Genomic DNA, 144,179 nt, shown 5'->3' with positions numbered 1-144,179 from the left:
TTGTCAATAAATGCGCTTGGGCAGCATTAATTCTCAGGTAAAACTGTGTGCATTGCTTATCTGTCTGCAACGGTTAGATCATGGAGGAGGTTACCGGCGACCTATCTCTCTCTCTGCCGTCCTACTGAAGGCATGAGCACACAGAGGAACTGCTGCTTGAAAGAAGAAATGAAGAAAGAAAAGCTGCCCATATCTAAATGTGGCACCTATCTAAACCATTACAGCCACCCTCCTGAAGCTAGCTAATAATAAATACAAACAGGCAGATAGATGAATTGATTTCTAGACAAATTACTTTAAAAGATCATTCCTTCATAAAACTTTGAAAGGTATCTCACACATCTGCTGCAAAACTGGGCCAAACTCCTTGTACTCCTTGATGTCATGTCTCCTTCCATCCCACAGAGGATGAAATGATGTATTAGCTCTGCACTTACTGTGTCTTGCACATGATGAACTCTGCAGTTACTCAGCCCAAACTCAAGCCAGAAGTCACAGCAGTCAGCGGAGACTGAAAAACAGAATCAAATTACAACATGGGCAAAATTGTTTCAAGAGTTCTGCCTCTGAAATGTTCTTTGTCCCTTACTCTGAGCAAAGGATGGTGAATTTCAAAGGGAAAAGCATGGATAATATGAAATCAAATCAGAGCAAACCCCAGAGGAAGGAAATATGAGACCAGTGCTGTTACATTAGATATATCTATTTTATTTCTCTGATGGAAAGCTATATTCCCTGAATGCATAAAGTATTTTTTAACTCTCTTGCAGGCAACTGATTTGGATTGTACAGAGATCTCATGGGTATATGTATTGTTTCTCTTCTTTATTTTTGATTTTTATATCCTTATTTTCATCTGTGATATAGGAACTAATGTTCTGAGAAGCCAGATTTGCCACTAAGGGTCTATATATTTACTGACCATATCCTAAGACACTAGCATATATTTCCCCAGTCTCATGTTTAAGAGTGATTGAATATGTGTTGTTATTCATTAGTTCATTTTGGTTTTTCTTGTTTGCCTATTTTTATGATATTGCTTTGTTAAAAGGAAAAAAAGGATACCACACTCTTCCAGCAGTAAATCATCTGTTACCATTTACATATACATAGTATAGCTGCAAATATGTCTTCCTTTCCCTTTTGGGTTTCAGATTTTATCTTCATATAACATCTGTACATTCTGAATTCAAGATACAACATGACCTTTATTTTCTTAGTCTGGTGTGACCTCTGGGACGCAACCACTAGCCTTTTTTTCATGAAAGCAAATTCAGATGTTAATTTAGCTGGATACAGCAACTGGCTGACTCATATAAGTGAAGTGAAAACACATAGCTCTCAGTCAGCCTCATTTTATGAGTTTACAAAGGAAAAAAACTGAAAAAAAATTACACATCATTTACTATTAAAACCAGAAATGCATTACAATTAACGGATTGGATCCCAGGTTTAGGAGACGTTCAGATCCAGATCCCCAGACATCACAGTTTATCTGGAAGTTCTCACCACTGCCCCACAAAAAAACTGACAGATGCTCATCAGAATAATTGCAAAATTTTCTGGCTAATCCCTAACAATTTCAAAACAGATGCTAAAGTTCCTGTTTTAAGTTGCTCTGAATTCATCAACTGAGGACAAAATAAAAGTGGATAAGGTTGGTATTTTAAAGTATAAATCATAAAATAGTGTGTCAAAGTGCTGTTTTCCCAGTGATAGGAGAGTAGGAAAATAGCAGATAAATGGGCTGTGTGGGAAGAAGTTCCTAAACATAGTAGCCAGCTCCCCATAGACGTTAAAAATTAAGGACATCAAATGTAAAGGACAGGCAGCAGAAAATATGTCTTAGAGGATTTAAATGGCACAGTTCAGAGAACATTTCATTTGCAGTTTTGAATTATCCACTGTTCGTTTGCTGAAGTTTATGACTTAAAAAAAACAAAACAAAAAAAACCCCAAATAATTTACAAAACCATTATTAAAACATTTCAACTCCTGAAAACTGCTTTCTCAGAGTACCTTTTTTTTGTTATTAGACCATAAATATTTCAATACAATTTCATTAAAAGCATAATGGAAGACATTATTAGCAATGGTGGGAAATGGGTTCATTTGACAATTTTCGAAACAAGAGCTGTCTGTATTCCTCTAGCTTTTCCTGATGCCACTTCAGGCTTTAAACTACTTCCCAAGGGGAAAAGGCAGATAAAATGAATAAATAGCTTCCCCTCAGTGATGTAAGAAGTCTATTAAACAGCTCTCTGACTGTGTGCTTTCTAGGAACAGGTGTTTGGCGCAGTGGAAATTCATAGAATCATAGAATCACCAGGTTGGAAAAGACCTCTTGGATCATCAAGTCCGACCATTCTTATCTGCCCCTAAACCATGTCCCTGAGCACCTCATCTACACATCTTTTAAATACCTCCAGGGATGGGGACACAACCACCTCCCTGGGCAGTCTATGCCAGTGCCCAATGACCCTTTCTGTGAAAAAATTCTTTCTGATATCCAGTCTGAACCTCCCCGGGTTCAGCTTGAGGCCATTTCCCCTTGTCCTGTCCCCTGTCACTTGGGAGAAGAGGCCAGCCTCCTCTTCTCCACAACCTCCTTTCAGGTAGTTGTAGAGAGCAGTAAGGTCACCCCTCAGCCTCCTCTTCTCCAGGCTAAACAACCCCAGTTCTCACAGCTGCTCTTCATAAGGATTGTTCTCCAGCCCCTTCACCAGCTTCGTTGTCCTTCTCTGGACACACTCCAGAGCCTCAACATCCTTCTCGTAGCAAGAGGGCCAGAGCAGAACACAGTATTCAAGGTGCAGTCCCACCAGTGCCGAGTACAGGGGCAGAATAACCTCCCTACACTCCCACAGACCAACAATTCCTCCCAGCTTAGAGTCGTCTGCAAACTTACTAAGGGTACACTCAATGCCTTCATCCATGTGATTGATAAAGATGTTGAACAGGACCGGACCCATCAAACCAGGTAGAATTCAGGCAAAAAAAGGGGCTCAGTTTCTGCCTTCTCCTTTGGTGCTGCCCCTCAGGGCGGAAGCACAGCAGCACATTTCTGAAAGCACAAAAAGCTCCGGGGTAGGGTTCCTGCATTGGCAGAGGAAAGGGGATTTGATGAGGGACAGTGGATCCAAAAGGTAGGTCTGTGCAGCAGAGCAGGAGGGAGGAAAGATACTCCCAACTGTGGAGGCAGAGCCCCTGGGAGCTGGGCTGCCGGTGCTGGGTACTGGCAAGGCTCCCTTGAAACTTGCCTGGTTTCTCTTACTCTTTCTCTGAGGACCCACTGCCAGCCTTTAGCAGAGACAGGATATTTGGCAGTCTTCATTTCTTACAACAGCATGGCTCAGTAAGGCAGACAGTATTTTTTCTGCCTCTGAATCCAGAAACCATAGGGTGCAGCGAAAGCAGCACAGAATTGCTAGACAACATATTTGAAATCATCTCTATTTAATCTATTGCATTTCAAGTGTCTTGTTTTGATCAAAATACTCTTTAATTCTTGACAAACTATCTCCTTTCCTAAATATACACCTCACCTCTTCTGCTACATCCCAAGGGGGACCAGTCTAGGATTATTAAACCACGTGGATTGAAGCTACAGTATGGATATACTTTTTACTACCAAGAGAAGGAAATGAGAGGGAAAGAGAAGAACACATATTAATTCACAGTTCCCTTAGGAGAAATAGTTCTGGCCTCAGCCTCTCCCATATATACTGTTACTTAGGTTGTCTTCATTAAAGAATATTCTCAGTGTAAACAAAGAAGCTTGTATTTCCTCAACATTGAAAAACCCATTTTAGCTTTGCTCTTTGAATTCTGCATCAGAAGCCTGCTTCTAACTTAAGAAAACAGCAAACAAAACATCCTTCTGCCACCTTTTACACTACACATTCTGATCTTTTAATCACCGATTTTTTGAAACATGCCACATATTGAACACCACAAAAAGCTATGCAGAACAAAAGTATTGTATCTCTAGAGAAACAATAGCTCAAAAATAGGCTCATGGAGGGAAATATTTTTACAGCATTTCCTGAAAACTTCACATAATTGGATAGCCTCTGCAGCAGCGCTGCCTCTTTCCCTACTGGGGCTTAGCAAACATCTTCCAGCAAGGAATTACTTAGTGCCTGGCAGTGGGACTAGCAATAGTCTCTCTGTGTCATTATGACTGAGGTTGGACATGGCACTCATGTTGACACATCTTGGGTTTGAACTCCTACAGACCACAGGCAGGCTATCTTAGTGTTTTAATTCATTCATGGAAAGTGCAGTTTGGGATGGTTTAGGGTTTTCTTTATGAAAGTTTTCTATTACCACTTACTACAAAATATATAGGAATTGCCTCAGTGCTGGTTGGATCATTAAAGAACTGACTGTTCTTTCTGTGTGACCCTAAAAGTGGACCTATTTTGGAGAGTTTTTTCTGGTCACACGTAGGCTAGATACTAAATGACATTGGAAAACCTATCTAAACTGCCAGCAAAGAAGGAACACAAGCCCTTAGATTGTGGGAAATCTTGAGAGGGCCTTTGGAATTGTTTGAACATGCTGTCAAAACAAAGATTAGTCAAAAAATACCACACTCTTCAGCCCAAAATGTGTCAGTCAATGCATCTCAAGCTTTTATTCAGTCCAAGACAGCCCTCTGAGATCAGTTGTCCTGACTGCTGGCACACCTGCCACAGGCTGGAGATGCTGGAAGCTGTGTGGTCCCTCAGCTGGAGCCAGTCTGCTGGTAGATCCCCCCAGAGTCCCATTTGGTGGCAGGCGCCAGAAGCTGTTTAGGGGAATTGGCATCACCGCTCATTTGTGCTGGGGGTGGCAGTAAAAGTGACAAGAACATCAGTCTCGCTGAGCTGAAATGCCCTGTCCTGGGAGTTTGTCACTTGGCACAAATTTCAAAATCAGGAAAATGCTTCTACCCCAAATAACATTGAGATCAAATTCAGACAGGGAGGGAAGAGAGGTTCTTTCTATATTGTGGAAGCTTTTCTTGTAGGCTAGCTCTTCCTGAGGGTGACAAGTAACTCCACAGCATCTGTGATTCAACATACCCTTTGCCTGGCCCTAAAACTGCCACACCACCTTTTCAGTTCCACCTTGCTCCCCTCCTCCAAAGACCCAAGAGTCTTCCAATATGTCACAAAATCAGTCTTAGCTGAATTAGTTTGGACACAGTGCATTTCAAATAAACAAATCTTCCAATAATACATTTCAAATACTTCTGACTGAACACTGCAATGAGTAAAAATGGCTGAGAGGCGTGACAGAGATCTACTTGGGGGATTTCTCCTGCAAAGGAAACAAATACAAGGTTGTTAGATACTTTTGCACTGCATAATCAGTTTGTACTGTTAGTATCCCCAGACAATGGTATGTGTATAGAGGGTGCTGCAGTTGGGATCATTACTCCTGACTGGCAACAGCTACAGCAGCATCTTTCTGACACCAGTTTCCTGCAAGAGACATAGAGGAAAGAACAGCAGTAGATTATAAAACTGCTGTGAGCATAAAGTTACTTTCCTCTCCCCAGAGTCTGACCTCCACAAGCAAAAGCTCCCTTCCCAAGCCCTGAAGGCACAATTAATAAACTTCCAGTCTCTGTTCTGCCAGTGAGAGTGCTCTCCTGAAAAAAGGTACCTGGATCTTACTCCAACTCTAAGGACCATGCACAGATTTTACATTAACCTATCATTAGTTAAAACATAGAATCAGCTGGTGGGCAGATTGACAAGGCACTGCCAGCAGTGTATCCCCAGCAGACTTCTCTCTTCCCCACGCATCTCTCTCCTGCCCTGCAGAGTAACACGAGTCCCTTCTTATTTCAGTACCAGTTTTAAGCCTCCTCCTGCCTGGCCTCTGTCCTGTACCCTCCTTGGGAAGGTTTCGTCTGCTATCCTAGTCCCTTGTGCTGGGCTCCTCTAGGGTACTCTCATGAACATTCCCATCCTGAGTCTGTAGGAAAAGCATCTGTATGCTGTAACTCAGCCTGAGATTTCAAAGAAATTTCTTTAACAGGAAAGTATAGAATGGGTAGGAGCTCGGTCCAAGTCTTTCACCAACACACAGCAAAACAAAGCCTCCACAAAAATGGTCCAGATCTATGATGTCATTTACCTACATTTGAAAACTACTCCCACTTCATGGCATTTGAACCACGTCTGTCTTCATAACAGAGACTTCTTATCTTTCACATTAATACATTTAATTCTTTAGTGTTCTGGTGTCAGTAAGGACATTGTTTAAAACTGTTATGAAACACATCAGTAAAACATATGCCCATTACATAAACTTATATGAATGCAGGGGAACTAAAAGCTGTGCCATTATGTTAATACTATTGAAAACACATATCTATATGCATATGTATAGATGTGTGTCTCTGAGTAGCTATATTGATAAAGTAAGTGTATGTGTGTAATCCAGCCCACTGCTGTCAGTAGCAAAACTTCCTGTGGATCCAAAATCATACAGAACTACACATTATATATATAAAAGAGATGCACAGGTATTCTAACTGAGATTTTGAAGGCCACCAGGAGGATTTGTCATCCAAATTCTATATGCAACTTCAAAAGTCTTTGCTTTGCTTTGAAAATTTGTGTCTGTGTAGTCAACTGCATTAATTGGCTGTCAAATTACTGCTTATTAGCTGCAAATAATTGCATGTGCAAATTTGCATCAACTTCATTTAAGGACATGCTTTCCCAAGAAACACACCTGTAGGCGCAAATGTACACATCCCACCCTGACAATTCAGTCCTTATCTTGTACCTGTTACTTAGTGCCTAAAAAAAAAGAAAAAAAACACAAAAACAGCAAAAAGCCAAGAATTAAAAAGCTTCCCCTGGAATAATATTCAAAATCTACTGTTGGTTTTATCCCTGACAAAATCTTGAGATAAAACAAGCAAGCCCCTCAGAAGAACTCCCCAGGCCTGAGTGGATTTGGTTTAATTTGCCACAGTCCTTTGCAGAGCTGCTGTTCCAGGGAAAGCAGCAGGTCTTGATCTTGGGCTCTAACAGATGGCCCCGACAATATGACATTAATAGCATCTGACATGTGTTGTTTCAATGATCTCTCTAACTCTCGGAGAAGTAGGCAAGCGTTACATACCGTGTGCTGCTTCAGATTGTTATTTTTGGCATGCTTCTGCTGGCATATGTTATGATGAACCATTCACAACATCTTACATTTCCATCATACAATAAAGGGGAAATAAGAGAGTAGGTCCATAAGCCTATCATTTAACCTTGTTCCTAAGGAAACATTTCCTTTGCATATGGGTCAGCTCCACAGAAACCAAAACGCAAACTGCATTTTGAAGGATTAGCTGTATTGCAGGAAGTGGAGTCTTGGGGATGGTAAAGAGACAAGTTGATGGAAATATTTATGGCCTGGCTGTGAGTGTTTCACAATGACGCATAATCAGAGTTTTATACCATATGAATTAAATGGTGGCAATCTACAATCTGAATGGCATCTTGTGATTAGAGAGCTTTGAGAAGGGAAATCCAAAGGGACTGAGTGCCCCATCGAGGTGGAGTTTTCCTGCTAATTGCAGGGCTAATCAACGCATCCCCTTTTAATCTCAGATGATTTTGTTAAGGAACTTGTGATTTTACTCATTGCCAAGTTTAAGAAAATAGGATTTCAGGCAGAGAAATGCTTTCAACTGCAAGCAGGAATATCTAGCTAAAGCAGAAACACCACTGATTTTCATTGAGTGCAAGTCATTGAAATGTCTTAGCATCATAAACTACTCTTGATTGCTTTTTTCACAAACGAGCTGCTGGCAAGTTGAGGACAGACAGCAGCAGGGAAACCCATCTCAGCTGCTTTCCTTCTCAATTTGCAGTTACACCCCCTACCATTTTTCCTCTTACAAGCTTATCTAGCTCCTCATAAAATTATTTATTTTTATTGCTCTGTGGATTGTTTATTTAGTCAATGAAGGACAGGCTCCAGCAGCCTTCCCTCCTTTAGCCCTCCAGGTCCTTACCTCTGCTTGACTTCAGCCACTGATGTCTTTTGCTCAGGCTTGCTCAGCCCAATGTCCCCTTGATAGTCCTGTGCCTTTTTAACCACCTCTTCTCCAAAGACACAGGGACTCTTTAGTGTGTCTGAAGGGGCCCTGCAGTGAAAAGGTGTGAAAAAGCTACAGCACAGAGAGAGGGGTGAAAAAATTCATGGGGTTGGTGGTTAGGTTTAAAAGATGGAAACCAAGCATTTTGCAGCATATCCTGAAGGTTTCTTCTGTGTAAAAAGGAACATTATGTGCATTTATTACAAAAGTACCAGACCTTGAGCACACAAAGCTACAATATTCACACCAGAAGCACTAGAGAGGTTTCGGGAGTTATAGTCCCCCAAAAGGTGGCCACTTCTTTCTCATTCTGGCTACAGACCATGAGAGAGGCTTAGAAAAAATGGAAACTAAAAGTGGAGAGTCCCATCCAAGTGACATGGAGAAGAGCATCTGATTGCAATGTACTGAAAACTCACTTGGAAAGATGAGGGAAAAAGGAGGAAAGGGGAGCACTTCTGCAAAAGCACCTGAGTAGGGAAGGAGCTACTATGATGGAAACAAGGCCAAATGCAGACTGGTGCACTTTGGATAAAGGCCAGACAGGAGACTTGAGCTTCTGTGGAGCCACTGGGATGTCAGTGCCAATGCTGACATCTCCAGTTAACAGCACTCAGGATATTTATACATATTCACTTGCACTGGTCTCCATGATTACTCAGATTACTACAAGAGAAAGAATGGGACAAGGCAAAAGGACAAGAAGCAACCATCCTGTTTTGCAGGAGGGACAATCTCAGCTGGCTTTGGGGAAAGATTTTCACCTTTGTCAGCAGCAGAACACATGAAGTGGCTGCCCTCTGAGGAGGTTGTAATGGGCGAGACTGCTAGACCTCCAGCTTCCATTTGCTCTGCAGCCACTTGACAGGTCCAGTACATTACTCACGTGCAGAGGATGGCTGATACCTTCTCCTTCCTTTCTGTATCATTGCTCTTCTTCCCTGTGCTTTCCCTTGCTGTATGTCCCAGCACAGTCCTTCCAAACCTGCAGATAAAACACTCAGCAATAAAGCAAATAGCATCGATACTGAGTGAAACCTAAGAGTGTGAAGCTGGCACTTTACTGAGATGTATGTGGTGGAAAGGTTCACGCTTTTCTGTTAAGGCTATCTGCAGACTCAGACAGAAAACAGTATGTTAATTAGACTGTGGGAAGCTCTTCTTGGCAAACAAAATGGTTAGAAATTCACTTGTTTTAACAGGAGCTTAGATTTGGTATTCCACAACACAATCACGCCAGTCCTGTTAACTCATCAAATAGCTGAGTCTTGGACACAAGGAAGTTATTTTATATGCAATGACAGAGAAAATCTGTAATTTATCCTTAGACAAAATGAAATTTTCCAGATAGCTCCAATTCGTGCTCTTGTCTTTACAGTTCAGTACTCATCTAGTCTGAGGATTGTCTTTGCAGAAAATAGCACAGTCAGACTCCACATTTACACTTTTTCCAGAGACTCACAGATCAACTCACCTTGTTAAATTAAAAGAGAACATAATTTCTTTTTCTCAGACTACTTATCCTCCAGATTCAACCTGGAACCTAAAATTTTTTTTAAAAGGGCTACTGTAGCTTTAGTTTTCCACTGTCTCAGAAATCATCAGTAATAAGGATCAAAAATGTAGTCAGTAGTTTTAACCATCTTAGTCATTGCTGTGGTGTCCCCAGGGTATGAGGAAAGACTAAAACCAGTATGTAGGTCCTTTCTGTGTGGTTACAAGGGCACACGTGTAGTCCCACTGGTGCTGTGCTGCCACTCCTCTGCTAGTACACGTGGTGCCTGGTGCAGGTAACGCTGTGGAGCTTGCTTTATCAACAGCCACACTCTTTTTCCCTGACCCTGAAAATAAAGGGCTACCCCTTCCTCCTTCATTCCTGTCTGCTCACAAGGCAGGCTCATGCAGCTGCCAAACTGCCCGTATCCCCTTGAAATAACATATAGAATTCACTTTTTTTTTTTTAAATTGAAGTAAGATAGTTTTCATGCTAATTCAAATTCCCACCGTACCTCTGGGAGGAATACTCACTCTAAGCTAAGGAAAAGAGGTAAAACACAAGTAAATACGTCCTAACACCAGGTTTCATCTTTCCATCCTCCCCTTCTTGATGCACAGAACCAGGGCTCTTGGCAGAGGTGGACCATGCCTCAGTACTTAGGACATCCAACATAGATGAGACATGCTGGGTTCTTTTCTTTCAGATAGAAGGCCTCTTCTGCCTTTGGTCAGTTCTGCTTCCAGCTAGCTACTGGTTTTTTGGAGGAGGAAGAAGGGGAATTTCCCTGCCTGGTTTTAAAAGGGAAACATGGCACACTCCTAATTTTGTGAAATTAGTACTCCTGGTTCCAATCAACTTGTTTGTGACTTTCAGAAGACTTCCTCAGGGAAATGCCTGATGGGAAATTACACTTGGACTTTGGCACCTGGAAATGCCAGAGGCAAGCCTTGTGGCATTTGAAGAATTCAAATACCTCTAGGGTGTAAATGTGAAAGGAGCTGGCATTTTCCATGCTTTTTGACTTAGGTGTCTAACCTTTGCCTAAACCACACTTTCAGACCCTCTATTTTGGCACTAATGCCTAAGTTCAGGAAAAGGCCTGTTGAAGACACAGACATTCTCCTGCCATCTGGCTATCAGTTTAATTAACTCCTACATTAGCAGAAAATTGACAGCCTGATGTCAATGCTGGTGATGTCAAGGTTGACAGTAAGTGCCTCCCCATTCCATAACAAGACCGACACTTTATACAGTGCCCGGTGAAAGCCTGAGAACAGGCAAGATTAAGCTGGTGGAAGATGAAAATGTTACTGGGTGAAGCAATCAAGGAACATTATAAACCTTTGTACAGAAGGAACATTACTTTTGTTTGCACCTGAAAGGCCTGGTTAGACGCCCAGCCAGCTCCTGACAGTCATGTAGCTGCATTAGCTGGCATGGGGTATCTTAACTCCAGCTGCTCAGGAGCTTGCAAAACTACTGTCCATTATATTTATTATCTCTTGATTACTCTATTTACAACACACTCTCCCCAGGGAGTTCCCTAGAGCCCCCTTGGACAAGCCGCTGTGGAATCACTGAATGCAGCAGTTGTGCTGTGGAGGCTCCTACTATAAGCACAAGCCTTGGGCACTGAAGAATCTGCACTGGCAAGCTGTTAGTTTTCACCTATAATTACCAAAATGGCTTGGGATCTGCCTGTCTGCAAGACGCTTCTCTCCCCAGGTGATCAGACAGTCACAGTGGCACTCAGTGGATGTGCTCAAGCTGTCGCCATGCTGATTTAAGAAAGAGCAGGACCTGCTTCCAATGATTTTGCTGAAGAGGGCTTCAAGCTTTGAGATATTTTCCATTAGCTTGAATGGAAAGGTAAAATTCCCAAGAATCTCTTTACTTTCACAACTACCCCATAAATTCTAATAAAGCATTTGCAGTGATGATAGCAGTGGTAAAGAGGGGGCGTGCAATCAGTATTTGTGAGTTGGACAGAGTATTTTCTATCTACATTTCATTACTCAGGTTTTAGTCTATAAATAAAAATGACATCTCTGGATTATGCATCCAAATCAACAAATATGAAAGACTCTTTTTTTGGAGAACTGTAAGGGGAGTGGATGGGGAAGGGAACACATATCACTAACAGAAATAAACCAAATTAACTGTAAAATTTGCCCTGGTGAAGAGATTTTACATTTCACATTTTCATTAACAAAAGGTCTCACAACCTGCTACTTCCAAACAATTAGCCCACACTGTTTATATTGAACACCCAAACTATCACGACTGTAAGAACAAAAAATGTAGCTTGATCTTAAACTTGTTCATTATTGCTCTTTCATAAAGCACCACACATCTTAGCCTGATACTCGTTTTGCTTACAACTTTCTACCTGATTTACATTTATGTGCCAATATACCTGCAATCAAATTTCCTTGTAGACCCTAAGAGCTGAGCATAGAAAGTTAATGTTGGTAGTTTAATGCCTTGAGAGGGAGAATTAAAAGCTGTTCTCCTGGCATCAATATAACTCTAGCTCTTTTGAATATAAAGTGTATAGCAAGGGGTGAGCCTTTTAATCCTTATCAGGTGGATGAAATATGCTTATATGTAAGGAGATTGAGATTAGCATGAATGTACATAGAGCAATATGGACCTGTGTGGAAGAGTGGGCTGTATGAGGGAATACAAGTACACATACACTGCCCACGGGCAATCACTGTTCACTAGGAATGGTCACACTTGTGCCATGTGATGGGTGAATGGCAGATTAACTGACTGTGGTTTGACACTAATTTTGGAATAGATCCTTGAAATTAGCTGAAGTCTAGATAATGGGGTCAAAGAAATTGAGGATATGAATTTATTGACTCCAGATAATAATGTTCTCAATTTTCAGCCCATCCATAAAACCATATCTTTCATGTATGTCCTACTTCACCACCTCCAGAAGTTCAGGAGAATGAGATTGTATCTGTGGCTCTCTGGAAGTTCCCCTAACCCCAGAGATTTCCAGCACCCTCAGAACAGGGCAAAGTGACCTGGCCTTTGGACTTTAGACTTTGACACCCAAAGCTCTAAAAAAATTCCTCTGATCTTAGTTACACTGGGAGGATCTTTACAGGGTTTCTTTGATGAGCTGTAGGGGCTGTTAGACTCTTAACTCAAAGCTGCAGCTAACTTCGAGAAATAAGGCAGCATCAGGCTTACAAACTGAATGAGCTACAAGTTGCTCTCTTCTTTTGCAAAACTGCATTCCACCATGCAATTTACTTTACATGCTTCAGTTTACTTTAGACTATTTATGGGAGACCAGAAGAGATCTTAGTCCATCAGGAACAGAGCTTACTCGTTAATAATCAGTGATTAATGTCTCAGGCAAAAGCATGGAAGATGGTCATCACAGAAAACATTAAGCAGACAGCATTGTGGTTCCTTCTACAAAAATAAGATGCAATCCATAACATTATCCATATTTGACTTAGAAAGATATGTTGGATCTTCTGATTACATCCTTATTACAAATATATCGGCAGAATTTCTGAAATGTCCTGGTCACAGTGTCTCACCATGGTAGAGGCTGGCAGGGATGCCTGGAGACTGTCTAGTCTGAGTCCCAGCCCAGAGTAGGATCAGCCAGAGCAAGTTTCTCAAGGCTGGGTCCCACCAGGTTTTGAGTGCCTCTAATGACACAGACTCCACAATATCTCAGAAAAACTGTGCAAATGTTTGACTACCCACACAGTAAAAATGTTTTTCTTCTGTTCAAGATCCATTTCCTGTACAGCAGCTTATGCCACTGCCATCACTGGGCGTCCCTGAGAGGTATCTTCTCCTTCCCTTGTCCCTATCTCCCATCAGGCACGCATCAAGAATTCCCCCATAGCCTTCTCTTCTTGAGTTCTCCCAGACTTTCCTCAGCCAACAGATATTCCAATCCATCATTGTGTACTGATCCCACAACAGCACTACCACTCCAAAAAAGCACATGATTATTTGTCAATGCCAGCTTCTCTGTTTCTGTTACGCTCTCCCTTTGTCCTGCTTTGCTCCGCTAAATGCAGTACTGGCCAGTCCTGCCCTGTGTGGGGCCACCCTGCTCCCTGAGATTGTCTTCCTTCCTCCTGCTCCCTCTGGGACTGTGTGGCTGCCAACCAGCAAAGCAGGACTGTCACCTTGACAAGGTCAGTGCGTGTCTTGAGCCAGATTATGAGGGCATCTGCATGAATGGGAGGAGAGGAAGTCCCAGTGCCACTCTGCGCTTTGTCACCTACCATGGGCGTGAAACCCAGCCTCTCCTTCCCCATCCCGCCTGACCAGACCAGACAGGAAGCAGTGACTAAAATTCCACCCACCTTCTGCACAGGTATGGCTCTATTTGTTGTTTCATGATAACAAAATACCGTCCATGAACCTGCCTTGTCATGCTCCTGCACATACATCAGCCCTGAGATGTCACTTGGGCAAATATTTTTCTGGCCTTGCCCCAAGCTCCCTTCTGCACACAGCCCAAGGACATTAACCTCTCCTTGTCATTAGTGGTTCCCTCAGGTTAATTAACCCCTTTAACACAGCAGCTATAACTTTTTCAGGCTTATATAAACAATTCCTGCCTCCTTATCTATTGAAGTTCCAATCCAGCCCCTCGTCACTGTGCTTTCTGGGCTGTAATTATAACATTATTAATGGTTATCCATCCTCTGTGAAGTAAAGTAATCTTGACTACACCAGTTAATCAATACTTGGACAAGCGAACTGAGCTTTTCCCTGGGCTAGAACAAGTAGCTGTAATTATGAGATGTGATCAGCTGGTGAAGTACGCTTACTAACACATGCATCTGGCAGAGAAGTGAAGTTTTAAATATCTGTCAAAAGACTCTGGTTTCACAGAGACAGTATTTCTTTTAAGACTAGTTAAGCAGTTGTCAGCAACTATTAGCTTTACCTAATCAGTTATAATCCTTCTGAGGAATGACAAGCAAAAATCTAGTGGACTAACTATTGAGATCCCTTGCTGGCACCTTGTCCATCTGTCTGTGCAAGCATTGAGCAGAAGGCATTGCATTCGCAGTGAGGTCACAGGGCATCAAAGGTAAAAGCATCAGAAGGCAGAGTGGATACAGACCAAAAAAAACAGTAATTTACTACAAGTTTGAACACTTTGAGGCATCTGGTAGTCACTATGGGTTAGTTACATTACATCTGCTCTGTTTTCTGCATGAGAAGCACACGTGAAACTTTGCAGAAACCTGGGCACCATTTACAACATAAGAGACCATGTTAAAATCTGCTTAGAAAACAATCTGGCCTCTTTTTAATTCACGTATACATACTACCCATATGCATACTGAAAAACTGTTTTGCCTAACTGAGGAGCCACACACAAGACCAGTTAGGGCAAATGGTAACCTAAACACAGAAGGGAAGGAGGACAATAAAATATCAGTTTGCTAGTTTGCTTTAATCTCCTAAAAAGATTAGAATAGGTTAGTTTTTGCTTAGAGATTAAGACACCAGTACTGGGAAATGTCCAACAGTGAAGGACGTGTGCAGGCTGCAAGCACTTAGGCAAATGTGTGAAAGTAGATGCACTGTCTGTTGTCTTACTACAAAATATTTTTCGGGAATCTGCAAGGGATAAAGGTCCTTCCTGCAGTAGCAAAGATGAAGCCATCTCCTGAAAGGGAAACACAAGTCACCTTTCAGCCTGCTGTAGCACTCCAGGCAAATAAAAATAAAGTCTTAAGGTGGAATCACAGGGAACAAGTGCTGTCTACAGGAGCTTCGGGAGTGACAATCCTAGGGAGGCTGGAAGCAGAGCGGTCCCTCTCTTGAATGTGGCGATGCTGGAAATGGAAGGTTTCTGTTTATAGCACTTGCTTACCAACAGAGGGAAAACATTTTTTTCCCCAGTTTGTGGTTTCTTTCCCTTATGCTATGCCCAGTACAAATCAAAAACTCAGGAATTTAAGGGCATCCAGAGAAATCTGCTGTAGCTCCTTAGTCACAGCACTGGCTTTGTGCAAATTCTGCCTAGACTTACTTTAAGATAGCCTTGAGGCCACCACGATCTAGACTTCTTAGCTCAAACAATTACCTAACTGTCAAGGATCATCATAGCAGAGTAACTCTTCAGGCAGACTCCTTCTGCTCCTCCAGATATATTATTTACTCCAGCTAAAGAAAATGGCAAATTTCACTTAAATTCAAGCCATTGTCAAGGTTCGCCCGGAACTTGCTAAGGTCAGAAAGACACAGAGAGTCATCCAACCGAACAGAAACATCTAGTAATGCTACGTATGCAGTAACTACCCAAGCCTAACTTTACACAGAAAAGCATTCACAGGTTACATTTCATTTCATCCTCAAATAATCACTTCACAGGAAAAAATTGCCTCTGTTGCCCCATATTCACTTCTTCAATCGAGAGGGAATGCTGCATTTCTCCATTTTAAAGGTAGGGGATTAATTGTACCACCATAAATCCCAGCAATGAAGCCAGTTTGCCCAGCAAACACAAGCCCAGTGTACTGCTTCCAGAAAAGGCAGCAGTAAAATCACCCACAGAATCAGCAGTTAACCAGGCATCTCTAACGCAGTGCCACTGAGGGAGAGAGCAGTGAAACTGAGGATTCTCCCCTTGTGCATGGACAGAAGTACTGACAGCTTAGCATTTATAAGAAAATTTTTAAAAAGGAGATTTTTTTCCTTAATGTGCTAAGATTAGGTAACTCCAACTTTTCTGTTATTGATAATCTTAAATGTCTCTTCACTTACCAAAGTCATATAGGCTGTCTTTGTCTAACCTTCTGACTCATTTCCACTGTATCTCTAAGACAAAAGGCAGATGCTTTCTCTCTGCTACATAGGATTCCCCTTTGGATCTCGAGGAACAATATGCAAAACAAGTGCTACAAAATTCGTGCTCATCTTTTGCTCTGAAGCCGCTCAGGGGTGCCATCTCCAACAAGGCACGTCCCCTCTGCTGCCCACCCTACCTCCTCAGCAGGATCCTAGATTTCAGCACCCACATTGACAGTTTCTGCCACCATCAATTTAAGCAGCTCTTAGACTACAAGTATTTTTAGCATCAACTTTATACTCATTGTTTGTGGTGAGCATAAGAGGTAGATTCAGATTCTCCCACAAAGTGACAGTCTCATCACCATCTAGCAGACAAGGGCTACAACAAGTAGCTACTACTTGTAGCTGCTACTGACTTCTTTTTTTTTTTTTTTTTTTTACATTTTATATATGTAATTTGAAATAAGACTCACAAATCCTCAACTGTGCAGGCTTTTACCCATATTAGCAGCTTTCACAGCCGTGGCCTTCTTCCACCCAACCCATTGATTTTCACTGGATTTTTAAAGCTCTACTGAATTTATACTTTGGGACAGGACTTGCCCTTTTACAATACAGTTGTCCAGAATCTCCTTCCAAATAGCCCTGATAAGCAGTAATGTATAGTCAATATTAACAAGCGACTAATTACACTCTTCTGGAAGGCTGTTCCTAAATTTTACCTCATTCAAACACTCTCATCCCATTAGTAAGAAATGTATGCAGTCAGGGCCAGCTCACAAACATTTCCAGATTAAAAACTGAAACTCCTTATAGTCCAAGTGATTTCTGTTCAAAATAAAACCAGGGTTAGAGGCAGAAAAATGTCGTCCTGTCTTGTAAAGCAGCTTAACACATTTACCAAATGCCTCTGGGAGAAGGATCCCGTTTTCACCAGGGCTTTATGTGGCCAATTCAGCTGTGGCAGTTCTGGCTACTTTACTATTGACAATTTGACAAGTAGACTCAAACAGGAAATATTTTGTGATTTCCCTTCACAAACCTGGATGGGAAAAACATTAAACAGAAATTGAAAATCAAGTTCCATTGGCATTTTTCTTTTGGATCTATTTTTGTGGGGAATCTAACTTCATTTTTATAGGGGTGTTCCAATAGCCCACTGGAAAGATAACACTTGCTTCATTTCCCTTCCCTCCAGCCTTAAACAACCAGGATTTATACAGTTACTTTTATTCTTTTCAGCTACCAGAGCCTTGCCTGTTTATTAAATCTAAGAGGTAGACAGATAATAGTGCTATTTCACTAGTAAACAGGGGGCTGAATATGAAACTGAGCTCAGAATTGGAAACCCTGCCAGAGAGTTGGTGAATCATTGCATGAAACAAATTGTTCACTCTCTGTTCAGTCCATTAGCTACAAGGATGGAAAGAATTGCTCTCACAACGCATAATGCTGCAGTTTCCTATATTCACTTAGAACTTCCCCTTTCTCTTCTGCAAATCAGAAGCATTACATCTGAGATCTAATTCACTCCCTTTAAACAGATTTTCATTCCCAACTCTGACATATCAAGCTATCGCTTGGTGAAAATGCAACAGCTTTTACACAGCATTCATGAATATAGTGCTCTTCCTCTCCTTTAGAAGTAAGGTAATGGCAGGAAAACAGAGAATTATATAGGGGTCCTTGTGCCTATCCAGCTGCAAGCAGCCACCCTTTTGATTCTCCTGAGCTTTTTGAGAGATAGCGTATCAAAACTGAATTCACGTGAACCGCATGTTGTCTGTACGCCAGATTTTGTGCTGACATTGTGATGAGAGAATCAATACTTGCCTACAGGTACCACAAGGCTGCCCATGCACTTTCCTTGTGTTTGTAAGTCCAGGGGAGCTGCTGACATTTTTAATAGTCCCCAAGTGTTAGGCTTCCTAAGCAAGCTATTTAAAGCAGCTCTGCCTGTGAACGGGAGCAAGGAAGATTGTATTGGTACAACTGAGAGACCTGATTATCCTGAAGGGCTTCACTCCAGCAAAGAGGTCGAGCTTACCAACCCAGGCAAAGCTGTGTGCTAACACTCTATATTCATCCCCAGACCTGCACTAGGCTGCCTAGCTCTGCACGGCAAAGCCCTGTGCAGAAATAGCCCTGTATGTACACAGCAGTGAGAGCTCATGCAGCCCTTCAGATCCACTATTCGCTATGGGTCTCAGAGAACAGTGAGGCTACACTAGACAGCTGAGAATGACCACCTGCATGGTTTCTGCAATGGGAAGAAGGCCTGGAAAGGAAGACTGTGTCCTCTACACCTGGTATTTGCAGGAATGGTGCTAGTGGGCAGCTGTAACAGAGGCCAGGTATGAGAAGAAAAGATTTGAAAGAGACATGAAATAAAATTGCTGACAATTTTCAACTTCTCTTTACTACCTTTCCTGCATATATGACAACATCCATTAATGGATCCCACTAAACAAACAGCCACAGAAAAAGCCTGAGGAGCTGCTATGTAAAAACAAGTCACAAAAGACTAACAGTGGTCATTTGAGGTCACAGGAGCAGCTAGGAATAGGACCTCTTCTCTGGGACTCATGTGGCTTTGTAACTTCTGCCCCTGCATGGGCCAAGAGTCTTCCCTTGGATCCATGAACTATGCTGATCAACAGTGGGGAAAAGCAATGAGATCTCTGAAAAGATCAGGCATTATTGCCTCTGTATCTTCAACACACTGCATTTTTATTCTGGAGATAACTTTGCAAAAGAGGCTTTTAAAAAATGCCTTGAAATTAAATAAGGAACAGGCCTTGCATGTTTGACTTACAGCTCTAGCTCCTGCTCTAGCAGACACAGATCCATCTTCAGAGAGTGGCTGGATTGAGACCTGGAGGTAAAACGTAGCCTGTCAGTGCAGCAACTATGAAATCTATTTTGAGCTACTGCTAATTGAACTGAGTGGCACTGGCACTAAAATGCCTCAGAACATGTGCTAGTTTAGCAGCAGTTGAGCTTTTGACTCCCTGGTTCCCATCTGATGTGAGACACTTGGTTTTTCATAACTTTACCTGCGAGTAATCTATCAAGGGTAACTATTAAAGGGGAATTCAACCAAACTGATCCTCCAGACAAATTCTGGAGTGGCAAATCCACTGTATCCATAACCTTAAACTCATTTACCATTAGCTGACCTTATTCACACTGCTGAGGTTAGCAATTCAGCACAAGGAGGGATAGTGAGGGAGGATAGCGTTTTAGGTGTACCCATCAGTTGTCAGGCCCTGGGAAATGACAGCATTGCATCTTAGACATTACTCTACTGTCATTTAAAGTATTTTGAATATCAACCACTCCATAATTAACATATCTCTTTATAAGCCTTACAGAAAAATAAAGTAGTAACACATTTCAGAAGGTGTTTGCAAAAGAAATAGAAAACAAGATTGATTTAATAGCAAATAAAAGTGATTTTATTTGTGCCACACTGGTCTCAAATCACCCACTTTGTCTCCTGTGGGGAAGCAGGGCTGTTTGTCTCTAGAGCGCTTTATTGCTGCTCTGTTATCAGAATTCTATTCATGCTGGATCTCACATAGAAGCCAGTGATGTAGGCGTATTGGTTTGTTTCAGATCATACGCCAATTTAACATGGACTAAAATCTACCTCCTGCTGCTTTATAACCTCAGTGCTTTTATTGCAAAGGTGGCATGTGGAAACAGCAGCTTCTTCTCCATTATTTCTCCTGGACATTTGAAATTTCTGACTACATTAAAAAAAATGTCTGCCTGAATATCCATCACCCACTTGCATTCTAAAGCATGTGACTATGTAACCCATTTCACACTTCTTCTACCTGAATAGTCCACTCCGGGCCAAATCCCAAGAAGATGCCAGCACTTATTTTTAACCTCATCTTAACATTTCAGCTGTTGGCAAAGAAATATGAATTCTCACTCTAAGGTGTTGCAGGGCCTTTTAAAACCAAATGTAATCATTGCAAAATGTTTTGAACAGACATCTCCGAATTCTGATTATTTTGTGTTTACTTACCTTTCCTCTAGGACCAGATACAAATTAAACAGAGGTTTCATGCAGTATTTCAACTGAGGACATTATTTAGCCTCCAAGCTCATTTAAGTTAAAGGAAATTGCCTGTAATGATGCCAGGAACATCTCTACAGTCTTTCTGTGTCAGCTAGAGGGACTTGTTACTAATAAATATTTGCTAATATAACCAGAATCTCTCTCTTAACTCTGTGTCTCAAATGTATTACAAAGCCTGGAAAAGGAACCTGTCCCTGTGAAGGCAAGAATTTGTCTGTGAAATGTGTCCAGAGCTGGAGTGATTGATGCCACAGAGCATAGCTGTTATGTAACAATACCAGAAGTACTGCCTTTGTAAATTATTTGGAAATATGATAATGGTTCCTACTGAGACAGAAGTGAAGCTGCCATATTTCTAAAAAGGCATAGACTGTCCTGCTGACACAAGAAGAGACGTTTCCAGGCTGCGGTGGAAAGCTGATTTCCTGAATGGAAGAGCATTACATTGATCCTTACCTGGCCCTTAATGTGACAGCAGGCTGAGCAGCAGGTGTATCTGGAACCAAAGCTCCCTCCTGGACCATACCAGTGTGTTTCTTTCCCTTGGAAACCAAGGGACTTAAAGAAAACAGATTGCTCTGTGCCCAGATTTCATCAAGACACAAGTCTGGAGCACTCGGGCCCAGGAGCTTGGAAAAGCTCCAGGTTCTCCAGATTGTTCAAGAGATCACAGTATTCTTGACAGCCAAGTGCAGGCACAGATAGGATGAAATATACATTTCTATTTTGTTTATAAAGTTGAGCAGCTCTAGACCTTGCTTACAACAATGACAAATTCTGCTTGCTCATTGTCAGTCTTCTGCTTCTGGGTGGCTGTAACTAGCAAGGAACTCACACACAGAGCTTTCTCAAATGGGTTTTAACTTAAAATAGACCACCATAGTCAGCATTCAAGGCTACGCTCCAACTACAAATCCTATTCATTCCCTAAGGAGAGACAAAAAGGTGAAGAATCCCTCATTAGGGCTAGTCAAAGACTGAAGGAGGAGGTAGAGGTGCAGATCATGCACAAATGCTCTGCAGTGGTGGCTGATGACAATTACTGCTCTTGTGAGCTGGCTGGAGCCCTTTCATGACCAAGCCAAAGCCTTTTCCAGGCAGCCACTGTAGGGGACTTCAAAAGTTCTCCCTTGGTCTCAAGACAGAACTGACTGCTAACATCATTCCAGAAAGACAGCAGCGTTACCTGTTCTATTAAAAAGTTATGGAGGCTTTGCTGTCTCCCTAGGCGATCTGTCCCACACATTTCACTGTTCCATAACTTAATGTTCCTTTTCTGCAGTTTAAGTCCACTAGTTCTAGAGGCTGGAGAACAGTTTGTCCCTTCTGTTTTTGCAGCTATTTCTATGCGTATGAAAAAGGTTATCACATGTCCCCCCTGTCTTTTCTACTTCATACCAAGCAATCCCAGCTTACCAGTTCATCACACAGAAACCAGGCGGCTGCTGGCTGGTGATAGCTTTCAATAACTGCTGACTGGGCTGGAATTTTACCAGCAGCCTGTAGGTGAAAGCCTTCAGCAGCTTTAGCTCTCTGAGCCAGGCCATCCTGTCGAAGATGTGAAACTTTCTTCTGTAATCCATTACACCACATCAGTAAATATATATTACTGTACAGTACATTTCTGGAATTTTCTCCATCACATTAGGATATCATAACAAGAAGAAAGTGTACTGAAAGGCTGAACTTTAAACAGGCTTCTAAACAGGTGTCAAAGGGTAGAGAAGGAAAACACAATATGTTAACACCTTCCCCACTCCATTCTCTCTACTGAACAAATGAAATGAAATGCATGAACCATGTCTTGGTTTGCAAATGAAACTTGCTATTTGTATTTGCTGCAACATCTTAGAGGGTTGGTTTTCATTTTAAACTTTGCTTGGTAGTAAACACTGCAATGCTTTACATTCATTATGCTCGGGCCCATTTACTCTGTGCAGGCAAAGCAAGTGCATATATCTCAGACCCATAAAGCATCAGTTCAGAATTACACAGGAAATAATTGAGCCTAAGCCAAAACTCCAATTTCCCGAGTCCAGCTCACTAAAGCTAAACAAGTAACTTAGATAAATATGGCCTATTTTAAATGAAACGTTTGTGTAATTTGATAACTGTCAATAATTCCCTCATTATGCCTAAATGAGCTTGTCATCCAAGGAGATTGCTGCATGGTTGATCTTAATTTGCTAATAAAAAACACAGAGAAGAATTTCAGCTAAGCTGGAACTATTTGATTCATAAAAGTGCAGTAGTGCACTTTTTAAAGCACTCCTTCCCAGTCCTGGCTCCTGACTGGCTGAAGCTCAAAGCCAATTTGCTCTGCAGCCTGTAAGAGGGCAGCTTTGCTATGTAAGAACAATGAACAATTGTGTCTCTAAATCACTACTATCCCTTAGCCCATTATATTTAATTTATTTTTAATCATGTTGTATAATAGGAATAAAATCACTGGATTAAGCATATATCTAGCAGCAGGAGCCCATTATCCTTTGACAATGTTCTGTTTCATTGACATTATACCTTCATTGTAGACAGTTTCCTCGCCATCATTAGTCCAAAAATGACTATTGGATTTCAAGGGTTTCTCCTTAATCCATAGTAAGATTTACTTGCTAACAGCACAAAACAAAACAAAGATATGCTTCTATTGTTTTATTACTCTGAAATTCTTGTTTTGAGCTATTCAGAAAAGTCAAGAAAAAAAACAGATATAATACAAGTATTTAAAGTGTTCCTGCATAATCCTGAGTCAAGGGAAAACCTCAATAAATTCCTAAGCTTTGGATCTTTGTTACTCATCATGGTTTTATGTTACTTAAGCAAGCAGCAATATTTTGGCAGTTCTTGACCTGAGTGAAGCCCTGGAAGGAGGATCCAGGGAACTACAGGCCTGTCAGACTGACCTCAGTGCCAGGCAAGGTTGTGGAGCAGATGGTCTTGAGTGCCATCATGCAGCATGTATAGGACAACCAGATGATCAGGCCTAGTCAGCATGGGTTCATGAAAGACAGGTCCTACTTGACCAACCTGATCTCCTTCTATGACAAGTGGATGAGGGAAGGGCTATGGATGTTGTCTACCTAGATGTTAATAAAGCCTTTAACACCATTTCCCATAGCATTCTTCTGGAGAAACTAGCTGTTCATGGCTTAGGTTTACTGTTCGCTAGGTAAAAAACTGGCTGGATGGCCGGGCCCAAAGAGTTGTGGTAAATGGTGGCCTGTAACAAGTGGTGTAAACTGGGGCTCAGTGCTCGGGCCAGTTCTGTTTAACATCTTTGTCAATGATTTGGCTGAAGGGATCAAATGCACCCTCAGTATGTTTGCTGATGACACCAAGCCAGGTGGGAAGAGAAGCTTGAGGGATGGAAAGAAGGCTCTGCAGAGGGATTTGGACAGGTTTGATCGATAGGTTCAGGCCAATTGTATGACATTGAAAAAGGCCAAGTGTTTTGTCCTGCACCTGGGCCACAACAACCCCATGAAATGCTACAGGCCTGGGGAAGAGTGGCTAGAAATGTGCCCAGCAAAAAAGGACCTGGAGATGTTGATACGCAGCCAGCTGAATATGAGCTATCAGTGTGCCCAGGTGGCCAACAACATCCTGGATTGTATCAGAAGTAATGTGGCCAGCAGGACTATAGAAATGATTGCTCCTTTGTACTTGGCTCTGGTGAGCCCACTCTTCAAATGCTGTCTTCCTCACTACAAGAAGGACATTAAGGTGCTGGAGCATACCCAAAGAAGGGCAACAAAGCTGGTGAAGGGTCTGGAGCACAAGTCTTATGAGGAGCAGCTGAGGAAACTGGGGTTGTTTCATCTGGAGAAAAGGAGATTGAGGAAAGACCTTACCACTCTCTACAGCTACCTTAAAGGAGGTTATAGCTAGGTGGGTGTCAGTCTCTTCTCCCATTTAACAGGAGAAGAGGAAATGGTCTCAAGTTGCACCAGGAGAGGTTTAGAATGGACAAGGAAAAATTTCTTCACTGAAGGGTTTGAGCCTCCCTCCCTGGAGGTAGACATGTAGACGTGGTGTTTAGGGACACGGTTTAGTGCTGAACTTGGCAGTGCAATGTTAAGGATTGATCTTAAAAATCTTTTCCAACCTAAACTATTCTATGATTTTATGATACCTTGCTTAATGTGTTTTTTTCAGACAAGTTAAAGCAAATATCTGTACAGTCCATTTTCTCCAGAAAGGGCTAGGTTCACCAGACTCCATGGGAAGAAAGAGGGAGAAACTTCCATGCCAAACTTACCAGCAATTCCTCTGTGATGAGTGCTAGCTAACAGAGTTATTACTAATACCAGGAAGTTAACTCCTCCGGCATGCTGATCCCCATGAGATAATTCAAGAGCTCTTCATTTGTATGAACAGCAGTCACACTTAAATCTAAAACTAGATTTTTCCACATCCTATTAACAGCAGCATTAGAATGCAGCAGGGACCATTCGGAGAAAAGAGCATTTTCTGTTATCTCATAGTTATCTTTGAGGAGGTGGCATATTTCCCTGTGAAAATTATCCTTATAGATTGCCTCTTATTTAAGGATATATGGGTACATCAAGCACTGCTCTTTTTATGCTGAAATTGCTAACAACGCTTAGGAGTATCTGCATGACTCTTTCAGTCGGCAGAGCAGCTTCAATAGATACCTCTTTTCCATATATGTACACAAGCTATGACACTTTCACCCATACTGCCATGATCTGCATAAGCCATGTGGCTTCCATTAAGAAGGGTCCATGCGATATAGTCAACTCTCCATTATATTGGCTAATAGGAGAACAGAATAACCCAGATAAAGGAAAGACATGTATAATTATTACTTCCAGATAAGAGCTGACTTGAATATTCCTGCACTGTGCTCCCTAGGCAGAGCTTGCACTTTTGTCAGAGCTTTCTAACTTAGAGTTTATTAACTCAGGTATTACCTGCATCTATTTGGTACAAGCTAGGCAGCTTAGGTATCTCTATGATTTAATCACCCCACAAGTAACCTAATAACTGATAATCGTCTTGGCTATAATTAAATAACAACTTCCACATTCATCCTTTTATATGTGGCGATACTGATACAGCACAGACCCAGTCATGCATGGCCATGTCAAGGTTGAATGTGACATAATGAGGAAAGGCAAATTAAGCACAAAATGCAGGAGTATGTTCAAAAGACAAGGGAATGTGGAAGGCACACAGTGATGTAGAAGGGCTTATATTCACATCAATAACCCAGAATTAATACATGCACTTCCTCTCTTATTCCCAAATAGCCCTCGCAGAGGAAGTGCTCTCAGAACTGTCACAGGAAACACATGCATGAACTGGAACTACCTTTCTACATGAGGTGTCAGATGGTTTGGTCAATTTTTTTTTATTGTGTTGCAATTACTCAGCCACACTGAACATTTGTCACTTGTGAGTTCTTGTAATCTGGAATCTCCACAGACCTTTTAGTACTGATACATAGCCCTCCTGATGTCAGCATTGGTATATAAATCGTATTGTTCAGTCACAAGAGACACTCAGTTCTGTTACAGATATATGAGCAAAACATTGTCTTCACCACTACAGAATGAAAAACAAAGTGTCTTACAAAGAAAATCAAAATGTTGCAAACAATTTTTTTTCTGAATTCTTATGGGAGGAAAGGCATTATAAAGAAATAAACTCAGATTTAATGAAATCAGCAACACCATTTCTTATACATTGAAGTGAATCAACTTATGGAAACTAAACCATTGTCAGGCAAGTTTTTAATGGTGTACTTATATATGACATTGTGTCGAGGAACTGATGATTACATTCTGCCACATTCCATGTTGTGTTTACAAATTAGCATTGCCTTGGTTTGTCTGCACATTACAATTAGACAGAGCTACACAATGATGCAAGCCACAAGCCAAGCTGTAAAGGGAAAACTGATGTGTTTGAGAAGTTAGCCATATCATGTGATGTTATTACACTCGTTGCAGAAAAAGCAGCTGACAGCAAATCACAGTGCTACACATCAAATCCCTAAATATCTGTTCATTTTGCTTAAAGCATCACATACAGTGTTTAGATCGCTGCGGAGGTCCTGGACGACATTTTCTATACTCCTGGTATCCTTCAGAATCTCAATGCTTTGCGTATATGGATTGAAATACACAGAGAAGGGACGATTGATTGATTTGGCGAAGTCTCTGAAGGAAAAGAGAAAATTAACACTTTTTTTTTTTTTTTGACCGCTAAAGAAGAGAAAATTTGATTTTTATTTAGTCAAGGGAAATAATTACCTCATCTTTTCTTTGGCTTCTTCAAAACTTTCTGAAACAAAGTAAGCTTCCTGGAAAGTAGTGATAAGGCATTCTTGTAAACAGGTTGTCTTTGGATCAAATGTTTTCACATTGGCCTTGTCAGAAAGAGCATGCTGCAAAAAACACCACGGGATCTGTTAAACTGTATTTTGATACTGCTGTGTATCTATACAATTGTTCATACATACAGATTTTATATTGTTGTGCCATATGTTTCCCATTAGTTGGTAGCTTCTCTTGTTTTACAGTTGGTTTTCAGTTTGAACATTTGTTATTTAAGAAATCCTATTTTTATGAGAGTATTTTTTAAAAAAATATATTAAACGAATAAAGAGGAGATTAGAAATGCAACTGCACGTAGGCATACAGATATAAATCTTCACCTGGAAACAGGAAAATTATCAAGTAACTGTTCCAGAAAAATTGTCTGTATAACTACAAATATGTATATCCCCAAAATGTCACTTAACTAGCAGAACTGGTCATCGTCTTATTGGGCAAATTGAGTCTGACCAAACCACTCATACAATCTGTGTTTTACATTTCCAGGACAAAATCATATACTATTTTCCTGACAGAGTGTTTAAGAGTGAAACTGTATAGCTGAAAATCTATTAAATAATGCACATTTATTGCATGCTGATGAAATGCGTTACCCTTCTGCCACATACACCTGAGCAATGATGCTTCATATAGCACTGCAAGGAAAAAAATAGCTAAATGTAACAGGCAAAGATAAGTATAGAGCAGACACTGGACAAATGAGGCATCAAATGCTGCTACACAGAGATTTCCAATTAGCCTTTCTCTTTATGAGACTGGCACACTAGATGCTAGAAAGGACAGAGGTTTAAAAACTGAAAAAGCAAGGGCTGAGACATTTTCCAACACAATCTTTTTCTAGCTCCCCTTTCTACTTGAATATTTCTGTTAGATTTAGGATCCACCTTAACTTTTAGAGCACATCTATGTTCATTCTCAGTGCTCTGTACAGAATTACAAGGTAAAGAAGGAGAGCATATTTAGGTCGACTTTCAACATTCTTTAGGCCCCTAATATCTATCCATAGTGAAGATGTGCATGGAAAGCATAGAGATATGACAGGGAGAGAGCAGATCCCTGAAGTCTGAAGGTATCCCTTGTTTCTGTACTTTCTTTCTGCATGGATATTCTTTATAGCAGAGAAAAGTATTAACCTTAAAGTATTCACCACACCTTTTATCTGAGCTCTTGCCTATGTTCACTCCTAAATCCCTGTAAAAGGCTCTGAAAATATCACACTAGCTCTCAACCTGCAGTCTCCAAATAACAGGACATGAAACTGGAACAAGAACCTCTTCCTCTCCACCTCCTCTCTCTCCAAAAATAAATACATGAAAAATTAATCCATGGAATCTTAAAATGTCAGGGAATTTACTTCAGTACATGTATCTTTTCCTTCTCACAAGGTTTGCTGCTTCTAGCCAGCCATCAGTTAAACAGGCTTGGAAAACAAAAATTAAATGTGGTCCAATCTTTATCACCATCCTCCTCTAAATGGATTGGAGGAACAAGGCTCATCTTTTTTGGCCTCTGCCTACATCCTTGTTGTCACTGTCTGCTTGCAAAGCAATGATGTAGTTGAGTGCCTGTAGGCATTTACCTCCTTCTATCAAAATTATTTTTTTCTTGGCTGGGAATTACAGCAGGCTCCCTGGGAGGTTAACTATAGATAAAAACATCTCCTCTTAAGGTGCATTTGTACTTCCTGGTGAGAATTGATGCCTCAAATGTCTAAAGTACAAAGTTTTAAAACTCTGAGCAGTTTGAGTGAAGCCCTACGCAGTGAATCAAAAGAGTGACATTGGTCATGTATTATTAGGAACTGAATCAGTAAATGACCACTTTTGGTTCGTGGATTCTTTCCTGTTTTGTGAAAGCTTCAGCAGAAAGGGTGACAGTGTTGTCCTCTCCTTTTCCACTCACTATTGGCCTCTGATGGGGCAGTTCACTCCTTGGGACTGAAGCCATCAGATACAGAATCATAGAATAACCAGAATAACCAGGTTGGAAGAGACCCACCAGATCATCAAGTCCAACCATTCCTATCAAACACTAAACCATGCCTGTTAGCACCTCGTCCACCCGTGCCTTAAACACCTCCAGGGAAGGTGACTCAACCACCTCCCTGGGCAGCCTCTGCCAGTGCCCAATGACCCTTTCTGTGAAGAATTTTTTCCTAATGTCCAGCCTAAATCTCCCCTGGCGGAGCTTGAGGCCATTCCCTCTTGCCCTGTCCCCCGTCACTTAGGAGAAGAGGCCAGCACCCTCCTCTCTACAACCTCCTTTCAGGTAGTTAGAGAGAGCAATGAGGTCTCCCCTCAGCCTCCTCTTCTCCAGGCTAAACAACCCCAGCTCACTCAGCTGTTCCTCATAAGGCCTGTTCTCCAGCCCCCTCACCAGCTTTGTTGCTCTTCTCTGGACTTGCTCCAGAGCCTCAACATCCTTCTTGTGGTGAGGGGCCCAGAACTGAACACAGTATTCGAGGAGCAGTATGAATGTATTCATACAAGAATGTATTCAGCCTGTGGCTCATACCTTGTGGACAACTGCTCTAATCACTAAGCCCTAATTCTATAAAAGGAAAGAGTTTAAAGAGAAGCAAAAGCTAATTCTTTATCACAATGGATGTCCTCTGAGAAAGCCTTTCTGTTTATTCTCTCCAAATTATCTATATGAAATGACTCCTACTTTCTGGATCTCACTTCAGTTCACACACGAGCAGAGCTGCTGCTTCACCAAGCAACTCTGCAGAGACTGGGATGTGCAGAAACCAGGAAGTACACAAGCTGGAAACAGAGATTAAAGAATTCAGATATGCCTTCAATGTTAGGTGACAACTGCTCAGTTATTTTTGAGACTGCAGTCTGGGAATGAGGTGCCTAAATTCTGATTAATTCCCACCCAAGGTATCTATATCTCCCTTCTAGGACATGGTCTTCTGGCTCTTGGAATGAGTAATCATTGTCGTGCCTACCAAAGCAAGGGGAAATACCCCTGCAAATCTGGAAGGTGTTTTCAAATTGTGTAGCCTGGCATCTGCAATTGTCTACTATTAAACTGATATGCTGACATCAGCAGTGCTAGAGTTCAGCAACTGAACTGAGCCTGGAGACAAACCTTCAGACAGATCATAAACTGTTTAATGTGAACTAGACTGCTCAGGACACTGACTCAGAGCCAAACTAGAGGTTTTTTAAGAAACACCACAGTGCTTTAAAATGTTGGTTGTTGGCACTTTCATTATGAAGTACAGAATCTCAACAAAAATCTTCATCTGATGAGTTCAAAAGCTTTCAAGCTCAGGTCTACATTTATTTTAGTGAATGCTACTCACTTCTGTTTTAGTTGGACATTCAGTTCTTCTGTGAGCTCAAATGAGTAATTATCCAATACAGATTTCTCCATCAGAAACTTCTTTGGTTATCTACCTCCAATGAGATGTCAAGGCTAACAATCACACTGAAAAGAGCTTTCAGTCAAGTAGAGCACCTTACGCCTTGTGGATTTGTGATAACTGTCTCTAACAGCCCATTCATAAAAACTGTAGTGCTTATGCTAATACAGCTGTTGGTGGTTCTCCTTCAGCTCAAGCAGCAATATATAGGAGTGAAACTACCAAATGATTCACTGCTGATTCTCAGGAAAAGGAGGAGCATCAGACAGTTGGATAACTTAAGAATTAGACAACCAGCTATACTGGAAAAAAAGCATTACACTAAAGAAATGCCTCTACTCCCTGCTGGATCAAAGATTAAGAGAGTGATTGAGGTACCTAAGCACAGCTCTCTAGGGCCTAGGATGTCTGGTACATCTGTACAGGGATGGAAGATATAGCACAGGACCTAAAGAAGGCTTACACTTTTCTGGAGTAGCAGTTGGAAAGCTGGTCAGATCTATTGAGGCATCTTAGATGGCACCCAGCATTTACAGTGAGCAACCATGAATCAATTCCTAAATGACGTGGAAAAAGAGCTTGGTCTTGAAATTTCTCCTTTGAGTATAAAAAAATGAAGTATAATAATACAACTTGGGGCTTTTCAGTTTCACAAAAAAAAAGAAAAAGCAAAATCTTCAGTTAGCAAGGGCAAATACTGCAGGGGGAGCAGAATAAGGCAGAATAACAGCACAGGTGAGAAGTTGCTTGTGTGCCAGTACTTATTGTATTGCTCTGTTATTCTGTGAACAAATGAACACAAGAACACAATGTCTTGGAAAATCTATCTGCTTATCTACAACATAGGACTTCCATATTTACAACCTGATTTTACCAGAAATTGTTTATGTTACCAGTATAATTTTCTATACTGTTCAAATAAATATAAGACTCTATTTAAAAAACAAACAAACACTGAAATGAGCACCTAAGATCCAGTAGTTGTTTTCTCCATTATCTTCATCCTCTTCATGAAACAGAATCAAAACTTGTATTTGAAATTTTTCTTTATAAAGGCTAATATTGGCTCTTCTTAACATAATCTACCATTAAACCAAAACATGATTGGATATTGCATTTGGCTTAGAAAATCTATACAAAAATATTTGAAGTCTACCTCTGTTAAATATCGAAGCATATAACAAGGATATAAGACTTGACCTATAGCCAACTGTAGTTGATAGGAGACTAATGAAAGGGTTCAAGAGAGCATCATACAAAGTAAATGGAATAAAGTTTCTGAAGACATTTGGACCGCCTTTTAGAAATAGTTTTAATAATTGAAATGTACATTATTTCTGCCTTATCTCTAAGCCCTAAATTTATATTGTGTAACAGCGTTAGCTAGAGTTAACCTGACTATATTAGGCAGAACATTTTATAACTACTTACTGCATTATTCTTTTCCCCTCAGGCTTCATTTTTAATCTTCTCTTTCTCCTTATTTTGTTGTGCTTTTAAAATTTTTTAAAGCTTGATGCTTCCATAGCATGCATATCAGGAGTTGCATTTTTCAGAATCTGAAATTCAAAGCCTAAATACTGAGTGGGGAAAAAAAACTTGAAGGGATTTCTCTACTGATAGGCTGGCGTCTACATTTCTCTAGCTTTCATATTTCTTTGTTGTGAAAGCTGTTGATCAGGTCTGCAGAGTGAAGCAGTGTAATACAGAAATAGTGGTGACCAAATAAGCCATTCGCTCATCTGCTGGCCACCTCCACCCTGAAAATAGAGCAACTCATTTATTTCTAGAAACGCCTAGATATTATACAGAAAATTGGACATTGTTGTGTCTCCTGTGAATACTGTTGCTTTGAAAAGACAGCTGATAGGAAGGGCAGTGGGAAAAAGGGTTTTCTTCTTGCTGACGAAAGCATACTAATATCAAATGCCTGTAAAGTCAAGGTAGCAAAATTCAACACTGAAACAAGATCAACCTTCCTAGTGACAAGAACAAAAAAGATTTTGAACCTCTTCATAGAAGGGACTATGGGCCCACAACTGCCATTGTCTGAAGAATGGCAAGAGTTATTTCTGAAAGGTCTTCTTCACTATGACTCCTATGAGAAGTATGGAGGTTGCATACATAAGGGTCAGACTTCATGGTCGTGCAATACGAGTCTCCTATTCATCCTCACTCTCCACAGAAAACTCGGGTATTGTTCGCATCATTTTCAGAGTAATTGCTGCCAACCATTAGAATTTCACTTACAATCAGGATATTGACACCATCAGGATCTCAACTACAGTCTATTTTGTGAGCATTATCTTTCAGACACCTTCAGGTGAAGGAGAAAATTCTCCATCCTGTTAGGTACAAGGAGGCAAGGGCAGAAGTGAGGGAAGTTGCCTTCTCAGGAAACATCAGAGACTGGCAATGGCTTGATGCAAGGCTATGCACCAGTGTCATGGGTGTCCAGGCATTCTCTTTCCTGAGCATCTGCCTGATCTGTCTTGTTGACAAGAAGCACACTCTCTGCCAGGTTTCTGGTCTAGAAAGAGTTTCTCCCATGATCAGATTAGCAGAAACTTAGTATTTTTTTGCATTTGTTTTTCATACCTTTTACCATCTTTTCTACCCTGTAGCACAGTCCCACAAAGACTTACTAGACATTTTTCATCTTATCAGCTCCTTTTTGGAGACGATGGCTATTTCTGGTACGGTGATGTTCTGTGCCTGCAGCACACAAGTCCTTACTCCCTCAGTAACTGAAATGTCTAAGTTTAATCCCTGTGCTCAGCATATGCAAGATCTGATGAAATCTAATAGCTTATGATACACAAGAGATCAAACCAGATGATGTAATAGTCCCTTCTGACTTCACATTTATGAAATATATATGTAGCATAATAGAAAAGTGTATAATATTATTGATTTATAGCAAAATTATTATGATATATATGGCTGTGTCTTTGAAGCAGATCAATATCATCCATTAATGTGCACATTATTTAATTTTTACAGTTGCTTTTCAAAAGGATTATTCTTTGCATTTATACTCTGAGATTACTGAGTAAAGAACACAGATTTGGGATCACAAATGTGTGGTAACAAAATATGCAGACTTGACAAGAATAATGTGTTTGTTTATGACATTGATGGCAGAAGATTTATTATGTTCTTGACTATTCATTTCCTCACTTTTATGCCCTCAGATTTTGTAAATGATGTGATAGGTATTTTCAGGGTCATCACCTAATGACTATAACTGTTAGTTTAAATAAAAGACCTGATTCTATGCAAACTCCTGCACAGAGTTTGGGGTTCAGCATTGAATGTTGCTGGGCCAGAAATAAACTAGTGAGATATGTTAATCTTTTTGCATTTAACCATCTTTGCACTGTGGGTATAAAATATTGACAGGCTGATACAGACTCTTCTGTGGCTGAAGTATGCACTGAACTTAGAGTAACTGTAATGCAACCAAATAAAAGGAGAAATTCATTTTCCTTGACCTTTTTTCTATTAATGAAAGAAGAGAAATTTGACTAAAGAGCTTCACCATGAACACTCACAGTTACGGGTGAAATATGTAGCAAAAGAAACTGAGGCACTTCTATTAAACTGCCATGTAATACTGCAAGGCATCCCAGGAGAGCAAGAAAATGTATAAGCACAAATAAACATCAGATATTTTGCAAAACAGTTTGTAAATACTATTCTGCATATGCTTTCAGGTAAATATGTGGTTTTAGAAAAGCTACCAATTTGGGTCTCAGAACACAATGATCCTCCCTCTCCTTCCCCTCCCCTCCAATCTTGCTATCAGAGAGATGTATTACTTCCCAAAATACTACACTCAAGCAAAAAATATATTTTGCTTGTTCCCTATGTCTTCTAGGCATAAAAAGACTCAATAAATGATCCACTTAAACTACTCACTTTGGCCAAGGCTGAACACTTTCACCCCTTTAGGAAGAGGGTTCTACATACTGTCACATAGGGATGCACTTCAGGTATAGCATGGGTTCATATGCATTCCTTCATTTTAAATATGGTTAATCTGCTGAATTGGGAACTTAATAAACGTTGTTCTTTTAATGTCAATAATGAAACCATTTGAATACCTTGGATTATTTACAACAGATTTGTGGCTGATTTCAAAACAATTATTTGTTTTGATTTTTCTTAATTAAAAATACATGCTTTTCTTACAAAGTCCAAGGTACCCTTACCTGTTAGAACCTATGAGCCTTCTTTGACAAGAAATTCAAACAGAAATAAATTTACAGCTGCTTTGGTACTTCTGTCCTTACAAATCCATTTAATAGTTCAAGTGTCAGCTGATACTTCAAACAAAGCTTTTAGGTCAATATCACATGTTTAAAGTAAGTCTTCTATCTTGAGAACTTTAACTGTTAGTTGAAAGTCAAAATATTTACATCCAACTAATATTTGGTTAAAATTAGAAGAAACTTGATCCTGTTTTGAGGGCACATACCTTTAATTCACCAATAGAAGACAGAAGTCCTGCCCCGTAGGCACGCAGTTGTCCTTCTTGCTTGCAAAGGCCAAATTCAATCGTAAAAAAATAGCACTGTAAAACATACATATATATATACAGATATGTAAGGTGTAGTTGCAAACAGGCATTTCAGCAATGACAATTGGTATCATATTGACTTGATTTCCCCACTTCTTCAGAGTTTCATGTCATTAATATAAATTCAGATGAAGTATGCTGCTACTGCTAAGTAATTTAAATTTCATGTTCTGCAGTAAGGAAGTTCTGCACAAAACCATGAGATTCTGCTTTCTTTTTCTAGGCACCCAAGCAGTTCACAGGAATGGCCAGTTATGAACAGGCAAGCAAGTTCATTCAGGTATCAAAGTCACCAATAGCAATCTGCAGAGATTTTTTAAACTTTCTGAAAAAAAAATGAGGTGCTGTAAATCAAAATCCTACAAGGCAGTTGATCTGTCTGTCTAGGAGCCTCTGAAGATCTCTGAGTTGTAGTTTAGAGCACTCGGCTGTAAACTCAAGCTGATGTCACTTCCAAGCCTGGCAAGTATTTAAGTGCTGTCTGAAGTCAGAATGGACTTACTTATGTGTATATGCTTAAGGGCCTTCTCAAGCCAAAGCCTTAGTCTTTACTAGATTTTACTCTGTCATAAATAAAGAACCAATACACCACTTGGCTTCTTAAATTACAGAAAGAAAAATAGTCAGTCAAATGAATTCCCTCGACCAATCCATTATAATTGCTCTTTAGGTCTACATTCAATTAGGTAACGTATCTATCTGAGCTGTAAAACTGATGAGAAGCTGGGACAGATTTGTTATATCAGCATAACAGTACTGTGTCTAACTATCGTATCCACTCAACAAAGTTAAATGTTAGGAAGATTGTAAGAAACACAGACATACAACCCACCATCCACTAAATGCAAGACAACAGTCATTTCTGTTCCTATAATGCTCAACTTTAATTTGGTTTTGTTTATGACACATCAAGATTGCTTTCTGATGTTGAATCAAACAAATGAGATTAAGCTATTAACTATTTCTACATATGAAGGTTTTTAGAAGTTGATTTCTAACTTATTTGAAAATACCACATACATATACATACATAGAACACCCCTCTATGCATGTGTTTATTATATTTTCTGACAATTTCAGTTTTCGAGAATTTCAGTTTTCATGTCTTTGCAGGAAATATGAATTTGGGATAAGAAATAACTCAGTATTTTGTTCTAAATCTTAAGTTTTTCTGAATAACTTACATTTCTGAATAACTGGATCCTAACACAATGAATTGTTTTCATTCATGCCCTCCTTAAACCCCTTTCATCCAAGCTGAGTGTCACACTAAATGCAAAAAAGCAGAAATTAACAGCTCTTTTAAGTTCAACAAACGTTTAGAAATTGAGAAATTATTTATTTCTCTGACTCTCATAAAAGTTCCCGTAGAGCTAGTGATTCATGCAGCATGGCACTATGTAGAAAGATGTAATAAAAAAGAATGAAAACATGAGCCCTGTGTCCAATCCAAACCAGCTAAGACAGCTAGGAAAAAGGAAAGGTTGCAATAACTTCAAATATCGAGTCAGATTCTATCACAGCAGTCAAAGGCACAGATATCCACAAGAGGAGGTGAAAGCACAACACTGTGAAACAACAAATCAAAGTTCCACCTCTGGCTTTGTAACTGACTTGGATAAGCTGAGCTGGCATAATGTTTTTCATGAAATGCAATGAGCATTATGTTACCATTTAGAGGAAGACCAAGACAACTGGTTTCCAAAAAAGACATCTGAGGAACAAACATCCAGATACACAAAATGACAATGGCATCACTCTAGGAGTTGACTGAAGCTGAGAGACCTACTATTAAGAAGAGTACAGACTTTCCTGCTGAAATATTTTGTCAGAAAAACCTTCAGGGGGCTACAGACCTGGTTCTATCCCTGCTGCCACTGTCAGCAATGAACCACGCAGCTTCACACTTAAATCCCACTAGCATCTTTGAATTTGCCCCCTCCCCCTCAACTGTTAAAAGAACCCATCTGGTAGCATTTTTTTATGCTTTGAACACAAACATCCTGAAATATGCACAGAAGGACTCAGCTCCTGAAAAAATACAGTGATCATAGTCACTTTGATTCTTAAAGCCAGCAACAGCTAAAAAAGTGTAGCCTGGTGTTTGCCTGTTATGAATCTGTAAGAGCAGCCACAACTTTTTCCTCATGAGGAGGACCAAACTGATGGCATGCCACAGCCAGAATGCCCACTCAGCAATCTGTGAGACCAGTGGAGGGACGGAAGAGGAATGCTTTCCACTTCCCTGAGGGATGTGCACTCATGGGGAAGGAAGGAGTGGAAGGCAGAGTGTTAACACAGGCTCAGGAGAGAGCAATCCCTGCTAACAGAGGTAAGGTGTTCACAAGACAGAGGGAAACCTTGATTTCATTTTCTCAATGGACAGACACACAAAAAGAGGACTTTTTTTATTATATTTAAAAAATATTATTATAAAAGGGAGTTATATTTATGAACTAACATTGTTAATGTGAGACTATCTTCAGTATTGATAGGACTTGCACTCCCAGTATAACTAACCCAAACAGAATGAATACAAAATGGCCAGATGATAAAATACTGCTTACTACTAACTTGTGGTATTAAGCTATAGCATTAAAAAAAGTCCTTCAAATCAAAAGTTGATTTTTCCATAAATTTCCCATATGCAGCAACTACAATTTCTGTATTTAAGAGAGCTCTGCTGAGCTAAGAAAAGGAGATCGCTCACCCAATGCTGCCACCTTCAGATCTTCAGTCAGTAACACAAAATTCTCCCCATCCACAGAGCCGCACAGAGGCGGATCAGTATATTACCAGACTCTGTAGGCTTTGGCAAGCTGTGCTCTCAAGCCTACAAACACCAAGCATACTGATAATACTTTTAGAGCCACTTTTTATAGACCAGATGCATAAATACCTGCTATATGCCTCTCTTTGTATGGCAAACTATATTGTGGTACTCGATATTACATACAGTGTAACTGCACTGGAGTGCGAATGACCAAAGAAATGTCTGTGGAGATTAATAAACTTTTGAAAGCCTCACCTGAAGGCAAATAGCTGATTATTACTTTTTCGCCACATGTCAGCTGGAAAAGGCCAGCACAAACGGGGGCATGCAGGATCTGGTGTTCGGATGTCAATTCTTGGACCTGCCTCAGGCATATCCCCCAGCCTGCAGACCCAGACATGTGGCTACAGCAATATCTTCTCATCTCCCTTTACTTCCAGTTCCACCTCCTCTTTGAGGTGAACTGTGGCTCTGCTACAACCTACAGGTAGGCTCCTGAAGTAGGAAAGGAGCCTTTCCAAGTTGTATTAATCCTGCATTCCTTGAAGACTTCCACTAAAATGTCATTCTGTTAGGCAAATCAGGCAACACAAGATAAAGAATCAAAGGAACAAATGAACAAATGAAAAAATAATTTTTAAGCCAAGAGACTTTAATGTAATAATCAAGACTGCCAGGAGAATGAGACAGCCTGGGATATGATTTTGATTTGTCTTATTTAACTGAAATAACTGGGGAAAAAAAATCCTGTTAAGGGCTATTAAACACCAGTATAGCAGATCTCTTCTTTCAGAGTCCCTGAATAAAAAATCATTGACAACTTAGGCAGGATACGATGCAAATATCAGAACTGTACAACTTTAGACCTACATTGTCTGTAATCTGCCAGTGTCAGAGACAAGGTACTGGGGTAGCTGTTTTGGCCCAGTACATATACAACAAGAAGAGTCAGATCAGTTGTCCTACTATTGACATGAAAGATACAGAGCAGATCAAGCCCTGTCAAACTCTAAGCGTGTTCTCCAGGGTAAACACAATGCCTGTTCTTTATGCTCAGGCACTGTCCTGCATTATAAACTGGACCACCAAAAAGAAAAAGAAAAATATCAGTGACAGCTGTTACATCTATGACAGCTAAAAAAAAATCATTATTCAAGTGTGTTTAGAAATTTTCAAAAGCAGGAAAAAAGTCTGATAAGCTAAACTCTCCTCAGCCAGCTTGTTTCTAAGACTTTGAAAAATAGTGCTCATATCGCATCATTTTGCATTTGGGAATTTCCCTCCTGGGACCTGGGCAAAGAGCTTGTGCAGAGTGTAGGGTGCTAATGTTACAGAGTCAGCACTTCAAAATCTTACTTGTCCATAAAAAGGCCTTTGAAGCCATTCCAGTTTGCTTAGTTTTCTTACGGTATAGCTTAGAGACCAATATTTGTGTTCACTTGGCATTTTCAACATGATGTATAACATGAGATTTTATCTATTTTCTAAAAGTACCTTGTAAAGATACTATCAGGATGAGTCCTGTGAACATCAACCACATCAAGAGCTGATTCACCTGCACTCCCTGTTGTGAGGGGCAAGAAGGAAAGACTGAGTAACTACAACTGTAGCACATGGACAGGAATATTCACCACTAATGGAACTGCTAATTAGAATGGGGCTGCAGCCCCAAGCTGAAACATTGTAGCACAGGCATTTATATATATATATATGTGTGTATACATATAAAATTAGTTGCAATGAAGACAATACAACTACTAATGTGTGTAAATACTTGCAAGACCTGTACCAAATAAATATCCTTAAGAAACATATTTGCATACTTTCCAATGGATTTATTATTTCAAAAGATATTTGAATGGACTGCTTCAGATATGTATGATATGTTCATAATATGCAAAGATTAATTCCTTTTTCTTTAGAAGCGAAGGAAATCTTTGATATTTTAGCTCTAAAATTATTCACATACAGATAAAATCTCTTGTATAGTTTTAAGTATCTTGTAAAACAATAGTTTGATATAACTGAAAGACTTTAAAAAATGCTATTGTTAGAAATTAATCCTAAGACTTCGTGAAGTAAAGGTGTTTTCTTTCCCCCTATAAAAGTTGCTCAAAATGCAAGCAAATATTGATTCAGAGATATTGAAGACTGTTAGTGCTTTCTTTCTTCATTCAGAGCTGGCGCAAATAAATTTGTGAATGGTTGCTTATTTTTCAGTCTCAGAGAGACCAATAGCCCCCAAAAAACAGCTGGCATTTCACGTTTTACTGAATTATTCAAAATTCACAGTCTGTTGAGTAATATCAAGAATGCTCCACTACAAGAAACAGATTTAACACAGGTAACCCAGGCAACTAGCCAGTACAGCCCAATGCTGGAGTCCAAGCATCAAGCAATACCAGTTATTTGGCAGCTATTCACACGGGAACATTGTTAAGCAGAAACGCAGGGAGATTTTTGAACAACAAATAAATCTCATGATGAGCTTGTGAATAGATCAAAAGCAGAAAAGAAGTAAAATTCAATGGGTAAGTCTTTTATTATAGATGATTCACCTACCTCCAACAAAGGCAGTGACCCTATTCACAGCCAACAGCATTTCTAAATAAGAAAATATAGTTTAATTTTTCAGAGTTACCTTCTTGAAGTGTTTTGTTTAGTCTGCCACTTTGAAATGTATTTAGGCTCACCAAAAATAGGTTTCCTTCAGGGATTTGAAAGTGTATATATTTAACAATATTCTCCTATTTTCCTCATCTGACTGCTTTGCATTCAGACCTTTTACTAAGGGTGAATGCTTGAGTAGATGTGGTGCTGCTCATTAGAGCACTCGGGGATAGATGCACACCAGCCTTTGCATTTATGTTGACGGCCATAGCACACGGTATCACTACATGAAAATTCCTCTAACACAGAGGCTTGGTGTGCTCAGAGAAAGCATGCACTACAGGGAACACAGTGTGGCTTAACCCCTTGTGAATACTTTGAAACTATATGTTTCTTTTTTTTCAGGAGTTTCTGGCAAAACATTCATAAAGGTAAACAAAATAAAATTATCATCTTGAGTTTGTCATGAAACAGAAAGCATAGCTCAAGCAACACAATGCTACAGCGGTATCAGTAAGGAAATAACTCTACACCTCCAACCCTGTGGAAGAGCCCAGCCAAACCAAGGCAGTATATATGGCAGTTGCCTACCCTGCAGATGCAATCCATTTTCTTGAACAAGATCTGGAGGACAGTCTTACTAACACCTTTATGCCTCTTGAGAGAACGTGTCATCCTGCCGTCCATTCTCACATGTAGGAGGCCCTCTTGCTACTCTAAAGAGCAGGCAGAGAATTGAAGATAAAGCCCTTCTGGTGATCTTTCTGCTGCTGCTGCTCCAAAAGAAGTTATTTTCCACAGAGTTGGCGCCACTGGATATCCCACTCCATACTAGAGTTACTCCTAAATAATCTGAATTTACGCTTGATCTACACAAGGATGATGTCTATTCACCCCTCTCATTTTATCTCTGTTGGAAACCTTGGAGACCTTTGGAGCTGCAGAATCAGGAAGCTCAACATATAAGCAGTGTTTCTGTGTAGATGATGCTTCCTGCAAGGCAGCAACTCCCTTTCACCAAAGCTAGAGGTCACAGCAATAATGTAAAAAATCAGTCCCACAAAAGACACTTGCCTCAACTTGCTCAACGCTGTCAGGGAAAGAACTTCAATTTTTTCAACGTAAGTAGCTAATAGTGTTGAAGCTTCATATGCAGCTAAGGAGATGAGATTGTTGAAACCAAGAAGCACTGCTCAGATCATTTGTTAAACATAAAGCATTGAAGCCCTAATGCTTTACCCTTCCTATTTCCCTTTCCTTACCATTGGACTCTTACCTTGAACAACTTCTAAACAACTGGGGTTTTAAGGTTTATTAATTTCATATGGAGTTATTAAGAACAAATGAGGTGCAATAATGAGGCATTCCCTTTCCACTATATTTTACAACATGTAATGTGAATTCATGTTCAGTGTTCCCTATAACAGCTGAAGTGAATATTTGCTCATTTCTTTTCCAACCTGTTGCTTCAAATTTCAGCCAACTAAAGATTTCACACAGTTAATGTAAGAGGCAGTCAGGTCTTTCAACATGTTAGCTGGGACTCCAAGAGACGGGGTCCCCTGAAAGTCAAGCTAAAAAGAAAATTTAAAAAGCTGAATACATATATGTCACTGATGTCCAACCACACTCTTCAGTCTATGCTGCCTCATGTGACACACTTGATCCACCATGATCCTTCACAACTGACAAGCTGCAAGCAGGGACTGTCTTTAGGGTTCCGCCATTCTTATTTTTTCCAGATCTTTTTTCCTGCTACTCCTTCAAATAAGGACTTTGAATTGACAAAACCTATCAAAGCAAGAACATTCTTGGTTTTATACACTACATGGGCAAGGGCTGATACCCCAGAAGTTCTCTCTCAGCATTGTGCTTTATGCTGTATCTTGGAGACTGTGACTCCTCTAGCAAAGGGTCAAGGACTTGAACACTGACAAGTTGATATGATGCAAATGAAAGCAGAATTTGAAAAAAATACACACACAAAAAAACGTTTAGCTGTCCTTCACCTGGCAGCATTCCCATTTTATGGGGCATCATCAGTTCCACGGCTGTTGCTGCAATTCTGAACTGCATTTCTTAGAAGAATATCCAGAGGACAGACAAGAACAACCCCAGACACTTGCAGCATCTTAGAGCCAGTGCCTCTACTAGCACAACCCTGAGGTCCTGTTTTCCACAGTTACCTGTAGACCTCAGCACTTCTCTAAAAAGACCAACTTCCACTCCTCAGCAAGCGCGTTAAGAAGGAGACTCAGAAGAGAAGGCAGAAAGTTGCAAAATTCCCTTAAATAGCAAGAAAACTTTTTCAGGCTGATAAGGCAGAATCTGTCCTTTTTAACTTGCTGCAATCTCTAAGGTGACTGCATAAGGGGAAGACCAAGTGCAGAGCCTCTTCCACTTATCTGGGAGAAGCTTTTGGTAGACTGGTAAAGCAAATCCACAAATTAATAAGAAGCAAAGGTGCAGTAACAAACCACAGTGCAGGCAGTCCTCATTTTATAAACAGAGAGTTTGCTGAATCACCACCCTATGCCAGTCCACTGCCAGAATTAATTACTGCGGGCTGCAAGGCCTCTTTAATAACTGTCTGTGGCCAGCACAGAGATAGACCCCAATGTCCTCCCTGACAGGCATTCCCTGGGGAAGGCATCAGGCACATTTGGTGTTTCTCATGATGCCTTTCCCTAGAGCAGGGAATTAGTTCCACCTAATTGCCAGGCCAATTCCTGCATACGGCAATTGCACTGCAGGGAGTGATGCACAAGAGTCACTGAGCCTCCCGTGCATTTTAGCTGAGGAGGGGTATGAGGTTCTTGTGTATGTGACCAGTAGCAAAAGTTCTAATGTATCTGCTAATGAGGGGAAATCATATCTTCAGAAAGGGGAGCAGCCTCCTGGTGCTGGAAGGATCTTGGAACATTTGTAAACCCTAAAACTGTGGGGGCAGAAACACATTGAAGAGACAGGGCCATCGATGCTTAAAAATTCTTGTTTCAAGGGAAAAAAAATGCACTATTCCTTTGCAGTCATACCCACTTCAAATTCATTTTTTAAAAGCAAAAAATAGTAGGACTTCATTCTGAAAATAACAGCATCTGCATTGATTTTCTAAACATTTGATAGAGAAAATGAACTTCTTGCATCCATTTACTGAAAACAGATTTAATAGCTAAGACTTGTTTTCAAACATCAGAGATTCTAACAGCAACACTGCATACAAACTCAATGTTCTTTTAATCACATAAATGCAAAGGGACTCCCAAAAGGTTTTGTGGTTCTTAATGCATTTGCTTAACCTGCCTTGCAAAAAAACCAAAAAAAAAAGATAGTAGGCTTCAGCACAAAAGTGCACATTCTATTCATGTCAAGCTGATAGACAGATCAAAGCAGAAAAGTAGCTCAGGGAATTTCAAATATCTATTAATTTTGCTACTAAAAATATATCAAAATTGAACATGTTTTTCACAGCCCCAAACAAAATCTTTTTCAAGTATTGTTGAACATCTACTTGTAGCTCCCCATTTTTCAGCAATGAGAGCATGTAAAATGAATCTATTTTAACCACAGGGTAGTCAACTAAGTCACCATTACACTACCTGCCAGAAGTCTGTAAACACAAAGCGAATAACATGAACATGTATTCAGCAAGATGGGAAAATTTATACTGAGAAAGTATCTGTGAGCGGAAAGATCATAACTCTTCGATGTACTGAAGTCCAAGGAATTTACAGTTCCTGTGGTCTAAGAGTGACTTAGCAAATATGAAGATCACTCCGAAATTGTCACTAATGATCAGGCTCCCACTAATATGCAAGATTTCTGTGCTCGTATAGGTCCTAAATTCATTGCAGATGAATAATACGTATCTGTTCATAAGATAATATGTTTGTTCAAACTTGAAAAATTGATCCTATAAAGGTGTTGACATTCTTGATGTAAAATGTCTTGTTAGACTATAATTTTAGCCACTTTCACATAGTCAAACTATATAATTGTAACAATCACAGCCTACTGATTCCAGAGAGGGAAGAAAAACATTTAGAAAAAGAGTAGTCTGTTATAGGGAAAAAAAATAATCTGGAAGTACCTATTCTTTCCAGCATGTCTTGAAAAAGCTCTGAGTTCAAACTGCTTTATCATCTAGCACTATTAGCAGACATCATGTTTATCAATACTGCAATGCTGTTCTATAGAATGTTCTCTATAATGTAGAGAAAATATAAAGCTTACAGATGGTAACTGAAACAAGGTTACCTTGTCAAAACTAATACCTTGCCTGATGCAAAAGCAAAATCCCAAACCAAGCTTGATCCTAACAAACACATTGATGGTGGGGGCTGTTTGAACTGTGCCTGAGATGTAGCCATCATGTTGATGTTCTGTTGACCTTGCACCAAGACAATTTCTGCCACAGCTGGAATCAAACCAATACAACCAAAATTAACAGACTCAAGGCCTTTCTCCATAAACTTTTCTTTGGCTTCAACAATGTTCCCAGGTTTAAAGTGTTTAACTTTTCAAAATCATCAGCAAATCAAAAAACTCTTAGCCAGCACTAAGATGTAGCTAACAGAACATGTTGCAGGCTGTACCATGACAGCTTGAAATGGACAGAGAAAGAGACACAACTACAAAATTAAATGTCCTGCAGAGTGGATTCTTTCTCTACAGAAACCCATATTCCTAAATAACAGGTTTTGGAAAGTAAATGATTAACATTAATTTTACAGCAACAAATCCTACCTTCATTTGCATGTGTACAACCATATTGATTTTTAGGAGATGGTATACATGGAAATAAGGGTAGTACTTCACCCACAGACCTAAAGTCATTGAAAGCAATGACAAACCTCCCCTTGGCCTTTTGTGGCATCAGAGTTGGAGCTATAAATATATAATTAAGCTATACTTACAAAATCATTATGGTAGATCACCCAAAAATATCTCAATTAAAAATTTATGGGACCATATTCCATCCAGCACTTTGATGCCATTTGATAGAAAGATGACGACAGGCACAAGAACTACTTTCAAAGCTGCAGCGTTAAGCAATTAAGCCCTAGGCATAGTTAGCTCTTTATGGATACCAACCATATTTTGTCTTACTTCCATACTTTTATCTCTGCATACAAAGAAAACACCCAAGAATATGCTGGGTGAGAGAATTAGACTGAACACATGCGATATGCTCAGTCCTTGAGCTAGTATTTAAAATTATTCAGATTACACACAGTTGTGAATATTAAGTTAGGATCTTTTCAGCTCTGTATAGACACGAATTTTAAGACTCCTTCCATAAGGAGATGCTATTTGGGATACGCATAGTAGCTGCATATATGAATGTTCTTTCTGGAAACAAAATTACTTGTTGAAATATCCCAGACAATAAAAATAAAAAAATAAGTGCATGGGTTGAAGCCTTTCTTCATTACATGTAATCAGTTTGATTTCTGCTTGAAAGCAGAATCTCCTGGCTTTCTTCTCCAGGTGAGCCCCCAAAAAAGGAAGGCTGGGTGTGCAGGATCGCAGCCACGGCTGCTCCATGCACTGCAGCAGAGTGCACAGACCCCTAAGCAAGGGGAACTTGGAGCTGACCCACCCCAAGAGCACTGCAGGTCCCAGCCAGCTAATTGGGCAGCTGCATTCAGGGGGCTGCTCTCGAGAGAACCCCACCTACAGTCACCGAACCATTTTTTGCGTTGCACTTCTCAGCTGCTTTGGCTCCATGGAAAGCATGGCTAAAGCCAACAGCCTTAACCTGTGCACCCACGGCACAGACATATCCCTGGTCCTCCGTGGGACCTCAACGTGGTTGAAATGAGCTGCCACATCCTGAACTTCCCCATATACCTGTGTGCTGCCGCCAGAGGACCTCCATGTCCTGTACAAATGACTCAATTACCGCTCAGTGTTATGGAATATTACATATTTAAGTCAAAATAAACAAATGCAATAGAAAAAGCAAGGAAAGGAACATTATAAAATTTACTTTGTTAGTTTGCTTTGATGCCTATACATACATACTCCTCTAACGATATTTCTTAACATAGTATGGGATGTAGTAGAGTACACATATAAAGTTTTAGCAGCATGAGACCCTCAGTTATGAACTGTACGTGAATGCATTTTGCAAGTGAGTTTCACACGTATGTGCTACAACCAAAGAAAAATAAGTGTAGGAATGTCAGTATGAATGATATCTATGCAAAGTCTAGGATTATCCCTTCCTTTCAATGTATTGGTGAAGTCACAGGGGCAGATGGGAAAAGCAGTACCAACATATTCCAAATCTTTCTCCTACTGCTTTTTTTCCCCATTTTCCTTATTTAAATCTTTATTCCTGTAACATAGATCCTTTGTTTGTAGTTAAGACCCAAAACACTCTTCAATTGCTGCTCACTGAGAGCTTATGCTGGGCGCTTCCTTTTGTCCCAGATACATATGCTTTTTAAAAGAGATTTTATGCCTTTTTGCTAATACATTTCCTACTCTAGGTCAAACGAGAAAACAAATATGCAAAAAACTCTATTAAAATTCATAGACTCCTTCTGCCTATTCCTCAACCTATCTCAACTGGATCCAACCCTGAAATGGTAGATGCTTGCCCCTTGCGTGCACTCCTAAGTTCCAGAAATTTTTCCTGAGGTTTGGGTTTTTTTTTTTTCTGAGGCTTATTTTCATTGCTGTTGTAGCAGAACACGCATTCAGAATGTAAGCTATTGAACTACCATCAAAGATTACTATTGCAGAATCTGCAATTTCTTAATGAAAATGAAGTTGCTTCTGAAAATAAACAAACTTAATTAGCAAGCCAGTGCTGTGTGAAATTTGCACCATTCTCTTGTTAACCTACATGTCAAAATGTATTACTTCTGTGCATGTAAATTTGCGTTTGCAGTTCAGTAACCTCACAGATTACGATCTAACCACTTTTAGAAACATAATGCTACAAGAAATAAAACCAAATCCAGTGTCTGGCTGTAATTTGTTATTTTATTAGAGGCTTTTTCTTTAGTGTTTCTAACTGCTTAGGGCTTGATCTTCATAAGCAGTGTCCTGTCTAAAAGGAGCTACATTATTTCTATGGCAAAATTTCTAATCCTTTCCCTGCTCCCAATTAAGTCAAATTAGTTCTCTCTTGCATCTAGCCTCCTCATTAGAAAGTTGGGCCCAAGCACAAAAACATATGAGCATGTTATAAAACAATACTACTTTTGTTTACTTATGAGTGCAAAATTTTGTCTGTCAGGGCAATCTGAGATCCTCTCAAGCAGATCAGTGACCTGACCAGCTGGGCACCCTCATAGCAACAGTTGAGCCGTCCTTCATGTTCTTGTCTTTGAGTGGCACAGTACAAAGCATAGAAAGTTTCATTTCCAGATGTAAAATGACCTATGTTGACCTACTTAGACCAGCACTAGTTAAATCAAGAAGTTTGTACTTAAAAATGTTTTGCAAACCAGCACTTTATACTACCCTCTACAAATAAAAAAAAGCCCATCACAATTTCAACACCTGTAGTCCAGCTACCCACCTCTACTGCAGTGACTGACACACGATTTCTTCACTGTTTATATTACTTCCCCCTGTCCCCTCACAAAACTTGCAGCAGCAGAACCATCCCTTTGCACCTTATGCTAATCAGAAACTGCAGAGGACTCATATTCTTGAATAGCGATGCTGGTTGATAAAGATAGATCCACCTCCCTCCTGTATCTGGATGCAGCCCATTTCTCCTGCCTCTAAGCAGCCAACCATGTCAGGTCTACAATAAAGGTCCACTCTTCCTGCCGTACAAAGGCCCCCAATTCTACAGCAAGCACATCCAAAACTGGCTCAACTATGCAGTGCTGCTGTTAACCAAAACTTGGATTAGGGTTCAAACTGCTTGTTTACCCTGTTGTGACTGATACACTCTCTCTCTTTCTTTTCCAGTTTTAGCTGGAAAGGTGGAAAAGGTTCAGGGAAGGAGTAATATGCTCAAAGATACAGAATGAATAACTAAACAAACCATTGATTTTCAATCCAGAAAAGGAGATGGAGAAAATGGATCAGTTCTGTAAAGTCATGATGGTACAGAGAAAGCGTCTTTAAACGCAAAAAAACCTAGTAGGAATCAGGTTTAAAACAGCAGAAGGAGATAATTCATGTGAGAGTGAATAAGCTGAACCATAGAGCCCTTTGCCCACGTTACTGCAGGTACTAAAAATTTACATGTCTTCAAAGATAAAACGCTGTCTCTGGAAAGATATCTATTCAGGATAATTAAATACACAGAAACTACATTTAGCTCAAGAGTTCCCTGTATTGCTGAGCAGTCACAAACTTGAAAACATTTGAAAAGAACCATATATGCTCATTCTATTCTTCTATCCCTCCTAAGCAGCTGGGTATAACTGCATTTGGGCAGAAGCCACCAGCTGTGTGCCCTGACCAGTACAACAATTTTTACAGATCCAAGCCTGGAAACAGATTATTTCCAAAGCTAAAACAAAGGCCTCAATAAACTGTCAGAATTTCTGCAGAAAACATTGAGCGTTTGCTCACATTTCAGCAACAGAACTCTTCAAATTCTCCCTGTAAAAACTTCTCTGGCGTGCTACTTTATTTTCACAAAGTACAGAGCCATTTAGTTTGGAGCTACAAAGTTAGTTAAGTATCGCTGCTGAGATTTTGTTCTTGTGCATCTGATGTGATGACCATGAAAATACACTGCTGGAGAACACCACAGTATTCTAAGTTATTAAATATTGATGCCTGGAATCTACAAGTTGTTTTTTTCTTTAGTTTGGTTCTGTCATATATGTACTACCTTTTTTGCTTACCTATTTCATTACACATCCTGAAGGAAGGACCTGACATTAGTGCTTAGGCTGCTTTATCAAAAGGTAGTGCAGAAAGTAACCCTTAAAAAGTGGGGACTGTTAGCTGTTATTAATTCCTCTAGAACATTACGCAGAGTGAACCCACAAATTAGGGCACGCTTTTAGAAGAGAGTCAGTGACCCTAGCAGTGCCTCACATGAGCAAATTACCCTTCTTTCCTGATTCAAACAGAGCTGTATGACTTTGTAATGACTAAGAAGGCCAGAAGGTTGCATCAGCATTCTCTTCTGCTTCTTGTATTAGTTTCACATTTTGCACTTGGGCAATTTCCAAATACATCCACAAGTAGGTGGTTTTGCATGGTCAAAGTCAGGAACAGAAACACAGTCCAGGCCATCTACTGATGAACAATGTGGATCATAGTACTTCCAGTCTCATGCTGTGTGGCCGGACAATGTCTGGCTACAGTGATCCATCATACCAAATTTCAGGTTTACAGTGCTATCTTTTATACTTGTCATTGGTTCTTCTCCAAGTGACACATATTCCCAAAGACATTTCATATGTCTCCATCAAAATTTACTCAAGCAGGCTTTAAATCTTATTCACTCCCAGCTTTTCAGGCTGCAGCACATTTATTCATTAACTAAAGGTATGGAGGGAAGCAATTATTTTGCAAGAAACTCCATTGTCACTACTGGACTTAAGGTACTCACTGTGCTCACTCATGGCATTCATCACACAAATATGGCATGCGATTGGGATACAGGAAAAAGATCAAGCAGAGATTTAAATGCTGAACTTCAATATGCTCATTGAATGCCATGGCTCTTCAGCTAAAATACCAAGATTCATTTGGCCAATTCATAATCATTTTCATACAGCATAATAGCTTCAGCTGGGTACCTGATTATCACAGTGCTTAGTTCACTGCCTATCATTTTGCAGCTATAAATGAGAAACAGTCAAGCAGTCTTAATTTTTCAAATGCATGATGGGAATGTTCAAAATCTCAAATATTTTCATAGTTTTCTCCCTTCTGCATTTTTTCATTCATGGAGGAAGACAGCAAATCCAATTCACAAGCTGTAGTTATAGACTAGCACTATCAAATAGCCCCTCTGGGAAATCTAATCTGTTGTTTTTGAAGATGAGAGACTGCAACAGTCTGGTCTGTCTAGAGACCGTGAACACTGTGTCTACCCAAAGTTACCAAAAGCAACTCAGTCAGTCTTTAGCTGCAATGCTCCTTTTTCTTCCATCCTGGTTATCTCCTCACCAAGCATGGTGTATAATTATGTGCCAGTTGCTCAGCCTGGGAGAAGAACTAGAATGAAGACAACAAAACCAAATAATGTACATCCTGAGAAAAGAGAGGCAAGTAAGCTCACATGAATTACCACTGACTTCTCACAGAGAAGTGGTTCTGAACAGTATTTTTATCCCAGCATATATAACTAAAATATTTTGTTTGTGATATGCATAAAGGTAAACTGAAATCAGCTTTAGAAATAAACCACTGGCTTCAGTCATCATCCAGGCAAGGTAAAACATTTAGATTCATAACAAGCCTGAAATACATTTACAAGACCTCATCACACATGATTCTTTTAAATTCAGAAGCAACTCACTATTGTGGCTTTCTGCATAGAAACTAGCAAAACCAAGAGAGTGTTTTAAATTTCTGATGTCTCACACTATTAAAATGCCAGAACAAATATCAAGAAAGATTGAAAGGTGGCAATTTTACAGTTTTAGAGAAATGATGGTTTAAACATAACTTCCAGTAAGAAGCCACTAGGAAAAAAAACTTAGTGTGACTAATTAGTCCCTAATGACCAAATTTTTGAGTGAAAGATTTGATGATAAACTGCATACAAACCACAGACACTCTGTCAACCTCCTCTTTTCTGAACCACTGCCAGTTAACATGCCCTTCCTGAATTTTTTATACACAAACACATCCTATACATACTGCATTATGAAGGGGCAACCTGAGCTGTGCTGAACAACTCACCAGGAGCTGGGAGTCATTTCTGCCATTAGCAAGAGAGACAGGATCCTGCTTATCAACTTGCAGCTTTACAAAGACAGCTGCTCTCTGGCTCCCAAGTCCACAAATTACATGATAATTCTGAAATGTAAACCAAGATAATTTTTTTGTACAATTTTCCTGTCAAAACCTTATGTTATGTGCTGTTAAATGTGCTGTAAATGATATATTATATAAATTAGTTGAAACACCTCATGTCAAGTCCTCCCTACAGCTTATGGTTTAATAGGTAAGCAGAAGAGACAGTCTTTGTTTATTTCTGTATTATGTAGAAGTACAAAGACAAGGCAGTCTTGAAAAAAAACCAAATCAAAAGCATTTTTAGAAAGTCACACAGAGTAGCACAAGACATCAGTAATGATGACGGTAATAATTAGCACTCAGACATGCATGGCCAATACTGTATTTCCTTAATTAGTGACTGCATTATACCACACTACAAGCAAAAAAAAGTGGATTGTGCAAATATCTTGTTTTGTTTCAGTAAAATGTCCCTCAGCCACTAGTTTTTTGTGTCTTCCCTCTTTCTTGCTCTTGCAAAACACTGTAAAGGAAACTGCAGCTCTGAAAAACCACTGCAAAGATAGTTGCTTGGCTCTTTGAATATTCCACTTCTCACGGTAAGAATGCTTAAGTTTAAAAAGCAGCAGGAGCCATCCCTTTTTCCTTGCTCCAGTCTGACTACCAGGCTCAAACAAGAGAATGGAGGGAGCTTGCATCCTTTCTTTTCAAGCCTCTTACCCTGCAGCCACCCTGTCCCCTCCAGCCAGCCAGCACCAGGGCTTCTGCAATACTTTCCTATGTAATACCTGCTCTCAGTGGGACTGCACAAATGTGACTAATTGCAATTTAGCAAACACTTCTACTCTGCCCAGGGACCAGGCTCCAGCTTGCTCTACATCCACCGTGTCAGCTCTGCAGGGACAAAAACATCAGCACGTTTCCTTTGCAGCTCAGGACTGAGGAGGCACAAAGAGTGGATCCATCAAGGCCGCTGCATCATATGTAATAATTCTTCCTTTTCTGGTCTGAATTCCTAAGAGGCACTTTCCTCTTTTCCTAAAGCCATTGTCCTCCCTGTAATGGCTCAGCTGTTAATGTCACTACCTTTTGAAACAGGTCATGTTAATGGCAAGCTTTCCTTGGGCATATTGCTTCAAGCTCATCAATATGCATGTTCTCGCTCTTTTCTGTTGTTTCTCTATTTACTTTGAAGTTGCCTTGCTGGAACCTGCACCGCCTTTCTGTGTTCAGACTCTTGGCTGGCATTTCTGAGCTCACTGCATCTCTGGTCGTTTTCTAGCGTGGAAATGAAACTGAATGTTGCAAAAGTCTCTTAATAGCACCTCAGGTGGCATTTGGTGCCCAGCTGAATGAATTTCTTGGCCTCCTCACCCTCACTCCTTGCTCTCAAGTTGACTGTTTACATTGCATATTTTAGGGCAAGGAACCTCTCTGCATTTGTCAAGCACCTGCCCCAGGGGAGTACTGCCCCTTAGCGTGCTTCTAAGAAAAAATACCACCAGCTGGGTTATCTTAAGGCTCTCTCTAAAAGTCTCTTCCACTTGAAGGAGCTATTTCCAGCATAGGAAAAATCAACTTTGACTCAGATATCAAATTCTCAGTGTGATAAGGGAAAGTGATTCAGCTGTCTTCTTTTATTTTTGGATGTGTGACTCAGGAGCAGCTCATTGTTCAGAAGGCATAGTCAGTCCTAACTGGGAACTTCTGTGAGGGGGGGGAGTAAAATCGTTTATCTAATATTCAGAGACCACTTCATATTAATATCTATCCTCAAACAGATCAGTCCCAACAATGTCCTCTGCAACAAGCCCATGTCATCTGAGGTTATTCTGGAGTGAAAGATTTGGACATACTCTTTTCCTCAAATACCTACAGGGACAGCCAGTTGGCTAGTTTCTTTTGAGGCTGCAGATCATAAAAAAGTAGGTCAGCTTCCAACTGAGTTCCCTCGCACACAGACACACAACTTTCACTATTCCACCAGACAAACAACATTATATTCTCAGTAGACATTCATTAGAAAACCAAGACACACGCTCTGAAGCATATGAGAGAACTGGCCATGAGCAAGACATCAAGCCTGTCTAACTAAGAAATGAGTGTGATTTGATTAAGTAAATTTGGTGGCCAATTCTGGAGTGCTACAGGAGAAAAAACTAACAAACAGGTACAAACTGCTTTTTCAGCAGGCTTGACTAAGCCACTGCTAAGCCAGTGCATCAAAATTATTACAGTTTAATTGAACCCAGTTTGAATCTGCCTTCAACACTGTGTACAAGTTATTTCCAACCCTTTAAATCCCAGCTGTACTTCTTGTGTAGAAAAGCAGCAGCACGCTGGGTAAGATTTTAAGCAATCAATTCTTCTGCTGGATGTCACAGAGTTTTTCATGAGATAAAATATTTAAATATGAAGGGTTTTTTTAATATAATACATTTGTTCATTACACAGCAGGGGTGTCTCCCCTGTGCCAGACTTAGCCTCCCAGGTTCTCTTACACAACAGGCATGAAGCTCTGCAAAAGGGAACTAAACCTCAATGAGGATGGTGGGTCTCACAGCCTAGAAATGTTCCCTAGGTTAAGACACCCTAAGCCATCCATCAAAACAACCACTGCTAGGAAGAAAAGATGGGTTGTTGTCATAGAAGACACCCTTCTGAAGGGAACAGAGGGCCCTATCTGCAGACCAGACCATTACGTAGGGAAGTCTGCTGACTACCTCAGTCCACAGTTGGAGATGTGGAAAGAAAACTTCCAGCCCTGGTCAGGCCCACAAATTATTATCCTCTATTTATTTTCCAAGTTAGCAGTAATGAAATCCAAACAAGAAATCTGAAAGCAATTAAAAGGGACTTCAGGGCCTTGGGATGTATGGTGAAGGGATCAGGGGCACAGGCAGTGTTCTCATCTGTCATTCCAACTACAGGGAATGATGAGGGGAGGAATAGGAAGAGCCAAGAAATAAATACCTGGCTCCAAACCCGGTGTGAGGAGCATAACTTCAGGTTCTTAGATCATGGGTTGGACTGCACATCACCAGGCTTGCTGTCCAAGGATGGGGTGCATTTGTCCCCAAGGGGCAAAAGGATACTTACCAAGAATCTAGCAGGGCTCAGTAATAGAGCTTTAACCTAGATGTGAAGGTGGGGGGGGACAAAACCAGGCTTGACAGAAAAAAAGCCTGCGAATGGCACTCCAGTGTCTGGGGAATGGTGTGCTGGCGAGGACCTTTGGTCCACTGCCTCAGAGGAACTGGGGGTAGCATTCAAATGGCAACACAGATGTAAAGATTACTAATGGGTTAGAAAATTCAGTGAGTAATCACTTAGGAACTGAGACTATTCCCCTCAGGAGTGCAGCAGGATTAACAGCCCAGCTGAAGTGCATCTACACCAATGCACACAGCGTGGTCAAGAAACCAGAGGAACTAGAAGCAATTGTAAGGCAAGAAGACCATAATATAATTGTCATTACGGAAATGTGGTGGGATGACTCACATAACTGGAGTGCTGCTGTGGCTGGCTATAAACTCTTCAGGTGGGATAGGTGAGGAAGGAGAGGTGGTGGGGTAGCCCTCTATGTTAGAGAGTGTTTTGATACCTTAGAGCTTAATTATGGTGATGATAGGGTTGAGTGCTTATGAGTAAAATTCAGCAGAGCACCTAATAAGGCAGATATGGTGATAGGAGTCTGCTATAGACCACCCAGCCAGGAAGGAGAGGCTGATGAGTTACTCTACAAGCAACTGAGAGAAGTCTCGCAATCACTAGCCCTCGTCCTTCTGGGGGAATTCAACTTACCAGATGTCTGCTGGAAGTACAATACAGCAGAGAGGAAACAGTCCAGGAGGCTCCTGGAATGTGTGGAAGACAACTCCCTGACACAACTGGTGAGTGAGACGACTAGGGAACTGGACCTGTTGTTTGTGAACAAAAGGCCTTGTGGGAGGTGTGACGGTTGGAGGATGCCTGTGGCATAGCGATGAGGAGATGATAGAATTCTAAGTTCTAGGGGAAATTAAGGAATAGGCCACCTTGGACTTCCAGAGTATTCTACAGGCATACTCTCTCATGGGTGAAAAACTGGCTGGATGGCCAGACCCAAAGACTTGTGGTATATGAGTTTAACTCCAGCTGGAGGCTGGTCACAAGTGGTGTCCCCAGGCCTCAGTGCTGGGTCCAGTCCAGTCAGCAACCTGGATGAGGGGATTAAGTGTACCCTTGGTAAGTTAGTGGATGATGCTGAGCTGGGAGGAAGTGTTGATCTGCTTGAGGGTAGGAAGGCTCTGCAAAGGGATCTGAACAGGCTGGACCAATGGGCTGAGGCCAGTGGGATGAGGTTTAACAAGGCCAAGTGCCAAGTCCTGCACTTGGGACAAAAAAACTCCATGCAGTGCTACAGGCTTAGGGAAGAGTGGCTAGAAAGCTGCCTGGCAGAGAAGGACCTGGGGGTGTTGATTGATAGCTGAGTGAACATGAGCCAGCAGTCTGGCCAGGTGGCCAAGAAGGCCAATGCCATCTTGACTTGTATCAGAAACAGCATGGCCAGCAGGTCCAGGGAATTGATTCTGCCTCTGTGCTCTGCATTGGTGAGGCCACACCTCAAATCCTGTGTTCAGTTCTGGGCCCCTCACTACAAGAAAGATATTGAAGTCCTGGAGCGTGTTCAGGGACAGGAGAACACGTCTTGAGAGGAGCGGCTGAGGGAGCTGGGGTTGTTTAGCCTTGAGAAGAGGAGGCTGAGGGGAGACCTTACCAGTGCCTACAGCTACCTGAAAGGAGGTTGTAGAGAGGTGGGTGTTGGTCTCTTCGCCCAAGTGACAGGTGTAGGATGAGAGGGAATGGCCTCAAGCTGCACCAAGGGATGTTCTGACTAGACATTAGGAAAAACTTCTTCACGGAAATGATTATTGAGCACTGGAACAGGCTGCCCAGGAAGATGATTGAGTCACCATCTCTGCAGATACTTAAAAGACAGGTAGATCAAGTGCTCAGGGGTATGATTAACTAATGATTAGTGGACAGGTAAAGTTTGACTTTATGATCACAAAGGTCTTTTCCAACCTAGAGATTCTATGATTCTAGGATTAAATTATTTGTAGCATTAGTTTAAACAGGATCTACAAAAGGTGGTAAGTGAAAACATCTGAACAGAGCAGGTAGTACAGACCAGGATTCACCAACATATGTCATGATGCAAAGGGCTGCATATGGGTTATTTGTAATGGCAATACAGCAGGGCTGACATGTGGGCAGGAGCTGAGAGTCCTGGCAACACAACGGGGCCCTTCAGAGCAACCTGAGGGTCCTTCACACAAGGGCCAAGAAGGTTCCAGTTGGGTGGTGAGTACCATCTAATCTTTAACACACAGCCTCTACCACTTCACACTGTCCACAGGCATATGCCTCATTGATGCAACATAAAATCCATCTCACAGTCACTGGCTCAGGCGTTTGATCTAAATCTACTGCTCCACAGCCTTGGCTTGGTAACCACATATTCTCCAACAGGAGCAGCAGCTAGGATACAACATCGTCTCGAAATCCATCACACTACAGAACCACAGCAAAACAGAACAGTGAGTACAGAAACAGCAGTGATAAGAGCCAAAGAGCCAACTGTGGAGGAGCTAACAGGGTAAATCTGACAGCACACACCAAAATGTTTTTTGTTTTTTTCAAAATTACCTTGCTTACTTGTTTCCAGCACCTTAATGTAGACAAAATCCATCTCAGCTACTGAAAAGTAGTGGCTATTGCACATAAAATATAAAACTGACTGCCTGAAGACTAGTGTGTTCAGCTTTGCTGCTATTAAAAACAATGGAAAAATACCTAAAGTTCTGTGATTGTCAAATCATAGTCATCTGCAACCTGAAAATGCAGTCAGCTCTAATAAGACAATGCACGTCACTTCATCAACCAAAGAGGAGGACAGATGAGAGAGCATGCCACAAAAAGATTTTGACTCACAGTGGCTAATTTCTGAACATCTTCATCAGATGCTCCCAGTGAAGCAAGTCCTATCTCCTGTGAAAACTGTGCAAACTTGGGATCAGCAAGTAGAGGCACGTGTCCCAAGAGTTCATGGCATGTGTCCCTAAGGGAATGGAAATGAAAGGAGAGTCATTACAGAAATTAAATCCATAATAATTCCATAATGAATTTAACATAAGCCATTTTACATGGGTCTGACCTCTACTTTAAAAGCCCTACCATGGAATACGTTTTTTACCATGGTGTAGTTCTTCCCTGTGTATAGTTCTGTAGAAATATACAGGTTTTCATTTACTAAATGGGTTACATGTCATTTTAACCCCATCTGTTCTGTGATTTTCCCATCATTTCTAGACTGAGTGAGAGGGCCTGATCATTGCTGTCTTCCAGGCTCAGTCCCATGAAGACCAAACTGCCCAAAAGAAAGCAAGATGTCTCAGAAGTACAGTTTTCAGCATTTCTCTCCACATGAATCAAGTTCAAAATCCAATACATTCCCTCTTCCTTTTCTCCATTCCCCTTTCTGCACCTGGGTACAGCTCCACAACCAAACACTTTCCCACATGCCACTAGAGGTTCAGGGTAATATTTACAGAGGTTTCTGTGTGCTTAATTTCCATTTAGTCCTGACTTCCTACTGCAGTTACTGGGTACTTCTGTTATACGGTCCACTTTTCACCAAGCTGATTTCAGAAAAAGCAAAGAATCCAAATTGTTGCAGAAAGAACTACTGTCCACATCTGTAAATGCATTATTAGTCACAACAAAGTGCAGATATAAGTGTACAAAAAGCTGCTAACCAACCTGAGGAAAGTGCACATGCATCATCTACAAAAGCTCTCAAACAATTCTGGAAGTTTTCATGCATTTGTTCACAGAAAATAATGGACTTGGTAGTAAAGTTCACTTTAAAAACTGGATCTGACATTTCCTTTGCTTTTGTCTCTTCAAAGACATTTCTCTCTCTCTCTCTTTTTTTTTTTTCCTTAAGCTGTAAACAAGTGTTTTAAAGGCAGGGAGAAAACATCAAGTTTTCTGCCTTCTATCCAAAATCATCCAATTTGTCTTCTATAAACTATTTTTGTTTGAAAAGACACGGAACCTGACACTTCAGATAAATTGTGAACAGAAAAACAACCCTCTATATAATTTAAAGACTCCTTACTCGTTACTTCTCACCAAGAAGTATACACCAACTGACTCCAGGTAGATAGCAGTAGTTTCTGAATGCATGCAAATGAAGATTGCCATTTTTGGCATTCCTAGTTTACCTCACCAAAAGCTTACCAAATATACTTCCAGTATTGGAGGTTTACATACAAGTCTCTTTTCTCAGCCCAAATGGCCTTGCTGACAGACACTTACCAGCATTTGTTCATGTTATAGTCGTACTTTTTGGTGAGACAAGCACTGGTCTGAAGTTGTGCATGACAAGTCTGAGCCAACCTCATATAGGAGTAATTCAATCAACAGTACAGATGAATTACCAAATCTCGTTTCTCTACCTTCCTAGACACAGATATTTCCCAAAGAAGCAGGGGAAGCAAGCAGATACTCTTGTGCTACTTAGAATCATAGAATGGTTTGGACTGGAAGGGACCTCAAATATCATCCAGTTCCAAACCCTCTGCCATGGGTGGGGACAAGTCCCACTAGATCAGGCTGCCCAAGGCCCCATCCAACCTGACCTTGAACACTAACAGGGATGGGGCAGCCACAACTTCTCTGGGCAATCTGTTCCTGTGCCTCACCATGTTCATAGTGAAAAATTTCTTCCTAACATTTAACCTAAAGCAGCCCTCTTTCAGTTTAAAGACATTACCCCTTGTCCTGTCACTACGTGCTGTTGTAAAAAGTCCCTCTCCACCTTTCTTATAGGCTCCCTTTAGGTACTGGAAGTCTGCTATAAGATCTCCCTGGAGCCTTCTCTTCTGCGAACTGAACAACCCCAACTCTCTCAGCCTCTCTTCATAGGAGAGGTGCTCCATCACTCTGATCATTTTCGTGGGACTCATCTGCACTCGTTCTAACAGATCCATGTACTTCTTATGCTGGGGGCCACAGAGCTGAACGCAGTAGTCCAAATTGAGCTTCACAAGGGCAGAGTAGAGGGGGAGAATCACCTCCCTCGACCTGCTCAACACGCTTCTTTTGATGCAGCCCATGCTTCTTTTGATGCAGCTTCTTTTGATGCAGATGGCTTTCTGGGCTGTGAGCACACTTTGACAGGTGATGTGGAGCTTCTCATCCACCAGCGTTCACAAGTCTTCCCCTTTAGGGCTGCTCTCAATCCGTTTTCCACACAGCCTGTATTTGTGCTTGGGATTTCCCTGACCCACATGCTTGACCTTGCACTTGGCCTTGTTGAACTTCACGAGGTTCTCACAGGCTCTCTGGATGGCATCCCTTCCCTCCAGCATGTCATCAGCAAACTTGCTGAGGGTGCACTCAATCCCACTGTCCATATCACCAACAAAGATGATAACAGCACACCTGCAGAACGCCACTTGTCATTTGTCTCCACTTAGATATCAAGCCATTGACTATCACCCTTTGAGTTAATGAAACTTTGAAAAACAAACATGGTCTATGGATATTGACTGAGAGATTCAGTTGTAGAAATATAGGCTGAGCACGCAAATTTATTGTACACAAATATTTCTAATCAACACCTATGGCATACCTTTATTATGTACAGGTGGCAAGAAATAGTATCAGACTTCACACTTACATAAGGAAAATTGCTTGCATCTGTTTTCCACTGCCTGGTAAAGCTTGTCCTTCTTCATTAAATTAAGATCCTTCCTTGTTTCCACCTGTTTTCTATTGCAATATTTCATAGCCTGATTCAACTTCTGATTTCTCCTTACCTGTTTTTCCTCAAAAGCAGTTGGTAAGAAGGCTTTTCTTTTATTATTACTATACCACTCAGCTTTGTGATGCTTTGAGTTGCAAGATAATCAAAGTTCCCTAACACAAGACCTGTAGTTTAGATAGCATTCCCTTCCTCACTAGAGCTCTGACTTAAATTGGCAGGCACTGCATGGTATCCATCTCTTTCCTCAGGAGATGGCTTGCATAAATTGTGTGTATAATCTTCAAAGGTTAATGACCCTTTATTTATTCAGTCACAACAATTTCTTCTGTCTTCTCATGAAGGGTTTAGCTTTCAAGTGATACAAAGGACAGCAGGAAAACTGAGTCTGCAGTTTGACAGGTACACCCAGAGAACCCAATACCAATTCACTGAAGGAAGCTGACTCCTACAGCCATCGCCTCCCAACACACAAATGGTCAACAAAGCCCATGAACCAGCATTTGGGATTGTCTCTAAGAGTCTCTTAGATTTCCTTGACAGTCTGGTCCTTTATATATAATCTAAACAGTATAATTCTTCACTTAACAACCAAAGCTTGATTCTTTTGTTTTCTTTTATTCAGAAAATAATTAAGTCCCTTTAATTTATTCACACACATTGCTCAGAGAAAATAAGATTTTTGTAATGCACTTTTCACAGCAAAAGATTTTTCTTGGAGTAAATTAGTTAGCAGAGCAGAGGAAATCTATATAGCTCTGTGAATGTAGTAGAAACATAATGAAACTCAGGAAGAAATGTTTTAAAATGCATATAGTAGTGATACAGATCAAACCAAATGAACTCCCTAATTTGTATCCAGCTCTATAGCCTGTGTGTTAAATCTGATGGAAAGCCCACTGAAGTCAAAGGGAGTCTTTTTACCAGGTTTATATCATTGAAATGCAACATTCACCAAGCTGCAGCAAACCTCATTATGGCCCCATATATCAACCAGCAGATCTCAGGGCACTGCAGCTACTGCAGAAGATGAAGAGCTGTCCCCACTCAAGTCAATTTAATTTTGTCATCAATTTTAAAAAAAAGCCAGGATTTCACTCTACATTTCTGATAACACCTACTATAGGGTCTAGTTTATGAAAAAAAAAAAATTAAAAGGGATTTTCAAAATTTTCCTATGAAGTTCCTGATAATCAGTACACATCATCCAATTTACATGAACAAATAGGTCTGCAAGAAGACAATAACATCATTAGAAAATGACAACTTAATTCCTCTGTTAGTCATATTTAGAGGTGTTAAGATTATTGCCTGGATTTTTAAGTTCAGCCCAGGCAAGGAATAAAAATCCTCATTCTAATGGAACTATTATTACTACACAGTGACTTTACAGACACCATGATCAGACAGGTTACACAAAAAGGCATCATCTTTAATACTAAGGATCTGTTGTGATACACGGCATAATTCTGAATGTAAGCAGTACCCTGGAAACTACAGGGGTCTCAAATACACAATTCAATGAACCAGAGATTGGCAAAAGCATAGACACACTTGATTGTTTCCTGGAATATGTTCCTTCCTTTGTTCTTGTCAGAGTTACATACCTAAGTCCCCTAACAATAGATGAAAATGTTCTTTTAGTTTGTTTTTACGTTAATAAAGGTCATCATACTTTTGATGAACTTTGACAGGTGCTGCGATCTGAGACACTGGCTGTCACAGGAGGGGAAGTAATTGGTGCAAAACCTGGTACTTCCTAAGTATAATTTCTTTTTATGAAATATCTACAGGTATTTTCAGGTAGACCAGAAGAGGTCCAGCATCATATATCCCATCCTGTCATTCAGAATTTTACATTCCAGCAATTTGCCTAAAAAATTGAAGAGATTAAAATTCTAATTGCAAAGGTTATGGAAGTGAGTGAATTCATTCAAGGACTACCACCTCCTTTCCAAAAGAAATATGCACTCAAAACAAGCATCACAGCACTTCAGGAAATATTTTGCTCAGTTCACATGCTGAGGAGAAAAAAGGTAGATAAGTGTATAACAGCACCACCTGGTGATTCCTGCTAGAATAACATTAGAACATTTTTAGGTAGAGCTTAATACACAGTTCCATTAATATTTTTACATTCAAAAATATTGCTCCATGGTTTCAGCAGTCTATTCATGAAATCAAAGTTAGGCATGAGTCCAAATTTTTACAGCACTGGAGCTGAATATCTATGTATGAAATCTTTGTGTAAATTTTGGAAAAAACAAAAAAAAACGCACTCAAATAGACCGAGCTGACTAAACAACAGCTACAATTCCATGCTAACCACCTGAAGACTGATTCACTGCAAAAATGTCTTTACTGTGGTTGCAAGATCAGCAGATGCCTTTGGTAAAACTACTTCCATATTATCTAACTGACATGTATTGTTCTGTTATTACTGCACAGAGCACACCATATATAACACAAGGCAAGACAAGACAAGAACGACAATCGCTTCAATCTTTTTTCCCCTGCTTTCCATCAAGAGACCAAATGCCAAAATATTTCATCCAAACTCACAATGTTCTGTGTTGGAAAAGCTCAAATGCTGCCCCATGAAAGTCATAATTAAAGTGCCTCTTATCCTGCTCCCTGTAACAGGCTTCATATCTAATATCCTCTCTGGGTGAGAGAATGACTTGTTTGCTTTGTACTATAGGAGAGAATTGTAGTTCAGCTGTGGAGCCAGGCCCAAAAAAAGATAAATGGAGACACAAGAAGATTATAATTCTAAAGGCTTTTTTTTTTTTCCAGGGGATTCAGGGCTTTTTTCCAACTTCTTTGCTTAATTGTCCAGCAGAAAATAAAATTTTAGACAATTTTTCAAATTTATTTGAAAATTCTGTTTTCCACTGGAAAAGTAATTAAAATGATTTTTTTTTATGTGCAATACAAATAAACTAATTATTTAAGACTCTTGTAAAAAGTCCAAAGGAAGCCTTTGAATTAAATTCTGGCTCATCAATGAGAAGGATTCTTTCATCAATGGTGTAAGCAGATTTTTATATTTGTAGGAAGGTTCTTCTTTTCAGTCTTGTCAAATTCAATCAGGTCTTGCAGAACCTAGTGAGCATATTTTTGCAGCACTGAAGCAAATGTATATACTTACGGTTCCGGTGTGTAGAGAGGATCTGAGCCATGTCGTATGTACTGAGTACAGTGAAAAACTCTATATGCTAAGCCAGCTAAAAAATCTCGGGGGGACAGGTATCCAGCAACTGGTCTAACTGTGAAGCCAGACCTTTCTGAAGTGAAGGAGATAATAAAAGACCGTGTTATAGATATCATTCTGTCAGTTTCTGAAGTCAGGTAATGATCTATGGTTAATTATTCTACTAGAAGCATGACAGTGGATGGAGAATCTTAGCTGAAGATCACCACACATCATTTTCCTGTATTACATACAAGAACTATTTTGCATTGCTACCATATGTTTAATGAAAACAGGTTAAGGACCTTCAAAGTTGGTTTGAGTACCTTTGTCTAGAAAAGATAGTAAGGTACTACAAGTGATGTTCTCAAATCACAGAGTATTTGATTTTTGTGTCTAGTACCAAATGGGGGAGTAGTTTCCTAAACAGAAGATTACTACTGCAAAATGTATTAAAAACTAAAAGAATAGAATATGATTAAATCAAATCTGTCCTTATTTTTACAGATAAAATACTGTTTGTGACAGCAAAATACCAACTGCCACAGCTGAGGTCCTCCTCAAAGTATCTAACAAAGGGTTCCTTTGTCAGATTTGTCCCAATGGGGAATAATTTCAGACTTGGTGACTTTGAAAAGCACATTTTTCTCCCAAATTAATTCTTTAGTCTTTCCAGGAGTTACAGATGTAACAGACTGAGGAAAGTAAGCCCTTCATTACAAATGTTTTATTTCTCTTAGCTAAAGAATTTTCAGTACACATTGGCTAATTTTTCTTGTAATACTTAACAGCACATAACGTTTTTTTTCCAAACATCCATCTTTATAATATTTTAGTTCCTGAGCTCCTGAGCAAGAGGATTAAGGAACAAATATCTGTATCTGAAGGAACCCTTCGGGAGAAACGAAAATTTAAAATGAACTCTAATGCTAAAAACAGCAGAGTCATGCCTGCCGTTATTCTACATGGGATACATTTCCACTACAGATGAAAAATAATGGTATTTTCAAACTGAAATATGTAATATACCGATCCTTTAAAAACAACATGAAAGAGAAGTACAGGATCACCTATGGAGTCCTATCAAAGTCTTGGGCATTCAGGAAAGCTTCATATTCAGCCAGCTGCACAACAGTGCGTCAAACTTGCTCTCCTCTTTAAAATCAGTTATCTTGGCACTTTATTCCCTCTTTTACCTGCCTACATATCTGGGGAATATCTACTGCGGTTATCAGAACTCTCACCCTATGGCAAGGAGAACAGCAGAGCTAACTACTCTTTCTTTTCAATGTAGTGAAGGACTTTTCTCCCTGTGCAAGACATTGTGTGATACATGTTCAACTGTTTAGTTCCTCTCAACTTCATATCTGCCAATACATACATAAAATTGTCTTGACTCAACAAACTCTCTGCCATGGAGAAAGCCAAAACCAGGATTATGATTCACGCTGAACTGAAGTCCACTGACAATGGTGGGAGTCTTTATTCAATGTGTTTTGTATTTCATACAAACAGAAAAAAAGGGGGTTTCACAAAATGGTATCTATTGGCAAACTACATGATTCTTACCTTTAAGAAAAATAGAAACATCTTCCAGCTGAGGCACATTATCCTCTCTGTATCCACAGTACTTGGTCAGCAGAGGAAAGTTTTTTAAATATTCACGACAAGCATGGGTAGGATAGAGTTTACTGAGTTCCCTAAATACTACCCCCCATGTTTTAATTTCTTCATCTGTGTACTCCACTCTGGGAATAGGCTGACCACTGTAAAAAACCAAAATAATACAAAATACATTTGAATACAACCGGATTCTAGACAGACTGTGGATGAAAAAATTTCTGTGAGAAGGCAGATGGAGACTACCAAAGCTATTAAAAACTATTTTAAATTGATAGCTAGATCATTTATTCTTAGAGTTAGCTCTTAGTGTTATATTGTAAATATTATATTCCTTTCTTAAGAACTGCTTTTCTTATTAAGCAATGAGATTATTTCTTAATCTTTGTATGTATCATAGTAGAAAGATGGATTTCTTTCATGCCATGTTCCTATTCCAGAGTCATATTTCTCCAATTATTGCCATTGATGCCTGTGCAAGTGGTTAGCTGATCCTGATTCAGTCTAATTTGTAGATTAATTAAGACCATAAGACTGCATGCTCTATGCATTCTTTAAAATACATAATGTTCACACACCAACATCGCGTAGCATTTTACAAAGTGACAATTACACAATTACATATATGTTTAGAAATGTGTGGATCCAACCAAAATATACATACTTATCATTTTGACTGTTTCCTACATGTGCAGATATGTTTGGAACCCGAAATTCATGCAGGACTACATCATGAAGAAACTCACCTCAGAACCAACAGCCTAGCCTAGGTGAAAACTAAGCCTCTAAACACATCTCTCTTCTTGTTTTACTTCTGCATCGTTCCTCTGTCTCCTCCTCTTTACACAGATGTACAGAAATTGCAAAGCAAGACCCTTTCAGAGTACCTGCTAATCTGTCTCTGACATTCAAGACCTGCCTTGAGTGGTTACAGCTAATTCTAAACTTACTGATGAAGTGAAGAGCGTGAAGGGCTCCTTCCAATTTGCACTGCTTTGCATTTAACTGTAAGGAATTTCTCATGCCATGGTCATAGGCCACCATCTCATGTTATGAATTTCCCCAAGAAACTTTATAATCTTCCTCCAAATTTAATGTTTACGGTCGGTATTGTGTAATCTGTGCAGATTGTCTTCTCCTCAGGTATCCTCTTTCCCTGCACTGTAACGAAGTCCAGATTGGCAAAGGGATTCACAGGATCCCCTTCCACCTCATCAGTCCCTATCCTCTGCTCCCCTGCCACAGTACTGGCAACGTGAGCACCCCCAGCCCAGCGCTGCAGCTTCCCCAGTGTCGCGGGCAGCAGCCAAGCAGCAGTATTGGGCATGGGGGATCCTATTGCAGCAGGTGAATTGCAGCACTCTCCATCCCAGCTGTCTCCTGGTTCATAATCCTGCCTCCACTGCATGAGGCAATAAGGAATAAGCCCTCATGTCACATGCAATTGCTGCTATGCAGTTCCTAAGTACACAAGATAAGAGCATCCACCCTACGTTCATTGTGGCTGTCCCCTCACATGTATTAAAAACTTACCACTTAATCCCCTTGCTTTTCACTATATCAAAGTATTTTGATCCATGGCACTATCTGTCAGTCAAAGGCTACTTTGTATGAGGTACTCACACTTGTTAAGGACTCTCTGAACATTCAATACATCCACTAGTTCCCCTTGAGCCACTCTTTTGCAGACATGACAAGAACTGCAATACATTGAAGTATTTCTCAACAACAGAATCCGCGCTGGGTCCATGCCCATTCCATGGTAGGAGTCAGTCCTTCAGGTCTAGTATGTCTTCACCTTTACACTTTATCAGCCTTAAGGTGCCTGCCAGCTCATGGGAAGAATAACACAGCTGTTCGAAATGGTACTATACATGACAGATACAAGTGGATCACTACTTCAGGCACTTAGGGTTGACAGAATACTACACAGTAGCCTCGTCCCTTTTCCTTAGACCTGACCTCTACTACAGATACTGACAGTATGGGTCAGCACTGGCCCAGCAGAGGAAGAAAAGTGTGCACCCAGTGGAAAAACTCAGGTTTCTATTTGGTCTGTCACTAGAGAGGTATAAACACAATCAAGGATCTGAAGCTTGTTCACTGCTCACTAAAAGGTTTATAACTTAGTTATTGTTTCAATTAATTCATTAGTACTGAAGTAAGGTTCACTGAACATTAATTCCTTAATAGGATTTATGCCTAGCAGAGCTGATCTTATTTCCAGCTGATCATGATATTGCTTTCTTTATCAAGAGGATCAAGGCAGCCAGGCTTGAGGGAGGATCTATGCTGTTTTCAGTCAGCTCTGTAAATCTGATTTTTCTTACCCTTTTACTTCAACAAGCAAGACTCAACTTGTGCTCAAACTTTTCCATAAATCACAAGAATGGCCAGCTTGCATAACCAGTTTTCTTGTGGCTGAGAAAGATGACTCCACAAGCTAACCTATCCCAAATTTTTACTTCCCCTTATTGAAACAAGGTCTTTCCATTTTGCCACGGTGATGAGCTATCAACTCATATTATGAATTCCCTGTTAAACCTCGTATTTTTCCTCCAGATTTAATTTTCTCAACACTTTTGCAATCCCTGCTCAGTCTCAAAGGACTAATTAAGAAGATTAACACATTTTCAATATCTTTAGGATAGAAGCTAAGGGAGGAACATTTTTTCTTGGTCCATTTATTTCATACAGCTGATCTTCACTGCTGTGCTTTATTAGCATATCTTTCCCTTTAACACCCAGCACCAGCAAATATCTACTTCAAGTTAATTTCTTAGCATTTTTCTCTCTCTCCCCACTACAGAAGCTTCTTTATGTTCAACCAAATCAGAACATCTACCACTGTAGAACAGCAGCAATTCATAAAGGAAATGCTGATCTGAGACTTCCAACTCAACGATTTTTTTACAGAGCCAATTCCCTGCAGCCAGATCTCTGTTATTTCTTTAGGGAAACTAGTGTGTAGGGTTTTTTTTACACTGGAAAATGAGAAGTAGAAATGCATTAACAGATGATTAGGAAGGTCACTTACATGGAAGACACTGAGAGGTTCAAGGCAGTTCTCTGAATTTATCCCTAAGGGAAGCAGTACTTACAACAGAGCTGTTCTTTATGTATAAATAAGTAAATAGTCATTAGATCACAGAAGAGTGTGTGATGAAACTGCAACGTACTTGAGAGACACATAAATTAATTCTGAGCTCTGCAGCATGGGTAACAGAAAGAAGCTTAGCTGTAGCAGCACAGAGTCCTCCCTGAGCTGATTCACCTTTCTGCTTAGGAGACGCTGCAGGATGCTGAGAGTAAATGCCTCTCTAGGCTGTCTCCACATGCATACCCAAAGAGAGATGGACTGTACAGCCCACCCAGTAGATATGGCACATCGCTGGGGTTAGGATAACCACTGTACCAGACCTGAACAAGATTTTCCCACATCTCAGATAACTACCCTAATCACAGGCCTCCCATCCATTTTGTGGACCCTGGCTAAAAATACCTGAAGCATCCTGTTTTCCCTCTGCTGATAATAATAGGAAGAGTTTGAATTCTTTTAAAGGCTTGAAAAGATTAGTAGGATGAAGGAGTACTTCTGAGAAGATTTGCTGATGCACAGGATGTGGCCCTCAAATAGCCTCTCTTTTGCAATTTTTTATTTTTGTAACATGCCTGCAAAAATGGCTCAAAATCTAAAGAAAAAAAATATTTTTCCTTTTTTTCTGGAAATACGCAGGATTACTTTACATGATTTTTGTGAAAAGACATTTCTCATTAGTTTCAGGGCGGGAAAAAAAAAAATCTCCTTTGTCTCAGAAGACAAACCACTGTTTTGTGAACCAGTCTCACAGTCTTTCCAGCACTTAGGAAGCTGAGAGGGAGAAGGTAGGAAGATATTTCCAGCAACTCAGCAGCTGTGAAGCACACGGCACTACTGCCACCGTCATGGGTAAGTGGAGAACTTTTCCAACTTACTGAAAGAGCTTTAGGAGCACACACAGTCTACCCTCACCCACAGTTACCTGCTTTATATTTCACACTGCAATAAATGCCAGGCAAGAAGAAATAATTCTACAGCAAGCATTAAACTGGAAAAAACATATTAATAAATAACTGTAAACAAACAAATCCTGTCTTAACTTACACTTGCAAGCTGGCTAAATTTGGAACAGACCTGGTCAGCCTACGAAGCTTCTCTACCGACCAGCACCCTGCCCCAGCAGGCAGCAGCTCACAATGTGCTGGATGAATATCATGAGCACCCAGCTAAACAAATGCCACCATAGGCAGAAAAAAAGAGGAACCAACACTAGCACTTGCACATTTATTAGATTGGTAATAGCTTAACGACAGGAATGGGACAAAACTAAAGGAGAAATATAACCAGGATTACATGGTCACAAAGCAGAGTTAATCCTTCTGTCCCCCTAGCCTTCTGCAGTATGTATAGTAGTATTAGATTAAAAAGAAAATAAAATTAAAAAAAATGAAACAAAACACAGAGACAAAAAACATGTTAAAAATCCATTTTTTAATTGCTTCCTGACAGGTCACATTTTCTACGAAGGGAGAAAAAAATGTTGCTTATTATAGTCTTTAAACAACGTATGCAGAAAGCTCAAAGGAGAAAAATGAAAAGAACTGAAGAAGTGCAGTAAAATGGAAAATAATGTGAAATTAACATGTTCTTCCCCTTGCGAATGAAGCCTTAGGCCTGTTGTAAATAAAACCTAGAGTATGATTAGAATTAGTTGAATGCTTCTATGACAAGAAAATTGCAACACAGTAGGTATTTGTAGGTAGCACAGAAAGTTTCCTAACTTCCAGGGATGGCAGCAAATTGAAAGTACTGACTTGACATGGTGGGGGGGGAATCAAAATGTGTTTGTGTACAGACACCAGCTCCACTAACTACAGAAAAATCCACTGACTGGATTCTGAGAAGTGTACAGCTGCGTGGTGCATAGGGACATGGTTTAGTGGAAGACTTGGGAGTGTTACGTTTGTAGTTGGACTCAATGATCTTAAAGGTCTTCCAATCTAAACAATTATTTGTGATTCTATGTTGGCAAAATTGATAAATGTCATTTTGCAGGGTCCAGTATAACAAGCGCATGAAAAGAAAATAATATTTTTTGGTTTAGTGAGCTCATCCAGCTACGTAGAGACACTAGATACTTGTGATTCAGCAGTGCACTAGTTTGTCATTTACACATGCAGTCATTTGTAAAAGGGTTTCTTAAGCTTAAGCCACAATGAATAAAATGCTGAAGAGGTAGTACTTACCTTTCAAATACTTTACTTGCCTGTATCTATACCAAAAATGTAACAGGATTTCAAGCATCAGATTTGTCATTTACAGCCTACACTAAACTAATCAAAGTTTAAAGGATGACTTTGTCTACTGTTAAACTTCATCCTATGGAACTAAGTAGAGCATGAATTCTAACTAGTCAGCAGCATGGGGAAAAATTATGCCAGTACTTACTATTTATAGCTCATGGCAACATCCACAAAGTACTTTCTTCTCTGCCGATAGACATTGTCTTTAAACCCCTTAAGCAAGGAAGAAGAGAGTGATTTACAATAAGAATAAAAAATTAGCTGTAAGAATTATAAAATAAATCATTTAAATGTTTATTTACTACCTAATGATATTGTATTTTGACTAATAATACTGGACTGCAAAAGAAGAGAAAGTTTTCTTCACTTTTTTCCCCACCAAAGACCCACAGAAGATTTTTCTCAAGACTCGTTGGTGCATAGGTACAGTCATTCATCCAAGATGCTGAAAAAGGGAAGCGTTTTCCTAGTCATTTCATCTCACTCAGGTTTTCCTTAATGGGAATAGAGATATCAGTACACATACCAGCACAAAGCAGAAAATTGACCTATCCTTAGCACACCTTTCTCCACTAGGAGAATCAAGCACCCAGAGTTCATATACAACTTATTCCTAAGGTGCTACTTCAGCAGTTGTCATCTTAATCAATGCATTAGAGACTGAACCATCAGCCTCAAGCATCACATGTGTATCTTGTCCCAATTTGAGTTACAGGGGAAGGGCTCATGGGGTACGGTAGGCTTACACCTTTTTTGTGTGAAGTGCAAAGGAGCTACATAACACACACACACCAGCTTTGAGCTACTCAAAACTAGGACAAGGTCTCTACTGTGCCTGTAACAGATGTAGACACTTCCAAGTTTTGGACTACAAAAAGTTATCTATTTCCAAGGCAGGACTGCAAACCTTTTGCAGATGAAAAATTCTAGGAAAGTGCATTTAAGTTTCCCCTTGTCAAAGCTGAGAATTAAAATGCATTTTTTCCTTACTACTCACATACACAAACACAAACCACTGAAAGGAATGAAAAGATTACATTGTTTCATTTGAAATATTTATATAAGCTTTCAGAAAACTCAGAAGATATTTTACTGCCCCATAATCAAGGCTGCACTGCTGGGCTAGAGTAAGGGAGGATTTCAATGGACTGAACAAAACTTTTAAGTCTCCACTGCTACACTGAAAAGTTTTTGACTGGCAAAAAAAATACTGTAATCTGGGGAAGCCTCCTTGGCTGCTTAATACCTTCTGACAAAAGCACTCAGATGCAGACTGTTCTAGAGCCAGAAGGGGATGGAAGACAGCACAGAGGATTTAAAACCATCAAGCGTAGTTAAACTGCAACTCATTAGCCAATATGGAGTGGGTTCGGGCTATGCCTCTGAAGTGGTGCTATGCTAGTTGTTCAACCGGAGAATTCTCTTGGGTCCTCAGGCCACCCCCAAGGAACAAGGCAGGCACCAGTAATGGCCTTTGAAAGGCCAGTCAGAGATTTTACAGGGTTTTTCCCCTCCATCTCTGACACCTAGCATGCTGCATAAGGTAACAAATGATGTGTAAATTATAAGAGCTCCCCCAAGTGTAAAATATGTATTCATATAATAAAAATGTATTTTTTCATTGTCTGTGAAACTGAAGGCAGCTTTTCAGCAGATCACCCACGTATTTAATGAAAGCATCAACTCAGAACATAAAACAGTATCAAATGGCCCATCACAGTCATCAACTCAAGGCTAGAATGAGCTGCCACTAAGGTCTCTGTTTGAACCAAATTACTATTAATGGTTGAAGGTAATCAACATATTTTTCCATTCTAAGAAAATGCAAGGTACATGGCAGAAACCAGGATCCAGGAACACACTCCCCAGCTGCAGGCCTACAGTGTGGGAAGGGCTCACATGTGGTAGAGATGGCTGGGAATCAAGCAAGGCAACAATTCTTATTATGGCTGATACGCAGGCAGGTAACACCAGGGACAGGAAAATGGGGCTGCCAGAGGGCATCGCAATGATGTCCATTTGCTTGTGTGCTCAGGCATGAGGGTCTATCGCTGAGCCCTCACCACAGCACGGCCACTATGGGAGCCATGGAGCAGAGAGGACAGAAGACAGTGGTCTGAGTCCCATTTCTGCACTGACTTACAGGCCCAAAGCCAGGACCAGGCACTGGCAGAGGCTGCCCAGGGAGGTGGTTGATTCACCTTCCCCGTAGGTGTTTAAGGCACGGGTGGACGAGGTGCTGAGGGATATGGTTTAGTGTTTGATGGGAACGGTTGGACTCGATGATCCAGTGGGTCTCTTCCAACCTGGTTATTCTGTGATTCTGTGATTCTGTGACCACCAGGAGTACTGGCCTCTTCTCAGCCAAGGCAGTCACCAGAGAAGGGTCAGCACAGCCACTGCAGTACCATGGTGTAGCACAGATGCATCACTAGAGAGCCCCTTACACAGAACTGGTCTTTCTGCTGTCACTTACAATCTCTATGGGTCCGTTATTCACCATCTTGGACAATACCAACAAAAATACAAGTGACAAAACCCAAAGGAGACGTCACCTATAGCTACAGTTTAAATTGATTCTATTACAAGGTAATCTTGCAATCAGATATCCTAGTTAATTACCTACTTCCTTTCAGCTGGGAGTTTCACACAATACCCGTTTAATACAGTCTATTTCACTTTGGAGTAAGAATGAATACAACTATGTACCACTGGTATCTTTCAGCCAAGTGGTCCAGAGGTAGAAATTTGGATTTGTAACAAGTGAAAATGTTGTAACACAAATGCTTGCCACCATCTGCCATCTAGAGACCCAGAAGTTAAGTACTTACAGACATCAGCCAAAAGAAATAAACAACAACAAACCTATTTTTTTGCCTTTTGCACTGAACGTTTGTTCAATATGGCTTGTATGGAATGTCTCCTGCCATCAAAGTCAGGAAACCATGTAAGACACCTTCCCACCTGCTGCATTCATGCAGAAACAGGAACATGTTTCTTTGTTTTATTTTGCAATTATGTCTTGAGTGCACAAGGAAGTCTTCCTTTGTAATTCTTTCTTCTGTGACACCTAGGTTAATATTAATTCTTACCTAAGAGCAGTGACAAAACTGAAGGTCAGAGTCAGAATGCTTCTATCAACTAGTTATTTAAAAACATACATAAATGAAAGCAGTACAAAAAGGGACACAGTTGTTCAAGAGTGAATAAGTTTTCTGGAGAACCTGTTTTTTGAGTGTCCTGCTGCAAAAAAAGGAAAATTGATTCACTGAAATCAGTGAAGAGAACTGAATCCCCATTTTCTGAAAACCTCATGCACAAAAAAAGTACTCAGAATCAGTAGTCAATGAGCTTTTTGTTTGACTGGTAAATAATCTAAACAGATTATCTACGATACAATTTCATTAGACACTTACGGGGTGATCTGCATCCAGCTCAGATCCATACATCAAAACTCTCTGTGAGCATTTGTCTAATTCAGATATCTTCCTGGGGAACCAAGGGACACAGTCGAGATCTGTGGAAGACAGAACACAAGTTGGATGTACTGGAGTGTGAGGTTACAGAGATACCCGTGCAAAACGTTTGTCAGTGTCTAACCCAAGTGATACAAAAGCACCCTTGCCTTCTTCATCTGTCCAGATGTTTTCTGGTGGATTGAGAGATACAATATTAGTTTGAAACTTGAGCAACTGGATAAGTTCATTAAATTCTTTCTTAGTGCAGTCACAGTCCACAAATATTTCCACCTCCGAGTTTCTTCTCTTTGATTTCCGTGATTCAATATGAACCATGCTCACGTGTTTCTCCTGTGGAAAGATCAAATAGCGTATGAAATGCCAATGAAATACCAGCTAGAAGGGAATATTGAAGGTATGGTCCTCAAGAAAGTTTTTTTCCCAGTTATTAAAAGGACTTTTCATTGAAAGTACTCATTTTTGATCTACATAACTGGTTACTGATGCTTAATAAATAATTTTTAAAAATTTTTAAAAATCTGTATACTGAATATTAACATAATATTCCGTTTAATGAAGACAGTTAACTAATGATTTAATTTTATCTAACAAGGCAATCTTTTATAAAGGACAGTATTACTTTATAACTAAAAAATTGTAATTCAATTGTATGTTTACATTTGTTAAACACGAAATGCAATTTTAGGCAGTTATGCAATGTGCCTAATTATACTGTTAATTTAACTTGATTCGAGTGCGTTTACTTAGACACTATTAAATGTGTACTAGTTCAGCATCTCCCATGAACATGAAGGAGGAAATGTTGTTTTAAGGATAACTGTGTATCAGTCCTCATCTATCTTTCTTGCAGCAGTTATGAATTACTTGAAGTGGTGACAGCAATAAAATTAAATTCTAATGCAACTTATTCTCTATTATAATGTCCTTGTGAAAGTTAAACACGAGTGAAAATTGTTCCAGTGTTAAAATTTTCCTGTGGGGTATCTCTCCCAAACAACAACAGGTCTGCTAAGGATGTAATCCAATTACAGGCATAATGTGTTATGGCTGACCCGATCCAGCACTGATGTAGCCTTGCTTCAAAACAGGAGGTTGGACTAAATAATTACTTTCAACCAATATTTCTATTGACTCTGATTTTTCCTTCTTTTGCCAGACACAAACTATCTGTTACTTTTCACAACTCTCCTTTCACTTACTCAGTGAAGCCAATAAAACATGCTTTTACTTCCAAAATGGGAAGAACTCTGTGCTTATACTTCCACCTGCCTGCTGTATTTTGAAGACGTGTCCATTTCAGGTGACAGTCCCCTCTGGTACAGCCAACCAGCAATCTCTGCTTTTACAGCCCTGGATATACGTGCATAAATTAAATAAGTGGCATACTCCATGTATACTGTGCATCTCCTTAGTTAACACATTCAAACCTAACAAATTCACAGAAGGAAAACCCTCTATCTGTTGAGGGGTTTGAACCTGCTGTTCGTAAACTGCTAGATTACAAAGCCCAGCAGGATCATTTTGATGATGTGCTCTTGAATAACTCAGGCCACGGGACTCCCCTGCGTGGTTTCAGCTGTCACAGAGGTACCAGTTTTAGACATTCTCTTGGAAAGCTGAACTTTGACCAGCCCTAGATTGAGAAGAAGACAAAACCCTGCACTTCCCCTCACAGTACTCAAATCATCAAGTGACCCCATGAGTGAGAGTGATATCTCTACAACATCTTCCCGTTGTGTTTTAAGAGGCCAGAGTGAGTTATATGCCCATTCCCACGAAGATGTTGTTGATTTCAGATATGAGCCCATTCAAGCATGTAAACTGCAGTTAGACACTTAACCCTTAAACATGGTTCCTGCAGTTCCTCTCAGCTTCATTCAAACACCCTGGTTCCTGGCAGTCTCCATCCCAGGAATCTAACTCATTCCCTTTTTTAGGACAGGGAACCTTGGTATCTACATCAGCCTTCAGGAATCTTCTCCAAGAACCAGCTCCTGTGAGACAGGACTGTTAATGCCCCGTGCTCCCACACTTACACCTCCCAACTTTCTTTTCACTGTGCTGCACAGACTCAACAACCTAAGACTTATCATACTGCTTTGCGTTAACTGTTCTCAAACACACCTCCAAGCCCTCTTGAATTTAGTAATAAGGCAAGCAGATTATGTGCAGGACTGAAACCCACTGATTGCCTGGGGATCTATATGGAAACCAATACTTCACAATTTATATTCTAGTTAGACACAAAGCCCTGGCCCTGCAAGCACTTAAAAGTGAATTTAACCTTATGACAAAACACTGTCCTGCAGCAAGGCTGCCACCACTACCTGACTGTATGTAATTTAGTTTCTGAACTGCTCTCTGAAAGTGCCTCCTTTCATTGTGGCCTCCACAGACAACTCCAGATCTAATTTACAGTGTTTAGAATCACACGTTGGCAATCTAAAGCAAATGGTGTGAAAATCAGCTTCACTGTTGTATTTTATTCCAGAAAACCCTTTGCAAGCCCAAAAGGCTTTGTTGAGTGGTCCATAAAATTTTAAGTTATTTGTATTCAATTCTACAGAGTGCAACTGCACTTTATTCTTTCTGCCAGAGTCCATTAGATTCATACCAACAAACAACCTGACCTCAGCAGCCTTCCTCAGCCCAGTCAGTGTGATGATTTGAAAGCTTTACCTGGAAAAGTCGAAGAGCTTTCACCAATCCACCAACTTCATTCTTCAAGGAAAACACCACGGCTGTCTTTCCACCTTCAGAAACAGATTCACCTTTCCCATTTCCCTTACTCCCTTTCTTTTCCTCATTTTTCCCAGAACTCGGTCTGTTTGGCTAAAAATGGACAAAGAACAGCATCATTTCAGATGCAAAAGGCATTTCCTAAAATTAAGACTTTTTAAGCAAATAGAATTTTTTATTAGAAAATACCTGAATGGGACTCATCCAGACTTAATTTAAAGGGCAACGCACTCACTTGAAACCAGAACCACAGGCCAAAATCAGCTCTTAGAGATGATCATATTAGAGACCAGTCCATTAAAAAGAGCTTAAGGAAAAGTATATGAATACCTGAGATACAAATATGATGCTATGATTAGGGCAATGCTATCATTAATAACAGATAGGAAGCAAATAGAGTTGGTCTGAATTATTGAAAATCTTGCAGTGATGCAATTCTAGCCTGAATATTGCTGCAAAATTGCACTGCAAAATTGCAGTGATGCTATTCTAACCTGTACCAGACAATTTATGATGATTTACACTGATCTGTGTTTTCACATTAACCATTAAATTTAAAACATATACTTTATGTTCTCTGTTATAGTGCAGTTAATGGTATCACATCACATCATTTTTCCTGAGAAAAGAAAATCTCTGTTGTTTCCAGTGGGAGGTGTCCCCGCCCATAGCAGGGGGGTGGAACTGGATGATCTTTAAGGTCCCTTCCAACCCAAACAACTGTATGATTATAAAAACAAGGACAGAAATGCAAACTTAGACCGTTTGTTTCATAGAAGATGAGCCGGCTGAGGAACTCAAGAAAATACAGAAAATCACACCACCCTTGGCCACTCCTACATTCTTCCCTCAACCTGTGGGTCAAAGACTGCTTTAAGACGAATTTTAGCCATCATTTTCCAAAAAAAATATAACTTTATCAGCTTAGATCTTATTGAGATGCAAACATATAGACAATTCTTCATAAGATTGACCATGATTTTTAAAAAAACAGCTCACACTTTCCAATACCCAGGTTGTGACTCCTGGAGAAATTAAGTCTCCAGTGAGATGTTAACAGCTCTTTTTAACATCCATAATACAGTCACTAAAAATAAATATGAAAATAGAAATTAAGAATCACACACAATTTTAACACATGGATTAAATTGTCCTTTAGTAAATTGTAAAGCAGCTTACAGAAAATAACCCGAAAATGAATGAAGTTTTTAAACAGGTCTTGTAACACTTGCTAAAAGTCAAGTTAAATCAATATTCTTATTTTTAAGTTACAGGTAGGTTATCCCACTTGCGTAATGTCTGTGGACCTGTAATGATGGACTTTAGCAAAGGGTCACCCTGTGTTTCTAGGAGATTTTACAAAATTTTATCAAGGGCTTTGTGACCCAGCAAAAAATTAGCAATTTTCAGCCCGATTCCTTTGCAAACTGGATTATATAAAATTGTTTTATTAAAAATTTATATCACTGATAGTGATATTCATCACATCCATCTTAATGTATTCACACAGTTGATGTCAAATTGGCTTATTTTTTTATTCAGTCATAGTCTACAATGAAATATCTCTCTCCACTGAATAAAGCACCCACAGCTCTCAAGTCAGCTCCCATTGGATCTTCCAAGACTTTTGTTAAGAGTGCACTGAGTTAAAAAGAGGGCATAATTGTACTAAAAGCCACATTTTAAACAGCCACAATTAAACCAGTTACTGGACACGTTAAAAAGTCTCCGTGGTCTTTTCTCATCATTTATTACACTACACAGAAACTATCTGGAAAAGAAATTATGTTTGTGGAATGATCTATGAAGGGTTTCAAACAGGCTTATTTTTCTAGCAGTTGAACTTATATGATTCTGGTCAGGAGGAGGTTTGCTTAGGGGAGAGTCACTTTTGGCTTAACTTCAGTAATATTTGGGGTTTGACAGAGTCATTTCCACATACATCAAGCATACAACCTCCACACCCAGTGACGAAGAAGCTGTTTTATAGCATACACATTTTTTCACTGTGTGCTGCTTTCTAGAAGCCATGTCCCAGGGATCACATAGTCAACTGAGTGTCTGACAATCTTGATACCGTCAGTTCCTCTGGGAAACTAGAGCAATGGGACCTTCAGAGACAGTCACTGTATTCCTTAATACTCTCAAGGAAGCCTTAACTGAAATGATGACTAAAATATTCTCACAAGCACATGCAATCTAGAATACCTATTTGTTATGAGCCCAGTAGAAGAGGCTCTGACATAGCAAGAACTCAATCTTATCAGACATGTTCATTAGTACACTTCATAATTAAATAATGACTAGCAGATCGACTTTCCTAATGGAAATTAATTACCTGGAGCAAGTGCAAATACTCAGTAATGCCATCTACAGCAGAGCTCAGTGAAGAAAGTAACTCAGATATAGAGACAATAAAAAAAGTTTATCCCATTTAATTCAGTATTTACAATAGAAGCAAAGCATGCACAAATAGGAATATTTCACATTTTACCATATAAACAATAGGCCAGTTCACAACTGGTACAAACTGGCACATTATGTCAGTTCTACTAAAGTGATCTGAATCTTCCTGTGCTGCAAAATTTTACAGGAGGCTAAAACTTCACAATCCTAAATATTTCACATATTCAAAGCAGGTTACATGATTAGTACCTATTAACATTCTCTGTTCTTCTTAAAGTGGCCTTATTCAAATACATTCACCTGCAAGCATCCAGTTTATCCCGCACTTGAAACGCTCCAAGCACCTGTTGCACCCATATCATCACCTTACAGGGAAACACTTCTACCTCCCGACAGGGGTTTCAGCAGGGAAATTGCTCATCCTCTATATGATGCTCCCACATGTTCTCACATCCCTGAGAGTTGGCAGAAGCAGGAAAACCTCAAAGTGCCATAGGCACCAAGGCAGTGTAAGTGCGCACAGAATCATAGAATCACTAAGTTGGAAAAGACCTCTTAGATCATCGAGTCCAACCATTCCCATCTGCCACTAAACCATGTCCCTGAGCACCTCGTCTACCCATCTTTTAAATACCTCCCAGCATGGTGACTCAACCACCTCCCCGAGCAGCCTGTTCCAGTGCCCAATGACCCTTTCTGTGAAAAATTTCTTCCTGATGTCCAGTCTGAACCCCCTCTGGCACAACTTGAAGCCATTCCCCCTTGTTCTATCATGACCTATGTAATGCCCAAAAAGTTTTTACCGTGAGGTTTGTAATCACCCTGAAAATGCAGAATCCGCTGGCAGGGCACACGGTTGGCAGGACTAATCACGAGTACCTAAAACCACCTCAGCTGGACCCCAGAGCTGCGATGTTAGTGCAGTACCGGTTAATTAACTGCGTTTCTAATGATACCTTCACTACTGTTTGAAGACGCATTTGAGGCACCGTTCTGAACACGGGATTAGACTGTCAGGTTAGCATCACCAGCCCCTGTGGCTCCTGAAAGTCTGTTCCCTGCCCCCACAGCTGCGAGGAAGGGGGACGGCTCCCCGAATGGACTGGACCCGTCCCGCAGCATCCCGAGCAGCTCCCTTCGCGCAGCATCCCGAGTTGCTCCCTCCCTACAGCATCCCGAGCAGCTGCTCCCGTCTCGCAGCATCCCAAGCGGCTCCCGTCCCGCAACATTCCGAGCGGCTCCCGTCCCGCAGCATCCCGAGCCGCTCATCCTGGACCGCAGCGTCCCGAGCGGCTCCCGTCCCGCAACATTCCGAGCAGCTCCCGTCCCGCAGTATCCCGAGAGGCTCCCATCCCGCACCATCCCGAGCGGCCGCTCCCTCCCCGCAGCATCCCGAGCGGCTCCCGCCCCGCAGCATCTTCAGCAGATCCCGTCCCGCAGCATCCCGAGCGGCTCCCGCCCCGCAGCATCTTCAGCAGATCCCGTCCCGCAGCATCCCGAGCGGCTCATCCCGTCCCGCAGCATCCCGAGTGGCTCCCGTCCCGCAGCATCCCGAGCGGCTGTTCCCTCCCCGCAGCATCCCGAGCGGCTCATCCCGTCCCGCAGCATCCCGAGCAGCTGCTCCCTCCCCGCAGCATCCCGAGCGGCTCCCGTCCCGCAACATTCCGAGCAGCTCCCGTCCCACAGCATCCTCAGCAGATCCCGTCCCGCAGCATCCCGAGCGGCTCCCATCCCGCACCATCCCTTGCGGCTCCCGCCCCGCAGCATCCTGAGCGGATCCCGTCCCGCAGCATCCAAAGCGGCTCCCGTCTCGCAGCATCCCGAGCGGCTGTTCCCTCCCCGCAGCATCCCGAGCGGCTCCCGTCCCGCACCATCCCGAGCAGCTGCTCCCTCCCCGCAGCATCCCGCAGGATCCCAGCCCCGGCACTCACGGCGTGGCCGCCGCCGGCGGGCCGCTCCTCGGGGAAGGCGGAGTCGAGCGAGAATCCCCTCCGCGCCCAGTACTTGCTGGAGAACATCATCATGGCGGGCTGCATGGCGGCGGCCGCGGGCAGCGCCGCTCTACCCGCCCGGCCCCGCCGCCGCCGCCTTTATAGGCCCCCCCGGCACTGATGGGAAAACGCGATTAGGGGGCACCCGCCGCCCACGGCCCCGCCGACCTCAGCCGGGGCGGGGAGCCGGGCACTGCCCAGCCTCGCTGCACCCCCGGGAGAATCGTAAAACGAGCCATTAAAGCGTTTATTTCGTACCTAATTATATTGTGTTGTAACTACCAACCGAATCCCGGGCTGCATCAAAAGAAGCGTGGCCAGCAGGGCGAGGGAGGGGATTTTGCCCCCCTGTCCCTCTCTTGTGAGACCCAACTGGAGTATTATGTCCAGTTCTGGAATCCACAGCATAAGAAGGAGATGGAGCTGTTGGAACGGGTCCAGAGGAGGACTGGAGCACCTCCCATAGAGGACAGGCTGAGAGAGCTGGTGTTCTTCAGCCTGAAGAAGAGAAGGCTCCGAGGAGACCTCGTATCGACCTTCCAGTACCTGAAGGGGCCATGAGAAAGCTGGAGACAGACTGTTCACAAAGGCTTGTAGTGATAGGACAAGGGGCAATGGCCATAAACTGGAGAGGAGCAGCTTTAAACTGGACATTAGGAAGAATTTCTTCACTATGAGAGTGGTGAGGCCCTGGCACAGATCACCCAGGGAAGCTGTGGCTGCCCCATCCCTGGAGGTGTTCAAGGCCAGGGTGGATGGGGCCTTAGGCAGCCTGATCTAGCGGGAGGTGCCCCTGTCCAGGGCAGGGGGCTTGGGACTAGATGATCTCTAAGGCCCCTTCCAACCCAAACTATTCTATGATTCTATGACTACTACTAATACTGGACTGCAAGAGAAGAGAAGGTTTTCTTCACTTTTTTCCCCACCAAAGACCCACAAGGGATTTTTTTCAAGACAGGTTGGTGCATAGGTACAGTCATTCATCCAAGATGCTGAAAAGGGGAAACTTTTTTCCTAGTCGTTTCATCTCACTCAGGTTTTCTTTAATCAGAATGGAGATACCAGTACAGACACCAGCACAAAGCAGAATAATTGACCTATCCTTAGCACACCTTTCTTCACTAGGAGAATCAAGCACCCAGAGTTCATATGCAACTTACTCCTAAGATGCTACTTCAGCAGTTGTCATTTTAAACAATCCATTAGAGACAGAACCATCAGCCTCACACATCACATGTGCATATTGCTCCGATTTGAGTTACAGGGGAAGAGCTCGTGGGGTGCAGTGGGCTCACACCTTTTGTGTATGAAGTGCAAAAGAGCTACTTAACACACACACACCAGCTAGTACAGTCCATGAAGCTATTCAAAGCTAGAACAAGGTCTTTTCTGTGCCTGTAACAGATATCAAAAATGCCAGTAAATAAACTCTCCAAGACTCATTTTGGAGTTTTAGAAAGCAAGAAGCCTTTAACAGGCCCGGGCAACGCAACGGGAGTGATCTCCGTCATCTTCTGCAACAAGACAAGAGCTGGCCACAGAACATACTTCCCACTTACATGCACATGCACCGCCTCTCCCCTCCCCCCCCAATCCCCCACACTCCCAAGAAATCTTCTGCCTATTGTATTACTTTCCAAGGACCAATTTCCATGCTATCATGAATCTCACAGCAGTCAAAACTCTCACCATTCTGGAGCTGCCTCCAGCTCTCTGCTCAACCCTGCATCCAAGGTACGGAAAGGCCACAAACAGAAGAAGCGATACCCACTCAGCACACCCCACACAAGACGCCACCATCTCCAAAGAATGAACAGTCTGTGGAAAAACACTGCCCGAAAGAAAACATGCAACTAGAGGGGCACTCTGTCCAGCCTCCTCCCCTCAAAAAAAAATACAATCACCCAGATGAAACCCAACTCCACCCCAACCCAAATAAAAAATATTCCATACCCTGCAATAACAACCACTTTTTGTATCACTACAGAAGTCCCTCAGGGTCAGGAGGCTCTTGGAGAGTTGTGCCCACCACCCCTGGGGGCAGGCAACGCTTGTATCTTCCCTTCACACTGTTGCCCACCTGCTTCAGGCAGGGAAATGCTGCTTTGAAGCCACCCCGGGTTGGGTTGAAGCAAAACCTGCGTGCTCTCTCCATCCCCCGTGGGCAGGCAGGGCAGCAGGACAAGATTTATGCTGGCCAAGGGCCCTGTTGCGCTGGGCAGCCCTGGGGAGGAATGGGAATGGGAATGGGAATAGGAATAGGAATAGGAATAGGAATAGGAATAGGTCCAGCAGTGCCAGGGGACATGGGGAGAGCACACCAAACGAAAGCAGGATCTGAGTTTCTACACATAAAAGTTGTGATACGACTTTAAACTAAAGAATCTCTCATCAAAAACTCCTCCCTCTTCCTTTAAGACTACTACTTTGAAAAACAAAGGCTGGTTCAGAGCAGATGTATTAAAAGTTAAAATTCCTGTCTAACAATCATATAGAGCAATTAATTACTTATGGAGACCAAACAATCCCATACAGAACCTGGAGGTCTTTTAAATTTACATGTGTATGACAACTTTTGTTCTGACAGTTTGTGACAACTTGGCAACAACTTGTGATGCTTGGGTGACTTCACTTGTCTTCACTCATGTATCTGGGATTAAGACTTATTTATTTTCTTTTTAGGGATTTGTTTACTACTTAATCTCAGACTACTGTCAACTTGGAAATGGTAAATTAGCAGAAGGTAACTGCTGAAACAATAACTTGACTGCAATGTTAAGGTAATGTCTTGGTCTCTTAAATCTACTTCTGAAGAAGGTTTAATGGATCTAATAATGGATTTTAAATGGATGGTCATGCTCCATGTTCAGGACCAGGAAAAGTTCACAGTTCTTTTGGAACTCCTGGGAAGCCTGAAGCCTCTTCTTCTTAGCCTCACTTTTCCAGAGTTTCTCGTTAGTGAAATGTAATAAGGATCGTTTCTTCTGCTTGACAATAAGATTGTAATAATATTTGGTTCCTATACATGTCCCTGTAATGTAAATCAATCATTTTCATTATGCTAACCCACAAAGTTTTACTTCATTTTCCCAGTTCAGGGAAAACATGTCTACATGTGATAGTTCAGTCTCACATCCTAAGTTATCAAGTTATCTGTCATAGTTATTCATTATTTGTAATAATGGGAAAGCAAATTGGAGTCTTTGGACTTTTATATTCCCACCTGCTATGCCTGAGATGTCTAGACACAGTTACTGCAGCTGAACAATTTACGAAAATGAGATCACTTTGCACTCTCTGAATGCTCCAATGATGAAACCAAGCTCTATTGAGCAGGCTTTTCTCCTACCAGCGTGACAGAGCACGATTTTATCTACAGTTAGATGCTAGTGCTGCAGCCGAGCCATCAGACAAGACCTTACTACCCAGTAGCCTTGCTATCTATCAAAGCTTTGTGCAGTAACTAGAGCATGGCAAAAGTTTTCTGTCTCTCATAGCTTCCTCAGGACGACTCATGAATGCAAAACAAACAAAGGTACATTATGCCAGCAGGTAGTGAGGCAGGGAAAAGTCAAATGATGCAGCAATTGTAACCATGCTGCTTGCCTGTGAATCCCACAGAGAGACTGATTCTTCCTGGAAAAGAAGTTCTTTTGCAGCTGGTATTTAGTAGGTGGACTTTTCCGTATCAGTGCCAGATTAAGGGACACACATTTATGGACCAAAAACGTTCATTTCTTCTTTGTTCTAGCTGCAGTACAACAGAGCTGGTATGCAGCTCTAGGATTATTGCTAAACTACAGATATTGTTTAGATTTCAACTATTGTTCACAATGCCATATATGTAACACAAGTGAACACTTAAAATCCCTGGTGAAAAAAATGGGAAGCGTGTTGAAACAGCTATTCAAAAATATCTGGTTTAGAATATATGTTGGGGTGCCACACAGCAATCTTATTTCACTTTAGGAGATGGAGTTGATATTAATAGAAATAAAGGTAGTTGTCTAGCACACAGAAATAAGCTTATTCTTATTTCTAAAAGGCATCTCATTGCCTATAATCAGAAAGCATAAATTCCAAGCTCATCTTTAGCTTACACACATATATATTTGCCTCTCCTCCCTTGAGAGAACAGAATCACCATTTGTCTGAACTCCTAAGCAATGCACTTTTAAAGCTTAAAAATGCAGAATTCTCAAGCGTAAACTTACCTCTATATCCGAAGCAAGTCTGTGAGATGTTTTAAATGTTTGAGCCATTTCCCCTCTTATGGATACTGACTGTCCATTTCAGCATAGTTTTCCTTAAAACTATTTGTAACATTTACCATAGTTTGATGACATTTACTAGCAACCTTAAGACCTTCCATTTGATTTTAACAAGAGGATAAAATTCACGATGCGGGGCAGCTAGTATACACCAAGAAATAATCTGGATCTACCTCTGGCTTTCCCAGATAACCATGAAGGCTTCATTTATAATTGTGCTACAGCAGAAAGGAGGACTTTGAAGGCATAATGTGGCAGAATGGTGAAAGAAATGAAGCAATGAAAAAGTATCAAAAAAGTATCAAAAAATTATGAAGAAGGAAACAATTCACAAGGATCTACAAAATGAAAAGAACGCTGTTCAATGTAAGGCCAAAAAGGCGAGGAGGAGATCAGATACTCTTCTTATGAATGCAAGAGATGTTGACACAAACAGAAATTAGAAGTCTCAATAGCTAACCAAATCATTGTTGAATTGGTATATCAAGGACTTTATGAAATAATTGACAAGTGGACTAGCGAAAGGAGCCTCTTACACCAAGGAAAGAGAGATGTACAATCTGTTTCCAGACCATAAATGACACACACACCACCTCGGAAGTCCAATTCTCTGAGTGAAACAGGTCTACTGAAAATCCAGGCTGAGAACACAGACCTAATTTTTAAGTCATGAAGAAGCACAGGTTTTCAAGCAGCCAGAAAAATCACCCTAAGATCTAACAGCACCAAGATTTTAATCAACCAACAGCTGTTGGCAAAGGATATCTACAAAATGATTGACTGGCTAGGAAGATCTGGGAATACAAGTGATAAATTTTGATCCAGAATTTAGGAGAAAACAATGAAAGGAGAGAGGACTGAGGGAAGAATGAACACAAAATGAATTTGTGATCTTCAGCCAAAAAAAGAAACAGAAAAAAAAGCAACTGACAATTTCAGAAAAGAGAACTTAAGTAAGTTCAGTTACTACAACATCCCGGGGGAGGAAGCCTAGTGCAGAAAGGAAATTCTTTCCTTGCTTGAGGAAAAAATAGATTTTCATCAAGAAACTGTTTCACTGTAGAAGAAGTGTTGTCTTCTACTATACTTTTACTAATAGTATCATAGCTCATTAGTTTGTCATTACCTTCAACTCAAAAAAAGGAGCTTACAGGAGATGAAAACTAGAACCAAGCTATTAAATTCAGACAGCATAACACAATAACACATAGACAAAGGCTGTGCTACCAAATTTGAAGTAATTAGTACAGGACATGAGAAGCAATTTTTTTTTTCCAGCAGCCTATCATAACCAACAGCAAGAGCAGGGAATAACTTCTTAGCTTTTAACAAGATAAAACAATGTTGGAGAATACTTGGCATAAGTCTGATCACAGCAAAAGATTTGGCACCTAAGCCACGCTTAGTAAGTAGGCTTATTAAATCTCTGCCATCAATAACTATTTTAAGAACTCGGGGTGGACAAGTGACTAAGAACTGGGAAAAGGTCAAAATTACATCCATTTTCAAACAGGTACTGGGGAGGAGGAAGGGCTGGAGAATTATGAACCAGTCTAATCTAATTTGTTTGAGAAAACATTAGTACTGAAATTACTTGTAAAGGACCAGAAGATAACAAGTGATTAAACAGTCAAGATGGATTTGCTGAGAACAAATTGTGTCAAGCAAATCTCATTTCCTCTTAGGAGTGTCCTGTGGACCAAGGCAAAACAATACATGTCATTCATCTTGATGGTAAGGAAGCGTTTGGCATGTTCTTTCATAACATTCTCACAAGACAGATATGGAAACCAAGTCCAGATCAAACTAATAGATTGGGCAGAGAGGTGGGTTCACTGATAAATGGAAGGTTGCAGAGAACAGGAGAGCCACAAGTACCTACACTCACTCCCAAGCTATTTAGGAATAGCCTAAATGACCATGTAGAGACCACCTCTGAATTCCCAGACTGTACCTGCCTCAGAGATACTGTAAGTAGTACAAAATTTAAACTGATCTTCGCAGGCAGAGGGGTGCTTATAGATGGCCACCTACACAGTTACAAGAGAAGGCGGGACTCATATGAAGGAAGTCAGAAGGTATAGAAAATCACCATCTGCAAGTGATCGTTCAGTCTGTCCTGGGAGCCTACAAACCTGTAAAGTGCTTGTGTTGTAGACTGCAGGATCTACAAAGGTATCCTCCCAAAGGATTAGACATGCTTTCCAACTGGAAATAGCCTAGATGATCTTTCATTCACAGACTTGCAAAAGGGCCTTCCAATATTGCAAATCTATGATTTTAACAGACTTGGATGTTTATACTTGGTAAGTTCCTCACAGTGGAAAAGAAAAATGTGTGCTACGAATGGTCTGGCTAAAAGAACAGGTTAAGTCTGAGATTTCTCAGCTCCTTTATGTGGCTCACCATACACTGCCCAAATGAATCATATCAGCATAAAAGATGCAGCGGCACAGGACAGAGAACAAGCAACCAAGACTGCTATTGTTGGTAGCAGTATAGAATCATAGAACGGTTTGGGTTGAAAGGAACCTTAAAGATCCTGCAGTTCCAACCCCCCTGCTGTGGGCAGGGACACCTTCCACTAGACCAAAGCTCAAAGCCTCAACCAACCTGGCCTTGAAGACTTTCAGGAATGGGGTATCCATGACTTCTCTGGGCAACCTGTTCAAATGCCTCATCACCTCCATAGAAAAAAAATTCTTCCTAATATGTAATCTAAATCTCCCCTCTTTCAGCTTAAAACCATTACCCCTCATCCTGTCCCTGCACTCCCTGATAAAAAGCCCCTCTTCAGCTTTCTTTTAGCCCCCCTTTATGTACTGGAAGGCTGCTATAAAGTCTCCCCAGAGTCTTCTCTTCTCGAGGTTGAACAATCCAAACTCAGTCTTTCCTTGTATGGGAGGTGTTCTATCCCTCTGATCATCTGCAACAGCAGTTGTCCTGTTTTGCTGCTTGAGGAATTATCAAGTCCCTGAGCCAAACCACCTGTACTTGAAAGAATTCTTTTGGTCTCCTGCATGAGTTACTTTAACAGTGAAACCAGAAGAGCATGTGAAAGCTCTCGAAGATCAACACCCAAAGGTGGCATGCACCCAATGTAACCTAAAAGATACCGATTCCTACACCAAGAGTATTTTGGAAAAGCTCCCGATGTTTCAATTCATTGTGTTAGCAACAGTGCAGCTGAAGAGAGGTTACTTATATAAAATGTAACTATGTTTTGCATCAGGTCTAGATGGGCATTTTAAAAGTGTCATCTTCAGTAGGAAGGATTAATTTATTAGCATGATCTCAGACATGATCAAGAATGCCTGTTAACATACCATGCTGGGTCTGGCTGGGATGGAGTTAACTTTCCTTATAGCAACCCACATGATGCCATGCTTTGCATTTGTGCCTAAAACAGAGCTGATGACACACTTGTGGGCTGTTGCTGAGCAGTGCCTGCACAGCACTGAGGATTTCTCGCTTCTTCCCCAGACACAGCCAGGATTGTTGACCCAAGCTGACCAAAGCAATATTCCATACCACATGCCATTCTGCCTAACAATAAAAGCTCAAGGAAAGGAGAGGGAAGCAGGGACATTCATGGTCATGGTGGTTATCTCTCCAAGGAACCTGTGTGAACTCCTTGCTTCCCAGGAAGCGCCTGGACGTTTTCCTGCTAGTGGGCAGCACTGAAAACCTCTTTGTGCTTTGCTTGCAGAAGCAGCATCCGCTTTCCCTGTTAAATAGTCATTGTCTCAGTCCATGAGCTTTCTTGCCTTTTATTTTCTCACCATCCCACGGGACAGGGGAGTGTATGAGAGGCTGAGCGGGTGTTTGGCTGCTGGCCAGGGCCAACCACACCACACAGAGAGAAGAAACAAGTCACCACCACGTCCTGAACTACTAGCCTGGGCAAAAATTAAGTTCTACACAACGCAGCTCTGCTGTTAGTTGGTTAATAGCAAGATACATATGTAGAAACAGTCTAAGAACTGAAGTTCAGATAGGGTACATGTAGCTTGTATAATCAAAATATATACTATAATTCCTTCAAAACATAACCCATCTAGAAGACTTCGTTTATTTGAATTACATCAACAGTTTGAAATATATATTTGATTCAATTATGACATTCATTTTGGATGAGGCAAAAAGTGACATCCTACAATATACTTTTTGTTGCAATTCATCAAAAAAAATCAGTTTGTGCCAAAGATATAGTGATTCAACAAGAAAAAATAGCTCACATACTTTAAAAAATTTCAGACTGAAATCCCCATTTAAGCTTGAATTTCATTTTTCATTTAATTTATGAGGCCTGCACTCTGACATCACTTAATTGAATAGCAGACATTATCAAGTCCCACTAAACAAGAAGCACAATTCATCTTTTAACACCATAAAAAAGCATTTGAAAGCATCTTTAAATCAAGTATAGTAGCACACACACATGAAATCTGCCTGTGAACTGCTCAGTTATGTATCCGTGTCTCTTACCACCTCATCAATGCTCACATACAGTCATGTCAACTAGGGAGCTAGATATAAGTACATAATTGCAGGTACAGAACCAAGGTTTAGGATTTCCTGCTTTAATCCCAGTCACCATAGAGCAGTTAATGGATTTTCTCCCAGAAGAACAAGCATTGACTTCTTTGTCATGATTCTTTCACACAAGTTGGTACCAGCCACTGACTAGAAACATTCAGAAAACAGTCAACAAGTATCTTAAAACACATTTTCAAACTAAGACAGCTTCAAAATCATGTTACTTTTCTGCACCCGATGGACCAAATTTCAGTTTTAAGTTGCATCTATACAAGAATATTTACTGACTCTGAGTTAACATATTTCCCGAACAAATGATTACTCCTGCTCACAGCCCACTGAAGTATTTTTTTTCCAGTCCTATTTGTAAAGGGAATCATTCGCATCACACTAGGATGCACAAATAGCGCTAGCAGTACCAAAACTTGTTCACCGTCCAAATTCTTAATGCCAAATAATTAAAAAGAAAAACTTTTCTCAAGTAATGCAAGAGTCTTGTAATAGAATTATTTAGAAAAGTGCAGGAAAAGTGCCTCACTCATTTTGAACAAAACATTATCTAAAAAAATGAAAGCTAGAACAATACCATTTACAGCTTTCTGAAAAGTTTCAGCAATTAAGCTTTGATTTGGTGCTCAAGGATATATTTGATAGTAGTAAGGAATCTGATTCCTCCCTGCTTTGACTGACTTGGGACAAAGAATTTTATAGAATAATATATGAGGAAAAACCAAAGAATAGGTGAAGAGGCACGATCAACATCATCTTCGGTCTGGCCACTAGAAAAATGCCAAGGTTTTAAGAAAAATAAACTTGTCAGTGGCAAAACTGGGGCTGTTGAACATTAACACCTTAAATTTAATTGAACTACAGAACAAAACAAAAACATTGCTAATACAGTCAGCATCATAGTATTTCCACAATTGGTTCTCAGAGCAATCAGGACCTGTTGTAACATATATGTAGCCTTCATGTTCTTTAGGAGGATTCCCTCAGCAATGAATACAAAGCCACCACACCTGATACAGGTTTGAAGGCCATGGGATAACAGTGTTCACTGCAAAACAGAGGCACTTCAGAGGAAAAGGATAGGTACACGTTTGCTTAATTGCTGAAGCATTAAGTTATTACTATGGACAATCCATCCTGTTATAATTTTTAACATCCCAGTGTCAAATTCTACAACCATTGGTCAAAACTTCCAAGAAGCTTCAGGCAACTCTCCTTCTCACACTCAGAAGGAAAAACCCTCAAAAAAGTACTTCTGAAACAAGTAAAATTGCTCAAGCAGGCAAAATAAGAAAAGTCCCTCCTTAAGGAGAGACCTACATAAATGTAATTTTTACCTTGGAACAGATAACCCTGGAATTCTGCTACGACTGTAATATATGAAGTTTTAAATAGTCATCTCAAAAGATAATTCTTCAAGGGAAGAATTAAAAAATAACAGAACAGGTTTGCAGGGACTAAACAAATATTCCCTTTTGTGGCCTGGCAACTGTAACTGAAAAAAGTATTCAGTTAGTTCATATTTGTTAATTCCAAGCAATCTAAACCTTTTATATACAAGAGAAATTTGCACATCCAGAACCTCCAAAATCATGACATTTTTTCAGTCTTTGTGATCCCGATTAAGGCCTCTCACAGGGTTTGTAGTCTCAGCTTAGACTAAAACCATCGGTTTGGTGGAGGATGAGGTTCCTCTCAATTGCAACTCTTTGCAAGGCTGCCAGTCAGCAGGAAGGAAACTACAGATAATGCACACTGCAACAGGCATTTGATTGCATTGTTGGGAAGCAGAGCAAGTCTACCTACTCCAAGCCTTCCACAGCAGCTGCTCACTGTTAATTCAGGAGCAACCTTCTTATCCTTGACATCTGAGTGCTTAACACAAAAGGAGAAGATCAACAATTATAAACAAAAAGGAAAGGTAAACTTTTCTTTAAGGGCTAGTCATAGTTCTTAGCAGCCATATCTGTAATTCTAAGTGAGAGGCTCCCACTTAAATAGGTTTTTCCTAAACACCTGAACATTCATGTTCAGTCAGTTATGATTTTCTTCAAGATTTTAAGATGTTGCATATAATTTTTTGTGGCTACATATCCTGAATAACTAAGAACCATGCATTTTGTTGAAGACAAACTGACAGACTTGCCCATTGCATTTCTCAGTATTAGACACTTCCCTCCCCCATTTCCTTGGTTTCATTTTAAAATAATTTTTGACAAAAACATTTTGCAAGTACATTTCAAAGTGAATTCAGGTTCTCTAAAAATACTGAAACTAACTTGCTTAGTATGTTTGAACCAAAGTGTTGATTATGTAAGTTCTAATGCTTTTATATATTCTATGCCACATGAAATGAACTGCCAAGCAGCACAATACTCAACACGGAAGAAGAGCATGATGCTTCACAGCAATTTCCTGGACAGGAAATGAAAGGCTATAGATACTCTCAGCTATGAATCCTTGACTTTTACTACATAAGACTTCTTATTAACTGATGAGAGATAGCGCATTGACGATATTAAAAACAAAATCTATACTGATTCAGCTCTCCAGTGTTTGTTCACAACTTGTGAGAGAATTTTAATCAAGTCTAAAATTATTGTAACAACTTGATTTATCTGTTATGACCTTTGTATTACTTACATTTGCTTTAGATGGCATAATAACATTTGTAAAAGTAAACTGCTCCAGAAGAAAAAGCTCCACCATATCCCACACATAACTGCTAAGAGATGAAAGGCATGTTTCACTCTGTAATAAACAGATGTTCCCAATACTCTTCATTACAAAATACGTAATATTGATGGACTAAATGTTGCTAGTTATCCCCTCTATCTCATGGCCTTACATCAACAACCAGACAACTAGATTTTTTTCTCTAAATATGATTTAATTAAAAACACTAAATCGGCTTTGATTTTTATTTTATATATGTACAATAGCAACCCAATAATGAATACACTGAATCAGTTATGTTAAATTTCACATAACATCAAAGGACATCAGCATGGCATAGAATAAACTCACACTGCCTTTTGCATATACAAAAAATGCATTAATATTAATTGTGATTACTATTTTGGTTTGTGGTGTATTTTTGTCGACTTATTAATTCTCCAAATAATCTTGCCATAAAAACACTGTAAGTAGTTAATTGATCAGTTAATATATTAGCAAAGATAAACATTAGTAAAGTTTGCGAGAAATCAACTGTAAAATTACCTCAAGTGTAGGACTGAATGTATTCACATGAAAGTTACTTTCAGTTAGAAAAGTTTTGAAAAAGAGCCCAAGTTGGAGCTGTGCATTAATTTGGTCAAACTGAGTCATATGAATGAACAGTCAAGTTTATTCAGATATTGAAAATATGACTGTCCTTTTTAGTATTCAAACACATTTGTGTATATAGTGTGTGTGTATGTGTGTAAATATATAATATGCATATATAAAGTGAAGATATGTTAATGTAAAAATATACTGTTCATCCACTCCCTATTACACAAAATTCAATATTTGGACATTAAACGGTATAAGTATAAATGTCCACTTCAAATCTACATTCAACCAGCAACAAATACTTAGAAGTATTTTTGTAAACATTTGAGATAGGGAAAACCCATTCATTTACAAAATGATCCTTCTTGAACACATCAGCATCTCTTCAGCTTGAAATTTTGTACAGCAGCTTCAGCTGGCCTATTGTGCATCTGCTCAAAATTAAAGAGCTCACACTGTCTTAGATCAATACGTGTGAAAGCTCAGCAAATGCACAATTTCCAAACTCATTCTTAATCACCATCCATTTCCAGTTCACCAGCAAAAAGAAAATGCACTTGGCTACAAAAATATTAAGGAATGTTATTGAAAACAAAAGGCTATTTTGGTAGAAGAAACTACAAAAATAGTTAGGTTGAGTCATGTTGTAAAGCTTTAATGCAAGAGCATTACAGTACAGATTTTTCTTTCCAACCTTAAAGCTTAATCAACACCAAATTTAAATATCCATCTCTCAAGTACTTGAAAAAAACGTGCTTGGTAAAGTCTTTCTTCAATTTAGCCAACTGTAATTATGCAGGTGCCAGGCTCTGTGTCTCAGACATCTGTTGAGAGCTGTTGCTTGTTCCATTGGCAGCAATTACAGGTGTTGAGAGAGACTGATACAATGACGTTGGACAACTCAACACAGCTCCACTTTCATCCTCTCCAGTATCTGAATCTGGTGTTATGGAACTGCTTTCTATCCCCAGAATCTCACTAACTGCTTGAGGCAATTCCTAGAAGAGAAGGAATAAAAAGTTACTGTAATTAAATGACAAAAGTTAACAACCAGGTGTCATTCCCAGTCCCACCCCTGCCCCCATCCAGCCCTCTCCCCCAGTAAGTAATCATTCATCTGAATTTAGCTGTACTGAAAGCATCTCTCAGGATTAGTTCCATTAAAGTTACCATTTGCTGTATCTGAGATTTGGAAAGACAGCAAAGGGGGCAGACTCAGGAATCAATTCCTTCACTACAAAAATAAAAGTCTAAACAACTATTATAATTACACTTCATGTTATTGAAATTGGTTTTATTGAGTGAACCATTAGGTTCTGCCTAATAAGTCTGGTATACTTTCAGTGAAATGCATCTTTCACCTCATTTTTCTCAGGCACGCTGAACATTAAATCAGGTTATCTAGTCAGAGTTAAGAAATCATGACCAAAAGGCACAACCCAGCTTGCCTCTAGTGAACAATAATATTCTATAAAATTTATCACTCTTACTTACACACTTTTAGAATATAGGTGTTGTATAGGTACAGCACATCCTTTCTTACCCTTTCTTAGGCATTTAGTTATTTTGCAAGTCATACACGCATGCCTATAGCCAACTACATACTTTTACCCTCTAAAAATGCTCACAATAGATACATTCAAAATATCTTTACCTTGCAATTCATCATCTGCATAGAAATTGCTTCTGCTTTGCAGAGTATATGTTCCACATCAATTTTCATAGACAGTTCATTGATATGCTAAAAATATATTCACGAAGAAGAGTTAAGTGTGATAAATGTTAAATACGCTTTACTATAAAATACACTAGTACTGCACTGCACTGCTAGGAAGTATCTCCTTGCCCCTTAGGGTATGAAATACTAAGCATGCTCTGTTTGCTTTGACAAACGGCTACTGTTGCATACTGCAGGCTTTGACCAGCATCCAAGATCTGCAAGAGGAAGCCACGGTATTTCTAAATGTGACAAACTATCTAGCCCTCCTAGGCAACCCCACAGCTCACATTTTCAAAGAGGTAACAAATAAGATTACAGAAGAAAAAGCAAAAATTAAGATTAAACAGTCTAAGCAGTAGTCTAAGGAGGAGAAACATTTCCAATCTGTTAAGAATCTTATCACTAAACACAGACATCAAATAAACCATTTTGAAAGCATGGAGGATAGATATTCAGTTCACATTTAACCCTCCAGAAGAGAGTACACACTTTTTTCTTCTCACAACATGATATACAAACATACTGCAATCACTTCAAAAGTTAATTAATATTTAAAAAATGCATAAGGATTCAGTACCTTTAGTATTTCATTAAAGCCGTAATGCTTATCCATTATTTGCTGTTTTTCAGATTCTAAGATAGCACAACAAAGGAGAAGATGAAAATTCTGGCAAGGCAAATCCGTCCACATGACCTGTAAAATACATAAGCCACTTCTGAAATGCTTATGCTTTTTCACTGAAAAGAAAAGCAGTTATTTAAAACTAAGCTCTAAATCCAACTGGCTTAACTAACAATAAGCTATTTTCAAAGGCAACTAAGTATTTGTAAAACTACTTGACATTTTCTTTTGGCCAGTTAGTGACAACTCAAGTCAGCGGTCATCAAATGTGTATCTGGCTTAAGATTTCTGTGTCTACCAAGTTGTCCTCTATAATGCTACTAAGCTGCCTGACATTGTGGTCTTGTGAATGTGTGTTCTGCCTCAACTCCTGTGAAATTCTCCCACTCAAGATTACTAATTACACAGAAGTAATTAAAACTAGTAAATTATTTGTGTGGTATAGTATGTCTGCATCAAGTGTGAATTAGTAGAAGTGAGTTATGTGTAGTAATCCCTCCAAAAGGTTCTAATGGTTATAAGTAAAGCAACTAAAGTTGTTTGCAATCAAAAAAAATTTCTACATAAATTACTCCAATGAACAGATAAAGGGATTTAAGCCAGCGGATTTACTCTCAAAAAAAGGCAGGCAAAAAGAACAAGACACATCAAGATTCAGACTTGCTTCACTAATAAAAATTTTCTTGCTTCATTATTGATAGAACACAGCCTTAAAATTCCACATTACTTACTCTCACATGAACCTTTATCACTAGTGCATGTAAACAGAACTGCACAAATCTGAATTCACTTAGTCCCGGATTAAATTTCATATAATTTTCAGATAACCAATATTCTTTTAAAGCACTCCCTCATTCAGGGAAAGGAGTTGGAATGTAAATAGGCTGATAAACAATAACAATGATACAAAAATGTCTACAGTCTACCAATAGAAGACAGAAACATGATAATATTCTGCATTAGGGGAATCAAGCCAAAATACAGACCTGTATAACAGTTATCTTTTTATAGACATTAAAAGAATATTAAACTTTCATATCTACAGCTAAATAGTATCCTAATGGAATATCTATTTTAAGCACTATTTTCTTCAAGCTGTAACTTCCATAGAAGCTGGATCCAGCTTCAAGAGCGGAAAAACCCCAGAAGTACTAACAAGGATGTTTACAGACATTCTATCCCCTCTGAGGAAAAGTAGCAGTTGTCACCAGCTGTTAATAGCAGCTGCAAACCAAATCCATACTTTCTGCTGCAATTTTTGATACACCTTTCAATGTGTGGAGCAAAGCATGCACTTAAGCTTATGTATGTAGATACATAACAGCAGCATCATAAAGTGCTTGAAAAAGGATTAAAAAAACCCAGCATTTAAATTAAGAATATAAAAACATACCACTTAAGTGCAGCAATTCTTTTCCTTCTATTTCCTTCTGATAAAGCTATGCAAGCAACAACTCATTTATTCTAGCTCTACCTCAGCATCTGTGAGTATTCCTAACAAATACTAGCATATATGTGAAGTAATTTACCACTAGATCATTCTAGTTTTATACAAGGTACCAGCATAACACTGGAGACAAGTATGAGTTAGATGTGTAATTTTGTTACAGATTGGTTCTTTTAGGATTCTTTTCCTACCCTGTCTTCCTGGACCACCTTGAGAATAAAGTGAAGAATCTAGTGAAGAATCTTCAATTTATTTTTTTGAGATAAAACACTGGAAGTCACGAAAGCCAATGGGAACACAGAAAAAGTATCCAATACTACCTCAGTGGTTCAGGCAACTCAGAGGACAGAAACAGAGATACAAAAGAACACCCTGAAATTCACAGATTAGACACTAAAAGGCCCAGAAGCCATGCACATTGGGACTTGAATTTCAGATGGTGCTTTTCACTCTTCCTATCCTACCCTTTAGAAGTGAATATGTCACAGCATAACATCGCTTCAAAAAGGGTTCCCTCAATTTGTGCTATTACAGAACAGCACATTCATTTTGATCAGACTGAAATACCGTAAAAGCAGTTCATTTCTCTATACTGATAACAAAGGGGAAAATGGTCTCCTGTGCCCATTGCTTGCCTAAAATCCGAGATACCTGCTCCACTGACAACAATGAAGCTGTATATCTATGAATTGGGGGGGGGGAAAAAAACGTGTCGTACACTGGACTTCAACTGTGACAAAGGTGACACTGCCTTTCATATAAAAGCATCAACATAATGCCTTAGTTTGTTTTAAAAAGGAAAACAATTTCTTATCTCTTATCTCCTATTCAAGAAATTGAATACTTGTAGTAAACGTTCATTACGATGTGCCAGAAGGAACCTACAAGACTATCATTATCAGTAGGTTTCCATCATCCTCCTAAGACAGAAAAAATACTTAAGAGTTAGAAATATACTGCGTTTCTTTTCTGTATGCATACGTATACACAAATTAAGGCAAAGGTTTTAAAAACAAGAAAGCCCAGGACTATAAGCTATAAATAAAAATACTGTTGTCCTCAATTTAAGAAGAAAACTTAGTCTTTACAAAAAAATACTGAGAAGACAACACATCACTGCGGGGGTGGGGGATGGGGGCGACGGGTGATAGATGATTTTTTTTCTGAAAAATCATTATCATTTTATCCCTTGGAATAAGAGAATTCTTTTGGTTTTATGTATTTTGGTTCCCTTATGAATGTTATTCATAAACTTTTCAGTCCTCTTCAGTTAAAATACCACCTCAATATTCTATTATAGTAAATTCCACCAACTGATGATAAGAAGCTAAAAAAGATTTACTTTAGACAGTTTTAACTACTGGTCCTTCTCTTTATGTGACTCCTTTTTCATGAGTGGAAAAAGTGAATAAAGGCGTCAACATTATTTTTCATTACACCAGAAACAACATTATTTTTCATTACAGTACAAATTTTATGCATCTCAGTCCTATTCTTTTCATTACCCTTCTGTTCCCTAGTAGCACAACTCTACATGATGGTACGTCCTAGAAAATACTACTTCCATTCACTTGAACATTTATTCTCTTGTTTAGGTGTTTTCAGTGGACGCTGTGCTCTCATTAAATACATCTTAGACAATAAACCTGTACTGTTACACAGTTCTCAATTTTCTGGAAACAAAGAATTATGTTCAACAAAAACCTCAGTTCATCTTATTTACTCCATCTGATCCCAAGATCACTTAAAAAAAAATAAATCTCATTGATTTGGAATAATCAGAACTTTCACATTTTGTGGTTTTACATTACATTACTTGGCATAGAATCATAGAATGGTTTGGGTTGGAAGAGACCTTAAAGATTAGGCAGTTCTAACCCCCCTGCCATGAGTAGGGACACCGCTCACTAGATCAGGCTGCTCAGGTCCCATCCAATCTAGCCTTAAAACACTTCCAGGGAGGAGGCACCCACAACTTCCCTGAGCAACCTGTGCCAGTGTTTCACTATCCTCATCAAGAAGAATTTATTCCTAATGTGTAATCTAAATCTTCCCCCTTCCAATTTAAAGCCATTCTTCCTTGTCCAATCACTACATGCCCTTGTAAAAAGTCCCTTTCCAGCTGTCTTGAGGCTTTATCATCAAAGCTAACTGGATCTTCTGACATCATTCTCTATGTTTTGGGCTAACAGAAAAACTGCGCTCCTGTGCTTCATGCCACCTAATCAATAAAATACTTTCAATATCAATGAACTAAACAGAAATGCACATAAGTGCTATTTCTTCTAGCATAAGCAGTTTTCCATTAAAAGCTAACTGATACTCTCTACATACTAGTTTCATTAAAGAGCCTCATCTGAAGGATTCTGTCCAAACCTTTTTGAAAAAGCCAATGTATTGCCACCAGCTTTTATAAGTATTTTTCATTAACTTTCATTAGCAACTCATTAAGTTGTTGTTTTGGCTAAAAATATGTTATGCACTCTAATATATCCTCAGCTCATTGCACTGAATAAGTTTAAAAAAAAAAATCGACGAAAGTATTAATCACTTCGCAGAATGACTCATGCTTTTTGTTCTAAAGTCCAAAGACTTCCAGAGTTTGTGCGATGAAATATTTTCTTACCTCCCAGAGTCGAAGAATATCTTGAAAGCTAAATTCCCTTTTAAATCTGATAAGAAGCCATCGGAAGCAAAAATAAAGGTAGCCTGAGTCTTGAGATTCTAGGAATAAGATTGTTAATTGTACGAACATCAGATAAGATTAAGACAACATAAGAAAATAAAATGGCACTCCTTATAGGTACACAATCATTGATTTTTAAGATGGTAGCCCCTTCTCAGAATCAAAGATATTTGCCGGAGGACAGCATATTTTTAAAATTAGCAACAAGATGACCCTGTTTTTCAATAGGGATGGAGTAATTTCTGAAATCTTTTAGGTGTTATTAATTACAAGTCCCGTGTTCATATAGTATTGAATATTCTGGTACGGATATCAATGCACATAGAATGCAGTAAGTTGTTTAGCTATTGTACATGAATAATACACTTACCTAAATAACTGCAAAATCCACTGTCTAGTAAACGAAGCAAAGTACTCAGCTGAATTAGTTGTGTCTTCATACCCTGCATCTGTTCTTCAAAATTCTGATGCTGGATGGAATAAAATATTAGCACTGTCATTTTTATAATCAATGATAATTATCATTTATCAGTTATAATTTTGATATTTAAAGCTACATCTCATTTTTTTTAAAAAAAGTTGTTATTGCAACAGTGGTTCTGATCCTTTAGGTATTTAACATATGGATATTTAACAGTGCTTACATTTAATGAAACTTAAACTGAAAGATTTAACTGCAGCAGTAAATTGCGTTTCTTTGGTAACACTTTAGCATGTAATAAATGATATTTTAAATTATCCTATGCTGTGTACTTCTGAGCAGTACCACTGCACTCAAACAAAAAAAGACATTTTTTTTAATTCAATACCAATCACATATTGTTTCGCCACAAGCACAGTTCATAAAAGCTTAATTTTGTGGAAAGTCTACATTGTATGCAGGAAATGTGAAAAGGTAGGTATAACACGTAACCATTATCGTGAACAAAATCCTGCTAGAGGACTCCTGATTAATACAAATTCATCTGTGATGGCTCCAAGTTATTTTGGAATTTCTAAGGTGTCAAATTTGTCTGCACTGCACAGTAAAAGTATCACAAACCCACCACAACCTATGTCAAACAGAAAAAACCATAAGGAATTCAAATTTGATGATTGCTTTAAAATTTTTTTTTAACCCGACAAAATCTATAAAATAAAATTAACCCCTAATGCTTAGCTTATCTGTTTACATGGGCTAAAAAAGCCTTATTTTACCATTTGATCCATGTACGACACAAAGCACCAAAAGGCATCTACTTCGTTCTCCATAACATACAAAACAGGTGAAAGCAAGTCGCTCATTCCCTGGACATAACCTTAATAGAGAAAAGGGAAAATAAAGAAAAAGGCAAACAGGAACTCAGTCAAACTCAGCAGTCATACAATAATTTCTCAAGTGCATTGAATGAGTGAAATGAATGCTTGCATTCCAGGTTTGTACAGATACTATAATTCTCCAACTCAACCACCAGTAAAGACATCCATCAGATCTAACAACATTTAGCAGCAGTTCCTGCCAATCCAAGAGAACATAAAACAAACACATTGTTTCTATAGTTGTTAAAATACATACAAACTGAGTTGACATCAGAATAGACTTTTAGTAAAAACAGTTCCCTTTTAGAGTTCAGAAGCATTTATTGATATTTTTAAGAAGATTAAATATATGCCTTGCACTATCACAAACTCATATTTGTTCTTCTCTCCACCTGCCATCAATTAATTTTTGCATACATTTAAAATCATTTAATGTCTTCCCATTTCCCTCTCTCCCCACCAAACTGAAGAATTTCTTTCCAAATAGATTTGAAGAAGAGATGTCAGTTTCAGTCCAAAGAAAACATACGGTGCAATAGCTTTTACTAAGAAAATTTCACACTTAACATTTTTTTCTGACAATGAATATGCTTTAAGGGTTCCTGTATTTAGGCAAGTAGGGACTATTCTGCTTGGATGGTATTTTAAATACATGAAAGCCTAAGACCATCTATGTAACCAAGCAGCCAACAACAAAAAACACTATTACCTATCAAACTGCAGAAGGGCATTTAGAGCACATTATTGCCTGTGAGAACCATGAAAAAACCATATTCAGACCTGATTCAATGGAGTACCATTCTGTTTCTGTGCTCAGAATTGGTGAATCAAGTTTATATGCCCTAAAAGCACTCACATGCCTTATAAAGAAAGCTTACATTTAAGTGGCACATAATTTTTACAAATAGCTAGAAAATCTTGGTTGTATACAAAACATTTTCAAAATTTTATAGCTTGTTAATGCTTCTTCCAGCTTCTTTATTTGTAATTAAGAGCCCAGTTAATAAGAGCAGAGGAAAAGGATTTTGAAAGCTCTTTTTTCCTCGTCTTCCTGACTCTTCCAACTACCTTACCATCGATGCTTAAGTCAGCTTATCTACTGCCCTAATCATACTGATCTCCGTAAGTAAGGCAGAGCATGATTTATGTGTATGTCTATCATCACTGGTTGGTTCAACGAAACGTGACATTTCGCAGTTAGACTCAAGTCTGGTTGATTCAATTTCTTAACAATGTAATTGCAACGAAATAACTGAAAAGAGGATTGGAGTCAATTATTGTGAAAATACGGAGCTCTGAGAAGAAAAACAGAACAAGGAAGAGAAAACAGGTAAATAATTAGAAGGTCAAAAGAAAAAAAATATTTCCCATACATTTAACACAGTAGCAAGTTAAAAATAAATGCAGAGATAATTCTGCTCAAGACACTTTAGAAGTCTCTTAAAATATAAAACCAGTTTCACTAATGCAGACTTGAGGAATTAATTCAGAAAAATGTTGTATTAACACAGCTGTTCTGTGCCCTCCCCTATCTGGCAGGTTATGGCATTATTCAGATCTCTCCACAACTGCTCTCAAAAGATTAAACGCAGCATTGGACTCAATGCCTGAGTAGCTTAGAAGCCTTGGACATTTACAGTGTCAATGTACTATATTTCCATTATTCTAGCTTTTTTATAAAACAGATGACTTATCTACTGCATATGTTTCAATCACATAAACAAAGTTTTTAATACAGTGGGTGGTGAATGCATTTTAATTTCACTTATGTCACTGTGTGTCAATCCAGGCTGAAATACAGAAAGTCATGTGGAACAGAGCTACGTGTTTAAGCACTTTCAATCAGTTTTAGTTTTCTCCTTTTTAAAGCCAAAGAACGAGTCTCTCTACAGGCTTGACAGAAAGGACAAAAGCTGACAAATACTATGGCTCTGCAGCGAGCTTACTAATGATTAAAAATGCCTTCCTATTTTTTGCCTTCAAAATCCAGCACAGAGTGGGCTTTTAGAATCCAAACACTTTTCTAAGACAGAATGCCGACATCACCCCGAGTACACAACTGTCAAACACCAAGGGTGGAGAGGAGAACCAGCTAGAAGTACCTTTTCCCTCTCTCTTTTCCTCCCAAGACAGTTAACAAAGCAAAGACTTAGACATCGCATATACACTATGATTAAAGCAAGACATTACAGGCTCTTCCTTCTGCAACAGACGCGTAAACTGAAGCCTAACTTTTGACAGACTGTTAAATGTACTCCTCAAGAACCAGCTTCTAAAGTATTCATAAGAACACCCATGTTTATAAACAGCTGGTTCAGCACACTGAGCTTTAATTACAGCAGTGGCAGTTGGTTTATCATTTTTATTGCTACACCAGTCTTAAAAATGGATATAACACTTAAGCTCCAAAGACCCAAATCCATTTAAAACTCTGAAAAGTAAACTTATTTCAATTCTACAAAAAAAACCCCAACCACAAACAACAGTAAGGCTTTGGTGAAGACAAACTGCCACTTAATTCCCAATCCCACCTCGGCTGATGAATTCAGATGCCTATGATAAGCATCAGATAGAGGGGAAGAAATAGGATGAGAAACACAAGAAAGTTATCTACATGATTAAACTACTAATCTTGACACTTACAAAATGCATTGTAAAATACAAGTTCAACTGTATTAACAGGCCTTAGCATAAGCAAAACTGCATATCAGAAACTATAATATGAAGCTTTCACATTCAGAGGAACAAAACTTACCTAAGTCAAAGTCATACATGCAATAGGTCATCAAAATATCATGAAGTAAAATCAGTCCTGGATTATCTTCACCTTCATAGAATTTATTTGTTCGATCTGTCCTGTTGACATCTTTTTCTAAGAAAAAAGTCCAGATTAAAAAACATTTTTCAAAGCCAGCATCAAATAAATTCAGAATGCTTTTTTACGCTGCTAATTTTTCCTCAAACACTGTTGCAAAGCTTTGAAGTTCAAGACAACTACATAATTGAATATCATTTCAAAATAAAGAATATTTTAAAAGAAAGAAAATCCTTCCTGTCTGCAATGAAAGATTTTACTTATACACAGATTTTGAAGCTTTTTATGGTTCGGGTTTTTTTTTTGTTAATACTTTTTATGGAAAAATTCCTGATTATAATTCAGTGAAAATGTCTTACACTTAACTGGGACAAGGGGCAATGGCCTCAAGCTCCACCAGGGGAGGTTCATCAGGAAAAAATTTTTCACAGAAAGGGTCATCAGGCACTGGTAGTGGCTGCCCAGGGAGGTGGTTGAGTCCCCATCCCTGGAGGTATTTGATATACTGAAATAAGCAAAAGCTTGAGTGTACGTTAATAAAGGGGCTCTTTATAGTTAGGAATCTATTGCACAACCTTAGCCTGATATTGTCATTTACATTTCAAACTCTTAAAAAGTAACAGAATTGCTTCAACAGAAACAAAACTTCAGCCTTTTTTTAATGCAGAATATTTTTTCTGTTAACACACATACACACTCTCTAAAAAGGTAGTTTACTAAAGATTAGACTTTCTCAACTCTTTCAGCCTGTCTGTTCAATAGCTGGCTGAAATAATTTCAGTCCATGTCACAAAATAACACAAAAATCTTATCCTGTCTCCTGAAACGACTTTTTAAAAATATATACAGCTAAGTATGTTTTTAAATCTAAATTTACCTATAAGACTCCGGTAATCTCTTAATCTTGAATTTCGCTTTTCCTGTTCCTCACTGACAGATTTCCACTGCAGTTTCATCCTGAAATATTCGTCTCTGAAAAAGAAAAGCAATTTTGAAACCAAAACATGCTCAACTACTATATTCCCTTCTTTTTTATTTAAGCAGTCATTCATGCATTCTATTTGTCCTTCAGCATAAATGGAATAACAACACCCTACTTATATAATATTTTTTCTTTAGTTTAACAATCACTTTTAAGAAAGTCTCACACACTTTAGCATTCAACAATCTTTATCAGCTGTCTTTCAAGTTTCCAAAAAGCTTTCTACATCACTACATGCCTTAAGGAAAAAGCAATTTTAAAATTTATTTTGTAACAAAAAACCCACTCTGCTCACGTTTTTTGTTTTTGCAGATTTGCTCTCTCTTCTTTAGTGCTATTCCAAGGAAAATACCCCAAAAGAAATTTCCATGCCTCTTTTCTTAAAGTATGGCAGAGACCCTAGGGAAAACAGTTATGAAACATTAACAAAAAGACTGTTTCAATTTTGTGAGGAAATGTTCCTATAGTGATACAACACTTCTTAAAGTAACAAAGGAAAATTTTTATAAGTAATCTTCTTTTTACGTTGTAGCCAAATCTTATCTGCTAAATGGGTATCACCCTTGGAGAAAACAGAAGGAAGAGAATATGATTAGGTAGAAAACTGTAGAAGCACTTAATTTATCCTTAGAATATAAAGAAGAAACTTTACAAAACTAGTTTTTTCCTGTATTTTTGCTTTGCTGCTGGAAATAAAAACTTTAGGAGCATCATAGACTTCCAGAAGCAAAAAAAAAAAAGTACCTTTAATATTTATATATTTAAACATTTAAAAAACTGTAATATCAATGTTACTTTAAGTCTCTATTATTGCTAAAACTCCAAGAATGCAAGACTGCATACTTTCAAATATGCATCAACAGGTGTATAAAGAACGTATTAAGGTATCTAGATACCCACCAAAAAAAAAGAAAAAAAGAAAAAAACCAAGATCAATACTGAAGTAACATTATGTCCCATAGCTAACTAAAGTTCTCAAAATTTTCACTGAGACTGAACTCACATTTATATTGCAAAAAAACCCCAGTTCAATAATAAGTATCAGCAAAAGTGTTTAGGACTGCTGTGATAAGGGCCAAATGCAAGCAAACTGCTGGGCAAAGAAAAGAAGCTTTTGTTTGAGAAGGATAAGAAACGGCCCCCCAAGGAGAAAGGAATAAACGCGCAACATCCTGACACTGAAGCACTGGTGCTTTCCTGAAAGGCACTTTGATTTCTCCTCTTTATCACTTAAGCCTTTGTGTTTTCAGCTCATTCTCTTTAGCCAGCCACCAGCCATCTTTCTCCCTATAGGGCGATTCCTATGGCTGCAAGACTGTTAAGGTATTTGATTAGCATGAAATCACACTTCATGAAGTCTCTCCAACAATATTGACTAGCTCATGCTCAAAATTCAACATGATGCATTACAAGTATAACGAAAACAGCATAACCATGGTTTGAGAAAGAAAGGAAAGGGGCTAAAAGCAAGTCACGGGGTCTTGCTGACTTTGGAAAAACAAGTTACCCCTTTGAATATCAATCGCTTTATGTAGTCAGCATCTAAAATTCTTCCTTCAGAATCCATATTCTTGGCCCACTCTTCAGATGACACAGGCTCTCTTCTGCTGACTTTAGGCTGTTTTCCTAGATCAATCTGAAACACAATCAAAAGTTGTTAAATGAACCCCACTGAAGTGCTTGAGTAGTTTTAAGCAACTGGACAAATAGTACTAAGCTCTCCAGTTTCTTATATTCTGTGCAACTATTTCCTCACATGTGCGCACCTCAGTTAGCAACTCTAAGGATCCTAGGCTGTGTCCACATTAGCAAGTACTGTAGACCAACAGAAATAGACCTTTAGAGCAAGACACTGTGCTGAGGACCTGAGTACACATGTCAGTATTTCAGATTTTGGAAGAGGACGTATGCATGTTTTAAATAACCTTCTACCTGCACAAATACCTCTGAAATAGCTTTGCATGGACTAAAGCCTCTATGCAATTGGTAATGGGTATGTGCAAGGCACATTAGTGCATCTTAAGAGAGAACTGAAGAATTACTCTGGTTCAGAGATGTTAGGCCTACACAGACTGCGCAGTGTGACAAAGATCAATTTAAGTACACCACTCCTTAAAAAAACCCCAAACCAACAGATCTTTATGTGCTTTCAGAACTCCTCAAAACCACTGAAGTTTCACAACTTGTGGTCAGTCTCAGTTGCCAAATTGCATGTTGAAACAGCAGAATTCAGCAGGCAGTAATTCCTTACTTTCTAAAAACATTTTGATGATGGCAACCACCAAGTCAACTTGTGTTTTAACTATATAGAAGTCTAAGGCACTTGCCAGATTAAGACATATAGGTCAGTGTTATATTTAATATGTGGCATTCACTATACATTTTCTCATCAGTACATTAACTGATTAAGTGCTAGGCAGCAATTTCTTAAAATTAAATAGTTCATACAGCTACTATTAAGTTGCTAACATGATTTTGAACTCAAAAAAATAACATTCAAAATAGTTTAACACTCTAAAACCACGTAAGATGCTTGAATAGTAACTGCAACCATTTAAAAATAAACCTCTTCCAACTACCTGTAAAAGCTCACAAAAAATGATTCATGATCTAATTACAACTTCATTCTAACTTTGGTTCAAGTCATACATAAACCTCTACATTTATTCAACCTAGATATTAATCATCCAATTAAGTACCTGGGTTTAATCTTCTTAGCCCTCTTAAGAAACCCTTGCAATGTTAAAGCAATTAGCCAAAAAAGTGGGTTATTAACCTGTATACCCCAATTTTATTTAACATAGAGCTATGTGACCACAGAGGAAACACTAGATAGGAAACGGATCACTTTGCAGGGTAGTAAATCTAGGATAATGCTAATCCTAATCCTCACTTCAGTAATGACAAACTTTCTTTCAAAGCAAAACCCATATTTGCAGGCACAAAAATCACATATTCTAGAAGTAATTAATAATGACCTTACTCTTGTGAATAAATAGTAGGGGAGCATACGCCACAATCATCAAACATAAAAAGTGTAGCTCACCGAGATTCAAGTCCTATCATTCCTTTAAAAGGTGTGCATAAAAACAATCAACGCATCTGTATTGTATTCATTTACACACTCACTCGTGTAATGACTTCAAATCCCGGTTCTTCCTGCTGATTTATCTTTAGTCCCGGAATAGCATCATTGAGAAAATCTGCCATTTCTGATGGTGGTCGCCTTTGATTTACAGGGTCACTTAAACGGAAACTGTCAAAAATGTAGTTTGTGACTTTGGAAAATCTTCCCATTGTTACTGTGTACGGATCTTTCTTCAATTTCTATGTTATAAAACAAAAACAAGCAAATTACAAAAGCGTCAGATAATTTGCAATTGTTGTACACCAAGAAAGCAAAACAACAGGAAGAGTATTATAAGTCTCAAAGTTTCACGTATCAGTAGTTTCATACAGTACATTCATTACATGGTTAAATAAAAGATACCTTAATACTTAAGATAATACTAGTGACTGATTTGAAATATTGGATAGCAGCATGCTCAGTAGGTCTAACCTACATATAAAGCGGATGAGATCCACTACTTACTTTTCAGTGATTAATGCCACAAAACAACTGCCTTATGCCTAGGTTCTCTACTTGCATAGTGAAAATATGTCTTGAATCACTACGTACTCTGCTAGGAATCTCCCACAAAACTTTATTTGACAACTAATTCCAGAAACTAATGTAATTCACTCATGAAGATTTTCTTTAATTCAGCAAATCAGCAGGTCAAAACTCTGGCCTCACTAAAGTTACTGGAAATTTTGCTGCCGACTTTCACGAGACCACAAATCCCACCAAATTATAAGCAGTTTTAGCATTATAGAAAAACTCTTAGGCAATATCGTGCTCTTTCCTGCCAGTATTCCCTCAAAACTGTCAGAAAATTATCATGGAAAATATTATTTAAACAAAGAAAATACAGAAAATTTTAATTAATGTGTTTTGGTAACTCCTAAAATTTTCCCTTCTTCCCCTTTCTGAAACTGTCTACACCCATATGTATAGAATCACAGACAATAACTTGAACAGGTTTGAAACAGTACCTTAGGGAAGTTAAGAAATTATTAGAACACAGAAAGTAACTCATAACTTAAGTGTATTTTCCATAGTAAGCATTTGGTTATAAGACACAGTTAATGCTTCTACAATGGCAGTGATTCAGGGAATATTTTTGTGACATGGTAGGGGGAGGTTTTTTTAATAAATGTCTTCAAAATAAAAAATTCAAAGATAATACACATACTTGTAATAAGCCATAAGATGGTTCATCAAAGAGATTTTCAAAAGACTGAGACAGAGACTTGTTTTGAGAATTCACAAGAAGAATCCGTTTATCTTGTGGAGATCTGCAATGAAATTAAACAAGGGTTGCCATAAGTACTGCCAGTTTTTCCTGAAAATGTGTTTAGAACATTTACTGGGTTTTGAAGTGACATTTCAGGTTATATGCAAAGAAAGCAGGTTTGATGCAAGATCACTCTTAGTTCTTCGCGTAAGTTAACAAGCTAGCACACAATAAAACAAGACTTTCATATTTCAAAAGACGATTCATCATCATATTCATTCTGTATTGTACTCTTTCATTCTTTGAAAAATCAGGATGCTTTTGAGGAAACTTTTAGAAGCTACTCTGTAAGATAACTTTTGCCACCCACATGTAAATAAAGTTTTCTTCTACTATAGTTTTTTTATACTTGACAACAGGCAAAAGAGAGGTAACACAGGAAAACACAGTCAGCTTTTCCTCCAACCTAACAGAGGAAGTGAAAAGAGCCCATGTCACAATATACAGGTAAGGAATTCTTTCTACCAATTAGTAAAGTTTACATATTAAGGAACTCCATAAAATATTACAAAAAGAATACAAACTGCTTTTAGATGTATGAAAGTACATCAACAAATTTCTAACTAACAGTATTACAACAGCTACTGTCAGAACAACTCTAAGATTCACACTGATAGGCGCTTATGAACACCACAGCCATTGTATTGTGAAACAGAACCATCTCAGTACAGCCCTGCAAAAGCATTGCTATGTAGACTCCAAAAAGCTAAAGAACACAAACCCAATTTGGCCTAATTCACTGAATTTGTACACTCTCGTTTTTCAGTATCACCTTTGCTTCTCTGACAGGCTTGCATGGGCTGACAAAAACGGTAACAAACATGACAGTGGAACTGTGTTGTACCTTGTATTTAATCTGTTCTTTTATTCTCTGACAACCCTCCACACCTAACATTCCATCTTCTCCCCTGTGCCAGCATAGACACCCCATCAGCTCCTGAATCACCAGATCACAGCTATATATGTGACAGAAGAGAGAACAGTTCAGAAGCCAGGCTGGCATTCAAGCCTCAGCATTGGTAGCCAGACAAGGCCAAGACAAACACTTTACCATCCGAGACTAATCCATTGCACAGACTTACACTTATGAAATATATCTCTATCACTCTCTCCCAAAGTTTAAATCCACTATTTCTAGTCTTGGAAAGAAAAAATACTGTTATTTTTATTAGTACTTGCATCATCTACCATGTTATTGAAGTCAAAGATAAGAACTTTAATAAGCCTTATCTCTCTCCCACTGCAACAGGACAGGACACTTTTAACACCAACGGATATGAAATGCAACAAGAAATCTCATTTTGAGACAGCCAGACAACACAGTCATAGATCGGAGGCAGCAACGGTTAAGGAAGCTCAACTGCCTTTGCTAAAAAACAGCACAAAGGCAAAGGCTGAGTCACATATTATGTTTTCCTTAACTGAAAGGACAAAACCTTTGTACTACATCTCCATTTTAATTAAAACTCTCTCTGGACAGCCCGTTGGGTATAAACAGCTACTTGGGTAATGTTCCAGTCCAGTCCGTGAGCTAGACACTTTATTAAACACATAATACTGTGAGTTAAGAAGTATCATCTGTACATGCAGTGTTTTCTCAATATTAGACTGATGCCACCAAACTAGGAAGCACATGATCTTTAAAGATCTGTTCACGTCACACAGACTTATTTCAGCAGTCACGTGACACTTAATAAGGAAAGGTGCTAGAGAAGGGCAAAAACTTTTGAGGTAACAGGAACAAAGGAAGAAAACACCGATGAGAAAGATATTTTAGTGAAAAGCTAAACTTTCTGCCTTAACATCAACATCCCACATATTATAAACTAGAGGTTGGGATAATAAGTAATTATGCTGCCAAGTATTTGCTTACAGTATCCAGAAAGCTGAGTAAATATCTTTCCTAAAAAAAAGAATGTGAGGTTAGACATATCATGTACTAAAGCATAAATAACCATTTGGAAACAACAGAAATCTATGGAGACCGAAGTCTGCCATTTTCTACCATTTCAACAACTTAAATGGCATATCTGTTCTTTTCACTTTCCTTAAAAAAATAATAAAAAAACAAACAAAGATCATAATTCATGATTAGACCACAGAAAAGAACTCGATGCCAGAAGCAAAACTTAAATGGAAGAGAGAAATCCAAGTAAAAAAAAAAACTAAAACTGCTCAGCTCAGTGCTCAACTCATTCAAATTTAATTCCCATAGCTGCTTCCACTTTTTCCTTTAAAGTTCCCAAAGCACCTGCTGTTGCATGCATCAACACTTAGAACTGTTTCAGGTGGCAATGATAACCAGCTCAGCATGTCCTGAGCTGCTTGATGCTTGAACATCACACCATGTTTCCCTGCCTTGCCTTAGGGAGGGAAACTATCTGGTAAGCATTCCTGGACACCTAGTGCTCAGCTGCTGGGTTAGGCTGTGCAAACCCCACACCACTGCCTTCTTTTAAAAGCAGATGTGTGAGGATGTGACCAGCTCTCTTCATACAGTTTCTTCCCCATCTGACAGCTACCATTTTGCACTGTCCCACATCACCTGGCCAGGGGCTACAAAGGATAAGAACTAAGAATCCTCTGGTCATATCAAGGAAGACTGGTAAATGCCCACTCACTCACTCACTGTTTACTATCTGAAAGAGATAGTGTTTGAAACAGGAACCAGAATCACTTTCTATTTTATTTTCATTCAGTGACTCATCAATAAGAATTAATTTTACACAGCAGTGTTGAGTATATTTATTTTCAGACCATGACTTAATAAAACTGGAAATAATGCTTGTTAGTAACACAAACTGTCCAACACTACATGAAGTAACAAACTGACAACCAAATGCTGGACAGAACTTAGATGTCTGACTTACAGGAGCTGAGGTGTGAACTTGATAAAATGGTTTAAAGTATTGTGGTATGTTAGTTTAGATTCCTTTTTTCTTTAAAAAAAAAAAAAAATCCCAACCCAAAAACCAACAAAACCAGAAAAAACTTTCAACCGTGAAGTCTAAAGATATAAAAAGCCACCTGAACATGAAAAGATAAAATAACTGGTTACATAGCAGAGCAGTACCTTGTGGTATGTATTTTATAAGCTTATTCCAGATGTTCCAATACTAAATACGGAGTTCCACCAAAATTAATGCAAGTATAACTACAGATCTGTAGTTCTAGTACTGCATTATAGTTATCAAGTTTTCTATTGCTTTATATGTATGTGTGTATACAAACACACACATTTACTATATATTCAAACAATAAGCTCTTTAAATAGCAGCAATTAAAAATTCCCAGCAGCATGGACTCATTAGTTTTAAATTGCTTGTTTTAAAACCTCAAATGGACTAAATGGAAGGAAGGTTTAAGGGAATAGCTTCATCTAAAGTTTTAAAGTTTCCAGTTGATAGTTAATCAGAGAACAAAATTTTTAAGTCAAGGCAAACCAGTTTGCTACATCGTCAAATAAACTCACTAGATCTACTTAAAACTTGTTCCCATTCATTAAATACATACTATAGGAATCAGAATATTTGAAATACATTGCTGCAATACACACACAACAGATCACATAGATCTAGTATAAAACTGTGAATGACTCACCAGACAATACAGGTGTTTTTCCAGTTTTTGCTACATCGGTTGCCTCAAAAACCTGCCCTAGCCAACCAGCAACTGGTTGGAAGATATCCACAAACAAGTAAACAGAGCAGTATGCTCAAAAAAGGAACAATCTCCTTGGGGGTGGAAGGGGAGGGAGGTGGGAGATGTCAGGATGACAGTATTCCCCTGTACCTGCAGAAGTACTGAAATCAGGAAATGAAATGAAAGGAGGTTGAAGAAAGAACTTAAAAGAAAAAAAAACAGAGAAAAGGAGATAAAGAAAAAAATACTCCAACCAAATAAAAAACCAAATAGGATTTAGGATGAAACTGTCCACCATTTTTTCCTAATTTATACCTGTACTGAGAATATTCTTTCTTACAGCTTGTCCCCCTAACATCCTCTGCTTTTTTCTTTATTTTAGCCCTTAAAAAGCTTGCATAGAATGCTACAGACAGTACCATTTCACCAGCTGGCCACACTGACCATGCTACCTTCTCCAAGCAGCTTAACAACTTCTGATTATCACCAACTCTATTACCACATTTTGACACTTCAAAGCCTTTCACAAATCACTTCATTTAATATAAAGCCCTCATGTCCTATTGGCTTGCCCTCCAGTGACAGCCTCCCCTACTTCTCCAAAGGAACTGTGACCTCGTCAATGCAACAATGTGAGAAGAGCCCTCTATAAGGATTCTCACAGCCATTCACTACTCACCTTCAAATCTGACATCAGAATATAATTTTGCAAGAGATAATGAAACACTTTTTGAAAGCAGAATACTTGTTACACTGATGTTACACTTGTTATAGGTGTACCTGTTCCACCACATTGTTTCTTCATGCTCTACCTACTCTTATTTACCCTGTTGCCTTGAATTAGGCTTATGTCTACATGAGGAGAACAAAACACTTCATTTCCTTCTGCACTTACATAATGCCAATCAAAAAGACTGTTATCCAAGCAAAAAGCCTGGAGGTAGCACAACATAAACACACAACAAAACCCAAGTATTTAAGACTATGATAGGATCTAACTTTGTTTACATTCAGAAAGTTGACTTGAAGAATAAAGATTACGTGTGAAACATTCCCTACAGCCAGAAATAACAGGGGAACAGAATTCTGAGAGAAAGTATTCTTAATCAAATTGATTTAGTTAACAGTACCACAAGTTACCTCACACAGCGATGTCAATACCCATAGATATTTCACACTAAGTAGATCTCAAACTTTAATATAAATAATCCCATTTAATAGAAGTAGTTCATGAAGACTGAACTCTACACTGAGGGTTCATGAGACACTTCTGTACCCACCAGAGGGAGCTACTAGGGTGTTACAGAGCTAAAAGCATTTCAACAGATTCTAAACTATTTCGCAAACTCATCCGACTGGTTTAAAACTTTAGCCTACATTCCAAAAGCACATGTGAAATTACAGTTCCAGACACCTTGCAAATTGATTCTATTAATAAAAAACGGAACAGAAAATACATCAGGAAGCTTTAATCTGAAGTTGATTACAGAATTACAAAAGTAAACCAATAATCCATATTTTAAATCAGAACTAAGAGTTGCCTGATACTTACTCATTCAGCACAACATGCTTTTCAAGGCATTTAATCAATAGTTTGCTATCTCCATGATGAAAGTGAAGAGCTGGAAGTTTCACATCATCCTTCAGACAGAACACTAAGTAAGACCACCCCATGTCTTCTTTGTTTTGTTTGATTGATTTCAGATCTGTCAAACTGAACAGGAAGGACCACTTGCTTTCTCCATTTGCATGAGCTGAAACATCTTAAAAACAAAATTACCATGATTTTAGTTTGACTTCCAGTGTTAAAAACTACAAATGCAGCCTATCTGTCACTATTGCAAAAAAAAAAAAAACCAACCAAAACACAAAACTCAGCACTGGTTCTGATAATAAAATACGTATCGTAATTACTGTAACTGCTATTTCTGGATTTCTCTTTGTGCTTCCTTGTCTTCTACAGACTTCTAAAATAATGGGCAAGTCCACCAGGCTGCTCCCCTGAAGCTGTGACTAGTTTGTTATAGAAGTGATCCAGCAGTACAATTGCTGTAACAAAGTCCAGCAGCAAGCTGAACCCCACCACCAGGTAGTTCTACTTCCTCAAACAAAATGCAGTATACAATACTGTATGCCATATATTGCAGACAATATTAACCATGTGTTGAGAGACTGCTACCAAAGTAAAGGAGAAGGAACTGAAGATCTCCCACCCTCCTCTCTCCCATACTGTGCAAGCATGCATACATTCTGCACAAGATTGTATACATTCAAAGAGAAGGGATTAGATTTTACTTTACCAGAGGACACAAAATCACCAGCACGCCTGAAGGGAATCTGGCATACCTCATGGCCTGCCCTCATAAAATTACAGTAACTGGAAATAAGTAAAAGGTCGCAAAGAGCATAATCTAAGTCAGTAGTGCTCACTGATGCTCACTTAGGATAAAGACTCCTGACAACGAGGGTGGTGAGACGCTGGCACAGGTTGCTCAGGGAAGCTGTGGCTGCCCCATCCCTGGAAGTGTTCAAGGCCAGGTTGGATGGGGCCTCAGGCAGCCTGATCGAGTGGGAGGTGTCCCTGCCCATGGCAGAGGAGTTGGAACTACATAACCTTTAAGGTCCCTTCCAACTCAAACCATTCTATGATTCTATGTACCCTGATGCCTGAAGATGCATCAATACCAATCGGTGATGTAATAAAACACGTTATGCCTGACAAAGATGCTGGGTTTAGCTTTATATTGTGCTAGCACTAAAAGCTCCTCTCTCAGTATTCTAGAAGCTAGGATTATGATTTACATTATAAACACATTCATAATCCTAAATCCAAACCTCGCACTCAAAGATGACACAGATGATATTTAAAACTATTACAGAAACAAGAACAACGGACCCTGGTTAGTCTGAGAAATAATACAGGGAAAACAAGTATTACAGAAAAATACAACAGGAGAATCAGAGAAAAAAAAATATTACTCAAAAAATCATTGTCCTTTGCCCCTCCCCCTTTTTTCTTACAACATATCTGAGACACTATAACAAAAATGATGTACCTATAAAATTATTTAGCCACAGTAAAAAAGACACATGTACCACCTAACTGTACATTCCATCTCCCCCTGCTGTTAAAGTATGGAAAGGAATTTGTAGTAAACCACTTATTTGTTCATTTTCCTTTCTAACATGACATCTAGTTCAAATTCCATTTGTGGAAAGAATGCAAGAGCCCAATGCAGATAAAACTGCTACACCATCTAATGACTGTCACAGCGATGAGTTAGATTTAACATTTATTTTCAATACAATTCTCTAGCAATTTAAAGAAAGAAATCAGATTGGAGGCAGACTGCAGCTATTTCACTGTGAATTTTTCTCTGCACCCAGAGATTTACCTCTTACAACAAATGACTCCTAGCTTTTCAAACCCTAATAAAATCCATTTGTATCTAAAAGGCAATTCTTCAGTTATAAGTTCCTATAAAGAAAAAGCAAAATAAACCAAAAAACCCCACACTTATTTTTAAAGTACCTCCATTTGAATTAGGTTTCTTTTTAAAAGAGACTGTGGTGACCATGTCCCATTCTGCTTCGTAACTACTCGGACGGTCTGCTCCTCGGGAACATTTTTCTTTAGGAGTTTGAGTCCATTCCACAACAGAACTGGAATCCTGAAAAAAAAAAAGGGCAGGGGGTGTGGAACTATCAAAAAACCACAAGGCATGAAAATTGAGCTAGCTTCTCAGACTCAACAAAAAGAATAAGCACCTTCATTTCCATAGATTAAAAGAACCTGTAGTACTAAAATCCTAAGACGCATTATACAGTCCAACACAGGAAATTTGGGCTTAGGGCCAAGAAAAGTGGTTTTACTTAATAAATTCAGTATAGTGCTAAAATATCCTACACCGTCTTGCAGACTATCAACAAACATTTTATTTAAACATAAATGTTAAATCTTTCTTTTTAGTTACATACATCCTCTTAATACTGCTTAAATACCTTATCACTGGATCTCGGAACCTCCATTGACTTCCGCTTTTATTTTGCATTAACATGACTCTGTTTTCAGTCCAGTTATGAAGAGTGAATCACCAGACTGCGATACAGTAGATACAGGGGGATTGGTGACCATGATATACTCATTTGGTCTTTACTATTGATACAGACAGTCCCCTTCTGTTTGACATATGAACCAAACAAAACTATAATTTACTCATCTACACGTGTATTCCAATAATCTGAAACAGGCTACAGTCCACAAATGTGATTGCTACATGTAGCTATTAATATCAATGATGATCACACAAACAGATTCTACTTTCAGCTATGAGATCATCTACACACAAGCTAAAATAAAATCTCTGGAGAAACAGAGTGAAAAGCACTGGTAACTAACAAACATACCTTTCCAGCACAAAGGATATTAGAAGTATCCAAAGTATCATCCAGTGATCTCCAGTCTACTACTACTTCATTATCCTACAATACAAACAATCATAAAAACAAAGAAATCAATACCACACAACAAAGTACATATCCCTATTAACTCATGGTACGATTATGGTACAGCTTATACATATAAATGATGCAGACAATGTCAAACAGTATGCGATGTTTGTTCATTTATGAAATCCTATACTTAAAAAGATATTTAAGACATGCCAAATACTTTATGTGCTTCACCAAATATGCAAATTTTCTGTAACTGTATTATGCAAATACCTTTTCTATGACACGTAGTATTCCTGATATTAAGCTGTCCTGGTCATCATTTTTTCCACAGGATGAATGAATGAAAACACCTTCTTGCTCATATACAACCTATAATAAAACAAAAACGAAGATTTTAAAATTGTTTCTCACCCCTGTTGTAGTAATTATCATTTTCACTAGCCTACAAAAAATGAAAAATTAATACCTCTACCTTGTTAGGGGATTTGTTACCTACCCTTCCTCCCCACACCCAAGATCTGAGTATTTCACTTAAATCACGAAGCAATGGAAAACGGAACTTGCTAAATTTACTCTCTAAGCAATACTATGATTATTCCACCAATAACTCACAAAAAAAAACAACCCAGTATTTTTTAAAATCAGCAGGCAAACATTCATATGGAAATACTATGCAGCTTTTAAAACATTAAAAGGATTTCTTACATAGTGTACTTTTCTCTGACCTGCCATTTAAGCATGTTGAAATTATAACCTTAACCTAAATTGAAATGAACAGTCTAGTGTTCAAAAGATTAACTCCACGGAAATAAAAACTGCAGCCTTAGACTAAATAATGGCCCAATTCTATATTCAGGGTGAATGACAAAGGTTCCATTTCAAAGGTAGAGTATGTCACAATCAGATAAGAGAGGCTTGTAGGAGTACACACTTCCCACACGCCTTCTGCATTTATGCATTTACAAAACTCTTCACAGTATTCTGATCATACTCTTCAAATAAAATGAAAACCAGAGAATTCTTGTCTATCAAAATTCAGCAGGCTCTTCAAAGCTACATGCAATACATACCCTTAAAAGGCCTATAAAAAACGTCAAAGGGTTGTTTTTAACAACTCTCTAAAAGACAGAAAAGTCCTTAACATAGCAAACTTTGATTTCGTGGAAGTGAAATACATCAACTAGAAACACTGTTTTTCTTTTACAACCATGTTAAAGTTCAAACCAAGCTGTGAAAACAAGCTTAAGGAAAACATACTTTTAAAGGCAAAACCTAATAATTCTTAACTAATCAGAGACAGATATTACAGTTCACTGGTACTAAATTATCAGTATCTCTTTTTCTCGACTTACTCCTTTGTCAGATTTTTAAAATCAATCACATTTGCAGTCAGGTCAGTAAACTAAAAGTTTAGATGCATAAGCTTAACTAGCCAGACAAGAACAGAGAGCTTGAAAATAGCAAGAAAATCTGGTTAACTTGTTCTTTCTGTTGTAGATTTACTTCTTAAATTTCTCTTCGTTTTACACAAGTAAGAAATTTCTGAAGTGAACTGTTTAATCCTAGAAATACCACTTGGAAGAGACCTCTAGAGTTCACTTAATATAAAATCTCCCTCTTGAAGGATTATTAAAATCAAGTTGTCTTTCGAATATTGGAAGCCTTCCTTCCTTTTCTATACTGGTTTTAGTTTTTCTCTTCTCAATCAAAAAGGATCCTCCCCTCTAATTCTACCAAACACTTGTTTTTTAAATTGAGTCCCTGTTTAAACAAGGCAGCTTTGGAATTTATTAAAATTTTACTTTCTGGCTATTTGGACCTGATCTATCACCACAACTAGTCACAGTCATGAAACAAACCAGGACAGCTGTTCCAGAAAAAAAAAATATTTGTATCAGTTATATTGGTAGAGGTGCATTCATGCCAATAATGTCAATAAGTATTACAAAGTATACCTTCTCAATCTAGAGGGTATGCAGTCTAATAATAGTTTTTATTATTTCCATCTATTAATCTCTCTCAGAAGGACAAACATCTATTTTCACAGGAGAAGAAAACTTGTTCCCAATGTCACAGTTGTCATGAAAAATTCTACATTATTCTGCATAACAGATCCAGCTCACTGCCTGTTTCTCCATCAGGACATGTAATGAAACTGAATAAACAAGAATATATGCTTAGATGTTTGGAGGGTATCAGTAAAACAAGAATTATCACAATACAGCTTATTTCCCTCCTACTGTTACTCGAGAGAAAAACTTCAAGGTTTTGATAGGCTAGAAGGCCAAATCATTGTGATTTACTCTTATTCAATAACAGGTACAATCTTGTGTTTATTTTTTTCCAATTGTTAGCAAGTATTCAATACAACAGAACTTTAAAAGTGCTTTTTCTTAATATCACTGAAGAAAAACCTTAAGTCTAGAAGATGCAGTAATGTCACTAATTTGAAAAAAGATACGGCATTAATCTTACTAAAGATTATCTAGGAAGTGCTTTAAAGCTTATCCCAGAGCAAAACACTTCAGGAGTTAACCATCTCTGACTTATCTGAAATATTGAGCTGCTCTGTTTAGCAGTACCTTGTAAGATGACTCCATAACTAAATCTGAATAAGCTGATTTTGAGAATACGAATTTATGGTGGTAGCACCTGAACATAAGCTATACTGCATGGGTATATTTCACACAATGTTCTTAGCAAGCTGAAAATTAAAAAATGCTACTAAATATTCTTATAGCATCTTCCAGTAAAAGGCAGTTTATGGTAGATTTTTTGTTTCTGGTATTATAGCACTGGCAAGCTATTAGTCAATTCAAGGAGTGAAATTACATATAAGTAATAAGTACTGAGCAAAGCATTAAACTGAAAGATAGTAAACCAGCAGTTGGACTTGAATAAAAAGACCACATCCACTGGTAAACAATTGCTGTAACACTGTGTTTTGCTCAACCCTGCACACCGTGTGGCCCACAAAGGAATTTGCTCGGTGCCTCTGCAGCCCAGCAATCAGGCAAATGTCTGGTCCACCAGCACACACAGAGGACAGACAATTTAAAATCAGGCCACAGCAGCATATCCTGCTGTTTGCCTAAACAGCAGGTTACTGCAGAACACTCAAGATACATCTCTTGAAATAAGATGTGAAAGAACAGATCTCGAATTCTGGGAGGACAATCAGACGCACCATTAAAATTCTGCCCAGGGAAGTGGCTGAGTTGGGATCCCTGGAAGTATTTCAAAGTCATGTTGATGCGGTGCTTAGGGACGTGGTTTAGTGGTGAACTTGGCAGTGTTAGGTTTATGGTTGAACTCTATGATCTTAAAGGTCTTTTCCAACCTAAACAATTCTGATTCTATGGAATTACTAAGGACTTGCATAAGGCACGCATGTAAAGCCTATGTAGCAAGACCCTGGTGTGCATGAGGATAGAAGGAACTAGATATAAGCAAGGCAGGATAATGAGCCCGTTGTCCCCTTTTCTGCAGTTAAAATAACTGTAACTCCCCAAACCCTACATCAGTATTACCTGTCAATGCTTCCTGCATAAGAAAACAACCCAATTTCCTTCAGGCCTTGGTAAGTTTTTGGCTTCAGTGACAGAAGTCTGTGATCTAGAAAGGCCTCATTATCCACTATGTGAAAGAATTTAAGAGTTTTAAAAATGTCACCTGTTCAGTTAGTTGATTATGCTTCTTATATTACGAGACAGGGACACAAACTAATGGCTCACCCTGGGATTCTACTATTTGTTATTTTACCTATTTCATCATGGTCTCTTTTTCAAAGGTGAGAAGTAGGTGGGGTCAAGCTCAACCTTTGAATTTCTTTTCACACGATTAGAGTCACCACTTCCTCTAAGTTGACTCAACATTAATAAGCCCATAGTGGGGAGGAGAAAAACAAACAAACCAAGTTCACCCTAGTAAGTGCACACCAAAGGCGATTAGGTAATTTGACATGTCCCTAGGATTTTAATCAAAATCTAAACCAAATCCTACAATCCTTCCACCCATCCACTCACAAAGAAAACTGTGCTCTGCAGTCAACTGACTGGTCGTAGAAACAGAACCCAGAGAAAGAAAAGCAACATACATTGGTTAGATGCTTGAGGCCAAAAAAGTTGTCCAGCCATAAAAAGTATAACTACAGATTTAAACAAAGGTAGGTTTGTTTCCTTTTACACTTATTTGCCAGTATTTTTTGGACTGCCCACAGAGATGCATATTCCCCAGGTTTAAATGTTATTAACATACAGGAAAGCCAGACCTTGCTTGACCCACAATCAAGACTGAAGACTGTTTGTCAGAAGCCCACGTCAATACAATCAAAGCAAATGAAGATGTCATGTGACAGGAGCTAAACAACTTTGAAAGTTACTTGATTTCAAACAAATTTTAATTGTGCCTTGTACCTGTGCATATGTCAGAATTGGGGCTTTTCAGACATCTTACGGGCTTAAAGCTAAAAACTGCAAAAGTTTCCAGATTTGTCCACCTTAAGTTCTTCAAATGCGTCCTAATCATAAGCACTACTACGTAAGATAACAACACCGTAAAAGCACTGTTGTCAACTTTTTTTCTATAAAGAAATGATGGACAAAAGAGAAAAAGAAGTTTGCAGGACTTGTTACGTTTTCATAATCCTAAAATTTCAAGTTTGAAATAACGTATACTGAGAAGCTTATGTTCATGAGTCTTTCCTGCTTGTCAATCAAGTCCACGCTTACAGTGTGCAAGCATGACTTAAGCTATTTTATTCTACAGAACTGGCAAAATAAAACTAGACCCATTGCCCATTTGATCCAGAATCCTACCAAAAGATGAAAACTGATGCAAGAGTTTCCAAATCCTGCTAAGCCACCTTGACCCGGTTTTTTTTGGTCTGGGTTGTTGGGGTTTTTTTCCTCCAGAACTGCTATGGAAGTCAAAGGCAAACTCACTATTCATTCTAACTGGTCAATAAAAGTGCTGTGCTGCACAAAGACCACATCTATTCCACCCCATACACTGAGAGACGGTCTGTAAAAATATGGAACCACAGCACAAAATTCAGGAAAGCTGTATGAAGCAATAGTTGTCTATCCACTGACTATTTTATGAAATAAGGAAGCAGCAGGACATAGGCTCAGTTTACATGTCATGGCATATGCTAGCTAAAGTTCTGGAGAACTGTTCAAGTATTTATATCCCTTGCCCAGCAGAAAATAACTTTCTGAAGTCCCACTGCCGTCCCAGTAACATTTTCTGAGAAATAAATGGTATCATTCTTAATACTCTAAGGACATAGCACTAGATAATTCTTATATCCAACTTATTATGCTGCTTACAATGAGCAATTAACAGGCAACGTTTGTAGCTTTTTATTGCCAGAGACACACATGACCAGAAAGTCTTCAGCATACACTAACAATTGCAGAACACAAGCAAAGTTTTTTTATTAAATGCCTGCCATCTGATGACAATTTACAGTCCTGTGCAGCCAGCTAGTGAAATACGACACCACTGTTCCCAAAGACAATGAGGTGTAGGCAACAAAAAAGGAAGGCTAGGATCTAGGGCCACCAAAGAACATGGTGGTCCTGCTGTCCTCACCCGTGTATTGCCTCAGCTGGGCTCCCAAGTACCAGCTGATGTCATGTGCACTGGTAGTTCATGCCTTATACTCTTGCTTTTACCTGTCACAACCTGCCAAACACAGGACATGGGAGAGAACTGAGAAGCATTGCAACTCTCCCAGCTAGTTAGCCAGTCTCATCTTTCAGACACTTCATACTCTCTCCCTCTGTTCCTATCCAACTCAATCTCCTTTTCTGCTAGACAGTACAGATTGGGGCCAGCAATGCTCTGCCAAGACACCATCCAGTTTCTCATGACAGATGCAGCTTGCAGCACTTATATAGTGAACCAGCCACTGCTCTGGGGTCATTAAGTAACTATGGCTCTGTGCAAATCCTGATTCAACTAACTTTTCAATAGCAGTTCATTACAGTTGAGAATCAGGTAAAGGACCTCATTGTGTATTGAAGAGTTGAAGCAGCAAGCAAGCATGCTTGTAAAAAAGTGATTGAGTAAGAAAGTCTGAATGCTCCATAGACTACAAATTAAGGAAAAATGGGCCTGTCTGCAACCATTAACAACAGATATAATAGCTGTGCATCACCTTATCTTCAGATTCTGACAGAAGGTAAACAGAACAAAAGATGCAACACAGTAAGGAAACAACTACAGGCCAATAAGATAAATTCAATTAAGGCAATAGTTGTCCCAAGAGACCTTGCATCCACAAAATAAAGCACCTTAGTTTAGAGCTGTGCTTTAAGCTAGAAGAAATATAACTCAACTTAGAAATCTGCATTATGCTGCTTTGATTTCCATCTCCTTCTTTGGAATAGCTGAGGTTTGCCAAGAGCTTATACACATATCCACTCTAAACTGTCACTGAGCACATCACGCTACCTATTACATCAATAGTCTGCTTCAAATGACCAGGTACCGGCACATTTGAGTGCCTTGGAAACTATCAAACTAACATTACTTGACCAACTCCACCAACTCTGCTCCACAGAAGATACACTACAACTTCTGGCATTTGACTTTTAATACAAATACAAAGCCATAACCTTCTATGTCTTTTGTTTGCTGAGTCTACGGCTCAGCCTCTTCCCTAAGACAGTAAAATTTCATACCCTGCTAGTCTTAAAAGAGTAAAAGTCTTACTACCACCAAGATTTATAGTAAGGGCAAAAAAACCCCACAAATATTGTTCATGCTGTGACAAATACGAGAAAACTCACAACACTAGGAACTGCATAACATAAGAAAGCTTTCCTGCTTGACAACAGTAAGTTTTTCAAGTTCTACTTTACATGCACTGAAGATTTCTTGACCCACAAAGTATTTCTGCTACTTAAGCAACAATAGTGGGATATCAGTGAAAATACAAGTCTATTCAGGGTACTGAGAGTGAGAGCTTGAGGTAGTAAGACACTATTTCCACTGTAGACAACTCTGCAAGAAAAACACTTATTGACTAGAAAACAGAAAGAATACACAAGACTTTTCAGAATTATCAGCGAACTGTTTTACATTTAAGTAAAATGAAACCCTAACCAAATTCAAAAGAGGCAATGGCAGGAAAAGGCTTCTGTTCACAAAGAAAAGCTATGAAGCACAATATATTCAAAAAGGATTAAGATTCAGTATCTAGTAAATTATAAAATCTAGAAAGGTTATAATGAAGATTTTAAATCAAGCACTTAATAAAATGGCACAACAATGCACAGAATAAGAGTTTCTATGCCCCTCAAATTTAATTAGTAGAAGGTGCAGCAAGAAATTGCCTACACCATAAAATACATACACGTCTAAAATAATCTGCTAGGTCTGTGCCAAACTACCTGAAGCATGCAAAGCTAATTTTAACAGACTATATTTTAAATCTCTTTATAAAATACCCTAAACAGTGAACACGTATCCCACCCCAGCCCCCAACACTACAGCATCTACAACATTGTTAAGTAGTAGCTACAGTGCTACTCCACCATTTCCAGCTTCTGTACTGGCCAAATAGCCGAGCCTAGACCAGAATCTCAGATGTCTGGCCAGCTAAAGCTCTTAAGCTTTAACTTCAAGAGCAAGGGCACAGGCAAGTGAAAAATAACTTCAGTGACAGCCCATGAGCCAAATGGTAATTTGAGAAAGATCTAACAGCCCACGTGCTGAAGACACTCTGAAATCCAAGAGCATAAACCAAAAAAATCGTTACTGTCTTCAGAGCAGCTGTAATCACAGCCTATACACTGACAGACTAAAACTGAAGTTTGCACTTCTCCCCACACACAACTTTTAACCACATTTTCTAATACAGTTTTCTGTTACAAGGGTGAGTCCAGAGTCGGTTCTCACTAGTAAGAAAAACAAAGTGTTAAAAAAAAAGACAGAAAATATACCTGCTTTAATACATAAAGTCAAAAGCACTGAAAATGGAAGACCTTACTGTCGAGCTACTCACAGAAAAAAAAAGGTAACTCTAAGAAAGGGCAGAAAACTAAAGCTCATGCTGTTCTAGTGCAGATGGCCATTAATAAAGAATGAGTCACAACTCCAGAACTCAACAGCAATAACATAAGTTTTCCTGAACACAGTTAACTATATATAGAGAAAACACTAAAGAGAACCTTCTAAGATATGAAACAGTAAGAAAAAATAAATAGGACAAAAATCCCTGTAAAGTAGTACATACAGGTACATAACGTAACCAAATTTGGAATTCATATTCCATTAACATATGGAATAGAAACCAGAGACAATACATAATAGCAGAGCTGTAAATTCACTGTTATTAATGATGTCTGGGAAATTTAAAAAACGGGAACAGAAAAGAGGAAGGCAAACAATAAAAATATAATAGAAACCACAACCTTGTATGGTTTGCTGAAACAAAGACTTCATGAAAGCTGAAAATGTGGGCTACCCCTGCTGCTAATACATTGCCATGAACATTCCATGGAAATTACCTTGTGCATTATTTTGCAGAAAAGAACATATACATTAAAATACATGACTTTCACATGATAAGATCTGTTAAATGAGACTAAAGCACCCCAGGAACTAATGGCTACTACTCTTGCAGAAATTTACCATTTGAAACACCTCATAAGGACACCGCATAGCCAGAATGAAAAGTGTAATTAATTTAGGACACCCATAGCTTGGAAACACATCAAGGTGCAAAATGCCTTAAGTGAGAATGCTGGATCCATACCAACTTACATGGTGTTCATTTGACCTGGAGTGACATTTCACTAGTTTCTGAGTACATCTAAAATCCTGCTGTCATCCAAAGGAACAATTTGTGATCCAATGTGCTCCCTAGACCAAGAGAAAACTAATCCAACCAAAAATAAGCAGAGCCAGTTGTATGTACTACTCTGGCTTGCTAAATCAAATCACTGAGAGACCAAATGAGTACAGTATCCAAGCAAGCAGAAGTGCAACACCCAGGTGGGGAGATCTAGAGAAAGATGGAACTGCTCCTGCTGAGAGCAGTGAAACTTCAAACCAGCCCAGCCACTTCATGAAGTCTGAGAAAACACAACTGTCAGTTTTCTCAGTATCTAAAGAGACTGGCAAAAAATGTTACTGAATTAGAAGTTGCATGACTTGCAGTAACTGCAACAGAGTTTTACAACTTCTTAAAAGATTTAGTCCCAGGCAAACAGACCTTTTTTTTTTTCCTAAGGAATAAGGTATACATAGCAAATTTTCAAACAGCTAATCCACAATAGTTTTTAGTCTCCCGTATAAAGTGTAATAATATAGCTAGTTTCGGGTACAACTTCCTGAAGATTCTGATAAAAATATAAGTAAAATAAAATAAAAGCTGCAAAATAAAAATATTGCCATCACCCAATGAACTGCCAAATTGAGCTTAAAATGGACAAAACCATACACACATAAAAACGGAACGTGCATAGCTAGAAACAGCTGGGAGGACAGCATGTCTATCTTTACGTTTGCAGCACCTAACAGCAGTACAGAACTTAGAAATGAAGTTGTAACAACCCCACAGCTGAACAAATTACCCACTCCGACAGTTCCAGTTGAAATGGATATGGCAGACAGGCACAAGTGAGATTTCTACTGAATTCTCTTGCTAACTAAATGCGCTCCTTGGCACCCTCCGAGAAGCACAGACAACGCTCATCACATACAGGCCAAGATCAAGGATGAGTTGAAATAATCATTTGCTGCCGTATGCTGGAAAAGTGAATCTGAAGACTATCAGATTCTTAACTCTAGCTACGTACCGCCAGACACTACACAGAGATTTTAAACCCTAGATAAATGATCCACACGCTCAGGAGCCTTGTATTGCAAAATACCCCTTTTAGAAGGCAGAGTCACAGAATAAAATTATTTCTATGCTAAAACCATAGAAACACAACCCATATCTGTTGGAGAGGGGGAGAGCGCATTGCCAATACCTTTTGCCCTGTAACCTCAAACCAGGACAGGCATTTGAATGAAATCCAGCTCTTAATCAAGTTTTCCCTTGCTGAACTCTGTTGCTTCACAGAATCACAGAATGGTTTGAATTGGAAGGGACCTTTGCAGGTCACCTGGTCCAGCCCCCCTGCTCCCCCGGCAGCGAGCAGGGAGACAGCTCCGACTAGATCAGGTTGCTCAGAGACTCATCCAACGCGACTTCGAATGTTTCCAGGAATGGGGCACCTGCCACCTCTCGGGGCAACCTGTTCCAGTGCTTCACGACCCTCAGCGCGCGAAATTCCTTCTTAATATCTAGTCTAAACTTCTCATCGTTTAGTTTATAACCATTACTCCATGTCCCATTGCCAAAGGACCCGCTAAAAAGTTTTTCCTCGTCTTTCATATAAGCCTCCTTTAAGCAGCGAAAGGCCGCAGCTCAAGGCCCTTTCCCTGAAGAACGTTCGTCACCGACCGGCGGCACCGAAAAACCTTTATGATACCGAATTATCCGACTGACGGGGCCCCGCGCCCGCCCCGGGGCCGATGCCCGCCCGCCCCCGGCGGCCACGCAGACGGGACCGGCCTCGTTCCTCCGGCTCAGCCGCGGGGTTGCGGAGCCCAAATCGCGGCCTCCGCCCCAGCCGGCGCGGCTCCCCGCGCAGAATGGCCCGACCCCCTCCCTCGCCCGGTGCCCAGTGCCCCGGGGCTGCCGCCGACCGGGCCCCGGCCCGGGCGCCTCCGGGGGAGGGGAGAGTAGCGGCCCGCCCGGGGTACCTTGCCGCTCGGAGACGCCGCCATGTTGCCCACGGGTGTTTACGATGACGTCGCGCTCCTCACGTGCTCCCGCGCCGCTCCACAACGGCCCCCGCCGGGCCCCGCGGGCGGCGCGCGCGCGCGCTCGGCACCAGCAGCCGCCGCCGGGGCGGGGAAAGACGCGAGCGACGCGCGCGGGACGGGCAGCGCGAGGGGGCGTGGTCACCGCGGGGGGGGGGGGGGGGGGGGCTTCCGCTTCGGCTACGGGGGCGGAGCCCGGTCACGGGGTCAAGGCTGCGGGCAGTGCGGGGCCGGAGCCCCGAACGGCGGGTAGGGAGGGAAGGGGCTCACGGCCACGGGGGACGCGGCTGTGGCTCAGGGACCCGATGATTCCTCAGGCAGCAAAACAAGACAACTGCTGGGGTAGATGATCAGATAGGCGGGAGCACCTCCCATACGAGGACAGGCTGAGAGAGTTGGGCTTGTTCAGCCTGGAAAGGAGAAGGCTCTGAGGAGACCTTAGAGCGACCTTCCAGTACCCGAAGGGGGTAGGGGGGGCTACAGAAAAGCTGGGGTTGGGCTCTCAGGGATTAAAAGTATAGAACGACATGGGGTAATGGTTTAAAGGTGAAAGAGGGGAGATTTAGATTAGGCAGAAATATTTTATTGTGAGGCTGGTGAGGCACTGGAAGAGGTTGCCCAGAGAAGTCACGGATGCCCCATCCCTGGAGGGGTTCAAGGCCAGGGTGGATGAGGCTTTGAAGAGCCTGATCCAGTGGGAGGTGTCCCTGCCTCTAGCAGAGGGGTTGGAACTGGGTGATCTTTAACGTCCCTTCCAACCCAAACGATTCTGTGTCACAGCCGCAGTGAAACATTTGTCCAGCAGGAGCACCTGGCCAAGCACCAGGGGCACACTGGCCTCCACAGCCAGCAGTGACAGCAACACCGACCCAGCAATGTTCTCCAAGGATGGCAGTAAGGAGAAAAGAGAATTTTCCCCACCATCACCCTTGACAGCTTCTTGAGGCAGCTGAGATTGTAACTGCAAGTTGAGGACTGCTGGAAAAAATTATATAACACACACATAGTATTCTCTACAGTTGTTCTTTCTCTTCCCACTGGTGCACAGTGTAAAGACAACGAAAACACTCACCCATAGACATGATTAAGCTGCCCTAATACCTATGAACCCAGTTTTCACTGACAGTGAAAAATGCACCAACTTTGAAAAAGAGATTCCCTTTGTTTCTAATGCATAACACATTTATATACCATCACAGGGAAAAAACCAAACTAATTACAAGCTCATTGATGGCAGCAAATGTTCAGGATCCATATGCATGCAGATTTTTTTAACCAAAAGTCTGTGGATGACAACAGTTTTTGATTGGTCTTAGCAAGAAGAGCATGTAATGCATGGTATTACTTCAGTCAAAAACAAGAAATAGGTTTCACTGAATGCCTGCAACATTTAATCCTGCTGACCTGATTTTTAAAACATTTATTATATTCCAACACCTCATCATAAAATATTTTGAGGATGTAGTGTATCCCCACATATTGTTTATTTGAAACAGATGAACAAGATGCAGACATGGAAGCAATCTGGTGCTCCAAAGGAGGAAAGATAATTTAGTCTTTATCTCTGTCATAAAATGTCATCATCATTTGCTTCTGACTTGTCAAATTAAAAATTTATTTTGCTAGGTTAACACCCATAATGTACTTTTTACCATGGAAAACCAGATTTGCTTCAAAGTTGTAAAAGTCTGTTGAGACTGTACATAAATGTGCATAAAGAGAAGAAAATAGAAGAAAACTGCAGTCAAAATACAAGTCCATTTAGTAATATCTGGGACTGGAAAGCTATATGGGCATAGTAAAAATGGACATAATTGTTCCAGTGCTTCCTTGCTTTGAATTTAGTAAGAGTATAACTGAGTTTTAAGGTGAACACAAGGAAGAAAGTTGCACACTAAAAATACATCACCACAAATTAATTGCTTTGAGAGGTGAAATTGTCATTTGCAGTCTTCTGCACCAGCACTGGTGTCCTCTTGTTTGGTTTCCCGTGTGTGTGTTCATTTCCATTCCTTCCCTTCCTTTTGTTTCCTTCTCCTTGCAATATAACAATGTTACTTACACACCTGCATGCAATCCCATTCCTCTCTCCAGTTCTTTCTCACCTCTCATCTGCCTGAAGTCTGCAATGCACACTAGGGATTTCCTTTGCTTAGCTCCATTGCATACTATCATTCTGGCTCTCCACTGAAACTGCTTGGTCAAGATTTCTTTTGAAGTTTCTTTCACAGAAGCTCAGAATTGAGGTTCCCATGTCAGCTTCATTAGCCTTTATCACAATCTACAATGGACTCCTTGAGGTCTGCAGAGAAGTTCTTCTAGTTCTCCTGTCTCTCAGACTTGATTACCAACGTATTCAGTTAAGACACTCTCTCATTGTAGGTAATTGTGTCAATAAATATATTTTTATCTTGTGACTCACAGCTGACAGACAGAATGTTTTTATCCTCCTCCAGACTCTCTTGGCATCCAACTCTCTCCCTTCAATATCGATACCCATCCCCAAGGCCTACAGCTTGACAGATGCCTTAATCTTACATCTCTCTGGATTCTCCTCTTTCACACAGATAGGTCTCTTGCAGATGTCTTCTTGTACAACAGCTCCAAAGCATAACTTTTCTTGTCTATCCACATAGCTAAATACTTTTTTTCCTTACAACATTCTTTTTCCTGACAGTGACCAACACCAATTTGATCTCTCTGGACTCCTGAAGCATGCTTTTGCAAAGGCCATTTATCTAGCCCATATCACTTTAACTCTCTCATCTAGCTCCTCCAGACCATCTACCAACTCTTACCCTTCTTTAGTGCCCAACACCAAATTCCCTTCCTCATTTTGAGAAAGATTACCTCCCACTCTCTCTCACTTACACATCAGGTCAACTCTGTGCTAGACTGCCTACTACTTGTAATATTTTTCATGCAGGAGGTTGTGTGGAAGGCTTTTTCCTCAATTTGACCTTCCTGCAGGTCAAAAACTGCCTTAGAAGCACACCAAATAGTCTCATTCTTTAAAAGCTGTCCTCCCTTCTTCTGAAAAATGTACCCAAAACTGGGTATTGAGATGATGGTTGATGAACAAAAAGCACCCCTGATGGCAGTGGCCACTACACTGTCTCCTACATTGCTTCCTTGTTTATTCTGTCTGCATCCATGTGTTGTTTCTTACCAATTCTTTGCTAGAAGGACTGAATAGGGTCATGATCCTGAAATTATATAGGTTGGAAGGAGCTTTTGTACATCACCTGGTCCACCTCTCTACTCAAAGTGGGACTTAATAGTTGAGTCAGATCACTCCGGGTCACTTTTGCTCTGTGCCAGAGCGTATGACCTCTTGGCAGATTCAGGACTACAACTGCAGAGGCAACCTGCAATCAGCTAAGAAGCACAGTTCTCAGCTAAAGGGCTGAGGGACAGACCAAAACCAATGTGTGGGGGTTAGAGATATCCTCAGGGTGACATGCTTACACAGAAGATCCTGCTCTGAGCAGGATCTGAGGATACTTTGAAACACTTGTTTAATCCTTACCTGAATGAGGGTTAATGGCTGCTTTTCAACAATCTCGTCATTTAAGGGAAAGCCAATTGCTATTCCCACTTACTCATTAAGCCGAACTGGAGACCACGCTGAAGAATCTAGCATAGCAGGATCTTATTCCTTTATGAGATTCTTCAGATACTATGATAATAGCACTACACTACTACTAAAAGTTTCTTCTTTCAGTACTTCCATTGCCAAAAAAAATGCTAATAATTAATTACAGCATCTCTGTAGGCTCACTGAATGCTAACCTGTGCTCCTCTATACATTCTGACTTCTAGCACTCCTGTATTTATTTGTGCAGCCACTCAGTAAAAAAAGAGACATGGAATGGGAATTGGAAAACACTAAGATACAAACTCCACATAAGATACTAGCAGTGAGCAACAGCTACTATATACCCCCTACAAGGGGAGAAGGGTTTTATCACAATGGTTTATGTATCTATACACAAAATCAGAGTTCAAAAGGAAGATATTAGAACGAAGAGAAGCTTGTGCAGTCTTTGAACAGTTTTAGACTTAAGAATGTACATGCAGACAGGGTCATCATTTCACAAATACACAGGTACATTGCAAAAATTAACATAGATCATTCTGAAGAAGAGCTTTATGGAGAAAGTTTGTATGCCAGTGGAAGAATGACCTTGATTTCCAAGAAGCACCATAACAGAAGAAAAGATAGTTTTCAAAGGCTGTGAAACAAGCCCAAGTTTTCACTCCTGTTATGCAACTAGAACAGGAAGCAGTACAGCATTAGCTGTACGTTTGATAGGAATGGTTGGACTCAGTGATCTGGTGGGTCTTTTCCAACCTGGTGATTCTATGAGTAGCTGAAGGAGCTATCATTAAGTAAAGAATTAAAAGATAAATCCCATTTGTAGTACTGCTGGACATCAGTTAATGCTTTCATTTCTAAAGTTAGTACATTTTCATTGGAAAACATCACTGGAATATGCAGTATTAGAGTATGCGTGTAAAGGCACAGGAAAATTGCAGTTCATACAGGACAAGGGACTAATCTTCAACTTGTGAAGTATTTAAAGCATTAAAATTAAATACATTTGTTACTTATCTGGTCTTAGGACCACCTCAGTTCTTGCGATTATCCATTACTCCTAAATGCAGATCCCCAACACAGGTATCAGTCCCACTGAATTGCATCCTCAAATTTGAAAATAATGTTCACTAAGCAATAGCTCTCTCACAACCACCAGGTTGTTCTGTTTCCTAGAGAAGTCTTCTCTCAGAGGTCTTAAAGTCAAACTTTAGATACTTCTCAGGCTTTGCATTGTAAGTTTATTTTCCCTTGATGGAGATGCATTCAATGCAACTCCCTTCTCCTCCCATTAGACAAGAAAGAAGTTTCTGCTCTATTTTTAATGAACGATCAATAGATCTCACAAGGCTTTTCCTGGCTCTCCCATTCTAACACGATGCTTTCAGCATCCCAGTCACCACTTACCTTGCTGTTAAGGATTGGTTCAGAGCTCAGTCCCACAGACCAATTTATTCCATAAGACAAGCGAGCACTTTCTAGCTAATTGCCCAATCCACCAGGTGTCCCTCTTACGTACTTCTCCCTTGTTCTTTTGCAAAATATCATCGTGTAACAATGAATATACTGTTATTCAAGATGGTAGCAAAATGACCCTTTGCTATCAGGCTGCAATATCGCAGGATCACAGAAAGTCTGCGGTTGGCAGGGATGTCTAGAGACCATCTAGTCCTACCCTCTTGCCTAGAGCAGATCACAGGTCAGATTGCAGAGCAGAACAGATTTCTCAGGGTCTTGACCAGATGAGTTTCTATTATCTCCAAGGATAGAGACACCATAGCCTTCTCAGTCAAGCTGTTCCAGTGTTTGGCCACCCTTAGAGTGAAAAATATTTTTCTGATGCTTAAAGGGAACTTTTATTTCAGTTTTTGTCCACTCTGTCATGTCCTAAGAATACACTAAGAAAAGTCCACTTCCACCTTCTTTATTCCCTCTCATAATGTGTTTTTAAACATTGACATGATCTCTGCACCTTCTCAAGACCAAACAATCCCTGCTCTGTCAGCCTCTCTTCATATAACAAGCGGTCCAGTCTCCTAATCATCTTTGGTAGCCCCTCACAAGCTTCGCTCCAGGATGTACATGTCCATTGGATTAGAGAGCCCAGCACTAGATCCAACATGCCAGAACTCTTTCAGCAGAGCGGAGGGGAAGGATATTGCTGATGGAGCCCAGGGTGGCATTGGCCTTTGCCAGCTCACAGCCAGCTTGTGCACTACACCATTCAGATCCTCCTCTGCAAAGCTGCTTTTCAGCCAGTCAGTCCCCAGCCTGTAATGGTGCCTTACATTATTTCAGTTTACAAAACTGAATGATGCACAACACCAAGTCCCATAGGCCGGCACAGTGCTAGGAGGCTCCTCTCCCTTCTCCACAAGCTCATTATTTTCATAATGGGGCACTCTGTAGTTCTATGCTGAAGTCCAAGACTTGGCACACTACATATATAGGAATCTGCTACAGTTTAGCCCCATCAGGCCAAACTCAGCAGCTAAAGCAGTGCAAGTTGAGCCCTAAAATCCCTTCCCCCCCGACACGCTGCAAGAAAAGGAGAGAGAAAAAACAAGAGGAAAAAGACTTATGGGTTGAAAACTAGAGCTACAGCTTTAATGATATGTTAATGACAACAATGGAAATAATTAGAAAATAATAATATATAAACAAATATTTGAGATTGCACCCCCAGTCCACCTCTCGATGACTATACCTCACCACAAATACTGCAGAGCAGACACAAGGGTATGTGTCCAGGGCTAGGAGGAAGCTGGACTCAGGAACACATGGATCTGGTACCAGAAGCAAGCAGACAAACAAGGTCCTCATTGGATGTCAGCCACCCAGAAGAGCACAGGACCCTTGTGATCTCTCAATATATACTAAGTACGATGCATATGGGATGGAATACTCCGTTGGTTAGTTTAGGGTCACCTGTCCTATTCACCCTTCCTCATGAGTACAGCTCCTTTTCCACCAGCTTGAGGACGGCCTTAGTTAAGTACAAGCACTGGCCTTTCTGTGTACCATTGACCTGTTATCACTATAGAGACGAACACTGTCTCAAAAACATGCAGTCAGTTTCCAGAAAAATTAAGTTACTTAAAGCAACCAAGTTAAGAGTCAGAAGCTGATCCTACTAAATCACTCCACAACAGAATCTGTCAAGCAGGGCTTCTACACCTTGGTGGCCCACTCTTTTCTGAGCCATCTGCTCTAATAAGGAGTCTTCTGCCACATAAAGATAGTCACAGCACCCCAGCTGGCAGTAAGTGTGCAGCTAGAATATGTTCCTGGCTTTTCTGTTGCTGTCACAGCCGTAAGTGGAGCTATTATTACTATAACAAGAGCAACAGCAGCTTCCATTGTTGCTGTTCACACTGCTGTTGCAGCAGACCACCAAGATCCATGCCTGTATTCAGAAGCATCAGCTGCTCCCATGCTCAACCAAATGAAAACAATGAAAACAAGCATGGATTCTGTCAAGTCCTTCCATCATAGTCTTAGTTTGTACAAAAAAAAAAAAAGCCCACAGCTGAAAAACAAATCGCAAAAATATCTTCCTCTTTGACCTTCTGCTCAAAAGGATTTGATATATTCCAACCAAATGGAATTTGACAAACTCAACCCACAATTTTTCCAGGCTACTTCAGTTTGTCATAGATCACAACCAGATGGTAAGTGGGGAGCTGCCCTGGACTCTAGGTGCAGCAGGACACTGAGGAGGAAGCTGTAGATCAGGCTTCTCTCAAATTCTTCATATTCTAAGAGGTACCAGTCCTCAGCATGATTGATACTGTAGACAAAGGAGCTATCCCAGGATTTAGCTGTTGTGTGTTATTGTTTTTCAGATACAAGATGAAAAAGTGAAAAAAAAAATAATAATTCCCCCATCCCACTCCACTACTAGGAAGGCTGGAGGGAGGACAGGCACTGGCTACATCCTTTCAAGGCAACCAAGTCAGCCTGGGGTACTGACCTACAGTCAGTCTTGCCATTTAATCATTAGCATGTCCTTTTATATAACTATGTCCCATACCACTGAGGTTTCTCAGACTAATACCTAGACACAGTGCGGTGAACAGCACAGCCAGACTAGGCATGCAGAATGTAAATATGATTTAAAGGGCAGAAGAGGACAGTCACCTGGATGAAAGCTGCACTGTACTATTTTCAAGGCCAGAACTCCTTATGCACCCTGGCATAATTTACTTCCCAGTAAAAACCGTTTCTCGGACAAAATAGCGTCTTTACTAATTTTTCTACCTCTACATAGAAACTGAGAAATGAAGATACAGTGGCATTTCTAACCCGTTCCTTTAAGAACAAAAACCCCTTAATTCACACACACAGAGCATGCAGGTACAGTAGTATTCCACCCTTGGTTGCCTTCTGCCACAAGGTTAGGCAAGGACAGGGACAAAGAAATTAGGTACACAAACTGAAACTACAAGGAAGGAAGTCCCTTTCCCCACCAGCATTTATTTGTATTTAGAGTGTGAAGGCATAGAGATGTAACAAGACACAAGCAGTACATTGGATGATGAACTTTCTTCAAGTTATTTGCACTGTCACATTTTGCATACCCATAACCAGAGCTGAGTTCTTGTTTCTGAACCTGATATTTTTTTATCTAAGCATATCAAGTATTAATAGAATTCTGGAATATCAAACAACCCAAAACATACAAGATTTGCCATATGAAAACATTAGTTTGTACAACTGATCACAAGTTTACAATAGTTTTTATCTCTCAGTGGGGACAAGAAATTTTTTTAAAATATAAAAGAGGAGGAGCAGATAAAACATGAAATGTTCTGCGTTTGTCATGCAAGGAGAGACTCATGATTGCATCAGCCTCCACAGAGGCTGGCTGGAAGATATCCGACAGTGATGATTAAACAGAAACTGATCTGTTGTTTGCCAATTGGCACAGACTAGCATTGGTGGAGCTAGGAAGGCAGAAAGCAAAGACAAATAGTAGTAACCCCATTGCTCGTACATCCGCATTACAAAACCACCAACAGGCAAACTTCCTGGAAAGAGCAGGAAACTAGCAGAACAAATGGTTTTTTTAGGGTTAGGGTAGTGAACGCAGCATTTCATCCCAGCTATTCAAAAAGAAATGCAAAGGATGGGCCTGTGCTACTAAAACAATACTTGTTTCTCTTAGCTTGCTTCCTAAGTCACTTCAGAGACTGCACTATTTCCCAAGCTGAAAACCCAAAATCCATGGAAAAGAATCAGTGTCCCATAGTGCTAACGACTGTTGTATTCACACACTGAAAGGATAGTCAAGAATCCTTGAAGGCTCCAATTGAACCACAATTTACTGTAATTTTAAACCTCAAACCAATTTCTTTAACCAGTATAGGCACATCTTAAGGTTGATGACTGTTTTACAATTACTTTATGTCACAAAACAGAGGGAAAGTAGGCTGGCAATCAGAGGTGCATTAGATACTCTCCTGCCTTGTGCTACTTGAAACACTCACCACAGGACTCAAATTGCTGGCTGTAACTACAGGCAGCACACTTGCTCTTCACCATTTAATAAAGTCCCTTTTAACGAGATGCTGACAGAATTTGGGATACTAAATCTGTGAAGGAACTACCAAAAGCACTTAATATTTTTGTTTCTTGATAAAAAAAATTCCCACCAAATAGGAAACATTTCCTGACAAAGATTGCAGGATACACTACTGACTTTTTAGAAGTGCAAGTGAAAGGACTAAAAAGCAGGAACTGTACAAACTGCCCTTACCTCACCCTGCTTCTGCTGTTGCTTGCTGTTTTCACTCAAAACGTCCATCCAGTTCAAGTCATTAGTCCAGTTCAGCATTAGCTGAAGAGCAATTTTCACCAGGGAAGTGTGCACAAACTAATTGTAGAGGTAGGGTATCAGTAAGATACAAACACATAATTAGTGGAAAATTCCCAGCCTTGAGCCTTGATTCCACATCTGACTTGGTTTTGCTGTAACCTTAGCATACAGGTAGTGTGCCTGGGGCTGTTATTAAGCAGGCAAATGTAGTTTAATAGCACCTGCTTCTTACAAAGTGTTCTGGGCTGCTGAACACAGATTTTAAGAATCAAAGCTGCATTTTTATGTATTCCTGCTCACACTGCTGTCTCCAGGGTACATGCTAGCATAACACAGAACAAGCTCACTGAGCCTAGTTTGGCATCTTAAAGCCATCTTTCATCACATCATACTCAAGTGGGTAAAGAAATTTCTTATTGTAACAAAGCACCTGCAGTCTCAGTGGTTCCTAAATCTTTGTAAGCCAGGCCTCAGCCCCCAGCCTCCAATAATGTCAGAGCCACTATATTACAGACTGTTCATCAAGTTTCAAATTCTTTGACTTAAAGTCTAAGAGAATAATTTTCAGATGACGGTAACAATAATTACCAGCTGTTTTCTTGTCTTTATTTTTCAGTATACATTTTTCCTTCTTTCTATTGGTTCATTTCCACTTACATGCATATTCACTTTTAATATTAAGCATCGCTAGAATAGCAGTCATGCTAAAGACATTTGTTTCCTTAATAGATTGATGGCTTGGAATTAATTCATCACAGAACTATGTTCATGTAAATGTACTGGTACATAAAATACTCCAAGATGTATTAGAGAACTTGAGAACTCCAGCTGCAGCAATGCACTGAGCAAGTTAAGGTTTGTGAAGCTTTTTCGAGACGCTATTTTTTAATATGTTTTTTTCAAAACTTCATCCACAAATGCCAAATAGAGTATTCCTGCAGCATTTGGCAATGTCAAGTTACCTCATACTAAAAAAGCTGTGTCCTTTTCAGTGTTGGCTTTTGCCCTGCTAACTTTTTCTCTGGGTTCAAAGAAAAGTATTCTATTTTATTGAGCCATAGCGAGCTTATCTGATGAGAAAAATCCAGTAAGGCAATCATTATAATGCCAGTATGATCAAATAGCACTGACAGCACTTAAAGACTTAGGTATCAAATGCTTTCCTCTTCTCTTTCCACTAAGAAAAGCCTGATTAGGCAGTTGAAGTTTCATGTTCTGAAAAAGAGAAATTGCTAGTTCTTTTCCACTTGCAAGTCCCAAATTGTTTGCCTTTCTGAATAGTGTATTGGTTAATTCTTCAATTGTAGACCTTTCTTCAAATTTCAACAGTTCAAAGAGAGATGCATTACATAAGTTTGGATCTGTCACAGGATATCAAATACTTGGCAAGAGATGAGAAAGTAGTCCTTGCTCTCTCCAATGTTCTCAATTTTGCTTTCTTTTAAGTCACTTCCAATAACCAAGAACTAGGAGTCAGGTACCAGAGATAGCCAGTACTCACAGTTAGACTTCCAATAATCTCTTCTTCACTGGTTTGGAGACAAGATATGACCAATTACTGAGGAAGATTTCTTCAATACTGCTACTCATCATCCTTGAAAACGCCTGAAACACTTGCAAATGCCATTGCTTCTAGATGACCTACAATGAAGTAGTAAAACCCTTGCAAGAGATCTGTGAGACTACACCTACTAAAAACAAAATGACATCAAGAAATAAGAACAGCTCATCTTGTGAAGAAACAATGTTCTCAAACTGAGAGGAACTGGGTATTACTGCTGTGGGACTGATCACTGCCTAGAACAGCAAGAGAAGCAAATGGGGAACATGTTTGTTTCTCATACAGGTGGACCTCCAGCACTGGAAGTTCCCAGTAGTAGCTCATTAACAGGATGGATCAGTGCAGCCAACAAGCAAGAAGAGGGAATAAATATTAAGAAAAGAGATCAGCTTGAAATAAATTTGGTTTGGAAGTAGTTTATAATTTTAATCACATTCCAGTAAAACTTGTTTCCAAGTCAAAAATATGTGGTATATGCAGAACAACAACTTTGTCAAAATGGTGATAGTTTGAGATTCTCACTTTTGAAGCCAAGTCAAGACAACAAATATCCCAGATTCTCCACAACTCTCAAAACAGCTTTTCTGTCTCATTCTGCTCAAAGCAGCTCAAAAAAAGCAACAAGGAAGAGTATACATTATTGTTGGGTTGGTCCTAAACAGAGAAAAAAATCCTGATGCTGAGTAGAAACCCCTCAGGGAGTAGCATGACAACAATGCTCAGCACGACACCTAGTTTTGGGGCTGTCTTAATTGAGCTTGTGCATCAACTAGGGCCAAGGATCTCTCTTCATGTGCAACTCCTTACCACAACCACAGTAAAAGTAATCTTCACTGAAAGATGTATCTCCTGACAGGAAAAAAATCCTAAACTTTAATGCAAACTAAGATTAACCAAGTCAGTCAACTGTAAATAGCTTGTAAATCAGCAGCCTAGTACGTTAGTTAAGTACGTTAGTATTGTGTCTGAAAGCCTGCTGAAAGTCAATTATCTCTAGTGAAGCAAAATTTCTATTTCAAGGAAGGAAAACCAACTTAGGAAGTCATCTCAGAAAAGTCTTGAATTAGGCAGCTACCATTGCTGAGAAGACATGGCAGCAACTCCACCAATAAATGGTTAACCCCACACCTCACTCCACAGCCCACTATCAGCACCTTACGTTTTTCCTAATTGCTTTTTTCTTTCTCCACAAAGGTGGCTGGCTCCAACTTATTCCCATACTTTATCTTTCATTCCATTTAAGTGCTTTCAGCTAGTTGAGACTCCTGACCTCCACCTGTCCTCAAATTTGACGGCCATTCCTCTTACCTTCTTTAAACTACTTATTCTGACAGCATCCAACACTTCTAGAGAACTCCATTTGAGCTCCAACCACTACCCATAACCTCATATCTTTCTGTAAAGCTTTGCTCATTTGGCTTCGAATCTGAAGTAGAGATTGAATTACTAGGTTCTTCAAGAACTGTAGGTTGAACGCCTAGAACAGTTGAAGTGGCAAGAAAACAAGGGCTAAGGGATACTTTTCTATGTGATAGTAAGCAAGAAGGTCTGTCCAGTATGTGTAAACATTAGAGCATATAATCAAGGCAACACTTAATTGTTTCACTGCTTCAATACAGCTGATACAGTTCATATGGACATTGGATCTTGGGACCATATCCTGTATCACTGCAAACCAGATAAAGTAGTCATGCCCAATCTTAACAGCAAGTTACACTCACCTCCAAGTACTACACATCTGAATTTATTAAACTGATTCAGACAAAGACATTCTATCTGATCTTTTAACTTCTAAGTGCAATAGGACCACGTCCATAAATAACTCCCAATATATGCATACTGGTGCATTGAAGTGTTTGGACTTCTGGCTTGCTAGATTTCATTTCAGCAAGTGATAAAGTTTCATGGGTAGTTCAAGTTTTCACAGCAGCAGCATCAAGACTGTGATCAACTTAAAAGTTATTTCAGAAAGGCATTTGTAGTAACTTAGACCTTTATTACGGTTATATGTACTATTTGTCAAGATTCACTCTGAAGAAGTGTGCTCAACATTGGCTTACATGCTGTAGCAGGTGTCTGGCTCTACCTATTCCACAACAGAGGTACTTTCTAAATACAGACATAGTTGTACTCTTGCACTCTCCTCAGAGGAATGAAAAATAGCTTACTTGTTGCTAACTTTAGTTCCTAAAAACAAAAGAAAGCTTTCCTTAAGACATACAAACCAGTCAAATCAAGATAAATTCCATAAAGTGCAAGACAACTGAAAACAAAGCCACAGTCTTAACAGCAGGTAACTTAAGTAATATCCTTCTCAAATAAAGACAAAGCTGCCTGTGCTTTCCTTTATATTTGATGCAAAAACCACTCTACATATCTTTAACAAAGATGCTTTCTTCCTGCATTTTGTCTGCTAACAATGAGTATCTGAGGTCTTATGTTAATCAGCCTACAGAACCCATAATGCTTGAAAACCAACTTGCCTGACTTCTTTTGTAAGGTAACATAATGATACCCTACTAAACATAGGTTTTAAAGTTGATAAATATATGTCCAACCAAACTGCAGCTTAGGCAGGAAGGTTCCAGAGAGTATTTATCATGCTGTAGCTTAAGTAAGAAAAGAAACATCCAAGAATTTACTTTAAAAAAATATTTTGCTAATAGCAACCAGAACCTCTTTCATCATACAAGAGTGAAAGCTTCCTTACTCCCATCTAAGATTTCAGTAGTAACAGTTTTAGCTTTGTAAGAATTAGTATCAACACAGATGTTAGTTTCGTAATTGACCGAAGTCACACAGCAAGCCCCTATCACAGAAAGCAGTGAAGAAAAACTCTGTAGTTGCAGGCAGAAAGATATATTCTACACACTGCTTCTACTTCAAAGTAGTCAAACATAACACACTCTCAGGTAAACACCTAGTATTAATTTCCAGACCAGAATTGCATCTGTTCACTCCAAAAAAGTACAGCAAGCTCTGCTCTGGGGAAACCAGATGTGCTGGTGTAGGTAAGCCCTTGTGACTCTAAGTTTAGTTGTGGCTGGGTTGTTTTCGATCTCTGCAAAAAAAGAAGTTTGAATAACAATCTGGAATTGCTACTATGTAGGGATTCCAGTCTTGAACAAAAAGTCTTGCCAACTTGTCAATACTGTATTGCTTCCAAGACTGACTGTATGGATTTGAAGGTAACCACGTTTACCTTTGGTTTGATTTAAACCTAAACTGACATGGTTTTTAATTTTGGCAAGGTTCACTGTTAAGTTACACGTAGCATGAGAACGTTAACTTAGTGTTGCTACACATACACACTTTATCATTAATTTTATATTCACACCAAAGGCCTGTGCAGTTAAGAAACTATCTTCACTAGCATCAACAGATGACCCTTGTTCATCATGTATACAATCGTGTCAGGAGAGCACAGCAATGTTAAATTAAGTATCTACACAACACTTCAAGCAGAAAGTCTGGGGAAAAAAATGCACAAGGACCCATCTGTATCAAAGCCATCTATTATTTCAGAGAAAAAAAAAAAAGAGATCCAAGACAACACACTTGTCTTACACAGACTGATAAGTTACTACTACTCCTTTGGTGCATCTGAACATACCCACCCCATTCAATGCTTTTATATGCAACACTAATTCTACACTTCAGAAAAAGGAAGGCCAAGGAATATTATATTGTCATAGACATCACCTTTACTGGTTTTCCAAGCATGACAACTTCAGTAAAAAAGTCAGAGCACAAAACATTTTGAAGATTCTGCTACCACCATCTGTGTTCCTTTGTGATAGTATTTTATACACTTTTTCTGAAAACCCTCATCCAAAAACTTAAGTGGGCTTCAAAATGCTTTACAAGAGAAAGAGCAAGTCAGGAGTAAGTTCAGTTCTGTCTAGTATCCACAAAGTTACAATTACATCTGGCAAGTTTCATAACTTCCATTTATCCACTCCAAATCAGAAGCAACTCTAGTTAACGCCAAATCTTCTGTCCACTCAAGCCCTCCAACATGGCAGGGGGGAAATGCTCATTAACAGTTTGTAACGCTGTCTTGGGACACAAATATTACTGCAGCTTAAGAGCTTCCCATGTATCTGATTTACCGGCTACCAGATGAGGGTTAAAGTTATTTTGGCTGTCCAGGCATATTCTGAGATGCCGAATTAACTGCAGAGGCAAGATATATGCATGCACCAACTGTTTTAGCTGGGAGTCAAACACCTCAATGTTAAACGGCAGTCTAGGAAAACATCCTCTTCCCACTAAGGGAATATTCTAAATACTGCTGCTTGCCAGAAAAGGCTTTAAAAAAATCCTGTAGCTATGAATGTACCGAAAAAGCTCATTCTATTTCGCCTACCTGAGAACAGCAACAGTACACATGAAAAGCTTGCATCTTTCACTGACTTATTCACTTCACAATCACTGACAAGACTGATGTACATATTTCTGCACCTGCAATTGTAAAAGCAGATAAAATATTTAATATGTAATTTACAATGTACTTTACCAGCTTGGCATACAGGATGAACAGAATATATCAAAGTAGTTGACAGTTACAGGCTTCTGGAGGCCCTGCAAAAATATTACTTCAGATATCTGCTAACTTAAAAAAAAAAAAAATCAATTTGCATTTTAAGTGATACAATTCAATCTACGACAAAATACAATGAGCTGCAAAAATGTATACCATTCCAACAACAATGTATATAAGTTATTAAATAAAGATCTGATTTAAAAGAATATAAATGAAGCCTTTAAGTAGGTCTTTTCTACATGCATATTGTTCCTCATTAAAGAAAAATATGTAAAAAGGCCATTGGTAATTGCTTTGTTAACCACTGTAGAAAATGCCAATTCTCTGGTCACAGATGCCACTAGTTTAGCACTTAAGGTCTCTGCAGTGTTACATGTGATTATTTTTAAATACTGTTAATTCTATTACTCCATTGGTAAAGAATGTGTGACTTGGAATATGGCAGTCTTCATACTGAGAGGGCAGTGATGCACAGTTTTTTCATTATCCAGAAGAACAGCACCCTCCACTGCTCTGTACTTGTGGCTCATCATCAATGATCTGTACACCTCGCCTTGCTGTTCCTGACTGACTGGAACCATTGCCTCTTGCTCTTTCATCCACTTGAGCAGTTTCTATCATTCCTGTAAAGGAAGAAAGCTATTAGATGACATTCCAGTACATTTTTACACAAAACTTTGAGACCATAATCTATATGAGTTATATGCACAGAGACCAAGTTCAGCAAGACTGGTTCTCCTATACATTATGCGCAGGTAAGTACTCAGGTAACACATGCCATAGGTGCAAGAACATACTTAAATCTTCTTCCTAAAGCAGTAAATATCCAGTAGCTCCTGTTTACTATGGGAGACCTTGAATGTTCTATAGTCAGTGACTTCAAAAGCTTGATTTGCCCACATTACATTGTGTTAAAAAAAAAACCAAGAAACTCCACACGCTACACATACCACCCCACACACCAAAAACCCCTCCAACCTACTCTTCA

General features: G+C 39.6%; 3 protein-coding genes across 3 annotated transcripts in view; all 3 read right to left on the bottom strand.

Moving 5' to 3' along the window:
- Positions 1-25,191: 25,191 nt before the first annotated feature.
- On the bottom strand, positions 25,192-80,726 carry TPH2 (tryptophan hydroxylase 2). The gene is made up of 11 exons (XM_069849811.1): positions 80,622-80,726; positions 76,225-76,377; positions 73,692-73,875; positions 73,483-73,583; positions 70,212-70,279; positions 64,673-64,869; positions 63,062-63,197; positions 57,072-57,198; positions 34,709-34,804; positions 26,772-26,905; positions 25,192-26,678 (listed from the first exon to the last, which is right to left on the bottom strand). The coding sequence occupies exons 1-11, from the start codon at positions 80,724-80,726 to the stop codon at positions 26,504-26,506; spliced, it is 1,476 nt and encodes a 491-aa protein (XP_069705912.1). The 3' UTR covers positions 25,192-26,503.
- Positions 80,727-93,410: 12,684 nt separating this feature from the next.
- Positions 93,411-127,748, bottom strand: TBC1D15 (TBC1 domain family member 15). The gene is made up of 17 exons (XM_069857503.1): positions 127,609-127,748; positions 117,112-117,210; positions 116,794-116,868; positions 115,919-116,057; positions 113,939-114,149; positions 108,643-108,745; positions 107,477-107,674; positions 105,855-105,983; positions 104,643-104,746; positions 104,243-104,337; positions 103,306-103,422; positions 100,449-100,549; positions 99,622-99,721; positions 99,192-99,289; positions 95,074-95,190; positions 94,431-94,517; positions 93,411-93,774 (listed from the first exon to the last, which is right to left on the bottom strand). Exons 1-17 carry the CDS (start codon positions 127,630-127,632, stop codon positions 93,568-93,570), a joined length of 2,004 nt encoding a protein of 667 aa, XP_069713604.1. The 5' UTR covers positions 127,633-127,748; the 3' UTR covers positions 93,411-93,567.
- Positions 127,749-142,146: 14,398 nt separating this feature from the next.
- Positions 142,147-144,179, bottom strand: part of RAB21 (RAB21, member RAS oncogene family) — an 11,708-nt gene continuing 9,675 nt past the window's right edge. The window contains exon 7 of the mRNA XM_069857568.1: positions 142,147-143,814. Coding sequence (XP_069713669.1) covers positions 143,675-143,814 — 140 coding nt within the window. The 3' untranslated portion in view covers positions 142,147-143,674. The remainder of the gene's footprint in view (positions 143,815-144,179) is intronic.

This window comes from Phaenicophaeus curvirostris, chromosome 1 (genome assembly GCF_032191515.1).
Source record: "Phaenicophaeus curvirostris isolate KB17595 chromosome 1, BPBGC_Pcur_1.0, whole genome shotgun sequence".
Taxonomy (NCBI): domain Eukaryota; kingdom Metazoa; phylum Chordata; class Aves; order Cuculiformes; family Cuculidae; genus Phaenicophaeus; species Phaenicophaeus curvirostris.
This window is presented reverse-complemented; position numbering and strand designations above follow the sequence as displayed.

What these genes read in the sequence shown, in the direction of transcription:
- TPH2 (XM_069849811.1), bottom strand. Translation starts at nt 80,726, where the DNA reads ATGCAGCCCGCCATGATGATGTTCTCCAGCAAGTACTGGGCGCGGAGG. An exon ending in GTTGCCATGAGCTATAAATA is followed by an intron (nt 64,870 to 70,211) that starts GTAAGTACTGGC and finishes GGTTTTTTACAG; the next exon opens with TGGTCAGCCTATTCCCAGAG. An exon ending in CTTCTATTGGTGAATTAAAG is followed by an intron (nt 26,906 to 34,708) that starts GTATGTGCCCTC and finishes TGTTTTTTGCAG; the next exon opens with CATGCTCTTTCTGACAAGGC.
- TBC1D15 (XM_069857503.1), bottom strand. Translation starts at nt 127,632, where the DNA reads ATGGCGGCGTCTCCGAGCGGCAAG. An exon ending in CATCTTATGGCTTATTACAA is followed by an intron (nt 107,675 to 108,642) that starts GTATGTGTATTA and finishes TTTATAACATAG; the next exon opens with AAATTGAAGAAAGATCCGTA. An exon ending in GATTTGAAGTCATTACACGA is followed by an intron (nt 105,984 to 107,476) that starts GTGAGTGTGTAA and finishes ATTGTGTTTCAG; the next exon opens with ATTGATCTAGGAAAACAGCC.